General features: G+C 40.9%; 4 protein-coding genes, 1 long non-coding RNA gene and 1 pseudogene across 6 annotated transcripts; 5 read left to right on the top strand and 1 right to left on the bottom strand.

The window, feature by feature from the left end:
• Window positions 1-33,145: 33,145 nt before the first annotated feature.
• On the bottom strand, window positions 33,146-46,106 carry CWC15 (CWC15 spliceosome associated protein homolog). Of its 2 annotated transcripts, none has more exons than XM_049890705.1 (7): window positions 46,001-46,106; window positions 44,187-44,317; window positions 43,205-43,317; window positions 42,012-42,100; window positions 40,878-40,991; window positions 33,974-34,092; window positions 33,146-33,359 (listed from the first exon to the last, which is right to left on the bottom strand). In XM_049890705.1, exons 2-7 carry the CDS (start codon window positions 44,315-44,317, stop codon window positions 33,230-33,232), a joined length of 696 nt encoding a protein of 231 aa, XP_049746662.1. In that variant the 5' UTR covers window positions 46,001-46,106; the 3' UTR covers window positions 33,146-33,229. The 2 variants fall into 2 exon arrangements, with proteins under 2 accessions (XP_049746662.1, XP_049746663.1); XM_049890706.1 differs by lacking the exon at window positions 46,001-46,106 and adding an exon at window positions 45,753-45,973.
• A 119-nt stretch (window positions 46,107-46,225) lies between these two features.
• LOC126078816 (uncharacterized) lies at window positions 46,226-84,816 on the top strand. The gene is made up of 3 exons (XR_007518169.1): window positions 46,226-46,579; window positions 48,186-48,279; window positions 84,543-84,816. It is a non-coding gene; the product is annotated as an uncharacterized LOC126078816 (long non-coding RNA).
• A 63-nt stretch (window positions 84,817-84,879) lies between these two features.
• KDM4D (lysine demethylase 4D) lies at window positions 84,880-86,795 on the top strand. Its single transcript, XM_049889698.1, has one exon. It carries the CDS (start codon window positions 84,880-84,882, stop codon window positions 86,455-86,457), a length of 1,578 nt encoding a protein of 525 aa, XP_049745655.1. The 3' UTR covers window positions 86,458-86,795.
• Window positions 86,796-87,371: 576 nt separating this feature from the next.
• On the top strand, window positions 87,372-91,636 carry LOC126078884 (endothelial differentiation-related factor 1-like; annotated as a pseudogene).
• Window positions 91,637-92,864: 1,228 nt separating this feature from the next.
• Window positions 92,865-107,154, top strand: LOC126078882 (lysine-specific demethylase 6B-like). Its single transcript, XM_049889694.1, has 2 exons — window positions 92,865-92,981; window positions 103,162-107,154. Exon 2 carries the CDS (start codon window positions 103,567-103,569, stop codon window positions 107,152-107,154), a length of 3,588 nt encoding a protein of 1,195 aa, XP_049745651.1. The 5' UTR covers window positions 92,865-92,981; window positions 103,162-103,566.
• Window positions 107,155-110,793: 3,639 nt separating this feature from the next.
• LOC126078879 (lysine-specific demethylase 4D-like) lies at window positions 110,794-130,908 on the top strand. The gene is given in 3 exon segments (XM_049889685.1): window positions 110,794-110,805; window positions 129,699-130,675; window positions 130,677-130,908. Coding segments are annotated over 3 exon segments (1,221 nt in total).
• Window positions 130,909-144,179: the final 13,271 nt, after the last annotated feature.

Below are 144,179 nucleotides of genomic sequence, written 5' to 3'. Positions count from 1 at the left end.
TCTAAAGTACAATAATAAAATTAAAGAAAAAAAGGCTCAAAGCCTTTTCAATAATTTAAAATCTGCATGTGCAATAAATGAAGGTGATTGTGATGAATTCCTTCTGAGTAGGGGCTGGATCAACCCTTTCAAAGTAGGGCAAATTTACATAACATTAAAGGGCAAGTGAGAGTTGTCCGTAAGTTGAATGTTTGTAACCAGGGGACTGCCTGTAAATACTTCCTTGGTGATGTTACCCAGTCCCATGGATTTGAACAAAACCTATATCCCAAAGGTTCCCAATTGTATCTCTCTATCCAGGGCAGTTCTACTCTGTTCTGTAGGGTAGCTATGAGTCGGAATCGACTCGAAGGCAGTGGGTGGGTTTATAGATGTCTGTTTATATTTGTTATATCTCTAAACTTAACTTTTTTTCAGAACTCCAGACTTGGATATCTAACTGCTTATTCTACGTCTCCACTTGAATGATTCAAAAGAGACTTTAAACTTAAAATATGTCCAAAACTAAACTCTTGTTTTCCCCTCCCCTCTAAGTGCTTGGCTGCTAACTGAAAGGTTGGCGGTTCAAACTCACCCAGCAGCTCCATGGAGGAAAGATCTGATAATCTGCTCCCTTAAAGATTACAGCCTAGAAAACCCTATGGGGCAGTTCTACTCTGTCACATGGAGTCGCTATGAGTCAGAATTGACTGAATGACACCTAACAACCACAACTCCACTTCACCAATTCCCCCCTCCCCTAAGGCTTCCTCACCTCTGTGAAAGGAACCTCCAGGCAGCATCACCAGAAACCCAGCCCCCTCACTTGCCTCAGGTGGTATTGCATGCAACCCTGCATTTTTTCTACTTTAGAATTAGGACAGACATAATCAAATCAGGAAGCCTTAACGAGTTCACCTGGTCAGTTTGATGCCTCCCATGGTTACTGAAGATGGACAGGAAAAAAAAAAAAAATCCAAGTTCCCCGCTGCTTCACAAAATGGACCACGAACAGGGAAAATTGGAATGTGGACAATGACTGGCCAGTCATACCAGAGATCTCAACTGTGGCAGTTCCCAAGTGGAGGCTTCTAGGAACAGAAACACACGTGACCTGGCAAGAGTCCTCAGATTGCATTTGTTTTTAAAGGAAACTAGTGGGGAACATGTGCAATGTGGAGATTGTGAAGCTAAATATGAGCAAATCAAAAGAGTAACCAATTTGGAGCAAATTCAGGCTGAGCAGGAGATAGATAGCAATTGCCATGAGGGATGAAGTCAGGTCCTTAACCCGCACCGGCACCTCTTGCAATTATTCTGCTAGTAACCTGCAACAAAAGAAAGGAAAAGACTCTGATCTTTCTCCATGAATCCCAGAAAAGCAATTTTCCAGAGATGAGCACTGTTTATAGAAGGCTTAAAAGGAACAGACGATGAGCTTAAAGCTATCATTGTTATTACCTCTGATTCACTGTGCAATTCTTCAATTTATATTTATAATATAATTTGAGAGGCAGCTGGTTCTTGTAAGGCGACACCCCCCTGAAAACCAGGGCTTCAAACTGGTTCCTTCTGGTGTGATCCCCTGCTGAGAATTTGCATTTTGATCCCAGATATACTGAATCAGAATCTACATTTTAACAAGATTTTAACAAGAGATCCTGATTCACTATATTTGGCGGTGGAAATGCAAATTCTTAGGATGGGTTGAGCTGGAAAGAACAGGTCCGAAGCTCTGCTGAAAACATATGTAAGGTACAGCCAGGTAAACTTTCCATTTAGAAAGCACTCTTTTCAATGAGCTCAAGCATAACAACGATTGTAAGGATGGCGCAGGACCGGGCAGTGTTTTGTTCTGTTGTGCACAGGGTTGCTATGAGTTGGAACTGACTCGACGGCACCTAACAACAATAACAACTTTACCTGAATATCCCCAGGCCCTGTGGGTCTAAATCTGGGGTTTCAAGAACGAGGTTGTCTTAATTTCCTAGTGCTGCTGTAATGCAAATACCACAAAGGGGTAGCTGTAAAGAACAGAAATTTATTTTCTCACAGTTCTGGAGGCTGAATGCAGGGCTTCATACAGATTATTTTCGGTTCTACCTCTGCTGAGAACTTGAATTTATACCCCAGATGTGCTGAATCAGAATCTACATTTTAACACAACCCCTGCTGAGAATTTGCATTTCTACCCCAGACATACAGAATCAGGATCTACATTTTAACACGATCCTTGTAGATTCTGATTCAGTACATCTGGGACAGAAATGCAAACTCTTACCAGGGGGGTGAACCAAAAATAACCATTTTGAAGCCCTGGCTAAAAGTCTAAAACAGGATCTTGGCCATATCAGTTCATTCCTTGTAGGTAGCCCTGGGAGTTCCCTGTTTCCTTGGCTTGTAAATGATCCTCACACGTGTCTGTCCACCTGCCACTCCCACCACTTGTGGGTATCTCTGTGTCTAATCTGCTCTTTTTATAATTTATAAGTGATTAGATTTTGCGCTCGCCCTGCTAAAGGATGATCTAATTAACATAACATAGAAAACCCTGTTTCTAAACAGGATTACTTCCTCAGGTCTAGGAGTTAAGATTTCAAGACATATTGGGAGAGGGAAGGGGAGACACAATTTAATCAATTAACACAGGCAAAGCATCTATTTCTCCAGAATGCCTTCCCCTTTGCCCAGTTAGGAGCAATGTCTCCCTTTACTCTCTCAGTACTTTATCCAGCTCTCAACTACTATTCTTATAACTTTCTTTCATTAGAGTTATTTTTTGTGCCTGTTCCTCCTCTCCTCTCAGACTTTGGCCCTGTGGAGGGCAAGGACTGTGTCTGATTTATCTTTGATACTCTGGCATTTACCACAGTGCCTGATGCCTAGTGGATGCTCATTAAATACTTGTTAAGTAAATGAAAGAATGAAAAGGGGTAAATGAAAGAATGAAAAGGGATAAATGAAAGCAGAGACCCTGTTTGTGCTCATGGTAATAATAGCTACCATTTTCGAGCCCTGACTATGTGTTAGGCCTATGCTAACAATTTTATATCTGATTACAGGGCCAGATAGAATAATTACAGACTACGTGAAATAACTTAAACAGTTCCTTAATGCCTGCCAGTCTGTCCAAAATGCCTACTAACAACCCCTGTTGCCGTCAAGTAGATTTCGACTCATAGCGACCCTAGAGGACAGAGTAGAACTGCCCCATAGGGTTTCCAAGGAGTGCCTGGTAAATTCAAACTGCCGACCTTTTGGTTAACAGCTATAGTAGCTCTTAACCATTACACCAGCATGGTTTCCAAAAATGCCTACTAGAAGTTTTCAAATAGGATAGACGAATTGAAAGGCAAATTTTCAAAGACAAACATGTTAATCATATTAACATTGACTGAGAACTTAACTATTTCCAAAGCTTTGTTCTAAGTGCTTTACATGTAGCATTTAATTTTCACAATTTTAAAATGACATAGTATTAGTATTATCATAGTTTCATAGATGAGGAAATTGAGACACATTGTTCAGTTCTCTGCCCAAGTTCTCACAGCTAGTAGGTAGTGGGTGGATCTAGGTTCAGAACCCAGTCAGCCTGGCTCCAGAATCTGTGCTCTTAACCACTTCATTGTTGTGGCAGTCATTTCCTGCAGAAGGCATCAAGGTCCCAAGGAAATGGAACACAGTACCTTAAGAGAACAGCACGCAAAACAACTAAGCTTTGATGAGGAGAAACTGGAAGACCTGAAAGAAGCATGGGCACAGCTCGAAGACACTTCTGAGTTGGAGTGTGCTGAGTCCCTGCTCTACAGTTACCAGTAGCTAGGTATCATGGGAGAAGCAGCCACTGAGGTGTGCTGCTAGATCTCCCTTCAAGAGAACCTGCTATGAGGAGGGTAGCTGCCATTTACTCCTCAGAAAACCCAAAATGACACAATGAGAGACATAAAAAAGTCAACAAATAACCCTGCTCTTGTTTGGACTATAACTTTCAAGAAGATTGAATATGCATACAAGATACCATTACCAAAACAAAAACCAAACCTGTTGCCATCAAGTCGATTCCGACTCAGAGCAACCCTATAGGACAGAGTAGAACTGCCCCATAGGGTTAACAAGGAGCACCTGGTGGATTTGAACCGCCGACCTTTTGGTTAGCAGCCGAACTCTTAACCACTATGCCACCTGGGTTTCCAAATACACATATAAGAAACCGTCAGGACTGGAATATTACTGTGCCATTAAGAGAAATATTATACGCCACATGGATGAGCCTTAAAAAGACGCTGCATAAAAAAAGTCAATCACAAAAAGACAAATATTGTATGTTCTCACTAACATGAACCGCTTAGAATAAGCAAATGTACAGAGATCAGAGTTTAACAGTGGTTATTTATTTATTTATTTTTATGTGGTGGGAGGGAAGGGAAAAAGGGGAATCTTAGTTTAGTTAGCACTGACCTTCTGTTAACAGGGATGGAAAATATGGCAATGGATGTTGGTGATGGTTGTACAACATGATTGACGTAATTGGTTTCATTGAATTGCACAAATGAAAAAGGTTGAATTGGCAAATGTTGTGTTACCTACATTTTTACAACAAAAAGAACTATGAAACCATTCAAGGCATCTATAATCTCCAAAATGTATTTTTACTTGTTTCTTTTTTTCTGGAAAGATTTTGTGGTGCTTACAAAAATACATATGCCCCAAAAGGGAAAAATAAAGAATGGACGGAAGCCAGGCAAAGGAAAACTAGGGCTGGGGAGTTCTAGCAAAGAAACATGAAGACTGGTGGGAGATAGGGGATCCAAACAGATTTGTCTCTTTGTGATTGACTTATTTCACACAGGACTTCTTAGTGACTGAGCAAAGGGGTGCCCTGGCCTCTATGGGACTCACAGAGCCTGTGAGGTTGAACCAATCCAGTTCCCCAAGAAGACACACTGCTATTCTTGATGCCAACACCTGGTGCCAGGAGACATCCTTCTGTGGCTCCTCATCGGGAGACCTTGTTGTGATGAGATGTGGGTGACCATCCTAAGCCACACCCCTGTAAAAACTACACTGGGGGTGGTGGTATTTCAGTGGTAGAATTTTCAGCTTCCATGCAGGAGACCTGAATTCAATTTCCAGCCAATACACCTTATGAGCAGCCACCATTGTTTGTCATTGGAGGGTTGTATGTTGCTATGATGCTGAACAGAGCTTCCAGAATAAGATTGACTAGGAAGAAAGGCCTGATGATCTACTTCCAAAAATCAGCCAATGAAAACCTTATGGAGCACAGTTGTACACTGACACACACGTGGTTGCGGTGAGTCGGAATCAACTTGATGGTGACTGGTAGAAACGCCAACTTTGTGGGCACTTGGCTTGATTCAGTCCTTTGAATTTTAAAGGAGAGTGTTAACTCTGTGATCTCTAGGTGACTGACAAAGCAGTTTTGAATGGGCTCTCCAGGAGTCAGGCCTACTCCTTGGCAACAAACAATAATGACACCAGTAACATAAAAGCTACAACAGGACATTGCCTAGGGCTGCTTCTCATCATGGTCTACAGTGGAGAACAACAGCCTACTCTGAAGAACTACTCAGGAAAATTAATTCTCTAAGGGCCCAACTGATTGGCCCAAGATCACCACTACCTCATGGTATAGCTTAAGCCAACAGATAACATTCATAACATGTAGATGAATGAAGGAACTAGGTATCCTTCATTCGTTCTTCCGTAAACATTACTTCTCACAAATCAAGCTCTTATAATAACTGGGATGCAAAAGAGTTCGTGGTTGTAGGCTTTGGCTGGACCTGAAGTGTGTTACCCGTTACTGTAAGTGGTAAATCCACATGCTTTGTCAATCGCCTGGAGAGTGCAGGGTTAAAATTCTCTTTAGAAACTTAAGGGACTGTCCCAAGACATTTGCTCAGAGTTGGTGTTTTTACCAGGTGCCGTAGAGTTGATTCTGAGTCATGGCGACCCCATGTGTGTCAGAGTAGAACTGTGTTGCCTAGGGTTTTCATTGGCTGATTTTTCAGAAATAGATTACCAGGTTTTTCTTCCAGGATGCCTCTGGGTAGACTCGAACCTCCAACCTTTAGGTTAGTAGCCAAGTGGGTTAACTGTTTGCACCATCCCAAATAAGCACTAAACATGACAGATTGAGAGGCAAAGGAAGAGAGAAGGGGAAAAAACTTTAGCCAACTTCCGCCCCAGGCCAGGCTCTGAGCTGACTACTTAAAGCCATTGTCTCAACTTGACCCCATTGTTCTGAGAGCACAGCCTCACTGCTTTGCCTTGGTGCATCCAGCCACCAAGTGGCAGAAACACCATCCAAGCCAGTGTTCTTTTCATTACATTAATTTGAATGATAAGCTTGGGCATTGATCACTTTAAGATCAGGTTGTGCTAGGCACTCAAAATTCAGGAATGGCACTCAAAATTCAGGAATAGCTGAAACCACCATTAAAAAGTCCATCTAACTTCAGAAAAGCAAATTAAGTTTAAGGGAGAACTCAGAAAAGGAAAATGATGGGATTCTGGTGCGATCGAGTTATTTCTTAATCTCTCCAAGTATGTGATTCTTAATCATATCAATTCAACTGCCACTTGGGCCCCGTTTCTCTGAGCTGAGAGAATTAGAATGGAGGAATATTTTTCATGGAACATTATCTCCACATGAACTATTATTGTTATTAATCTCCCTTCTTGCTCCGAGGCCGCTTTCACAATGAAGAAACTGACCTCTCCTTCTTTTTCTGTAAGGACTAGAGTAAGACAAGAGAGCGAGGTTAAATGATGCCCCAGCTTTGTAGAACTTGTGTTTTTCTTTCTGTTTCAGAGCAGCAAACCCCAGGAGATGACAAGTGCTGTGTAGAACTAGCGGGTACCCAGCGTTGGGTGGGCCAACAGCCTCAATGTCCCCCTCTCTGGAGTTTATGCTTGGGTCTATCAAGAGGCAGGGGCTAGGCAGCTCCTGCCCTTTTTGAAGCACTTGCTTTGAAATTAAATAGATAGGGATAGTAGCTGCCTTTGAATTGCCTTCTACTCATGGTTACTTTATATACAACAGAACGAAACATCTCCTGGTCTTGCATCATCCTCATGATCACTGGCATGTTCAAGTCCATCCTTGTGGCTATTGGGCCAATCCATTTTATCGAGGGTCCTCCATGTCCACACTGGCTCTCTGCTTCACCAAACATGATGTCCTTCTCCAGTGATTGATTCCTACTGATGACATGTCCAAAGCAAGTGAGTGGGAAAATGCTGTGTTGTGATCCATAAGATTTTTGTTGGCTGATTTTTGAAAGTAGATTGCCAGGCCTTTCTTAGCCTAGGAGCTCGGCTGAAACCTACCCATGATGGGTGGCCCTGCTGGTATTTGAAATACCAATGGCCAGGGCCAGATTACCCAATAAGCAAAGTAAGCACTAATCTGTAAAGGACAATTTCACATGTTTTTCACCACATTTGATGTGATGAAAAACATGTGAAATTGCTCATTCAGGATAGTAAATAAGTTAGTGAGCACAAGTAAGCCTGTGTTTACCCCATGTCATGGATTGAATTGTGTCTCCCAAAAATATGTGTCAACTTGGCTAGGCCATGATTCCCAGTCTTGTGTGATTTTCCACCATTTTGTCATCTTTTGTGATTTTCCTAAGTGTTGTAAATCCTACCTCTATGATGTTAATGAGGCAGGATTAGAGGCAGTTATGTTAATGAGGCAGAACTCAACCTACAAGATTAGGTTGTGTCTTAATCTCTTTTAAGATATAAAAGATAGAAGGGAACAGAGAGACGGAGGGACCTCACACCACCAAGAAAGCAGGACCAGGAGCAGAGGGCATCCTTTGGACCTGGGGTTCCTGCACAGAGAAGCTCCTAGACTGGGGAAGGTTGACGACAGGGACCTTCCACCAGAGCCGACAGACAGAGAAAGCCTTACCCTGGAGGTAGCGCCCGGAATTCAGACTTTTAGCCTCCTAAACTGTGAGAGAATAAATTTCTCTTTGTTAAAGCTGTTCACTTGTGGTATTTCTGTTATAGCAAGCAGCACTAGATAACTAAGATACCTCGCTTGCTGTCAGGGATTGTAACTTTGAAAAGAAATTTTGATTCTGTAGAAAGGTGCTGTGGGGTTGGGAGAAAGACAGATGCTAGCCATACCTAGAAGTAGAATGTGATGTGATGAAAAACTGTAAATTGTTCACTACAGATGATCTGATAAGTAAGGTAAGCACCCATTGGATAACCCACACTTTCCTGTTACCGTAGCTTCCAACATCACAGCAACACGAAAGTGACCACACTATGACACTGACAGATGGGTGGTGGTGCTATGGAATTACTGCTTAACAAAGAAGGTTGTGAAGAAGGTATCCTTACACTGAATAATAATAATAATGATAACTGGCCACTAACATTCCTAAAATACTTTGCAGTTTTTTTGGATTCTCACCTCATCCCAAGAGAAAAATTGTCATCCACCCCATTTTACAGCTGGGAAACCTGAGCCCAGTCCCAAACTAAAACCCACTGCCTCTGAGTCAATTCTGACTTACAGCAACCCTATAGGACAGAGTAGAACTGCTCCGTAGGGCTTCCAAGGAACAGCTGATAGATTTGAACTACCAACCTTTTGGTTAATAGCCAAGCTCTTAACCACTGTGCCACCAGGGTTCTGAGCCCAGTCCCAGTGGTCCCTCATCCTCTTAAGGTCACCTTATCAGTATATGCTGGAGCTAGAACTCAAACCCAAATGTATAAAAGTGTGTTCCTCGTTCCTGAAAATTTACTGGGGTTACAGTGGGGAAAAAAGGTAAAAATAATATTTGGGGACCTAAGACCGACTTCATCATTGTTCCAGAGTCACTCATAATTTAGCAATTAGTTGCATCACTTTTTGTTTCTCGTGGACCCAGAATACACGAGGTCAAAAGGCAAGGTGGGCAAACAGAACTCATATAGGTTGTTTTTTCTTTGTTTTCCTTGCTTTTGTGTGTGGTGGGGTGGAGAGGGAGGAGCTAATGTGTAGTCACTTGCCCTGTTCAAGCAGTTAATAATCAAGCATTGAGCATTCTCCATTTTTCTTAAGAGCAGGAGGAGGTGAGTATAAATAACAATAAGACTCTGTGTGAAGTCAGGGACTCATAATCTAGTAGGGGAAGGTTACATCTGTGAGATCTCTAATACACCTAGAAAGAAAACAGTGTGGAACTATGCAAGGGATCTGTTGTGATCCATAACGTTTTCACTGGCTAATATTCAGAAGTAGCTCGCCATGTCTTTCTTCCCAGCCTGCTTTAGTCTGGAAGCTCCGCTGAAACCTGCCCCGCATGGGTGTCCCTGCTGGTATTTAAAATTCATGGCAGATCATGACAGAATATTGTCCAATATTGTGATGGAAATTGACCCCCGAGGTTGGAGACACTACACAATAGTCACAACAATGGATCAGCCATACCAATGATCATGAAGATGGCACAGGGCTGGACAAGGTCTTGTTCTGTTATATATAAGGTTACCATGAATTAGAGCTGACATGACCCCTCCTATCCAACCCCTGAATCTTCTCTTCTCTGGACTAAATGTGGAGTTTCCTCAACAGTTCCTTACATGGTAAGTTTCTAAATCCTATACATCTTTGAACCCCCACATTTAATACAGTCTTTTGCACATAGTAGGTGCTCAGTTTTAAAGCACATATTTAGACCCACCCTCTAAAAGCACAAACTCACTATTACAAGCAAATCACATTCCAGTCGTATTTCCTCCATATTTTTTCCTTAAAATTTTTTTTTCTTCTTCAAAACCACCGATTTCTCTACATGAGTAATCTTTCACTTTTCCTGGTATGTTCCCAGGCCTTGATGCTTTGGGGCTTCTGATAACCTATTAAATAATTATGTTGTCTTCACACAGCTTATGAACTTTTTCCAGTGGCCCAGCTTAGAAGATAATGGGAGGATGGATGTAGTCATGTTCATCAGGACTGATGGATGTACCTGCCAGCCTTCAGGAATTCTCAAGTATAAGAAACACTGAAACTCAAGAAAAACATTTTTTTTTTCCACTGATTTAAATGGAATCTATGGAACAATGCCCTTTTCCTCAGCTGGGCCAGAGTCCTAAGCTGCATAACCAGCTGCACGGTGCTGGGGACTGGAGCCCTGTTGTAGCCAGCAACCAGAAAGTCAGTAGGAGCCCAGTCTGCTCCTCTCTTCTCTCCCATCTCATTTGAATCTTAGTCAATGACCCTGTTGCCAACTATGAGTCCTTTCCCACTCAAAGTGACCCTATAGGACAGAGTAGAGCTGCTCCACAGGGTTTCCAAACCTGTGATCTTTACAGAAGTAGGCTGCCACATCTTTCTTCCATGGAGCAGCTGGTGGGTTCAAACCACGTACCTTTCAGTTAGCAGCCAAGCGTTTAACCACTGAGCTACCATGGCTCCTTTTAGTCAATTAAGAAGTGTTCAAACATATCAACTCTGAGCATTACTTTCCTCTTGAGACTCTCATGCTTGGCTTCTCTGTCTAAAGAATATTTTCTATCTTTAAGAGCAAGTACATTCTCTCGGGCAACTCTACGAGCTTTTCTTTTTCCCTAAATTGAGAATGTTCTTTCTCCAGAAAAAGAAAAAAAAAAAAAAAGAAGAAGAAGGAAGAAAAGCAAGGGAGAAGAGAGAGGAAGAGGGAGCTAACATTTGGGAACACCTGGGCTTTTACATACATAATCTCATTTAAATCTTCACAGACATTAGTGTTCTCAAAGTAGATACAAATGAAGATATGGCAGCCCTGCCCAAAGATGCAATTCCCCTTTTCAGGATGGAAAGATGCAGTCTAGTGGAAAGATAAGATAATGGCACAAATATCTTAGATAAAAGACAGAATGTGTATGTTAATATATGTATCATATCTGAAGCAATGACGTCTATTTCTGGGCTCCATTTTGACATCTCATAATTTATTCAACAGGGGCCTTGGTTTAAAAATAATAACCAAGCACATTTATCTTCTCCCATTCAAAAGTAACCCAAGAGAGATTTCAAAAGATATGGCAGGTCTAAACCCAGGACTGAAATAAAACTGAATTGACTAAGATTGGGTTCTTTCCATCTAAAAAAAAAAAAAAAAAAAAACTAGTCTTTCCATCTAAGGGGCTGGAAATAGAAATTAAGTTGAATTATGGTAAAACAATTTTTATTTTATTTTATTTTATTTTTTGCATCCTTGAGTCTGTTGACTAAAAATTATACCCACAATATAGAGGGTAGGAATTGTGTTTAAGTAGGTATTTATTTATGTATGTACAATGAAGGGCTCTAGGTGGTGTGAAGAGTTTGCTTTCCACTACTGACTTAAAGTTGGTGGTTCGAACTCACCCAGAGGAGGAACAAAAGAAAGGCCTGGCAATTTGCTTCCATAAAGATTACAGCCAAGAAAACCCTATGAAGCACAGTTCTAGTCTGACACATATGGGGTTGCCCTGAGTCACAATTGACTCAACAGCAATGGGTTTGGTTTGTACACACACACATGTGTATGGGGTGTGTGTACATATACATTTAAAAAAAAAGATCACAAATTAAAACTACGATGAGATTCCATCTCACTCCAACAAGGCTGGCATTAATCCAAAAAACACAAAATAATAAATGTTGGAGAGGCTGCGGAGAGATTGGAACTCTTATACACTGCTGATGGGAATGTAAAATGGTACAACCACTTTGGAAATCTATCTGGCATTACCTTAAACAGTTAGAAATAGAGCTACCATACAACCCAGAAATCCCACTCCTCAGAATATGCCCTGGAGAAACAAGAGCCTTCACACAAAAAGATATATGCATACCCATGTTTATTGCAGCTCTGTTTACAATAGCAAAAAGCTGGAAGCAACCAAGGTGTCCATCAACGGATGAATGGTTAAATAAATTATGGTATATTCACACAAGGGAATACTACGCATCGATAAAGAACAGTGACGAATCTGTGAAACATTTCATAACATGGAGGAACCTGGAAGGCATTATGCTGAGCGAAATTAGTCAGAGGCAAAAGGACAAATATTGTATAAGACCACTATTATAAGATCTTGAGAAATAGTAAAAACTGAGAAGAACACATACTTTTGTGGTTATGAGGGGGGAGGGAGGGAGGGTGGGAGAGGGTTCTTTACTGATTAATTAATAGATAAGAACTGCTTTAGGTGAAGGGAAGGACAATACTCAATACATGGAAGGTCAGCTCAACTGGACTGGACCAAAAGAAAGAAGTTTCCGGGATAAACTGAATGCTTCAAAGGTCAGCGGAGCAAGGGCGGGGGTTTGGGGACCATGGTTTAAGGGGACTTCTAAGTCAACTGGCAAAATAATTCTATTATGAAAACATTCTGCATCCCACTTTGAAATGTGGCGTCTGGGGTCTTAAATGCTAACAAGCCGCCATCTAAGATGCATCAGTTGGTCTCAACCCACCTGGATCAGAGAAGAATGAAGAACACCAAGGTCACACAATAACTAAGAGCCCAAGAGACAGAAAGGGCCACATAAACCAGAGATCTACATCATCCTGAGACCAAAAGAACTAGTTGGTGCCTGGCCACAATCTATGACTACCCTGACAGGGAGCACAACAGAGAACCCCTGAGGGAGCAGGAGATCAGTGGGATGCAGACCCCAAATTCACACAAAAAGACCAGACTTAATGGTCTGACTGAGACTAGAGGAATCCCGGTGGTCATGGTCCCCAAACCTTCTGTTGGCCCAGGACAGGAACCATTCCCGAAGACAACTCATCAGACATGAAAGGGACTGGACAGTGGGTAGGAGAGAGATGCTGATGAAGAGTGAGCTAATTATATCAGGTGGACACTTGAGACTGTGTTGGCATCTTCTGTCTGGAGGGGGGATGGGAGGATAGAGAGAGTTGGAAGCTGGCAAAATTGTCAAGAAAGGAGAGGCTGGAAGGGCTGACTCATTAGGGGGAGAGCAAGTGGGAGTACGGAGTAAGGTGTATATAAACTTATATGTGACAGTCTGACTTGATTTGTAAATGTTCACTTGAAGCTCAATAAAAGTTAAAAAAAAAAAAGATCACAGGTCTAAAACAGGGACAGGAGAATGCAGTGGGTCACAAACTAGGATAAAGATTGGTGCCAGCTGGAGAACTTAAAAAATGATGCCTCACTTTTATCTCCAAATATTCTGATTTAATTGGTCTGGGGTATGGCTGGAGCATCAGGATTTTTCAAAAGTCCCATGTGGTTCTTGGGTGCAGCCAAGGTTGAGTACCACTGGAATAATAGGAGAGAGGTTCAGAGAAAAAGAAAGGGATCTTGGGAAATTTAAATATGACTGCCAAAATGTAAGAAATAATCACTGAGTTGGAATAAAAAAGTTAGAAAACGCCCTTGAAAGTAGGACAAAAAGACAGAGACCAAAAATATGAGAAAAAAGAAAAGAGATAGAGGGTTGATCTACCAGCCAACTGGAGTTCTGAAAAAAGAGAAGAGATGAAATGGAAGGGAGAAATTATTAAAGAGATGAGAAATTTTCCCAGAGCTGAAAGCCATGAATCACCAAAGAACCCACTGAGAACCAAACACAATAAATGATAAAAGATTCACACTTGGGAACATTAGTGTGAAATTTTAGAACAGAAAAAAAAAAAAAAGAGAGACGATTCTGCAAAACTGCGGAGATTAAAAATAAAACAAAACTAGAGCGCATATAAAGGAATATAAAGGAGATTGACATCAGAGTTTTCAAGACCAGTCCTGGAATTTAGAAGAAATTAAGCAATGCTTTCAAATTATAAGAGAATTTTATTTTAAACCTATACTCAAGACAACTATCAATTAGGGGGATGGTGGGAGGTGGGGGGCAGACTAAAGCTAAAATTAAACATACAAGGACTCAGGCGAGTTACCTCTCATGTACCCTTACTTTGGAACTTACTTGAGAATATAGTTCATAAAAAAAAAAAAAAAAGAAGCAAGTCAAAAAAGAGGAAGACCTGGGACACTAGAAATAGGGGATTCCACCCAGGAGAGCATTAAAGGCAATTCTGTGATGACACACTTGCCTGGGTCTGTACAGCATGGCTCTGAATGGGAGATTCCAGAGTCTTCTGGAAAAGAGAGGACTTGATTGAGCATACCATGTAATAAAACAATTTTTTTTTTAAGCAAGATAAATAAATGACATTTTAAGAAGAAAAGAAAAACAGAAATTCTAAGAAAAATTTAGAAGGTGATATTCTTAAGGGAATGTAGTCATAATACCAATGCTTTAAATTCTTCTATTTATAAAATCTTTTCATTTTTATGAAGTCAAGTTTGTCTGCTCTGTTTATGTTTTCTGCTTTGGGCATCATGCTTAAAAAGGCGATCCCAGCTCAATATTAAGTGTATATTTATCTATATTCTTCTCTAGTATGCTTCCGGTTTTCTTTTTCTTTTTCCTTTAAATTCTTAAACCACGTGGAATTTATCCTGGAAAACTTGTGAGGCAGCTGTAGGGGAACAGCTCTGTGTTGGCACCCATGGCCTTGCATATACTCATTTAGGCCACTGTCTTAGTTTTCCAGAGCAGATATAACAAGTCACCAGAGACTGTGTGGCTCAAAACAATGGGGATTTATTTTTCCACTTTTCTGGAGGCCAGAGGTCTGAAGTCACGGTGTTGGCAGGGTTGGCTCTTCTGAGGGCTCTGAGGGATAATCTGTTCCATGTTTCTCTCCTGGCTTCCGGTGATAGCCAGTGATCCTTGGCAATCCTTGGCTTGTAGGATGTATTACTCCAACATCTGCGTTCATCTTTTCATGGTACACTCTCCTGTGTTTTTGTGTCTTCTTCTCTTCTTATAAGGATACCAGTCATATTGAATTAGGGCCCACCATACTCCAATATGACCTCATATTAACTATAGTCATAAGTCGCTTAATGTCCACGGCACATTCTGTGAAATAAGACATTACGTGATTTGGACGTTGTGCGAACACTGTATTATACACGGGCAGTCCTTGGATTATGAGCGAGTTCCATTCCTGAATCTGTCTCTAAACTGATTTTGTATTAAGTTGGAACAGTTAGTTGGGTTTGTATCTAAAGTCAGTTAGTCAAATGTTTGTCTTAGTATATAGTGTACATTTCTAAGCATAAAAAACATTAAAGAAACACTTCCAGATACACTAAAACATCGGTGGAATGTTGCTCAATCGGATGTTATACAGCACAGGACTGTATTTACATTTGTAAAGATGTTATTTCCAAATAGGTCACCTTCACTGGTATCAGAGATTAGGACTTGAACATAACCTTTCAGGGGACACAAATCAACACATAACGGCTACATAGGAAAGGCTTAACCTGCAGCCATTTTGTGATCCTCCGGGAATGTGAGAACAAGGGAGACTTCTGAGGAGCTGCGACAAGGCCATTTCTCACCACTTTTCTACCCAGGTGATCACGAGACTTCTTATTGCCTCTGGGGTTCTGATGAGGCTTTCTGCCTCACCCTCTTTAGGATGTAGCTGGAGGCTATGAACCTGCTTAGCTGCAGGATGGCATTGGCTCCTCAGTAACAGGGTGTCCTAGCATTTATGTTGCTGTCACCTGGTCCCTTTTGTTTAGGTCTTGTCGTACTCAAGGGCCACAAGGAGCTGGCACCTTTGACTACTCTTCCTTTCACTGCCTGTTTAAGTACTGACCCGTCTGAATCCAAAAGGGCTTGTTGTTTCTTTACTGGCTCAATCCATCAGCCTTGCCTTGTCCTTATGCTTGACAGGAGCAATCTGTTTTCTACCAAGTGGTTAGTAAACTGACACCATTTATTGAATAGTTCACTCTGCCCATTAATATTCTTTTTGTAAAAAAAAAAATTCTTATACACAGTAAAAATGGCTTGGGGGTAGCATCTGACCTCCTTTAACTTCACAAGGGCGGAGGAGAATCAAGATAAACAGCCCAAGGCTGATTCCCATGAGGCAGAGGTCAGACATGCCACCTCTCTCCACCATCTTTACCAGCTCTGACACCAACCGTCCCTCCCGCAACATTCTCTGCTGGGTTCGAGAATTCATGGCAATGGCCACACAGAACTCACAGAAATACTCACAGTTACAGGGATTATTAGGGAAGTAACAGTTATAATTCAGGCCCAGGAACACTCAGGAAATAGTTCTTCTATCAGAACAGCCTCTTCCTAGCTGTGCTTGCAGGCATGCCTCTCTTTGGCCCTAGGCCTCTTCCCAAGGGCATACAGCTTTCTCTCTCCGTGGACTGGAAAGCCTACCGTGCCATCTGCTGCTGCTGGGTCTTTGCTGCCAGATCTCGCTGCCTTCAGTGTTGCTGCTGCTCTCTCTCTCTCTGTCTCCTGATTCCAGGAGCTTCTCAGTACAGGGATCCCCGGGACGTGCTGGCTCCTAGCTGTTCTTCCTTGGTGGTAGTGGGATTCTATCCCTCTGGCCTCTGGGATGGCTCACCTCAAACCTAGTGGCATGGCAAAACTGACCGATCCCTTTGGTGGGCCACAAGTACCCTATCACACAGTCCAGCCCAATCACTTGGGTGGGAGTTACAAAAGCATGGCTAGAAAGGCCACGCACAAAAGTGATCTATCACACCACATATACGAAATTATTTTATGTACTTGTATCTGTTTCTGGATTTTTTTGTGTTTTATTTTTTTCCCCATTTCTCTGTGGCAGAACCACACTATTTAATTTTTGTATGTTTATAATCCATTTTAAAATTGGTAGTGGAAACCCCCCTCATTGCTCTCCCTTGCCGCATTTTTTTCCTGGGTGTTCTTACAGACTTATTATAAGAAAAGAAAATTTTATAATAATTTGGTCGAGACACCATTTTTTTGAAAAAAATCCCAACCCACAGGAATTTCATAGTAATTTCTCTTGGGTGGAGAACTGATACCTTTACACTATTGAGTCTTCTCATCCAGAAAAATAGATATTTCTCCAAATTTATTAAAGTCTTCTATGAGTCCCTGGGTGCTGCAAACGGTTAACATACTTGGCTACTAATCAAAAGGTTGGAAGTTCAAGTCCACCCAAAGGCACCTTGGAAGAGAGGTCAAGCAATTCAATTCCAAAAAGTCAGCCTTTGACAACAGAATAGAGCACAGTTCTACTCTGACACACATGGGGTTACCATGAGTTAGAATCAACTTGTTGGCTTTTTTTTTTTTTTTAAGTTCGAAATTCCCTTACTCCTTGGAAACCCTATGAGGCAGTTGTACTCTGTCCTATAACAGGGTTGCTATCAGTGGTGAGTAGGAATCGACTTGACGGCAATGGGTTTCGTTTTTGTGTGCGTGTGTGCTTTAAGTGAATGTTTACAAATCAAGTCAGTATCTCATACAAACATTTATCTACACCTTGTTATATACTCCTAGTTTCTCTCCCTCTAATGAGACAGCACGTGCCTTCCCTCCACTTTCTATTTTCATGTCCATTCGGCCAGCTGCTGACCCCCTCTGCCCTCTCATCTCCTCTCCAGACAGGAACTGCCCACATAGTCTCATGTGTCTACTTGATGGAAGAAGCGCTCACTCTTCACCAGTTTCATTTTCTATTCCATAGTCCAGTCCAATCCATGTCTGAAGAGTTGGCTTTGGGAATGGTTCCTTTTTTGGGCTAACAGAAGGTCTGGGGGCCATGACCTCTGGAGTCTTTCTAGTCTCAGTCAGGCCATTAAGTCCGGTCTTTTTATGAGAATTTGAGGTCTGTCTCCCACTGCTCTCCTTTTCCCTCAAGGGTTCTCTGTTGTGTCCCCTGTAAGGGCAGTCATCGGTTATAGCCGGGCAACATCTAGTTAGTTCTTCTGGTCTCAGGCTGATGTAGTTTCTGGTTTATGTGGCTCTTTCTGTCTCTTGGGCTCATAATTACCTTGTGTTTTTGGTGTTCTTCATTCTCTTTTGCTCCAGGTGGGTTGAGACCAATTGATTCATCTTAGATGGCCGCTTATTAGCATTTAGGACCCCGGACGCCACTCTCCAAAGTGGGATGCAGAATGTTTTCTCAATAGATTTTTTAATGCCAGTTGACTTAGATGTCCCCTTAAACCATGATCCCCAAACCCCTGCCCCTGCTACACTGACCTTCAAAGCGTTCAGTTTATTCAGGAAACTTCTTTGCTTTTAGTTTAGTCCAGTTATGCTGACCTCTCCTGTATTGTGTGTTCTTTCCCTTCGCCTAAAATAATTCTTGTCTACTATCTAATTAGTGAATACCCCTCTCCCTCCATCTGTCCTCACTCTCGTAACCATCAAAGAATATTTTCTTCTCAGTTTAAACTATTTTTTGAGTTCTTATAATAGTGGTCTTATGCAATATTTGTCTTTTTGCAACTGACTAATTTCACTCAGCATAATGCCTTCTAGATTCCTCCATGTTATGAAATGTTTCAAGGATTCGTCATTGTTCTTTATCGATGCATAGTATTCCATTGTGAGACTATACCATAATTTATTTATCCAGTCATCCACTGATGGGCATCTTGGTTGCTTCCATCTTTTTGATATTGTAAACAGTGCTGCAATGAACATCGGTGTGCATATATCTGTTCGTATAAAGGCTCTTATTTCTCTAGAATGTATTCCAAGGAGTAGGATTGCTGGATCTTATGGTACTTCTATTTCTAGTTTTTTAAGAAAGCACCAAAATTGATTTCCAATATGGTTGTACCATTTTACATTCCCATCAGGGGTGTATAAGTGTTGAAGTCTCTCCACAACCTTTCCAACATTTATTATTTTGTGTTTTTTGGATTAATACCAGCCTTGTTGGAGTAAGATGGAATCTCATTGTAGTTTTGATCTGTGTTTCTCTAATGGCTAACGATCTTGAGCATTTCATCATGTGTCTGTTAGCTACCTGAACGTCTTCTTTAGTGAAGTGCCTGTTCATATCCTTGCCCATTTTTTAATCAGGTTGTTTATCTTTTTGTAGTTGAGTTTTTGCAGTAACGTGTAGATTTTAGATCTCAGATGCTGATTGGAAATGTCATAGCTAAAACCTTTTCCCAGTCTGTAGGTAATCTTTTTACTCATCTGGTGAAGTCTTTAGATGAGCGTAGGTGTTTGATTTTTAGCAGCCCCCAGTTATCTGGTTTCTCTTCTGCATTGTTAGTAATGTTTTGTATTCTGTTTACGCCATGTATTAGGGCTCCTAGCATTGTCCCTATTTTTTCTTCCATGATCTTTATCATTTTAGATTTTGTATTTAGGTCTTTGATCCATTTTGAGTTGGTTTTTGTGCATGCTGTGAGGTATGGGTCTTGTTTCATTTTTTTGCAGATGGATATCCATTTACGCCACCACCATGTGTTAAGCAGACTGTCTTTTCCCCATTTAACTGACTTTGGGCCTTTGTCAAATATCAGCTGCTCACATGTGGGTGGATTTATGTCTGGATTCTCAATTCTGTTCCATTGGTCTACGTATCTGTTGTTGTATCAGTACCAGGCTGTTTTGACTGCTGTGGCGGTATAATAGGATACAAAATCAGGTAGAGTGAGGCCTCCCACTGTGTTCTTCTTTTTTAGTAATGCCTTACTTATCTGGGGCCTCTTTCCCTTCCATATGAAGTTGGTGATTTGTCTCTCCATCTCATTAAAAAACATCATTGGAATTTGGATCAGAATTGCATTGTATCTGCAGTTTGCTTTTGGTAGAATACACATTTTTACAGTGTTAAGTCTTCCTATCCATGAGCAAGGTATGTTTCTCCACTTAAGTAGGTCTCTTTTGGAAACCCTGGTCACATAGTTGTTAAATGCTATGGCTGCTAACCAAAAGGCTGGCAGTTTGAATCTACCAGGCGCTCCTTGGAAACCCTATGGGGCAGTTGTACTCTGTCCTATAGGGTCGCTATGAGTCAGAATCGACTCGACTCGACAGCAATAGTTTTGGTTTTGGTTTGGTTAGGTCTCTTTTGGTTTCTTGCAGTAATGTCTTATAGTTTTCTTTGTATAGGTCCTTTACATCTCTGGTAAGACTTATTCTGAAGTATTTTATCTTCTTGGGGGCTACTGTAAATGGTATTGATTTGGTGATTTCCTCTTCAATGTTCTTTTTGTTGATGTAGAGGAATCCAACTGATTTTTGTATGTTTATCTTGTATCCTGATACTCTGATGAACTCTTCTATTAGTTTCAGTAGTTTTCTTGAGGATTCTTTAGGATTTTCTGTGTATAAGATCATGGCATCTCCAAATAGAGATACTGTTATTTCTTCCTTATCAATCTGGATGCGCTTTATTTCTTTATCTAGCCTAATTGCTCTGGCTAGGACTTCCAGCACAATGTTGAATAAGACTGGTCATAAACGGCATCCTTGTCTGGTTCCTGATCTCAAGGGGAATGCTCTCAGACTCTCTCCATTTAAGATGATGTTGGCTGTTGGCTTTGTGTAAATGCCTTTTATTATGTTGAGGAATTTTCCTTCAATTCCTATTTTGCTGAGAGTTTTTATTATGAATGGGTGTTGAACTTTGTCAAATGCCTTTTCTGCATCAATTGGTAAAATCTTGTGGTTCTTGTCTTTTGTTTTATTTATATGATGGATTACATTAATTGTTTTTCTAATGTTGAACCATCCCTGCATACCTGGTATGAATCCCACTTGGTCATGGTGAATTATTTTTTTTATATGTTGGTGCATTCTGTTGGCTAGAATTTTGTTGAGGATTTTTGCATCTAAATTCACGAGGGATATAGGCTTGTAATTTTCTTTTTTTGTGGTGTCTTCACTTGGTTTTGGTATCAGGGATATGCTGGCTTCATAGAATGAGTTTGGGAGTATTCCGTCCTTTTCTATGCTCTGAAATACCTGTAGTAGTAGTGGTGTTAACTCTTCTCTGAAAGCTTGGTAGAACTGTATAGTGAAGACATCCAGGCCAGGGCTTTTTTTTTGTTGGGAGTTTTTTGATACCTTTTCAGTCTCTTCTTTTGTTATGGGTTTATTTAGTTTTTCTACCTCTGTTTGTGTTAGTTTAGGGAGGTAGTCTGTTTCTAGAAATTCATCCATTTCTTCTATGTTTTGAAATTTGTTAGAGTACAATTTTTCATAGTAAACTGATATGATTCTTTTAATTTCAGTTGGGTCTGTTGTAATATTGCCCATCTCATTTCTAATTTGGGTTATTTGCTTCCTCTCCTGTTTTTCTTTTGTCAGTTTGGTCAATGGTTTGTGAATTTTGCTAATTTTTTCAAAGAACCAGCTTTTGGTCTTATTAACTCTTTCAATTGTTTTTCTGTTCTCTATTTCATTTAATTCTGTTCTAATTTTTATTATTTGACTTCTTCTGGTGCCAGAGGGTTTCTTTTGTTGCCCTCTTTCTAGTTGTTCAAGTTGTAGGGATAATTCTTTGATTTTGGCCCTTTCCTCTGTTTGTTTGTGTGCATTTATCGATATAAATTGACCTCTGAGCACTGCTTTCTCTGTGTCCCAAAGGTTTTGATAGGAAGTGTTTTCATTCTCCTTGGATTCTATGAATTTCTTTATTCCATCCTTGATGTGTTCTTTAACCCAGTTGTTTTTGAACAGAGTATTGTTCCATTTCCAAGTGTTTGATTTCTTTTCCCTGCTTTTTCTGTTTTTGATTTCTACTTTTATGGTCTTATGGTCAGAGAAGAGGCTTTGTAATATTTCAATGGTTTGGATTCTGCTAAGGCTTGATTTATGACCTAAATATGTGGTCTATTCTAGAGAATGTTCCATGTGCACTAGAAAAGAAAGTATACTTGGCTGCTGTTGGATGGAGTGTTCTGTACATGTCTATGAGGTCTAGTTGGTTGATTGTGGCATTTAGATCTTCTGTCTTTATTGAGCTTCTTTCTAGATGTTCTGTCCTTCACCAAACGTGGTGTGTTGAAGTCTCCTACTATAATTGTGGAGCTGTCTATCTCACTTGTCAATGCTGTTAGAGTTTGTTTTATGTATCTTGCAGCCCTGTCACTGGGTGCATAAATATTCGATATGGTTATATCCTCCTGGTATATTGTCTCTTTAATCATTATATAGTGTCCTTCCTTATCCCTTGTGGTGGATTTAACTTGAAAGTCTATTTTGTCAGAAATTAATATCTCCATTCCTGCTCTTTTCTGATTGTTGTTTGCTTGATATGTTTTTTTCCATCCTTTGAGTTTTAGTTTGTTTGTGTCTCTAAGGCTAAGGTGTGTCTCTTGTAGGCAGCATATAGATGGATCATGTTTTTTAATGCATTCTTCCACTTTCTGCCTCTTTATTCATGCGTTTAGTCCATTTACATTCAGCGTAATTATGGACAGGTATGAATTTAGTGCTATAATTTTGATGTCTTTTCTTGTGTGTTGTTGACAGTTTCTTTTTCCCACTTAATTTTTTGTGCTGAGTAGTTTATCTGTATATATTGTCTTTTCCTCTTATTTGTTGTTGTTGATTTTGTTTCTGCTGAGTCCTTATTTTTTTTCTTTTATTTAATTTGGTGAGTAGGACAGTTTGTCTCCTTTGTGATTACCTTAATATTCACCCCTTTTTTTCTATGTTTAAGCCTAACTTTATTTCTTTATATTGCCTTGTCTTCCTCCCTGTGTGAAAGATCTATGACTACATTTCTCAGTCCCTTTTTATTGTTTTAATGTTGTCTTCTTTTACATAATGACATCGCTGTTTATGTTTTGAGCATTTTTTTATCTTGATTTATTTTTGTTATTTCCTTATCTGGGTTGTTATCTGATTGCTCTGTCCAGTGTTCTAGTCTTGGGTTGATACCCGATATTATTGATTTTCTAACCAGAGAACTCCCTTTAGTATTTCTTGTAGTTTTGGTTTGGTTTTTACGAATTCCCTAAACTTCTGTTTATCTGCAAATGTGTAGTTCCGCCTTCATATTTGAGAGACAGTTTGGCTGGATATATGATTCTTTGCTGGCAATTTTTTTCCTTCAAGCTTTATATAAGTCATCCCATTGCCTTCCTGCCAGCATGATTTCTGCTGAGTATTCCGAGCTTATTCTTATGGACTCTCCTTTGTAGGTGACTTTTCGTTTACCCCTAGCAGCTCTTAAAATTCTCTCTTTATCTTTGGTTTTGGCAAGTTTGATTATAATATGTCTTGGTGACTTCCTTTTAACATCTACCTTTTGTGGCGTTCAATGAGGATTTTGGATAGATATCTTCTCATCTTTCATGATATCAGGGAAATGTTCTGCCAACAAATCTTCAACAATTCTCTCTGTATTTTCTGCTATCCCTCCCCATTCTGGTACTCCAGTCTCTCGTAGGTCATTTCTCTTGATAGAGTCCCACATGATTCTTTGTGTTTCTTCATTTTTTTTTTAATTCTTTTATCTGATTTTTCTTCAAGTATATTGGTGCCAAATGTTTTATCTTCAATCTAACTAATTCTGCTCCTCTGACTTTCTATTGAGTTGTCTAATTCTGTAATTTTATTGTTAATCTTCTGAATTTCTGATTGCTGTCTCTCTATGGATTCTTGCAACTTATTAAATTTTTCATTATGTTCTTGAATAACCTTTTTAATTTTTTCAACTGCTTTACCTGTGTGTTGCTTGGCTTATTCTGTGTATTGCCTGATCCCCTTCCTGATCTCATTCCTGATGTCTTGAAGAGTTCTGTATATTTCTCTTTTGCATTCTGCATCCAGTAATTCCAGGAAGGCACCTTCATCCAGAAGATCCCTTGATTCTTTGTTTTGAGAGTTTGTTGTAGTGATCATGGTCTGCTTCTTTATGTGATTTGATATTGACTGTTGTCTCCGAGCCATCTATAAGTTATCGTATTAGTTTATTTTATGTTTGCTTACTGTGTCCTAGCTTCTTGCTTTGTTTTGTTTTGATATGCCCAAATGGGTTGCTTGAGTGAGCTAGCTTGATTATTTTCACCTTTGAAGCTCTGACGTCCTGTCACCAGATGGCTAGAGCTCTTATCAGGTGTATGAGCTCATGAGTCCATTCACTTTTCTTGTATGGATTCAGCTTAGGTGTCCAGGTAGTTGGTCATCAAGTATGTGGTACAGACTCTGTCCTACAGTCTTAGAGGGGCAGGGATGATTGGTATAAGTACTGGTATCTGGTTGCAGTAGGGGCTTATGCTCTGAGCAAGGCAGGGGGCTGACAACCATCCCCTGAGTGTCTTTGAGGAATGTGCTTCCCTGTTCCCTAGAGTTCACAGGTGGATGGGTTCTGCAGATAGACCATGGGCACCCAATGCTTTTGGTTGTAAGGAGTGAGACATATCAGTTATCCTTGGACTCCTGTTGGGGGTGGCTGTGTGACCTGAGTGAAGCCACCAGTCCTTAGGCCCCTGATGTTGGTAGGTGAGGAAACTTTAATAGGCAAAGCGATGTCAAACATCAAACACCCACCTCTCCACCACACAGCTGAAGCAGTTGCAGTCTGCCAACAAGGGCCTATTTTCCTGAAATAAGCCCATACAAGTTCATGCAGGGGGAAAGGTATTCAAAGTCCACGGACCATTTGCACCTGGACAGGAGCCAATTCTCTCCTGAGCCTCCACATTAGTGGAGCTGGCAGATCATCTTTTCCCCCACTTGTGAATTATTCCTTCTCCAAGGCTGGGAGAATGGCCCAGAGCATGCAGCAGGACCTATCTCAGGCCCAGGGAAATCATCAGCCACTGAACCCGGCTTGGGGGCTGGCGGCATGGTAAAATATTCACAAGTACTTAGCTTTTGCTGAGAGAGCCATTCTTCTCTGATTCTGGAGGTGTGAGTAGGCTGTGAGGTTGGCTGTTTCTCCCTGAGTAAACTGCAGCTGAACGCTACCACCGGCCCACCGCAGTTGCTCCCAGAAATGGTGCCTGAGGGTTCCTGGTGATTCAGGTCTGACAACTCCTCCCCACTTCTGAACTGTCTCTCCCTCCCCCTGCCTTTCAGTCTGTTTTCTAACTTTGCCTTTGTTATTTAGGGCTCTTAGCTTGTCATAAATATAATGGTTTTACTTGTTTTTTCTGATCTTTGTTGTAAGAGGGTTCACCGGAAATGTCTGACCACTCCACCATCTTGGACCCTCCTTCTGGTTTGGTTTTGTTATGCTCCACAGTAGAATACGAGCTTTCTTCGCATAGACCCTGTGCATTTCTTGTTGATGACTATGTGTTTTATATGTGCTGCAGCTATCATGAAGGTGATCTCTTTTCTATTTTATTTCCTCAGTGGTGATTGTTTCGTGAAGGGTTTAAACAGGGAAGTGGCACCGTAAGCAGCTATACCTAGAGATGGCAAGGATGAGGTGGCCTGGCCTGAGGTGGGAGCCTGGTTAGAAACCCCTCACCATGGGGAATATGCTTTGATGCTCTGCAAGTTTTGCCACTTCTGTTATCCTCGTTATTCTCCTCATCAGGCAGCTTTCTCACCCCACTCTTGTGGCTTCTTTGAAGTGCATACACTCTTTAAAAGAGTGGCTCAACGCCCAGTGCATATTGACCTCTGAGACCAAGAGTTGACTTTCAAGGATGTGTACATGGGACAAGTGTTGGGGAAATGTCAAGATGACACTGGAAATCTCCCCTCTGAAAAAGTGAAAAAATGGTTTATGCTCACCGTCCCCACTTCCTCAGAGCCCTAACACAGAGATGGCTGGACTCCTGGGAAGCTGCTTCCTATTAGTCTGGGCTTTTAGGAGCCATTTCTCAACCTTTTTCAAAAGGGAGGCTGTTTGAAAATACTGTAAAATGGAAAGGTCACTCTGGAGAAGGACATCTCTCCTAGGAGTGTGAATGCTGCCAACTTCTCCCTCCTCTTCTTCTCCCCCCTAAAGTGCCTCAGAGAACTAGGGCAGGCAAGAGCAGGACATTTTAAAAAGATGAAAATGAAAAACTCCTAAAGAAGCTTCCATATAAAAAGATTTTGGAGCTAGGATGTACATGGAAGGGCTCTGCGGTAGTGGGATTTAGAAAAAGGTGCTAATGCTATATCCCAGCAATAGCAATGGCAAAAACATATATGAGAATATACCTAGCATTTATTGAAAGACTCCAAGGCTGATTCTGTTTCTTCTGTGTTCCCACCTTAGCCCAGAGAAGAGGCACAGGAGTGGGCCAATATCCCCCTCCTCAGAAGCTCCAGGGGGTTTCTGTCCTTTTCTCCCTTTCATTTGCTCCACCTTCCCAAACCGAAAACCAAATCCATTGCCATTGAGAGTTGATTCCAATTCATGGAGTTGAGACTTGATTCTGACTCATGGAAACCCAATGTCCTGACAAGCAGAACTATACTCCATAGGTTTTTTGTGGCTGTGACCTTTGAGAAGAAGATCACCAGGGCTTTTTTCTGAGGTGCTCCTGTGTGGGTTCAAACCACCAATCTTTCCATTAGTGGCTGGGCACTTAACAGTTTGCACCGCCCTGAGTCTCCCTTCTCCCCCTCAGAAGTGGCTTAATGCGATTAGTCCTATTTCTAAGAAGGGGTCCTTGGGTGCTGGTGCTTCCAGTATCCAGCAGAAACCTGACCCAGTAGGGCCTGCTCCTGGCAGGACTCTCCAACCCTCTGTTCTCTAGGTTCCAGTTTTTCCACCTGTGCCCAGGTGTGTATCTGACACTCCCTGTACCTATGCCCAGGCCCGCACTGGGGACAGAGGGCAGCAGTGGTTCCTGGGAGGGTTGAAGAGGGAGATAGCTTGGGTGGGGCCAGGATGCCAGGAGCTGGGCAGTGTGCAGTGGAGAACATGTCTCATGGAGTTAGGACCTCACCATGAGTGAAAGCTTCAAGTCCCCAGCACATGCTCCACTGTCCCATCAGACTTCATCAGCCCTTCTGAGGGTGGCACCCTGTGTGACTGCGCTGGTAGCACGCCCATGAAGCTAGATAACACCTTGCCTCTGTTCCTTAGCTGATTGGAAACCATGAAGGGAATAATTACCACTGCCCACCAAGGGGTCTCCAACAGTTATGTGTGCTAGGTGTTTACATACATCACCTCTACTCTTCACAACTTTGCGGTATTTTTATCATCACTGTACAAATGAGGAAACTGAGGCTCAGAGATTAGAATAACTTAAATTACTTGTTCAAGGGCCATAAAGCTAGTAAGTGATAGAAATAAAATTCAGTCTAGCTTTCTCAGGCTCCTGTGCTCTTTCCTACAATGCTTCCTCCAAAATGGCAAGCGCCCTACCTAGGCCACCCCTTATTTAGTGAGCCTCTGCTATACGTCCAGCATGGCGCCCGATCTTGTGGGGAGATGCAGGCACTACCTCTGAGGAGTATGGCACTGCAGTTGTGATATCTTCATTCCTTCCAGATTGTGTCTACCATGTATAGCTGAGTATCTCAAGCTATTGTCTGTACTAGAGATCGTACTGTCAATGTCCCCCCTGCCCGTGTCTACATTTGTGGTAGGTATCCTGGTTCCTGGCCATACCTCATTGGACCAACTTCATCTTGGGAATTTGAAATTGAGATACAGAGGCTCTATTGACTAGTGGAGCTAAAAGAACTGGCCAGACTCTCTTCTAGGAAGCCAGGAGCATCATGAGTGAGTGATCTCCAGTTTTGCAGGGCAGAAACCGAGAATCTTGCAGAAGTGGAGCAGATGAATAGAGAGAAGCAGAGAAAGAGCTGGACAGAGGAGCCATCTTTTAAGCATTCTTAAACCTCCATATTACTTGAGTTTCTGTGACTGGTTTCTAATCCTTGTGACCAAGCCATACCTATTGCACAACCTAAGCTTCGAGGGGCCAGGGATCCTCTTAATTCAGGACCAAACCTTTGTGAAAGAAAAATATAATAGGCTTTTAGACTTTCAGCCGACCCTGCTAAATGCTGGTAGAGGCAGGAAGAGAACACGTATGAAGTCCCTACCAGGTGATGCCAGATACTTAAACTTTATTATTTAATTCTCACAAAACTTACTCAAGATTCTCATTACTATCATTTCATAAGTGAGAAAACACAGGTCAGAACAGCTAATTAACATGAAGAGGCTATTAAGGATAGCAATTAAGAGGATAGCCTATAGAGTAAGACAGTTCTGAATTTGAATCTCAGCCCTACCCTCTTAAAGGTTGTGTGACTTTGCTTGTCTTAAATGTCTCTAACTTTAATTTCCTTGACTACAAAACAAGCAAAAATAATAACGCCTACCTTACAGGGAGTGGTGTCAATAAAATGGAATACAGATATGTGTCGCTTAATGTCTGTTAGGACGTCTGACACATATAAGTCCATGGACCCGGGCACCCAGTTGTCTGAGTGCCATGACACCAGGTTACAGTCTTGGGGTCGGAACCCCACTTCTGCCCGGCTGCTGCCTGCAGCCCAGAAACCACCTAGTCTGTGGTGATTGAGGCCCAGGCCCAAATTCCCACCCCCCATCCCCTGCTGCTCCCGAGACTCAGCAGATCTAGTTTCCACCTTTTGCCTAGTGTGGTCCCATAGGGCGCTGATGGAAAGGTATTCACCCCATACCCCCCAGTCCTGGATTGGGCACCCTTGTCCCCCTTGGCTTGCACCGTCCACTCCTTGGGTAGGTTCTCATGGGCCAGCTGGACTTCCCTGCAGCTGGCTTAGCAGAGAATGTGGCAACAGCTCAGGGGAACCCGGCCAAGCGTTCACCTGAAGTCATCCACAGCAGGAGCTGCCCGGCCGTGCGCTGCAGAGCAGGCCCGGCTAGCATGTCCGGGAGCCCCACACCCACGGACACAGTGTCCACACAACATCCAAATCGTATAACATCCTATTTCACAGAATATGTCTCACAGAACGTATCACAGATGTCAAGCGATGCATATATGTACTCTGGCACTCAATAAATGTTGTGTGCTGTGCAGCTGATTCTGACTCATGGTGACCCTATAGGACAGAGTAGAACTGTGCCATAGGGTTTCCTTATGCTGTAATCTTTACAGAAGCAGATTGCCAGGCCTTTTTTGGTGAAGCGCCGCTGGTCGGGTCAAGCTGCTGACCTTTCGGTTAACATCTGAGCATTTAACCATTGTGCCACCAGGGTTCCTTCAATAAATGTTAGCACTAATAAAGCTCAAGAGCTGGGCTTCGCATGCAGGTTCATCTGCACCTGACTCTTTCCACTCAGCATGGGCTCTTGAAGGAATGACAGATCCCTCAGTCACTCCAACACAAGGTATTTTTCAAGGAAGATGCAAGGCATTTTAGCTAAGTAGGCTGAACCTGCTCTGTAAATTTGAAGCTAAAAGGGCAAGAAGGGCTGAAACTGAGACATTTATATGTGTCTCAGTCTATGATTCAGGTTAAACTACGTTGTTTTACATTGGGAAATGATATGCAGAGGGAGAAAGAAAACATTGCAAGGCGCTTTACTCTCTTTCAAACATCTCTTCCCGAACCTATCAAGCTCAAAAAGAGAAATTGAAAAAAGTGAATCTTGGAGTAACGGAAGGAGACCTGGTACGGCAGTGGTTAAGCGCTTGACTGCTAATGAAAGGTGGCAGTTTGAACCCAGGAGAAAGATGTGGCAATCCACTTCTGTAAAGATTAAACTCTTTGCTGTCGAGTCGATTCCAACTCATAGCGACGCTATAGGACAGAGTAGAACTGCTGTCGAGTTGATTCCAACTCATAGCGACCCTATGGGACAGAGCAGAACTGCTGTTGAGTCAATTCCAACTCATAGCGACGCTATAGGACAGAGCAGAACTGCCCCATAGAGCTTCTGAGAAGCGCCTGGTGGATTCAAACTGCCAACCTTTTGGTTGGTAGGCATAGCACTTAACCACTACATCACCAGGGTTTCCCTATAAAGACTACAGCCTTGGAAACCCTATGGGACAGTTCTACTCTGTCCTATAGGGTCACGCCATGAATTGGACTCAATGACAACAGGTTTGGGGTTTTGGAGTAATGGTACACCCAAACCATACCTCTAAGTCATACACCTTTAATAGGCTAAAAAAAAAGACTTATAGGACCTTCTTTTCCTCAAGTCTTTTACCCAGAGTTCCAAGAACTACCATTTTAGGACTCTAATGATGCTACTTGCACCTGTAAGTACACTTTTACGTATTTTAAAAACACTCATACACGTTCCATCACGCATTAGCTGTGACCTTGATCGACTTATTCTGCCTAAGTCTCATTTTCCTGAACCTTGAACAACCAGTACACTTCTTTACTACTTAATGATGATGTTGTGAAGAAAACTGAAAATGAATGTAAAGGCACTTTATAAATTGTAAGATAAAAATAGGCTTGTTGGGTTTCTTTTTTAGAGATTAACTGGGCATTTATATGCATAAAAAACACAAGCTAAAATTGTTCAAACTCAGCAACTTCAATTCAGTAGCTCTTGCACTTATGTCACCAAAGTTAGAGCCCTGGGCAGGTACTTACAATTGATATTCTTACTTAAAAATAAGGGTTTAATACTATTATTGAAGACTTTTTTTAAATGCTAGTGGAAATACTCAAAATTGTGTGTAACTAGTTCATTGTGGAAACAATGGATCCCCAAAGGTCTAGTTTCTAAAATCTACAGGAAAATCTAACACCCGTACAACAAAAAGACAAATAATTCAATTTAAAAATGGGCAAAGGATATGAACAGACACTTTACCAAAGGCAGCTACAAGACACATGAGGAAATGCTCTCGATCACTAGCCATCAGAGAAACGGCAAATCAAAGCTACAATGAGATACAATCTCACCCCACGAATCAAAAAAACAGAAAATAGCAAATGTTAGAGAGGCTACGGGAAGACTGGAACTCTCACACACTGCTGGTGGGAATGCAGAATGGTGCAACCATTTTGGAAAATGATATGGGGCTTCCTTAAAAAGCTAGAAATAGAAATACCATATGATCCCACAATTCTATAGCTAGGAATATATCCTAGAGAAATGAGAGCTGTCATCGGAATACACATAAGCATACCTATGTTCACTGCAGCATTATTCACAAGAGCAAAAATATGGAAACAACCTAAGTGCCCATCAACAGAAGAATGGATAAACAAACTATGGTACATACACACGATGGATTACCACCTACCCAACAATAAAGAACAATGATGAATCTGCAGAACAACACACAACATGAATGAATCTGGAGGGCTTTATGTTGACTGAAATATGTCAATCACAAAAGGACAAATACTGTATAAGCCCATAATTATAAAAACTCATGAAAAGATTTACACACAGAAATAATCAGTCTTTGATGGTTACTAAGGAGGGGAGAGATGGGGAGGGAAAAACACTAGCTAGACAATGGATTAGTGGTAAGTTTGATGAAAGGTTAAGACAGTACACAATACTGGGGAAGTCAGTACAACTTGACTAAGGCAAAGTCATAGGAGCTTCATAGACACACCGAAACTCCCTGGTGGACCGAATTACTGGGCTGAGGGCTGGGGACCATAGTCTTAGGGTATATCTAGCTCAATTGGCATACATAGTTTATAATGTTCTACATCCTACTTTGCTGAGTAGTGTCTGGGGTCTTAAAAGCAGCCATCTATGATACTCCACAGGTCTCACCCTGTCTGGAGCAATGGACAATGAAGGAAACCAAAGACACAAGGAAAAGATTAGTACAAAGGACTAATGGACTACAACTACGACAGCCTCCATCAGACTGAGTCCAGCACAACTAGATGGTGCCCACCTACCACTATCACTGACTGCCCTGACAGGGATCGAAATACAGGACCCCAGACACAGCTGGAGAAAAATGTATAACAAAATTCTAACTCACAAAAATAAAAAACAGACTTTCTGGCCCAACAGAGACTGAAGAAACCCCGAGAGTACGACCCCCAGACACCCTTGTAACTCAGTACTGAAGTCACTCCTGAGGTTCACCCTTCAGCCAAAGATTAGACAGGCCCATAAAACAAACACTAATAGACGTAGCTCAACCATGTATACGAGGCTAAATGGGTACACCAGCCCAGGGGCAAGGAAGAGAAGGCAGGAAGGGACAAGAAAGCTGGATGAGTGAGAACGGGGAACCCAAGGTACAGAAGGGGAAAATGTTGACAAGTCATGGGGTTGGCAATCAACAACACAAAACAGTATGTGTATTGTTTAATGAAAAATTAATTTGCTCTTGAAACCTTCATTTAAAGCACACACACATGAAAAAAGACCTGGGTCCCCTTTCCAGTTCGACTACTCCTGACTTAGGCTACATATAGCCTGTGACCAAGCTTCCGCTGGGAAAACGCTGGAATAATGAATAAGGTCTCAGAGAAAAGGATTTAAATAAATAGTATGCCATTTTTAAGTTTTGTTATTTCCAGCCTTATCAAGCTTAACATCATTCACTGCTGACGAAGCCTATCAGTGGGTCTCTAACTGTAGAAGGCTCAATTTCCGGTCCCCAATTTTCCATTAAAACAGCACCTTAAATCACAGTCCAGGTGTAGAAAAACCTCATTTCCCCAAAGTAGTGCTTTTTATTAGAGCCCAGCTGTGTCTCTTCCTCTTACCACAGACATACTCTCCAAGATAATAAATGACGCAAAAAAATCTTATTTCCAAAGGTTTTATTTCATGTATTATTTGATTTTCAACTCTCCTAGGCTTTGCATGTATGTCAGAGATTTAAGACAAAAACAGCAGCTGAGTGTCCAGGAGAACACAGTTGTGTGCCACAGGCTTCTTAAGCATGCTTACCGGGCTCTTGTCTGGAGCCCTGAAAAAAGGAAGGAGTGCCTACAAAAGCAAGGGACACCCTGTGCTCCCTCAGACAAGCACTTGGGCGCTTCCTGACTGATGATACTCTTCCACACCCACCTGTGGTCCAAAACAGACTCTCTTTAACCTTCCATCACATTCTTTTCAAAAACAGAGAAAATATCATGAATTAACTGACTTTAAATCACTGTCAGAGGAAATGAGGGGAAAAACTTAATGCACAAAGAAACATAATACACAGTGACAATTTTTCTTTTCAAAAGAATATAGGCAACTTTTTATAAGCTGCATAAACTACAGCAAAAAGTTAGGGACACAAAGTTGGTATTTAGACTATTAAAATATTTATTAAAAGCCAAGACTCCTTTTCCCATATTAAAAAGAAAACACATGACTAGAAACATTGAAATAATTTCCAAGTCCATTATCAAATAAAAGATCACTAAAAGATATTTTGAAACCTTAAATTATGGAAGCCCTTACACAATTAGAAGGGTGGGGGGTGGGGGGTGGGGGGTGGGGGGCTAACCAAAACAGAGCCAGAACAATCCTTTAGAGTCTTTTATAATTAAGCACATAAAACTGTACTACTTAATATATTTCTCCATGAACTTTTTGTGAAATTCAGATCGCAGCGTATCATTTACAAATCTTTTGTCTTTCTTCTGATCATCTACACCTTTTGCACAGTTCTTGAAAACAACATCATCATCCCACCTGAAAGAAAAAATATTAAAACAAAAATATCATAAGATTCCCAAAAGGGACGATTACAACGAAGAGCATGTGGAACATAAATAATTTAGGAATTGCTCTCATTATACTGTTTTGCATATTACTCTAGAGATATTCCTCACTTTATCTACTAATTAAAATTTTAGGCAATAAAACATCTGAAACCTTAGAATGTCCTTTAAAATATTCTGTAATGAAATAATAGGGCACTTATAATGCTTGTAATCAGGAAACAAGAATACATTACTCCAATAAATCTCAGCCCGAAGTACAACTACATGCTTAAGCGCTGAGTCCTTTCAGGGAAACCTTGGAATGTGAGGGTGGTCTGGGGGACCCCCGACACATACACCTAAAATGAAGTTTCACAGGGTCAAGAGTTCAGTTTACTCTTCTATCTCTAGTGCTTAGAAAAATACCTGGCATACTGCTGGGTATCATATCTATTGAGAATAACTTTAATTTCTTTCTCCCATAATTTCAAAATCTGATAGAGAAGATTATCAGCAGAGGGTGAGGCTGTAGAAGCTTTACATGATGTATTTGCAATCCAGGTAAAAACCTGTATATACATCCAACTCACTACTGTATCTTACCTTCTTTTAACTTTGAAGTTGGCCTGAGGCTGGGATGGGCCAGTGAGATTAAGGAGTGGGTTTCCACTCAGAATATTTTCCATACGGATCCTCTCTTCTTCAGCTTTTTGTTCTTGTTCCTGTCAAAGTGGGGGGATGATTTATATTTACTTATAGTAACTCTTGGGGTCAAATTTCTTAAATAGCTCAAATTAAAAAAAAAAAGACTGTTATAATTTTACGGGGGAAAATAGGTGAGCATCAAGTCAGATTTTTTTTTTCTTTTTTAAGACACAGACAAGTCTCACAGATAGAAATAAAATAATTCAGCATTTTTCATGCTTGTCTCATATATTCATTAGTCACTTCCAACTCTGAAATCCTATGAAATGTACATTTTAATCAATTTTTTAAAGTACCTACAAAAAAATTAATTGCTTTAAATTTTAAGAGAGTGTATCAATGAACGTATTTTAGAATATATGGAACATTAAGAAAACACCCTTAGCAAAGTTATTACCTCAATATTTCAAGAAGGGCTATACGCTGTAAACACTGTGGTTAAAATAATTTTATTTTAAATTACCAATAAACTTCTGTGTCTACTATTGGTAAAAAGTTATCATTCATCAAGAAGTATCGCCTAACGTAAGACAACCATGTAAAAAATTATACAGTTAACATGCATTTTCCTACTAAATTAGCAGAGGTGGTCCATTTTGTTATGATCTATTGTTACTTTCTATTTTTCACCTCTCATCCTCCCATCAGTTATAACATTGTCTTTCCTTACTTTACTCTTATTTTTCTATCAATATCTTTTAAGCTCAGATCACCCTCAGTTCCATTCTTAGAATTAGAATTAAAAAATGTCTAAAATCCTTAGCTACAACTTTTAGATTTACCTGATTCCATGCTACCTTAAACCAAAGATAAATCCCACTTTGCTATGTTTTGAAGATGCCAGCAACTGATGATTTATAAATCATGGAAAAAGGGACTGTCTGGGAAGTCTATTTAAAATGAACCTTTGTGTTACGCCAACTGGAAAAAAATCTTAATTTTCTATACAGGTTACTGATACTCCATTTTGACTATTCAAATGGGAACAATGAATTTCAATTTCATGAGGACAAATAACAGGAAAGTAAGAACATGCAATCTGCAGGGAAACCAACAGAAAACTTCCTTTAGATCACTGCTCAGAACTTCAGCAAACGAAAATGAAAACTATCCACCACAGATGAAGAACAGTTAGCTTTCTAAAAACTATGTATTTACTTTTACAAATTATATTGATGCTGAAAGTAAAAAGACATCTCTGAGATGCTACAAAAACAGCAGCTCAGGCATACAATGTATCCCAGTCTATAATAATAACGCGTGCTATATATGAGGTCCTGGCCTTTTCTATGTTTGGAATATTATTTCCTTCAGAATAGCAACACTGGAAAATAATGTACCAATTCTTTCACTATTGAAGTACCAGGCACACTATACTTCATAAACATAAGCCAGACTGACTCACCACCTGTTTTCTTTTCTAAAATTTTTTATTGTGCTTTAAGTGAAAGTTTACAAATCAAGTCAGTCTCATACAAAAATTTATATACACCTTGCTGTATACTCATAGTTGCTCTCCCCCTAATGAGAAACAACACATTCCTTCTCTCCACCCTCTATTTTCGTGTACATTTGGCCAGCTTCTAACCGCCTCTGCCCTCTCATCTTCCCTCCAGCCAGAAGTTGCCCACATAGTCTTGTGTCTACTTGATCCAGGAAGCTCACTCTTCACCAGTATCATTTCCTATCCCATAATCCAGTCCAATCCCTGTCTCAAGAGTTGGCTTTGGGAATGGTTCCTGTCTTGGGCTAACAGAAGGTCTGGGGACCATGACCTCTGGGGTCCTTCTACTCTCAGTCAGACCATTAAGTCTGGTCTTTTTATGAGAATTTGAGGTCTGCATCCCACTGCTCTCACTGCTCCCTCAGGGGTTCTCTGTTGCGTTCCCTGTCAGGGCAGTCATCGGTTGTGGCCGGGCACCATCTAGTTCTTCTGGGCTCAGGCTGATGTAGTCTCTGGTTTATGTGGCCCTTTCTGTCTCTTGGGTTCATAATTACCTTGTGTTTTTAGTGTTCTTCATTCTCTTTTGCTCCAGGTGGGCTGAGACCAACTGATGCGTCTTAGATGGCTGCGTGCTAGCATTTAAGACCCCAGACGCCATTCTCCAAAGTGGGATGCAGAATGTTTTAATAGATTTTATTATGCCAATTGATTTAGATGTCCCCTGAAACCATGGTCTCCAAAACCCTGCTATGCTGGCCTTTGAAGTGTTCAGTTTATTCAGGAAACTTCCTTGCTTTTGGTCTAGTCCAGTTGTGATGACCCCTCCTGTATTGTGCTGCCTTTCCCTTCACCTAAAATAGTTCTTTTCTAATATCTAATTAGTGAAAACCCCTCTCCCTTCCTCTCTCTTGTAACCGTCAAAAAATATTTTCTTCTCTGTTTAAACTATTTTTTTGAGTTCTTGTAATAGTCGTCTCATACAATATTTGTCCTTTGCAACTAATTTCACTCAGCATAATGCCTTCTAGATTCCTCCACATTATGAAATGTTTCACAGATTCATCATTGTTCTTTATCGATGCATAGTATTCCACTGTGTGAATGTATCATAATTTATCTATTCATCCATTGACAGGCACCTTGGTTGCTTCCACCTTTTTGCTATTGTAAACAGTGCTGCAATGAACATGGGTGTGTATATATCTGTTTGTGTAAAGGCTCTTACTTCTCTAGGATATATTTCAAGGAGTGGGACTGCTGGATCATATGGTAGTTCTATTTCTAGCTTTTAAAGGAAGCACCAAATTGATTTCCAAAGTGGTTGTACAATTTTATATTCCTACCGGCAGTGTGTAAGTGTTCCAGTCTCTCCACAACCTCTCCAACATTTATTATTTTATGTTTTTTGGATTAATGCCAGCCTTGTTGGAATGAGATGGAATCTCATTGTAGTTTTGATTTGCATTTCTCTAATGGCTAACGATCACGAGCATTTCCTTATGTATCTGTTAGCTACCTGAATGTCTTCTTCAGTAAAGTGCCCATTTTTTAATTGGGTTATCTGTCTTTTTGTAGTTGACTTTTTGCAGTATCATGTAGATTTTAGAGATCAGACACTGATCGGAAATGTCATAGCTAAAAACTTTTTCCCAGTCTGTAGGTAATCTTTTTACTCTTTTGGTGAAGGCTTTGGATGAGCATATGTGTTTAAGAGTTCCCAGTTATCTAGTTTCTCTTCTGCGTTGTTAGTAATGTTTTGTATACTGTTTATGCCGTGTATTAGGGCTCCTAGCGTTGTCCCCATTTTTTCTTCCATGATCTTTATCATTTTAGATTTTATATTTAGGTCTTTGATCCATTTTGAATTGGTTTTTGTGCATTGTGTGAGGTATGCATCTTGTTTCATTTTTTTTGCAGATGGATATCCAGTTCAGCCAGCACCATTTGTTAAAGAGACTGTCTTTTCCCCATTTAACTGACTTTGGGCCTTTGTCAAATATCAACTGCTCATATGTGGATGGATTTATGTCTGGATTCTCAATTCTGTTCCATTGGTCTACGTGTCTGATGTTGTACCAGTACCAGACTGTGCTGACTACTGTGGCTCACTGCCTGTTTTTGTAAATAACTTTTACTGGAGTGAAGCCACACTCATTCGCTTATGTATTGTCTATGGCTGATTTCATACTATAATGGCAAAGCTGAGGAGTTGCAATAGAAACCATATAGCCTATAAGCCCAAGATATTTATTATCTGGTCCAATACAGAAAGTTTGCCAACCACTGACATAAACTGATTGGTTTGAAAATATTATTTCATGACATCTCAAAAACCATCCAAAAGTAAGCCAGACTGGGGAACAGGAACAAAAGAAATACAATTGGCATTCAAGCCCAAGAAACACCAATTTACCATTGTACAAAAAAATTAGATATGCCTCATAAAATTGCAAGACCTCCTGCCTCAAATGTTTATCCTCCCAAAAAGTCAACCAAATGCATTTAAACTGCATGTGTCTTTATGTATCCAGAGATGCTAGTAAGCCAAAAGATTGTAGAATAAAAATACTGCCATCTAGCGGTGTGCAAGTGATACTAGGAATGCTCCTATAATTCTTTCATTTGTAAGCTTTAGATATAAAAATTATTAAGCTATTACAGGAATTATGCTCTCCTACGCCTAACTTTGGAGTCCTGGGGTGGTGCAGATGGTTAACACGCTTGGACGCTAATCAAGATTGGAGGTTTGAGTTCACCCATAAGTGTCTTGGGAAGAAAGGCCTGGTAACCTACTTCTAAGAAATCAGCCATTGAAAACACTATGGAGCAGAGATCTACTCTCATACATGAAACTGCAATGAGATAGTTTTTTAATGCTAACCTTTGAAGAGAACTGCACTTTAAAATACTTCCCTCCTTTGAATTTCAATTCCATCAGTCAAAGCCTAGCCCAAAAAAGCTTTGTGATTCTTTCCTGACCTTTCTGATTCACATGAACTCAATTTCCCTAAATTCCTATCATTAATCTATGTCAGTGTCCTTTCCCCAAGTCCCCCCGCTTTTATAAAAAAAAAAAAAAACAAACAGAACAATCCCCCTTTTATTTTTTTTAAAAACAGAACAATCCTTCACTCAAATGAAATCTTCCACAAAAGCCTGTAAAAAAGCTGAGCTGCTCTGGTTGAGATGGGATGGGACATCTCCACTTAAATGCCTCACAGGCTACTCAAATTCGGCATGTTCAAAATGGAATGCATTGCCTTTATCTCTGCCTAAACACACCCATCTTTTTGCATTGCTGATATTACTGTATGACACCAATATCTACCCAGAAACCTGGGGGTCATTTTTGAGGCAACATCCAATCAGTCACTATATCTGGTCAAGTCTACCTTCCTGGTATCTCTTATCAGGCTTTGTTCCTTTTCTCTCAATTCCAACTACCACACAAGTTAATAACTGCATGTGAGAATTACTGGAACAGCCTCCCAACTCAGCTCCTCCCAATCTAAGCTCTACATTTCTGCCAGAGTAATCCTTCCAAAATACGTATCAAACCCTATCAATCTCCTGCTGAAATCAACTGAATCCTCAAATTCTTCAGAATAAAATCAAAACTCCTTTAGGATAGTTTGCAAACCTTTAATGCTGTGACCTGCACTTGTCTCCCCAAATTCATCTCTTACTGTTACCATTACGGATGTTTCACTCAAAGTTTAAAGTCACAGATTATGGATTCATAGCAACTTCTTTCATGGAAATTAGCAAACATGACTTCTCTGTCACTGTTATCCTGCTATTACAGTGCCTTTAGAACACTTCAAATTACCTTGGAATGTCGAGAAACAATTTTATTCTCACTGAACATAAGACTAGAAAAGTCACAGAAAGATTAAATCAAGGCAGTCAGCCAACTGCAGTGATGGCTTTTCAGCGGTTATGATGGTTAAAATAACACAGTTCAAGACTCCATAGATTCCTTTTCTGTTTTATCAGCATCAATGGACTTTTTTTCCCCAAAAGATTTTTTTTTTTTTTAACAAAAGTAACCCTTTTTGTACGTATTTCAAATAATATAAATCTCATTATTTAAAACATTTATTCTAACACCATTTTATGGTACAGCTATTCCGGGGCTATTAAAACACTTGTGCTGTTTTAAGAGCTTTCTAATAAAATGTGACACACCAGTACATGTGTTTACGTGCGTGTATATTCTAGTAATACTGACCAGTAACATACTACTCAATCAATGCAATAAATGGTTTTGACTTCCATTTTGAATAGTATCCTACAGAAGTTTTATATACTGACATTGCAGTGACATTGTTACTGCTAATCCTTCAAAGAACTGAAGGGTTTCTGATTCTGAGAGAAACATTAGGATTTAAATAAATTCCAAACATGAATAACTCAATTTATTCTGATCACAAATAATAAAATAAATAAAACACTTTAACTACAAAATTAATTTCTAATCCTATTTAATACTCACAACCATCTTTCCTCCCATTGTGTCAACAGAGAAACTTTGGAGGCTCAGAGATGTAGGTAACCTGACCAAGGTTATATAAGATCTACTGACAGCCCCACTGAGTGCTTGGAAAGAATGGGTGAGGGACAAGAGATAAAGAGAACAACAAAGATGGGCTCATTACACCAGCGAGTTCTTTTTAAGCCATAACCGTATCTTAATCATCTCCGGTTCTTCTGATAGATAATATTGTCTACCGGGTCCCTGCTGGCAAAGTGGTTAAGCGTTTGGCTGCTAACCAAAAGGTCAGCAGTTCAAATCCACCGGCTGCTCCTTGGAAACCCTACCGGGGCAGTTCTACTCTACATGGTCACTATGAGTCGGAATCGACTTGACGGCAACAAGTTTGGTTTTTGATAAATGTCTACTGGGTGCCCTGGTGGTACGGTGGTTAACAGCTATGGCTGCTATCCAAGAACTCAGCAGTTCAAATCCACCAGCCACTCCCTGGAAACCCCACGGGGCAGTTCTGCTCTGTCTTATAGGGTCACTATGAGTTGGAATTAACTCAATGGCAACTGGTTTGGTTTTTATTTTTTTTGCTTTAAATGGTTTTTGAACAAATGAATACATAAGTGAATGAAGAGCAACTGGACGAGCAGTATTAGGCATGTCTGCACTATTGGGAAAGATCTCCTAACATAACTCAAGAGACTTATGAGGTCAGAAAACGAATTAGATTTATATCTCTACAGGTGTTGTAATGTCTAGTCATGGAACAGAAAATTTCTAATATAAGATATTACTTTCATTAAAAAATATTTCTACTTTAGTATGTGTGAGATGACAGAGAAGATAGAAATATTTAACACATGGATTTTTACCTTCCTGGCCTGCTCTTCAGCTCTTTCTTTTTTAATTTTTTCCAGTTCTGCAAGAAGAGCTGCAGTATCGTCATCATCACTCTCCTCTTCAAAATCTTCATCTTCATCCTCTTCCTAAAAAAAGAATGGTGCCGGTCCAGAAGATGGAAGAGAAGATGCACATTATTCACTCAAATATCATGATTAAAACCACCAACCAACCCAAATGTAAAACAAAGCCCACTACTTAGCCTAAAATTACTTAATGAAATGTCAACCCTGATGTGTTTTAGGGACTGAAACAGCACAGAGTATAACAAAGTACCTTTAAGATTTACATGGCCAAAAGAAAATCTACATATGAAAATATTTCTAAAACAAAAAAAAGAACAATTTACACCAAGATACAGTATATATGCACACAATATATCATTCTAAGAAAGTGAAAATAATTTTACGTAGATCAAAACAACTTTAAGTTAGCTAGTTTGGATATTCATATCGAATTTAAAAATCAAAAAAGGGGCTAAGTTCTCAGAATAGTTATTAAGTCTCAGATAAAACTGTTCTCTACATTATACTTACTGTTAGTAACTAATCTCAGTAAACTAGAATTAACTGCTGATATATATGCTAAATTTGAGGCCACACTGATTTTTCCACTACAGAAAACTGAAAACTAATTATAGATTGCAGAGTTCCTCTGAATTTTAATATCAATCGAAGTGCTAATCCTTAAAAACCTTTGGATTGTGTCACTTCCCTCCCTAAGCACGGAGGAAGGGAGTTCACAGCCCATCTGAAGGCAGGCACCACTCATGACACATTTAACATGAAGCAGCCTGGCGGGTACAACTCCATTTGTGCTATTACAGGAAGTCCGGCGGGAAGAGCGCATTCTAGGGTTGTACGTCACATCAGCCTAATCTCTGCGTTTGACAGAGGGGATCATTTTTTTGGGAAGCATATTCTTTCCTTTAACCACAAAATAATCCCTTTTGGTTTAAAATCAATTTTAAGGTTTAGCATTGAGGTCAGAGCTACATTTGAATTATAACAAGTAAAAATGAACATAGGTCGCTTAAAGTTAAGAAAAAAAGTATTTCAGAAAACGTAAATTACTAAAGCAAAATGAAAAAAGGAAATAACACATACGTCTGTCAAAGGGTCATCTGCATCAAGGTTGGCGGCAGGAATCTGGTCTAACCTGGGCTTCTTCGAGACTGAAGAAGATGTTGTATGTTCTGGGGGAAAACAAGTAGCATTTAGCTTACTGAAACAACCAGTACCCATTCTAGGGCTTCGAAGTAGTTCAGCCTGGTTAGAAACCCCACTGAAAATTTGCATTTCCACCCCAAGTATGCTGAACCAGAATCTAGTTTAACAAGATCCCCAGGTGATTCCTATGCACGATAAATTCTGAGAACCACTATTGTACTCAAAACTCAGGCACTGACTATTGTACAAGTGGTTCTCAAAACTGGTCTCTAACCAGCAACATTAACATCACCTAAGAATTTGTTAAAACTGCAATTTCTCCGCAGGGGTTTAGAGACTCATGGGCACAAAGAGCTTAGATTATAAGCATCACGACAGCAGAGATCATGCACAGCAGAGATAGTGCCTGGCAAATAAGCCTGTGGTCAATATTTGCTGAATGAATTAACGAATATATTGATTTTAATATGGGAACTGTGGCTTCACTCAGGAAATGTAAGAAATAGTTTACATATGCTGAAAACGTAAAAAAGATATTATAACTGATGCTTCTAGATGCCCTCCAATTAGTGGTGATGTTTTTGGGTGCTGTCGAGTTAATTTTGACTCACAGTGATCCCACGTGCAGAGATGAACGGCCCCATAGGGTTTTCTAAGCTGTAATCTTTACAGGGAGTAGACTGCCAGGTCTTTTCTCCCGTGGAGCCCCGGAGTGGGTTTGAACTGCCAGCCTTTCAGTTAGCAGCCAAGCGCTTAACTACTGTGCCACAAGGGCTCCTTATCCTCCAACAGCCACTGACAAAAATGGGGCAATCTTGAAAGACAGAAACCATGAGGCCTTAAAAAGCCTCATCGCTGTAAATAGTAAAAATCCCTTGATCTGAACTGAAACGATGGCTAAATGTCCCCAATCACCTCTGTCCTTTCTAACACAGAAGCATAAAAAGGTGGAACTGGAATGAACCTTGGCTATCACCTCTAATCTTATCAGTTCATTTGAGGAAGCATTAGAGCTCACACCAGTAGTTAAAAACACACAAACATATTAATCTTTTCCACTTACTACATGAAAAAAAAACTATCTCCAATGTGTCAGTTTATGAGACAAATGTTTTGTATAGTGTTGGTACCTCGGGTTGGACGATCTCTATTTTTTTCTCTTGCAGCAGCTCTCTCTCTCTCTTCCAACTCTCTTCTGAAGTCACGGTTGCGAACTTCTTCTGGGGCATCCTGAGTGGTTTGTCTAAAGTAGAAACAAACCAGGGCAAATTGTTACTAAAAAATGCTTAACTGCAGAAATGAAAGACAATCTACAAAAGCTTCATTTGTCTCCAGTCCCTCAAGTATAAAAAAAAATTGACTAGAAAAGATGATTAATGTAATCTGAAGGAGGTTACTAGTAGGCACCTTTGAGATGTTTCCAATATTTCAAAATGCTGAGTAACTCACATATTTTCGAATAATAAGGTTGCAGATTAAAATATCTTTAAATTTTTATTAGTATTACATCAACTGAGGGCTTGTTATAGGAACACACCTCTCCCAGTCACCTGTTACCCTTCATTTTTTAAATAGTTTTAATGAATACAGTAATGGTTTTAACCTCATATTGCCCAGCGCTGATGGTACATGGTCCCTCTGAGGTAATGCATCAGTTAGTGCTACATCTATGTATAGAAATTCCAAGTTGATAAGAATTTGCTTAATGAAATGTCTCGTAGCAGTTTACAACTGTAGAGCATAATTTAGCATTAAACATACTCTGTTGTTGCTGATGGGTGCCATCAAGGTGATTTTCAACGCACAGCGACCCCAGATGACGGAGTAGAACTGCCTCATTGGGCTTTCTAGGCTGTAATCTTTATGGAAATAGATTGCCAGGACTTTCTCCCTCAGAGCCACTGGGTGGATTTGAACCATCAACCTTTAGGTTAATAGCCAAGTGCTGAACCAGGGCACTATCAGGGTATCTTAAATATACTCTATGCCTTCTGTTTCTAAAAAATAGATAACCTAAAATGATATAACACAAATATGCTACTATCCTATCACATGCCATTTAGTAGATATGGTCTTGTTTTGTGAACAAGAAAAACTTAAAGAATTTTTTACCTATATTTTATCTTCGTATGAGAGGGTAGGTCTCTGCTTGAATACTGCTTTGAGAGCTGGCTCAAATCACCTTCTCCTTTTCCTCTTCCACCTCTTGCAGGTTCAAAAGTTGGCCTGGCTGCTGTTGTCATCTTATACGATTTGAAGAAAGAGTATCAAGTTATTTGCAATATGATAAACTGTCACTTTATGAAGCATTAGTCAATATCCATCCTTGTGAAATAATTTCCCACACTCATTCCCCAGTGAGTTATTTACTTGAACAGTCTCACAAACATTCTTAACAAATCATGAGGCGCAGAGTGTACAAAGTATATAGCTACTCAGGAGGCTCTTGCTAGTAAAAAAAAAAAAAAAAATTCTGCAATAAGGATCGGAGTTTGTGTTCCACCCTTTCTCATTCTGGCTGTGAGGCCTTGGGCAAGACACCTAGCTTAAATTTTTGCCATCTGTAAAACCAGGGTATTCCCCATAGGATTATTATGAAAATTGAGATGTGACATGTCAACCCGCTGCCATCGAATCAATTCTGACTCATAGTTAGGAAAGAGCAGAGCTGCCCCATAGGGTTTCCATGGAGCAGCTGGCGGATTCAAACTATCAAGACATTTTGGTTAGCAGCCATAGCTCTTAACCACTGTGCCACCAGGGCTCCTGACATGTCAAAGCACTTGTCCAACACAGACACTCCATGATTGAGTTTTAAAAACTCTTAATTCAATCTTACTCCACCAGTAGGGTTTGCATTTTATCTAGAACTCACACAACAGCAAATGGGCTAGCCATCTCAAAAACACAAAGGTACTTTTAAAAATCACTGTTACTAACTGTCCTGGAGAAAAGTTAAACTGTAGAAGTGTGCTAAATTTTAAGGACAGTTACAAGGACAAAATTATCCAACAATCTTTGGTTGATCCAAGTTTCTAGGACAACAACATCATAACATAAATCAGATCTTTTGTAAAATAACATTTAAGGGCTGTGGTAACCAAAAATCAGAGACCCATTCATTATGTTTCTTTCAGAATTTGCATTTCTAACAAATCCGCAGGCAACACTAATACTGCTGATTAGGGACCAATTCTGAGAACCACAAGCAGAGCAGTGGCTTTCAAAATTTATTAAACATAATCACCTGGGTCTCTTGTTAAAATATAGATTCTGATTTGGTATATCTGGGGGCGGAAACGCAAATTCTCATCAGGGTTCAACCCAAAACTAACCAGGTCAAAGCCCTGGTTACTTAGACTATAAACAGCCAAAAGAACACTGCCTAGCAGATGTTGCTAATAGCATTCCGATAGGGTCAGAAACCCATAATAGGAATCAACTCGACAGCAACGGATTTGGGTTTTTTAGGGTTTAGGGTCGGAAAAGCAAGCTGGAACTGGATGTTTTTTGTACAGTTTTTTGTTTTTCAAAAAAAAGGAAAGGCATGTACCCACAGGGGGAGAAAAAGGGTTTTCTGCCGCTGGGGGCGCCACCGCCCCCCCCATTGTTTATCATCACCCCGGCCTCCCGGGAGCCCGCCGACAAGCTGTCACCAGGAACTCGCTGATGCCTCACCTGCACCGGATTCGGCGGTAGGGGGGCCCAAGGCTTGCCTAAAGCCGTCTGCACAGCTGCCTTCGCGCCGAGCTTCCCTCGGCCGGCCCAGCAGCTCGCAAGCGCTCCACAGGCGCCTTGCTCCGCTAGCACCCTGCCGCTCCGGGACCTCTTCCGCCCGCGCGCTGTCGCGGCCTCCGACCCCAGTCGCCCTTTCCTGCCCCACCTCCAGAACGAAGAAGAATATCTGCCACCCTCCTGCCGCTTACTTTGGCCGACGTCCGATGCTGCAGCCTCCGGAGATCATACACACACCATTACGCCCCTTGCCTCCCAGAAACCTCTGCGTCCAGCGCCAAAGCCAAGACCCGGAAGCAAAATCCAAGCGCTTCAGCTGCCCTTCAGAGGCGGAGGCGCGGACCAATCCACAGAGGCCAAGGTGGAAGTCGGCGTGACGACAACAGGGGGCGGGACCGAAACGGTCCAGGGGGCGGGCGTTTGAAATCGGTGCCTTAGCGTAGACCCTAAAACATCATTTTATACCTTCAAGAGCCAATTAGTTAATGTCTCTTCCGTCTTTTCCATCCCCGACCCCCTCCCAGACTCCTTCATTCCGGTTCTGCGTGGACGGAAAGCTCAGGATAGCCGACATCACGTCCCCGACTAGCGGGAGGGAGCGTGGAACAGGATTACACCAAACTGTTTAAATCCAACGGTTCCTGCTTCCTTTCTCCTGAGCTAGACCCAACAAGCCTAGAGAGTTGGGCTACGGAAAAGCTAGTGTTTTCATTTAATTGGATATGAAGAAAGAACAAATATGTACGGGGGCAACCACGATCTTTATAAAGGTACCATTCCTGCAAAAATATTAGACTTCAAAGCGAAGGTTGTATTCGTATTGTTTGTTAAAATTTTTATTAAAAAAAAAAGTATGAATTCTAGTGGGAGGGAAGATGTAATGTTAGCGATTAATTCATTTATTCACCTGATATTGAGCGTTTAGAACGGTGGGCCCAACTGCCAGGAGCACGAGATGCAATTACTAATAAGATGGCTACTCAAGCGTTAGGTGAAGTTTTAATAAGACAACAAACAGAAAAAAATCACCCATCTCCCTCTCTCTTCCTACCGAAAAATAAAAGTAAAACAAAGGACTCTGAGAGCGGGGATCTTGTTTGCTTAGTTCATCTTGGTGTCTCATCACATAGTCCTTGGCGTATAGTAGGTGCTCCATAAATATTTGTTGAACAAATGAAAATGTAACCTCCCCAACTCAGTTTCTAATGTAAAGAGCTCACAAAATTGAATATTCAAAAGCTTTTCCCTTAAACTTTTTCTTTAAAACTTTTAAATGAAAAAAAAGTAGGAGAAAACTCCTTCCTCTGTTAAGTCCAAGATGGAAATTTTGATTTTTCTTAGTGAAGGTATTCCTCCCCCCTTACACATCTCAGTAAATGACACTACCCAGAATCCCAAAGCCTGTACTTAAGTTCCTTCCCCTGCACTCTTCACATCTAGTTTATCTGGAAGTCTTTCCAATCCCCTTTCAGAATACATACTAAATTGCTCCCTCACTTTTCATCCTACTGCACCACCCCAGCCCTAGCCACCACCCTGTCCAAGCCACCTGGATTGTAATTGCCTCCTAATAGATCTTCCTGCTTCTCCTTTTGTCCTCCAGTCAGCTTTATGTATACAGCAAGAGTGATCTTGTAAAATTATGAGTCAGATAGTATTACTTTTCTGCATAAAATTCGACTGCGCTTAGAATAAAAATCAAATTCCCTAGTGTGAACTGAGGCCCCACAGGTTCTGTCTCCTACCTATCTCCCTGACTTCATTTGAGTAAGTTATTCTTTTATACACTAACCTGTAGCCGAGTGGGCATTTCTGTTTCGCAAGACAAGGTTCTTCTGTATCAGAGTCTTTGCACTCGCTTTTCTCTGCTGCCTGTACCCAAGATAACTGCATAACCATCCTTCAGGTCTCAGCTCAAATGCCATCTCAGTGAAGTTTTCCCTAACACCCACCTGTTGCACCCTCACCCCTTTAACACGTAAATACCTTCATACCACCTTGTTTTATTTTTTCGTAGTACTGAATACCACCTGAACTTATTTTGTTCATTTGTTTATTGCCTTGTTTCCTGTCTGAAAGGCAGCACAGAACAGTTTTTAAGAGAAAGGGATCTACAGCCAGACTGGTTCAAAATTTCTGCTCTGCCTTTTTCAGCTTATACCCATTGCAAGTTAGTTTCCCTTTCTTTGCCCTCAGTTTCCTGATGTATAAAATGGAGATAATACTAGTCCCTCCCCCTTAATCTTACTATAAGGATTAGGTGAGTTACTACTTGTAAAGTGCTTAGAACTGTCTCAGCAAACAGTACTTGCTAAATAAATGTTAGCTAATATTATTATTAATATTATTTTTATTATTGTCTATTTCCTGTATTAGAACGTAAGTTCCAGGAAAGCAGGAACGTTGTCTCTCTTGTTCACTGGTGTATCATCTGCATATAGAACAGTGCCTGGCACATAATAGGTGCTGAGTAAGTATTTGTTGAATGAATGAATGAATGATGCACTCTGAAGTAGAGGAATGAAGTAGCAATGACAAGATGGTGACACAACTGTAGAAAATATCCATGGTTTTTATGTGTCAACTGCCTTTATCAGCCCTGAGCGAATCACCCTAATCCATTTAACTCCCAGCCCACCACCCAATCTTTTGACCACCTGCCATGATTAGGTGACCACCCTGGTAAGTCAGCACCTATCAACACCAACATACAATATAATCCGTCCACAAAATTAAAAGCTGTTGACTTAAATGATCTGAAAGTATTAATAAGAAAAAGAAACTAAAGAGTGTTTCTACTTAAATGGTTTGAAAGTAGTAGTAAGAAAAAGAAACTAAAATTTTTGACTTAAACAGTTTGACGGTATTAAGAAAAAGAAACTTAAAACTAAGTATATTTACAAAAAAATAAGTTCATGCTATCAGCTGAACTTTGCTGATAAAAAAATCACGCAACTGATTTTCCAAGAGTTCTTATTTTAAACCCCTTACCACAAGTGTCTAGTTGGGCTCTTAATTCTGCCTGCCAGCCCCCTTAAACATCCCTCTGTTTATTTTCCTACTCTTCAGTGATATGATTTCCCACATTGCCCTTGTTCCTCAAAACTCCTACACGTCTCCTCCAGCCCTTCTTCCCTTCTCACCCGTTTTCTTGGGAGCTAATTATCTTCTTACTTCCCTGGGAAAACAGAAACTCACAAACAAGGACTCCTCATCCTCCCCCACCCCAGCAGACCTACCAAGCTGCCTGCAGCTACGGGCCTGTTCTCACCTTTCCCTGTGTTACTAGAGATGAGGTGACCCAGATTCTCTGCCTTGTACTCTGGGTCCCAATCTTTCCAGCCTTCTTAGTGATTAGCATCCTATTACATCTTCTATCTCTCCTTCATAACGTATTAATCCATCCCTTTCATATTATTCCTGTCAGCTTCGAACATGGTGTAGTATATCCTAACCTTAAAAAATGTTCCGTTTTAGTATAACAAAGGTTGTATTTTAATTCAATGTGAAAAAACCCAAAACCAAACCCATTGCCGTGGACTCATAGTGACCCTATAGGACAGGGTAGAACTGCCCCATACGATTTCCAAGGAGCACCTGGTGGATTCGAACTGCTGACCTTTCGGTTAGTAGCCATAGCTCTTAACCACTATGCAACCAGGCTTTCCAATGTGAAAAGGATGTTTTATATAATAACCATAATTACAAAACTGACTCTTCTTTTTTTTTTTATTAACTTTTATTGAGCTTCAAGTGAACGTTTACAAATCAAGTCAGTCTGTCACATATAAGTTAATATACATCTTACTCCTTACTCCCACTTGCTCTCCCCCTAATGAGTCAGCCCTTCCAGTCTCTCCTTTTGTGAAAACTTTGGCAGCCTCCAACTCTCTCTATCCTCCCATCCCCCCTCTAGACAGGAGATGCCAACACAGTCTCAAGTGTCCACCTGATATAATTAGCTCACTCTTCATCAGCATCTCTCTCCCACCCACTGTCCAGTCCCTTTCATGTCTGATGAATTGTCTTTGGGGATGGTTCCCGTCCTGTGCCAACAGAAGGGTTGGGGACCATGACCGCCGGGATTCCTCTAGTCACATCCAGACCGTTAAGTATGGTCTTTTTATGAGAATTTGGGGTCTGCATCCCACTTATATCCTGCTCCCTCAGGGGTTCTCTATTGTGCTCCCTGTCAGGGCAGTCATCAATTGTGGCCGGGCACCAACTAGTTCTTCTGTTCTCAGGATAATGTAGGTCTCTGGTTCATGTGGCCCTCTCTGAAAACTGACTCTTCTTATGTCAGGAAATAACAAAGGGATTGCAGCCTCAAAGCTGACACAAAAACAAAGCCCAGATGAATTAAACACCTAAAAGGAAAAAAGAAACCATAAAAACCTAAGAAGAAAATTTAGGAGACTCTTTATACAGCCTAGCATGTGAAGAAACCTTTTGATCAAGGCAGAACACCTAGAAACTATAAAAGAAATAATTTAAAAAATTCGTCTATATAAAAATTAGTTTTATGGTAGAAGATGCCAATAGCAGAATCAATAGATAAATGGTAGATTGGGGGGAAATTTTGTAATGCCTATAACATGTAAATGGTTACTACTGTTACTACTGATAATAGTAATAAGTAAAAAAAATACAAACAACCCAACAGAAAAAAAAATGGGCAAAGGATATCAACGGGCCATTCAGAAAAAAGCAATTCCAAATAGACAAACATGAAAGACACTTGATATTGGGGAAATGAAAGTATGTTAACAAGGAATTATCACTTTACAGCATCGGATTGGCAACACTTAAAAAAATCAATAATACAACTGGGTATATCCAGTAATACAACTAGATAATACAATAATGCCATGGGGAGAAAAGGGCATCCAGCCAGACAGAGGGAATGCACCCTATTTCCCTCACAATAAAAGCCAAAGTTCTCACAATGGCCCACAACGCTGTCCGTAATCTAGCCTCTCCTCTGCCTCTTTGACCTCATCACTTGTTCATGCCTCTTCAGGCTTCATGTTTTCCCTGGTTTTGCTTGAACAAGCACAGCGGCTCTTGACTTAGGCCCCCTTGCACTAGCTGTTTCCTCCACCAAGAGCACTCCTGCCCATCTCATTGAAGGCTTTGTTCCAATGAGGCAGACCTCTGTTACCAACACTGTGCACTCTGATGTCCTTACCCTGTTCTACTTTTCCTTTTTTACATAGCACGCATTATCTTCCCTGGTACTATATGATTTAGTTACATTACCTTTATTGTTTCTGTCTCTAACTCTCCCATGCAGAATATAAATTCTACAGGAGCAAAGATGTTTGTTTTGCTCAGTGATGTAGGCCAAGTACCTAAACATTACCTGGCACCAGTAGGTGCCAAGTAAACATTTTCCAAGTGAGCGAATGAATGAATGAATGAATGAGTGAATGAGTTTTAACAGGAAAAAAAAATCACATTCTGATGTAAAAAAAAATGCTTTAATCTATTTTATATTTTAAAGGAGAAAACAAGTAATTTACATTCTGCTAGTCTGAAATCTCAATTTCAAATGAAGATATGCCAACATCCAGAAAGATAACTCCCTTGCAGGAGAGAATCTCTAAATGAAAAATCCTATGATATTCAGGCTTATCATACCAAACCAAAAACCAAACCCACTGCCATCGAGTCGATTCCAACTCATAGCAACCCTATAGGACAGAGTAGAACTGCCCCATAGAGTTACCAAGGAGCACCTGGTGGATTCAAACTGCTGACCTTTTGGTTAACGGCTGTAGCTCTTAACCACTACGCCACCAGGGTTTCCAGGCTTGTCATATATACCATCAAAATTCTAATTCAATCAGCCCCGCCCTCAAACTAATCACAACTTTAATCCAACCCCTCTCCTCTTCCGGTTAATTGGTTTCCCCATTTCTCATAAACCCTCACATTTACAAAGTTATCAGTTTCCAAGAGTTTGCTTGAAAATTTTTCTTTGAGGATTTTAATAATAGGGGAAAAATTCCAATGGCTACTACAAGTCTGAAATCATATTTAAAAATAAAATGCTTTTGAACCCCGAGAGATGGTTACTTCACAGTGCCTCAAATTCCAAAGTCATAAATAAACCAAACCAAACCCATTGCTGTTAAGTCAATTCTGACTTATAGTGACCCTATAGGACAGAGTACAGCTGTCTCATAGGGTTTCCAGAAGTCATAAATAGCATCTGTTTTAAAGTTTTAGCCTGAAAAGAATTGATTTTTTAGTATAAAAAGCTAATCCTTTAAATCTGTTTTAACAAGTGAGAAGAACAGAAAAATAAAGTGATTTGCCTTCTACTAATAAAATCCCAATTTTAAGTAAAAGATACTCCTGGGCCGAGAGAGTTTCCTGAAGACAGACTCAAAATGAAATACTATTTGCTGGTGGTCCAGCCTAGATTACTGGATAAGATTGTAATTCAACCACCTTCCACCTAATCTAAATCGCATGGTTGCCTGTTAGATTAGGTGGTGGTGGTTGGTTGCAGTCAGTTTGATTCTGATTCATGATGACCCATTGCAGAGTAGAACTGGTCCATAGAGTTATCAAGGCTGTGACCTTTTGGAGGCTGATCACCAGGCCTGTCTTAAAAACCAAAACTAAACCCACTGCTGTCGAGTTGATTCCGACTCATAGCGACCCTATCTTAGACAGTAAATTACTAAGACAATTAAAAGGAAAACATTAAAAAAAAAAAAAAAAAGCTTTAAACTAAAAACATAGAAAATAAAAGGATGGAAAAGATATAACAAAAATTCTAAGTCTTTATGTAGCAATATTAATTATCAAAAGTATTTAAATTTAGTAACATTGATAGGGACGTTTCATTGCATTACAAAGTAAGGTCCATTGGGAAAATATTACAATCATAAACGTGTGCAACTAACCATCTAGCCTGGAAAAATATGAAGCAAAAATAATTAAAAGAAAAAACTGACAAATCTACAATCATGGTGGGCAATTTTTTCAACAAAATTCTCAGATTGATAGATCAAGCAGACACAGTAACAACATTTATATATGTATATATAATATATGTATGCATGTATGTATACAGTCATGCATCACTCAGCGTCCACGATACGTTCTGTGAAATAAGACGTTATGTGATTCGGACGTTGTATGAACATGCCTAAATCGCGAGCAGTAGCGTTCACTGATTTTCTACCTTGGTGGTGTTCAACCTTTTGTTTCACTTTTAAATAGAAAGTTCTTTGCCTCATGCTGCTGCACATTTCTCGGTAGAACTTTCAAACCTCCACTGTCCTCATGTGGTTCATTTGCAACTCTCTTCCGCTTCTTAGAGTAAAACAGAAGCCCCCAAACCAACAACTGCATCGATTTCCTCTAGTTACAAATGAAAGATGTGTAATTCTTCCTGCTTTAGGCCCATGTCTTCACCAATACTCTAAACCCCAACTCCTCTCATCTTCTCAGAGGTAATTTGCACAATAAAGGAGAGAGTAGAAAATAGCAGATGCCAAGATAGGTGTGAACACTATGGCAGTAAATATAATATTTTTTTTTTTTCCACATCGCTTGACCTTTCAGCAGCATTTGAAAGTACATATCTGAAAAAAAAGAAAATCATGAATTTCCACCTATCATTTTGACTTCTTAGGCTTTCACATGTTTGACTACCTCTATTTACTCTGGTAGGGAGCTCTGGTGGCACAGTGGATAAAGCGTTCAGATGCTAACCAAACCAAAAGGTCAGAGGTTCGAACCCCTCAGCCGCTTCTCAGGAGAAAGATGTGGCAGTCTGCCCCCGTAAAGATTTACAGCCTACGAAACTCTACGGGGCAGTTCCACCCTGTCCTACAGGGTCGTACGCATGGAAATTGATTCGAGCGCGTGGTATTTGCTCTGGTATGGGACCGTGGGCATATATGCAGTCAGACACTGCCTGAACGGATGTTATGTGGTGCATGACTGTATTATATTTCTGTGTAACGCAGGATAATACACATTCTTTTCAATGAACGTCAAACATTTACAAATATTAATTCCATATTAAGACCCAAAATAAAGTTAGATGAATGTGTAATATTTAGTCTTTTCAATTTTTGAACTTTATATAAGTGGAATCGTTATGTATTTTTTCGTGTTCTGCTTTTTCCCATCCACTTAATGTGTATTAAGTGTTGCTGTTGTCTACTATATAGAACTTTTATTTTGTAAAAATACATACTATAATTTATTCATTCTTTGTTTCCAGTAGGAGGACATCGTAAATAATGCTGCTATGAGCATTCTTATAAATGCCCAGAGGCGCATGTGTTTGTGTATAGGCACCCTAGAGTAGTGCATACATGTGTGTATATTACTCCCGTCAGCAAAACGAAAGTTCTCCTTGTCATGGAATCTCACCACGTTTGATATTACCCAGCTTTTAAATTTTGGCTCATTTGGTGGGTGACTTGACGGCCCTGGGTTTTTATAGTGATATATCAATGACACCTTAATTTGTATTTCCTTGATGACGAATCATCTTTACGTTTATTGGTCATTTGAATTCCTTATTTTGTCACGTATCTGTTCAAATCTATTAGATTACCTGTATTTTTCTAATTGATTTCTACGAGTTCTCAATATTTCTGTCAGTTTTTTTGTCAGTTAAATTGTGTAGTACATGTGTTTTCCTACTTCTTAGTTTCTGGGTTTTTTGCGGGGGGGCGTATTTTGATATACAGAATAGCTCTTGTGGCGCAGTGGTTAACAGCTACGGCTGTTAACCAAAAGGTCGCCAGTTCAAATCCACCAGCTGCTCCTTGGAAACCCTATGGAGCAGTTTTGCTGTGTCCTATAGGGTTGCTATGAGTCGGAATCGACTCATCAGCAATGGGTTTGGTGTTTTTTTTTTGTTTTTTTTGGTTATTTTGATATACAAAAATCCTGATTTAAGATAGTTGAATTAGTCTTTTCCTTTTTCCTTAATTCTTTCCTTCTTTGAGGTCATATGATATTCTCAGATATTAGTCACAATTCCACCAGGGATTCATTTTTGTGCATGTTGTGATGGAGAGGTCTTAGAATCTATAGAACAAGCTTTTTTACATTAACCTTCGTTCTAAGAGTGTCTTTGCTATTTTTGGCTCATTACACAACATAAAATTTAGAATCAGATCATCAAGTTCCACAAAAATGCTTTTAAGATTTTGATTGAAATAACATTGAATCTATAAGTTAATTGAAGCAGAATTGACATTTCTTTAATATTGAGTCTTTAAATCCATTAATAGGTTATATCTTTCATTTATTTAGATTTTGTTTAATTGCCTCTTAGTAGTACATTATTATCTTCATAGACATCTTGCAAATTTTTGTTATCTTTACCGTTACCAAACCAGTGGCTGTAGGTCTGACTCCAACTCATGAAGATCCCAAGTGTATCAGAGTAGGACTGTGCTCCGTAGAGTTTTCAATGGCTGATTTTTTAGAAGTCGATCTCCAGCCCATTCTGCCGAGGCACCTCTGGGTGGACTCGAACCTCCACCCTTTTGGTTGGCAGCCAAGTGCATTAACTGTTTGCACCACCTGTTGTGTATTTTCTATGATGTTGTAAATGGCATCTTTCTTAAAAGTGGTTAAGAGCTCGCCCTGCTAACCAAAGGGTCAGCAGTTCGAACCCACCAGCCTCTTCTTAGAAACCCTATAGGGCAGTTCTACTCTGTCCTAAAGGGTCGCTATAAGTTGGAATTGACTCAGTGGCAACGGGTTTGGTTTGGTTTTTTTAATTGTATGTCGCTGGTGTATAGAAATGTAATTGATTTTATATATTGCTATTCTAAATTCAGAAACCTTGCTAAACCTTCTTGTTAATTCAGATAGTTTATTCATAGATCTTCGGGATTTTTTGCATATACAGTCATATCATCTACAAAAACAACAGCTTTTTTCCTTTCTTTCTAGTCTTTTCTCTGCCCCTTTTTTTCTTGTCTTCTTATGCTGGCTAGAATTTCCAGGACAATGTTGAATAAATGTGGTGATCATGGGCATCCTTGTCCTTTTCCTGGTCTGAAAGGGAAAGCTTTTAACTGTTGACTGTTTAGTACGATATTTGCTGAAGATTTTGAGTAGGTAGACTTTATTTGATTAAAATTTCCCCACTATGTTTAGTTTGCTAAATGGATGGTGTATTTTATCAAATACTTTTTCTGCATCTAATGAGATGATTGTATTGTGTTTCTTTTTTAATCTGTTAGCTGGTGTTAATACATTAATTTATTTAAGTTTCAACTAACCTTTCATTCCTGAAATAAACTCATCTTGATCATGATGTATCAGTTTGCTCATATTTTATTGAGGATTATTGTTTCTATGTTTATTAATGGGATTGGCCTAATATTTTCCTTTCTGATAGTATTTATATCTGATAGAAATTTATATCATAAAATGGGTTGGAAAATATTCTTTTTCTGTCCTCTGGGAAAATTTTTCTAACATTGCAATTACTTCTTTCAACGTTTGGTTAAAATTACTGGTAGAGCCATCTGGGCATGGAGTTTTCTTCGTGGGAAGAGTTTTGACTAAAGCTTTTGTTTCTTTAATAATTATGGGTATATTCAGCCTTCTGTTTCTTTTTGTGTCAATTTTGCTGTTATATTTTTCTAAAAATTTATTTCATCTAAATTTTAAAATGTGTTATCATAAGGTTCTTTATGCTATCTTTATTTTCTTTGTCATGTACACACAGCATTCGTGGTAATAACCTCTTTATCTGTCTTGATACTAGCGTTTGTGCCTTCCATTTTTGTTCTTCATTTTCACCAGAATTTTGACAATTTTATTAGTCTTCTCAAAAAAAAAAAAAAAAAAGACAGTTTTTAGATTTATTCATCCTCTCGTATTGGTGTTCTATTTCATCATTTTCTGGTTTATTTTTTATTATTCCTTCTACCTTCTTTGCTGTCCTTTCATTCTAACTTCCTGAGATGGATGTTTAGCTTATTTAATTTTCTAGCCTTCTTTCTTTTCTTAGGTATTTACTTAAGGCTATAAGTTTTACTTTTAATTATTTACCAGCATCCCACAAGATTTGAAATGTATATTATTTGCATTTAGTTCAAAGTATTTCCTGGTTTCCATTTTTCATTTCATTGTGACTACAGGGTTATTTACAATGTGTTTTTAATTTTATAAAATTGGAAATATTCTAGTCATCTTTTTAATATTTTCTAACTTTATTGTTTTGTGGTCAGAGAACATGTTCTACATGATTTCAGCCCTTTGACATTTGTTAAAACTTCTTTTATGACCATAATTATGTGGTCAGTTTTTGTAAAGTTAGTACAGTGCTTGAAAAAATTATATCCTGCAGTTTGGGAGTGCAGAGTTCTATATATGCCCATTGGGTCAATTTTTTAATTGCATTACTCAAATATTCTATATGCCTATTGCTTTTTAACAGCTTGATCTAGCAGTAGGGTCCAGATTTATGCCTGTCATTCCTATGTACCTTTTACCCCTAAAAGCATTTCACATTAAAAAAAAAAATTTGACGTCGAGTCGATTCCGACTCTCAGCGACCCTGTAGGACAGAGTAGAACTGCCCCATGTGGTTTCCAGGGAGCAGCTGGTGGATTTGAACTGCTGACCTTTTGGTAGCTCTTAACCACTACGCCACCAGGGTTTCCCATTTCCCATTTGGTAACACTTAGTGTTGATGTTTAGAACACCCCTGTTAAAATCCGAAATGAGTAAAGAATTTCTGCTAACTCAGTCATTGTTCAACATTTTATTGGAGATCATATTTAGTTATATAAGACTCCAAAATAAAAAAAAAAATTAAGAAATCAGAATACTGGAAAAGAAGAGATATAATGTTTGTGTTTTTTCAGAAAATATGTTCATCTGCATGGGGAATTCTGTAATCAATGAACAAGTTAGTATGAACAACCAATAAGAAAAAAGAGGTATAAGGTTGGAAGGGATATACCCGTTGAAACCTTTTGCCATCGAGTCGATTCCGACTTGTAGTGACTGTATAGGACAGAGTAGAACTGCTCCACATAGGGTTTCCAAGGAGCACCTGGTGGATTCGAACTGCTAACCTTTTGGTTAGCAACCAAACTCTTAACCAGTACACCACCAGGGTTTCTGGAAAGGGATATAAGAGCAATAAATAATAAGAAAAAATGAATAGAAAATATTTCCATTCCCAATGAACTAAAAATATTATAAAATGCCTAAGAATATATGTAAGGAAATAGATACATTGTCTTAATGGATGTAGTTCTGGAACATCATTCAAGTACACGCAACCAAATCTAAATAATGGAGAAATATGCCAGTTAATGGATGGGAATGTTCAATATGAGAGCTATGTTCACCCAAATTTTTCTTTTAATTTCAATGCAATTCCGTTTCAAATCTCAGCAGGGTTTTTATGAAACTTCACAAATTTGGAGCCCTGGTATTTGTATGTACAACATGTATATTCATAGAACACAAAGGGGGCACAGTCATAGAAGCTTCTTAGGCATATCTAAACACCTGAGGGACTGAGTTACTGGGGCTGAGGACTGGGGGCCATGGTCTCAGGTGACATCAAGGTCAATTGGCATAACATAGCTCATAAAGAAAATATTCTGCATCATATTTTGGTGAGTAGTGTCTCGGGTCTTAAAGGTTTGCAAGCAACCATCTAAGATACATCTATTGGTCCCATCCTGTCCAGAGCAAAGGAAAATAAATAAAACAAAAGACAGGAGGAAAATACGAGTCCAGAGGGCTAATGGACCACAGGAACCACTGCCTGCACCAGCCTGAGCCCAGAACTAGATGGTGTCTGGCTACCACCACCAACTGCTTTGACAGGGATCACAATAGAAGGTACGGGGCAGAGCGGGAGAAAAATGCAGAACAAAATTCAAATTCACAAAAAAAGACCAGACTTAGTGGTCTGATGGTGACTGGAGGAACCTCCAAGACTATGGCCCGTGGACACTCTGCTAACTTAGAATTGGAGCCATTCCTGAAGTTCACCTTTCAAAACAAACAGTGACACACAGGAGGAACATGCTTCTTAGATCAATCAAGTATACAAGACCAAACGGGCAACATCTGCTCAAAAGCAAAGACAAGAAGGCAGGAAGCGACAGGAAAACTGGACAAATGGAAACAGGGAACCAAGAGTAGAAAAAGAGAAGAATACTGACACATTGTGGGGGTTACAACCAATGTCACAAAACAATGTGTGTATAAATTTTTGAGTGAGAAACTAATTTACTCTGTAAACTTTCACCTAAACCACAATTAAAAAGAAAAAAGGTACAGAAAAAGAAGAATATAATAGGCAAAGATATGGGGAATTTCAGGAGAGATGAAAAAATGGAAATCCTAAAAAAAAAAAAATTTGGAGCCCTGGTGGCAAAGTGGTTAAAGTGTTCACCTGCTAACCAGAGGTTTGAACCCACCAGCTGCTCCATAGAAGGATGTGGCAGTCTGCTTCCATAAAGATTTACAGCCTTGGAAACCCTATGGGACAGTTCTGCTCCCTCCCAGGGCTGCTATGAGTTGGAATTGACTCGGTGGCAACGAGTTTGGTGTTTGTTTTTTTGGTTTGGCAAACTTATTCTAAAATTAATACTGAAGTTTAACTCTACAAATCCAGCCAAATTAATTATGAAAAAGACGAATAAGAACATGGAGACTTGCCTTACCAACTATCAATACTAAGTATAAATCTACAGTAATTAAAACAATATAATGTTAGCATAGAAATGGAGAGAGATATAGGTTGCCTAGAATGGAGAGTTTAGAAAGAGCAATGCTTGTATTGGAGAGGAGGATCCCAAGTCAGTGGACAAAAAGGTGATAGACAATTGAATTTCCATGGCGGGGCGGGGGGGGGGGGGGAGATTGTCACCTAACAACAGCACCGGCACAGCGTTCTAAATGTGTGAAACAAAAAAAAAAAAGTTAAAATGCAATCTTTGTGACTTCAAGGAAGAGATGGATTTTTAAAACAGGATGTAAAGGAGCAAATCATAATGAAAGATTAATAAATTTGATTACAGTAATTTTTCAAAATATCTAACAATGCACCATGAAATGACTTAAATGAAAGGGGTGTGCTGGGAGAAGATACTTGCAGTAATACAATAGACATAGATGTAACAGCCTAACATTTAAAGAACTACAAGTCAGTAGAAAAAAAGAAAAGTTAGTGAAAAATGAACAAAGGCTATGGCTTGTAATTCATAGAATTGAAACCTACAAAAGGCCAATGAATTAATACAGTAAATAAAAGGAAACAAATTATTTTATCAACCAAATACCCGATAATTAAAAAGTTAACATGATCAAGTGCATTGAAAACTTTCCTACTCTGCTAGTGGGTGTGTTAATTAGGATAGCTACTTTGCAGAGCAATCTGGCATTACCTAGTAAAAATGGAAAATGTAGTTTCCATATCATCTAGAAATAACCCTTAAAAGTGTTTACCCCAGATAAATTCCCACAAATAAGAACAAGGACACATGCAAAGGGCTGTTTAATGCAGCATTGTTTATAATAGGAAACACTGGAAGTAGCCTAAATACCCACCAATAGGGAATGGATCAATAAAACGTAACAATACAGTGTATATGACTATCTTGAAACCATTAATGCTGAATTAAAAACTTGCAAAATTAGCAGATTTAGTATAAAATAATTTATGTAAAATAAAAATAGGAGACACACAAAAGAATTATTGTGTGTTATTAATATATTTAAAAAGCCAAACCAGTTGCTATCGAGTCAGTTTTGACCCCATGTGTTTTCACAGTCGAACTGTGCTTCATAGGCTTTTCAATGGCAGTGATCAATCAGAAGTAGACCTCTTCTTCCGAGGTGCCTCTGGGCGGATTCAAACTGCCAACCTGTTTTTTTTTTGATTAGTAGCAAAAAGCTTAACTGTTTGTGCCACCCAGACTCCTGATTTTAATACATACAACGCAAACATACACAATTGAAAAAAAAAATCCACGAATAGAAAATGAACCAAATTCCTGCTAGTATTTTCTTCTGGGGAAGGGGAAGGAGATTAGAATTTGGGGTTTGGATCAAAAGGGACTTAAACTTCATCCAAAATACTTATTTCTTCAATTTAAAAGTATTTGAAGCAGGAAAAAGACCCTTAAGGACGTCAGCTCTCACCACTTCTATTCAACATTTTACTGGAGGTTCTAGCCTCAGAAAGGCAAGAAAAATTTAAAAAAGCATCCAGACTGGAAAGAAAATTATCTTTATTCACAGAGAACATGATCTTGTATATAGAAAATCATAAATAATGCACTAAAAGAAACTACTAGAACTAATAAGTTCAGCAAGGACACAGGATACAAGATTAATATACAAAAATCAATGGATTTCTATACACTAGCAATGCACAATCTAGAAATGAAATTAAGAAAACAATTTCAATACACAGTAGTATGGAATAAAATACTTAGGAATAAACAAAAGAAATGCAAAAGTTATACACTGGAAACTACAAAACATTAACTAAAGAAGACCTAAATAAATGGAAAGACCATGTTTGTACATCAGGAGACTTAGTAATGTTAAGATGGCAATACTCCATCAAATTGATCTACAAATTCAACACAATCCCTATCAAAATTCTTGCTGGCTTTTTTCAGAAATAAAAAGTTGATCCTAAAATTAATACGGAAATGCAAGGGACCTAGAATAGCCAAAATGATCTGAAAAAGAACAAGTTTGGAGGACTCACACTTCCCAATTTCAAAACTTACTACAAAGCTATAGTAATTAGGGCAGTGTGGAACTTGTGTATTGTTCGTTGCCGTCAAGTGGACTCCGACTCATGGTGACCCGATGTGTGCAGAGTAGAACCGTTCTGTGGGGTTTTCAAGGCTGTCACCTTTGGAAGCAGATCACCAGACCTGTCCTCCAAGGATCCTCTGGGTAGGTTCAAACTGCCAACTTTTGTTTAGAAGTTGAGCATGTAACTGTTTGTGCCACCCGGGGACTCTTGGTACTTGCAGAAGGATACACACACTGATCAATAGAGTAGAAGTGAGAGTCCAAAGACATAAGCCCTTACATTTTTAATCAATTTTTTTTTTCAACAAATGTATTGACAATTCAATGGAATAGTCTTTTCAACAGATGATCCTGGGACAACTGGATATCCGCATACAAAAGGGTGAATTTGGATCCCTAATATACACTGTATAAAAAATTAACTGAAAATTGATCATAGACCTAAATATAAGAGCTAAAACAATAACACTCTTAGAAGAAAACATAGAAGTAAATCTTTGTGACTTTGGGCTAAGCAATGATAGATAAGATACCGCAAGCAAAAATGATAAAAAAAAAAAAAAACATTTATAAACTGAGCCTCATTAAAAGCTTGTGAACGTCAAAAGATGTAATCAAGAATGTGAATAGACAACCCACAGAATGGGAGAAAATATTTGCAAATCATATATCTGATAAGGAACTTTTAACTGGACCATATAAAGACCTCTATATCTCAATAATAAAAAGACAACTCAATTTAAAAATGGACAAAAGATTTGAATATAAATTTCTCTAAACAAGGTATGTGAATGGTCAATAAGCATATGAAAAGATTTTCAACATCATTAGTCATTAGGGAAATACAAATCAAAACCAAAATGAGATACCACTTCACACTCACTAGAATCGCTGTAATACAATAAGGACAGTAACGAGTGTTGGAGAGGATGCCAAGAAACTGGAACTCATATACTGTTGGTGGGAATGTAAAATGATGAAGCCACTTTGGAAAACAGTTTAGCAGATTCTCAGAATGTTAAAAAATAGAGTTGCTATATGACCCAGTAGTTCCACTCCTAGATAACTACTCAAGAGAAATGGAAGTATGTCCACACATAGACTTTTACACAAAAGTTCATAGCAGCATTATTCGTAATAGCCAGTAACTGGAAACAACTCAAATGTTCTTCAGCTGATTAATGGATAAATAAAATATGGCATATCTATGCAATGGAGTATTATTTGACCACAGAAAGAAATGAAGAACTGATACATGCTACAACATGGATGAACCTCAAAAACCTGATGCTGAGAGAAGCCAGGCACAAAAGACCATATAGTGTATGATTCCATTCATATGAAAAGTCCAGAATAGGCAAATATATAAAGACAAAAAGTAGATTAGTGGTTGCCTGGAGCTGTGGCAGGAATGGGGAGTCATTGCAAATGGGCACGAGGGTTTTGTGGGAGGCGATGGAAATGTTCTCAAGTTAGATTGTGGTGATGGTTGCACAACTCTGTAAATATACTAAAGACCATTGAATTGTATGGTTAAAATGGGTGAATTTTATGTTGTGTAAATTATATCTCAATAAAGCTGTTTTAAAAAATGTACTGAAGTAAATGTAACAATGTGAAGATGCCAATTCTGACTGGTTAGAATGCAGGGTTTGTTATATATTTTCCCTACTTTTAGTATCAAAAATAAAAGCACAGAGACACCATAATTCCACAATTTTAAATGAGGTAGATGTATAAATTTAGGGCACTGACAACCGCCTCATCCCAAAAGGAAATGACTGGATCCTTGCCAGAGTACTGTGAAGCCGACAAGTCATACATAGCAAACACAGCTCTTTGACACTTGACTCTTAAATATAAGTCGAGAATAACTAGACAAATGAGGAAAATATTCAATGTGAAAGACAGAGACCAAAGCATCCTGAAAGGGTGAATTCAGAGAAAACAGACAAAATGCAGAGAGCAGGATGCAGAACTCAAGTTCTAGTAAAAAGACCAGACTTAATGGTCTGACCGAGGCTAGAGCAACCACAGAAGACATGGCCCTGAACTCTGTATTAACCCAGAATTAAAACCATTCCCGAGGCCAACTCTTCAGACAAAGATTAGACTGGACTTGAAAGCATAAAATAATACTCATGAAGAGACTAAATGGGCAGCTCCTGTCTGGAGGCGAGATGAGAAAGCAGAAAGGATTAGGATCTGGTTGAATGGACATGGGAAACCCAGGGTGGAAAGGGGGAGTGTGCTGTCATGTTATGTGGAGAGCAACTAGGGTCACGTAACAATATATAAATTTTTGTATGAGAAACTCATTTGAGCCATAAACTTTCACCTAAAGCACAATAAAAAATATTTTAAAAAAATGCAGAGAACGCATGAAAACTTTTTAAATTCCTATACTTAATACTTTCAGAGAACAGAAAATCTGCTGCCATGAAAAATATCAAAAGTTTATCATAAAACGAATATTCAGAGAAGGTTTGGAAAATAAAGACAAAAGAAAGATGGAAGATAGGAGACCAAAGATAAGAAAATTAGAGGATCAGTTCAAAGGCTTCGTAGCCAGCTAATTGTATTCCAGAGAGAGAAAGAACTAAAAATATAGTAGGGAGGACTATATTAAATTATATCAGAAAATTTCATAGCAGTGAAGAATATGAGTTTCTACATCGTAAGGACTAGCACATTAGTTGACAAAGACAACAATTGTATCTTAAGGATATCTCAGAAAATAAGGAGCAAAAGAATATGGAGAAAATGTCCAGAGAGAAAAAACAGGTCACACAAAAAGGATCAGAAACCAAACTGGTTTTGGATTTCTACAAGGTAGAATTCAAAGGAACAATGTCTTCAGAATCCTGAAAGAAAAATATAAAGGTGGAATAAAGACATTTGCACACGCTGGTAGACAGCTGATATATTTTGGCCACCCTACAACTTTCGAACTCCCTTTTTATATTTGGGAGAATTCCCACATTATGTTTCTGCCTAATCAAGGTTGAAGCCAGGACTTAATTATCCAGCATCTTTTGCAGCGAAGACATAGACATATGACCTAAGCTCTTCAAATCAGACCTTTCTGTGCAAGACCTCAATGTGGAGAAATGTGAAGAAGTAGATATTGCACAGGATCTGTTCCTGGAGGAGGGTGGTGAGAGACAGTAAGCTTTCAGAGACAGCAGTGACATAGGTTCTAGTTGGTGATGACCCTGGCTCACGGCCTTTGGGACCTTTGACCAGAGGAGGTATAGGAATATCTCGATACAGGTTGTTAGATAATTTGGGTATTGTTCCTGGATGGACAGCCTCCAGACCTTATTCTCTGGTCCTCTTGGATATAGTGAGCTACTTAATATTCTCTAATAAAGCCCTTTATAGCACATGTGCCATCATTTTTTCCTCTCCTCTATGCTTTCCAAGAAAGCCCTGGAGGATATATTCGACCAAAAGAAGGGAGTAAACCAAGAATGAAGACTGGAGATGGAGGAATCAGGGGATCTAACATAATAGAGAGGGAAAGGGAATCCCCAGGATGATGGTGAATAGAAACCCCCAAAATGCAGGCTATGCAACAACTTAAAGAGTGACTGATCTAGATTCAAGCAGACATATGGAAGGCACCAGGAAGAATATTTCTGAGAAGAGAATAAATTTCTGATTTATTACCTGATGTGTTTTATATGTTTAGAAGAGATTTACACTTTTGGAAAAGAATTTAGAAATGAAATTAATATGTATAAAATCAAGCAAATGAAAGAATGAGACATTTATTTAAATATACAGTGAATAAAAATTTGTACCTGAAGGGCAATGTGATCACAGTAAACTACATGGCACAGCTGTGAATAATTTTTACATGGTAGGAAATCAGACTTCTGATTGGTGAAAAAAGTTGATACAGTTGTATGGGGCATGGGGTAGGGAAAGTGTATGTGTGTTTGGGTGGGGCATAAGAGAACTAAATCCACGTCTTTTATAGTGCTGTTGTTGTTAGGTTGCCATCAAGTTGATTCTGATAGTAGTGTCTGCAATATCTAAAATGGAAAAACAAAACAGAAAAAGCAGCTAAAATACATAACAGTGATTGCCTTTGAGGAGTGGGAATGGGGCATGGGAAATGTATAGAATCTTCTCTGGTTAGTTTAAGCCAAAAGAGTTTTTTTTTTTTTTTTTAAGTATGGAGTCGTTTACAGTCTCTCTGGGAGGGCCCAAGAACCTGTCTTACATGCTTTCTGAGGAATTTAAAATGTACTGACAATTCAAAGAGGCGTATGTTGGAAGTTGCCTTAAAAAGAGAGTGACTGTGTTCCTTGGAGATGTGGAGGTCAAGAGGACTTCTGGCTCCTGCCTCTCTCTGCTGCCAGAGACTGCTGTTAACTGCCACTGTAGAGGAAAATGAATAGAGAAGACTCTAATGATGTTAACAGTCTGTTGCTCAATTTATTACATGTCACAGTAAAACTGTAATGTGACATTTAAGTTGCTGGACTTCAAAGCCAAGTCCCCATCTTCAGGTTTTATGTCATGGTTGTAATCTATGCTGCTCATGCCTGATGTTTCCTGCCATGTGTCTTTCTTTTTTTCTTTACATCCACACTCTTTCTGGATGTTCCTAAATAGGAAGTCCACACAAATATTGGCATCCGTAGCCGCAAAGGGTATAGGAAACCCCCTTTTATCTTCTCTTTCCCTATACCTTATCAAGAAGGGAGTGTTAAAACATGTGGGGCAGAGACAAGCAGATATCTTGAAAAGGAAACAGGACTTACAGAAGGGGTCGATTTACATGATTCCCATGAGAGATGAAAGCTAACTGTCAAGTAAAACATTCTGGAGAGCTCTCACCTCAACAGCTTGTAATAGGCACCAAGTAACTGGCCCAGGCAATAGCGCTCTGGAGTACAGAGGGCAGAATCCCCACCAAGGTCTAGGCTTGTTAGAGAAGGATTCCTCAAGTAGGAAAGCCTTGAATTGGTCTGGAAGGCAAGGGTTGCGACTTAAAAAAGAGAAATGAGTTGAGAGAGAGCATAGAGTCAGGGACAAATGACTAGAAGAATTTGGCTGGAGCCAAGAGTTATGTAGGAACTATTCAGATATGCATTTGGGAAAAACAGAAAGAGATGGTTTAAACACAAGCATTTGCTTTGCTCCCTCCCAAATCCCTACCTAAAATAACAGTAACAGGAATTTTGTTTTAAGAAACAAATTTACAAAGATATAGAGAATGGTAAAGGAGACAGATAATAGCAGCAAAATTTTGGAACTTGGGAAGCAGATGGACTGATTTATCAAACTCTAGAAACTGAAATCCTAAACTGACAGTGGACAAATCCAAGAAGCAACACAATTGTTTCCACAGAACCCAAAGGTTAAGGATTTCATCGCACTAAGTACCTCTGGAAGTGGCAGTGGAAATAAAGGTAAGGAAGATTGGTTGAAAGTCTAAGAAGCGGAGCCTCAGATCCCTTCCCCAACTCTAAGCAGCTGGGGAAGCTGCCCTCTCTCACCCTGACAGAAAACTAAGTTTCATTTTGTAGAGTAGGCGATCACTGGAAACTTCCAGGAACAGTTGAGAATGGTGGTCAAAGGGAAAGCATGTCGATTAAGCGAACGTTACAAGCTGGATATTGCAACGTTCAGACCTCTTTTTCCATTTGGCTACCAAAAGTGGACAGCCAGGTTCTACCCTCCAGGCAGAAGATGAGAGGGTCCTTCCCTGTTGAGTATGGCCAGCCTTAGAGATTCCAGATGAAACCCTGATGGCGTAGTGGTTAAGTGCTATGGCTGCTAACCAAAGGGTCAGCAGTTCAGATCTACCAGGCACTCCTTGGAAACTCTATGGGGCAGTTCTACTCAGTCCTATAGGGTCGTTATGAGTCGGAATCGACTTGATGGCATTGGGTTTGGTTTTTTGGTTTTTAGAGATTCCAGCATCGGTTTCACTCAGGAAGTAGCCCAGCCAGATCACATGCAAGGAAGCAATCACCAAACCTACCCCTACTCTCAGAGCTTCTAATTAGCTGTTTTTATGCTCTACTCTTATACATGTGCCAACTAGTAAGGATCACCAGATATTTGAGGAAAGCCTTAAAAATGAAAGAGACCAAAACAAAAGGAAAAAAAAAAAAATTTTTGACGAAACAACTTGCAGAGGGAAAGCACTTCAAAAATATGACATTTTGGTGTTTTCAGAGAGATAAAAGAAGAGATACAGCCATGGAACAAGAACTGAACAATTAAAAAAAAAAAAAAAAGGAAGCTACACACATACACATGGAGCCCTGGTGGCACAGTGGGTTAAAGCCATCAACTGCTAGTCAAAAGTTTGGTAGTTCAAAACCACCAGCAGCTCTGTGGGAGAAAGATGCGGTAGTCAGCTTCTGTAGAGATTTACAGCCTTGGAAACCCTATGGGGTCACTATGAGTCGAAATCAACTCGATGGTGGTGGGTTTGGTTTGGGTTTTTGGACACATACACAATAAGGGAACGGCATCATCCTGTTGAAAATTAAAAATCTAACGAGAAATGAAAAGGACGGCAGAATGTTTGAAAGATAGGATGAGACATTTTTCAGAAGATAGAGCATAGTGATGAAGGGACAGAAAATTTGGAGAAAAAAAGATGCAATAATTAGAAGTGAAGTCCATGAGGTCTAATATCCAAATACCAGGAGTTAATGTACAGTGGAAAAGAAATACAAGAAGTCATCCAAGAAGTATAAAAAAAAAATAACCCCCTAAAATTCCAAAAAGTAATGAACCTAAATTTTGAGATTGATAAAATTTAAGAACACTGGTACAAAGAGAAACTCCTATAAGCGTTCAGAGAGAGAGAGAAAACAACAAAAGGTCATATATAAAGCATCAGAATCAAATTTACATCCTCGTTTTACACCAATACCTGTAAAACGGTAAAAAAAGAAAAGTAATAAAGTCAAAATCAAAATTAAAGGTATAATTTAAATCAGAAATACAGGTACAATTAGTGTATAAAAAGGAGAAGACTGTAAGATAATATGTATCTTTGAATGGGGAAATAACTTTCTAAACAAAAAATATGAAAGATAATACAAAGGAAAATATTGATTCAATAGCATAAGGCATTAAAATATATGCTAAAGACATTTTTAGTTAAATTACCAAAAAACAAAAAAAACATTGTGGTCGATTAGATTCCAACTCACGACAACCCTACAGGACAGAGTAGAACTGCCCCATAGGGTTTCCAAGGAGCAGCTGGTGGATGTAAACTTCGGACCTTTTGCTTAGCAGCTGAGCTCTTAACCACTGGAACCACCAGGGCTCCAAATTTAATTAAGCTAAAGAAATTTAAATTAAAGTAATTGTAAACTGGGAAGAAATTTAACATATCTAATAAAAGATTTAATATATAAAATATTCATATAAGTAATATGTAAAATGTTCATGAAGTAGATGAGAAAGAACACCAGCATTCCATTAGAGAAAAAAAAGGCAAAGGATATGAACCAATACATATAATGAAATCCAATGGCTAATATTCATGAACCTTAGTGGTAATCCAAGAAACGTAAATTCAAACCTCAACTACATTTTTTAACTTATCAAATTGATTTCCGCCCCTCCCCTCAAAGGAAGTTAGTCAATACTGAGGATGTAAAATGATATATTCTTTCTGGAAAATTTTGGCAGTATGTGTTAAGAATCTTTAAAATGTTTAAAATCTTACAACCCAGTCATTCCATTTCTAGGTATCTAATCTATGGAATTTCATTCATTCAACCAATATTTTACTAGATATATTGTTCTAGGTACTGAAATAAGGGATAAATAAGTATAAATTATTAGAAACAATTGTGGAAAAGTAGAAACAAAGTAACTATCCATAATAGGGGTTGAGTCACTTATCTCCATAAAATGGAATTTATTCAGCCATCAAATATGGTTATAATTTATTTTCAATGAATGAGAACATGATGCTAGTTTTCAGTGTGATATCAACCTATTGAAAAATTTTTTTCATAGATACATGCTAAAAAACTCTGGAAAATAATTCAAAATATTTATAGTTTTATCTTTAGGTGACGTGATTATTCACTAGAGTTTTTGGGGGTGGATTTTCTACATACCTTTAAAAGCTTTTGTAGGAAGCTCTGGAAATAAATTTCAAATTCTTAAAAATAGTATTGAAAGACTAGTAAGTAGATTTTCTAACTTGAGAAGAAAATTTGGATTAAATAGTATTTAGATATCGACCTTTAGCAGAAACAATGCCTAATGTTTGAGACATTTTGTCAACAATCCCTCCCTGGAAGTAATTGATTTGAAATATGAATGCAGCATGAAAGACAAAAAGGCCCTTCTGTTGTCCTGCAGTTTGCCAGCAACCCCTGAAGGACTGCCGTGGGAGGCCTATTAAATTTATTCAACTTCAGTTCCTGCCTTCCCCAGCTTTTGAAAACAACCTCCCGCCCCCCCCCCCCCCGCCCCCGCCACACACACATATAGACACACACATGCAGGGAAGCTTAGGAGGATTTATTTTTAAAGGACATGGAGGAAAGTCTTCCTAATTTCCAGAATCCATCAAGTTTAAGGGGCTAGGTATTTTTTAATCATTCTGATAAGAATTCTGACCTGTCATAACTGTCAAGTTTCCTTCCAAAAGATGAAGAATTTCTGTGTCACTGTGGATACTATGGATGAGGATAAAATAGAAGAGTATCTGAGATGGCAGGGTACTTACTCTCTGCTGGTACTTGTAGCTCCTCATGGCTATGATTCAAAGAAACGAGAAGGCGATCTCACAGTAAAAGCAACCATTTGGAACTCATAAAGAACACTTGCTGGAGCATTGAAGAACCACTCTGTTATTGTATCTGGCAAATTCTGAGCAGTTTTATTATTTATTGTTTTTTTTAATTTCTCATTCAAAAATTTATATACATATTGTTTTGTGACGCTGATTACCGTCCCCATAATATGACAGCACATTCCCCCTTTCAACCCTGGGTTCCCTGTGTCCATTCGTCCAGTTCCTGTCCCTTCCTGGTTTCTGGTCCAGGTTTTGAACAGGAGCTGCCCATTTGGTCTCGTGTATTTGAACTGTGAAGCTCGTTCCTCATGTGTGTTATTTTTGTTTTATAGGGCCTGTCTAATCTTTATCTGAAAAGTGGGCTTCTGGAATGGTTTCAGTTCTGAGTTAGCACAGCTTCTGGGGTCCGTAGTTTCGGGGGTTCCTCCAGTCTCTGTCAAACCAGTAAGTCTGGTCTTTTTAGGTGAATTTGAATTCTGTTCTACGTTTTTCTCCTACTCTGTCCAGGACTCTCTGTTGTGATCCCTATCAAGGCTGTCATTGGTGGTAGCTCAGGCACCATCTAGTTCCTCTGGTCTCAGGTTGGTGGAGCCTCTGGTCCATGTGGTTCTTTAGTCTTTGGGGTAGTATTTTCCTTGTGTCTTTGGTTTTCTTTATTCTCCTTCCCTCCTTTGAGACCAATAGAGCAGTTTTGTTCCTGAGCACAGAGTTACACTTAGAAAATCGGTATTTTCTTTTGATGCTCAATAACTGAAGACTACCTGTATATAAGATGATACCGCCTCATTCTTTCAAGAACCTTTAGGAATACAGAAAGGAAATAGTTTGTAAAGCAAATACAAGTGCTCATCTGAAAGCTTATTTTAATTGTATATTCAATAAGAAATGGGGACTTGTGTGATATTCACATTCAACATTTTATTATTTCTTGGGGGAAAGGCCTTTGGCATGGTATTTAAGTTTCTGATATTTACTCTCAATTTTTTCATTTTAGAGCAAGTTTTTAGATAGAAATGAAGTACTTTATTATATATTCCACAAGAATATAAGGAATTTATAATAAAATGATTGTAGAAGAAGTTTTAAGATTAAAAAATTAGGGTGGGTGGTGAGACTACCACATGATACAGATAATCTTGGCACTTGTAGATTCTGAAGGTCTAGACTGAGTGGTAACAGCTTTAAGTAGGAGAGAAAGGCAAGCTGGATCCTTGGTTCTTATCTAAGGAAAGGACGGAAAGAACAGGAAGCCTCCCTGGGGTATGTGGATGTCCTTGGGGTCTCACAGTAAACTATCGTGGGATTCCCTGACAATTACTGACCAGATGTTTGGGGAGAGGGATGTTACAGTCGTTTGTGACTAGGACAATTGTATCACCATTGGTAGAAATAAAGACATCTAACGAAAGATATGGAGCCCTGGTGGCTTAGTGGTTAAGAGCTCAGCTGCTGACCAAAAAGTCCAAAGTCTGAATCCACCAGCCACTCCTTGGAAATCCTATGGGACAGTTCTACTGTGTTCTATAGGGTTGCTATGAGTCAGAATCGACTCGATGGCAACAGGTTTTTTTTTTTTTAAATAATTTTTATTGAGCTTTAAGTGAACATTTACAAATCAAGTCAGTCCGTCACATATAAGCTTATATACACCTTACACCATACTCCCACTTACTCTCCCCCTAATGAGCCAGCCCTTCCAGTCTCTCCTTTCGTGACAATTTTGCCAGTTTCTAACCCTCTCTACCCTTCTATCTCCCCTCCAGACAGGAGATGCCAACACAGTCTCAAATGTCCACCTGATACAAGTAGCTCACTCTTCATCAGCATCTCTCTCCAACCCATTGTCCAGTCCCTTCCATGTCTGATGAGTTGTCTTTGGGAATGGTTCCTGTCCTGGGCCAACAGAAGGTTTGGGGACCATGACCGCCGGGATTCCTCTAGTCTCAGTCAGACCATTAAGTCTGGTCTTTTTATGAGAATTTGGGGTCTGCATCCCACTGATCTCCTGCTCCCTCAGGGGTTCTCTGTTGTGCTCCCTGTCAGGGCAGTCATCGGTTGTGGCTGGGCACCATCTAGTTCTTCTGGTCTCAGGTTGATGTAAGTCTCTGGTTCATGTGGCCCTTTTTTTTTTTTTTTTTGAAAAGGGGAAATTAGTTGCAGGAGAAAGATGATCACTCTGAACTAAACAGGTTGACTTTCAGAGGGCACAGCAGGTCATCCAAGATGGAGAAGCAAAACTGAAGCTTAGGAAAGAGTCAGTAATAGAGAAAGCCATAGCAGTCAATATTCTCAAAGTGAGTGTAGTACTAACAAAAGCTAGGAACATAAATAGGAAATTTAGAGGCATAAAGTTAAGAGGGATAAAAATTGAGCTTTGACATAAGATTGCATTTATATGGTAGGAAGAGGTACTGGAGTCAATCAGGAAGAGAAGAAAGAACCAGAGAGAGTTCAGAGGAATATCAGTGCCCTGGATGCCAGAGGATTTTAGGAGGAAGGAGCTGTTCCATGAATCAATGATGTAGATAGGTAAAAGGTAACCACTGGCAATGCGTTTGGAAGACAATTTGATGATCTGCAGAGAGCAATTTCAGTATAGAGGTGGGGGCTGAGCCAGAAGATAAGAGCTGAGAAAATGGGTCACATATTTGGTACTGAAAAGAGGGCAAAAGAAACAACTTGCTCAGTAACTTAAATCAGGAAAGAGACTGATGACTGATGATTTAAGAAAGACAAAGGTGATACTGGTTATTTAGTTGACTATAGTCCAGAAGCAAGTGGGAAGGTTGACTTAATAGGCTTAAATGGAGACACTAGCCCTGGAGAGGAGGGTAACCTCTTTCTCTGATATAGGAGAACAGGAGGAAAGACTGGGTATAAGCAGGAGGAGAACAGCTGCAGCCAAATGGTCTCATTTATTATTAAAACTTTTTAAATAAAATTTTTGAGTGCCTGCAATATATAAGCTACCAAGATACCTTGGAAATACAATGATGAACAACACACCAAGCTCTCAAACATTCTCTCATATGGAAAACAAGCTCAGAAATAACTCAAGATTGAGAACACAAGCTATTGAATTAGACATAAATTTTTTCTATGGTTTGGTTTCTTCCTCCATAAAATGAGGATAATGATAACACCAACTGCATAAACTAGCTGTGAGGTTTAAATGAGAGACTGTATAGAAAGTGTTGAATTGAGGGCCTGGCATAAATGAAATGCTGAATAAAGGTGACTCTTGGTATTCACATTAAATACCGTAGAAGTGATAAGGGCCAAAAAAGAACTACTGGAGATGAGAGAAGGAATGATATTTTCTTGAGGCAGTGAGGGAAGATTAGTGGTCAAGGTCATGCACTTAGGAAGGGGTGGAATTTAAGGATAGGGAAGGAAGGGAAATTTTGGAAGAGAATATGGGACAAGGGATATACTTTGAATTGTAATAACATAAAGTCAAAACTCGGGAAGATTACAGTCGGTTAAAAACTGCCCCTAGTTTTAAAAAATCTGTTTGAAGCATCCCACTCTGTCTTTCTATTGAACTTTGTTATTTGCCTCCTTCATGTCTTTTTATCCAAACTGCTGATTATTACCGGAGAAACACCCACCAGTACTCCCTGGCCATAAACCTCCGATGTGCATCGAACACAATCCTACTACCCTTCCCTAGTAAATTCACTTGAATACTTTTTGAAAATGACACATTTTAAAAATAGAGCTACTGCCACCACCACCACCGCCACCACCACTACCGCCACCACAACCACCGCCACCACTGCCACTGCCACCACAACCACCGCCACCGCTGCCGCCACCACCACCACCGCCACCACTACCACCACCGCCACCACCACCACAACCACCGCCACCACTACCACCGCCAGCACTACCGCCGCCACCACCACCGCCACCGCCACTACCACTGCCGCCACCGCCACTACCGCCACCACCACCACTACCGCCACCACCACCCCCACAACCACTGCCACCACCGCCACCACCACCACTGCCACCGCCACCACCACCGTAACCACTGCCACCACCACCACCGCAACCACTGCCACCACCGCCACCACCACCACTGCCGCCACCACCACCACAACCACTACCACCACCGCCACCACCACCACCACCACCACCGCAACCACTGCCACCACCACCACCGCAACCACTGCCACCACCACCACCACCACCGCAACCACTGCCACCACCACCACCGCAACCACTGCCACCACCACCACCACCACCACCGCAACCACTGCCACCACCACCACCACCACTACCACCGCAACCACTGCCACCACCACCACCGCAACCACTGCCACCACCACCACCACCACCACCACCGCAACCACCATCACTACCACCACCACGACCACTACCACCACCGCCACCACCACTGCCACCACCACCACCACTACCACCGCAACCACTGCCACCACCACCACCGCAACCACTGCCACCACCACCACCACCACTACCACCGCAACCACTGCCACCACCACCACCACCACCACCACTACCACCGCAACCACTGCCACCACCACCACCGCAACCACTGCCACCACCACCACCACCACTACCACCGCAACCACTGCCACCACCACCACCACCACCACCACTACCACCGCAACCACTGCCACCACCACCACCGCAACCACTGCCACCACCACCACCACCACTACCACCGCAACCACTGCCACCACCACCACCACCACTACCACCGCAACCACTGCCACCACCACCACCACCACCACTACCACCGCAACCACTGCCACCACCACCACCGCAACCACTGCCACCACCACCACCACCACTACCACCGCAACCACTGCCACCACCACCACCGCAACCACTGCCACCACCGCCACCACCACCGCAACCACCATCACTACCACCACCACGACCACTACCACCACCGCCACCACCACTGCCACCACCACCACCACTACCACCACAACCACTGCCACCACCACCACCGCAACCACTGCCACCACCACCACCACTACCACCGCAACCACTGCCACCACCACCACCACCACTACCACTGCAACCACTGCCACCACCACCACCACCACCACCGCAACCACTGCCACCACCACCACCGCAACCACTGCCACCACCACCACCACCACTACCACCGCAACCACTGCCACCACCACCACCACCACTACCACCGCAACCACTGCCACCACCACCACCACCACCACTACCACCGCAACCACTGCCACCACCACCACCGCAACCACTGCCACCACCACCACCACCACTACCACCGCAACCACTGCCACCACCACCACCGCAACCACTGCCACCACCGCCACCACCACCACCACCGCAACCACCATCACTACCACCACCACGACCACTACCACAACCACTGCCACCACCACCACCACAACCACTGCCACCACCGCCACCACCACCACCGCAACCACCATCACTACCACCACCACGACCACTACCACAACCACTGCCACCACCACCACAACCACTGCCACCACCGCTGCCACCACCACCACTACCACCACCACTACCACTGCCACCACCGCTACCACCACCACCGCAACCACTGCCACCACCACCACCACCACCACTACCACCACCCGCAACAACTGCGACCACCACCACCACCACCACAACTGCCGCCACCACCACCATCACCACCGCCGCCACCGCCGCCGCCACCACCACTACCACCACCACCAACACCACAACCACTACCACCACCACCCCTACCGCTACCACCACCACAACCACTGCCATCACCGCACTCACTGCCTCCACCACCTCCGCTGCCTCCACCATCCCCACTGCCCCCACCACAACCACTGCCATCACCACAAACACTACCACCACTACCGCCACCGCCACCACCACAAACACTACCACCACTACCGCCACCGCCACCACCACAAGCACAACCACTACCACCACAACCACCGCCACCCCAGTTGCCATTGAGTGGATTCCAACTCATGGCGATTCCATGTGTGTCAGAGAAGAACTGTGCTCCATAGGGTTTTCAGAGGCTGATTTTTTAGAAGTATTACCAGGACTTTCTTCAGAGGTATCCCTGGGTGGACTCGAACTGACAACCTTTCAGTTAGTAGCCAAGTTTTCCCCACCCAGTGACTCCAAAATAGAGCTAGAAAACCTTAATGAGACATTGCCATCCTCTGCTTTACCAATTCTCACTTCCCTCTCCCATTCACCTCAGGTTACACTCAATTTACAGCTTTTTCTTCTGACACTTATTTCCATGAATCTAAATAATATGCTTGTATTTCTGTCTTTTGATTAATTTTAGGTATCTATTGCATTCCATGGTAATAGGTAAGGATGTAGTACTTTGATACTCTACTTTCCTCCCTGCCCATGGCTCCCACATAACCCCATTGCCATTGAGGTCCATCTTCCCCAGAAGCTCCTCCTCACCCCATTTCTTTTGCACTATTTTCTTATGCCTCCCCATGGTTCTTATGCAGACCTGAATGCTAATGGTGTTTTGTGCGCTAGCTAATGACTGTACTAAGCTTCCCATTCTGGTAGCTTTCCCAGGGAAATCATCTGTACCTAAGAGGGCTCCCAGATTTGTGTAAGCTTCAGGCTCCACAAAACCTGGATTTGCTTTTGGTTTCTGGAAAACTTCTGGTGAACTGTCTAGAACCAGGAACTTACAGATTTCACTGATAATTTTCTAAGGTAACTCCAAGTAGGTTCAGAATAGGAAGTCCCCAGGAGCCCTGGTGGTGCCAGTAGTTAAGTGCTGGGCTGCTAACTGAAAGGTCGGTGAGTTTACAACTTGTTTACAACTATTTTTTACAAGTTTTTACAACTTGTTTTTTTTTTTTACAATATGATTTCAGACTTGTTGAGTGTTGGCAGCCCTTTTCTATATTTTTCTGTAAGAGTCTCAAAGAAAAATTTTGGTCAACGTATTTGTGTTTTGTGGGCTAACATTGCAAATGAGGCCATTTCCTAGAACAGGGAAGGATGGTTCCACTGGAAGTGATGGTTGGATGGGTGACTGGATGCAGTTAAGATTGGACTAGGGATCGATGGATTTAGGGTGGGCCTGCTTTAATTAATTAATTAATTAAGAGACAAAGGGGCCCTAATCATGAGTACATGTTTTATTTATAAGCTTTTCCTGAGAGAAAATTATCTCTCTGGGTTCCTGGATGGTTTTTATTTGAAATCAGGCTTTTAGATTTTTGTTCTGTTCTCTTTTGCTTGTTTAAAGTGTGAATAGAGCAAGTAATCCTTTTTACATCAGAAAGCTTTTTTTTCCCCCCCAATTAAATTTGGTGGCAAACTAGGCAAACTCTCTGATCTCAGGGAACATACATTTTATTGGGCTGCCGACTTAGGCAATGTGCTGTTAAAAAAAAAAAACTAACATAGTTGCTTCTTTTTTTAATTAAAAAAAATTTTTATTGTGCTTTAAGTGAAAGTTAACAAAACAAGTCAGTCTCTCATACAAAAATGTATATACACCTTGCTATGTACTCCTGGAAACCCTGGTGGCATAGTGGTTAAGTGCTATTTATGGCTGCTAACTAACAGGTCTGCAGTTCGAATCTGCCAGGTGCTCCTTGGAAACTCTATGGGGCAGTTCTACTCTGCCCTATAGGGTCGCTATGAGTCGGAATCGACTTGACGGCAGCGGGTTTGGTTTTTGGTATGTACTCCTGGTTGCTCTCCCCCTAATGAGATAGCACACTCCTTCTCTCCACCTTGTATTCCCTGTGTCCATTCAGCCAGCTTCTGTCCCCCTCTGCCTTCCCATCTCCCCTCCAGACAGGAGCTGCCCACATAGTCTCATGTGCTGGCTTGAGCCAAGAAGCTCACTCTTCACAATGTATCATTTCCTATATAGTCCAGTCTAATAATCCTATCTGATGAGTTGGCTTTGGTAATGGTCCTAGTCGTGGGCTAACAGAAGGTCTGGGGACCGTGACCTCTGGGTTCCTTCTAGTCTTAGTCAGACCATTAAGTCTGGTCTTTTTATGAGAATTTAAGGTCTGCATCCCACTGCTCTTCTGCTCCTTCAGGGGTTCTCTGTTGTGTTCCCTGTCAGGGTAGTCATCGGTTGTAGCCAGGCACCATCTAGTTCTTCTGGTCTCAGGCTGATGTAGTCTCTGGTTTATGTGGCCCTTTCTGTCTCTTGGGCTCGTAATTACCTTGTGTCTTTGGTGTTCTTCATTTTCCTTTGCTCCAGGTAGGTTGAGACCAACTGATGCATCTTAGATGGCTGCTTGCTGGTTGCTTCCTTTTTTATTATATTAGTATATTTATTGAAAAAGCCCAACTAAATAATAATTTAAAATAGAAAATAAAAATCACCAGAAGTATATAATAATTCATTCAACCAACAAATAATAATTGAGCATCTACTAAGTTCAGATACTATTCTAGGTACTTGGGACACATCAATGAAAAGAAAAAAGAAAAGAAAAAAAGATTCCTGCCCCCCTAGAACTCATATTGTACATTTTGTACTATATTTGAAAGAGATAAGTACCATTTAAATACCATGGAAAAAAAAGAAAAATAGACCAGGGTAATGGGGTCCAGAGTGAGGGATTGAGGGGGCGAGAGGTTGCAAGTTAAATAGGACTATCAAAGTCCACCTCACTGAGAAGGTGAAGAGCTGAGGATTGGAGGAGGTAAGAGAGTTTCCTGTAGACAAAGGGCAGAAGACAGGAGCAGACCTGGCCTTTGAGAAACACCAAGGAATGTGCTTGGAACTGAGAGAAAAAGGGATAGAGTATAAAGGGGGCTAGGGTCATGGGGTATGGTGGCCCAGATCATCTAAGGATTTTTAGGACATTTTAAGGATTCTAAGTGGATTAGAGTAGGCATACAGGAAGTTTGAGGAGAGAGAAAGGTAAAATAGAATTTTTGAAGAATAGAAAAAACTAAAAATTAGCACAGTCCCTGGGTGATGCAAGCAATTAATGTACTCGGCTGCTAACGGAAAGATTGGATGTTTGAGTCTACCCAGAGGTGCCGTGGAAGAAAGGTCTGGCAATCTACCCCCAAGATCAGCCGTTTAAAACCCTACGGAGAACACAATTTTACTCTGACACACATGGGGTTGCTGGGAGTTCTGCCTGACTTGAGAGCAACTGTTTTTTTTTGTTGTTGTTGTTCTGTTTTTTTAAGAGGATTGTTGTTGTTGTTAGGATTAGGTGCCATCAAGTCAATTTCAAATCATAGTGACCCCATGTGACAGAGTAGAATTGCCTCCATAGAATTTTCTTGGCTGTAATCTCTATGGGAGCAAATAAAACCAAACCCATTGCCGCTGAGTCAATTCTAACTCATAGCGACCCTATAGGACAGGGTAAAATTGCCCTATAGGGTTTCCAAGGAGCAGCTGGTGGATTTGAACTGCTGACCTTTTGGTTAGCAGCCAAATTCTTAACCACTTCGCCACCAGGGCTCCATGAGAGCAGATAACCAGGTCTTTCTCCTGTGGAACTGCTTTGTAGGTTTGAACCATCAATCTTTTGGTTAACAGCCCAACTCAACCGCTGGACCACCCATGGTTCCTTTTAAGAGGATTAGCAAATAGTATCAAGGGACCACTTGAGATTTGTGTTAAGGAAATTGAAATGAAAACACCAAGCAGAGTTGGGGACTGTTGCCAGCAATGTTCAGCTGCTAGGGAAGCAGGAAGAAATATGTGGAATTTACTTTTTGGATTAAACAGGTGAGAAAAATTATTATTTTTCTAGGTAACGGTTTCTCAACTTCGGCACTGTTGACAGTTTGGGTTGGATAATTCTTTGTTGGAGGTTGTGTGTGTGTGTGTGTGTGCTGGGGGGTGCTGTCCTGGGCAACGTAGAGTGTTTAGCAGCATACCTGGCCTCTACCCACTGGATGCTAGAACTATCTGTATGGGATCAAACTGACAACAGCAACTCAAAAGATTAGATGGGAACCTTAGGGAGCAGTGAGTTTATGTTAATGAGGGAAAAACAAGCCAGAAAAGGAGGGTGAGGTTTGCACAACTCGAAGAATATAATGAATGTCACTAAATTGTACATGTAGAAATTGTTGAATTGGTATATGTTCTGCTGTGTATATTCTCAACAACAAAATAAATAAAATTTCGGGAAAAAAATGAACTGAGGGAAAAAAAAGATGAAGAAGAAGATCTTCCACATCCTGAGTCCGTACAAGCATTCTCCTATATTTTTCCTGTTGTTACTGTTAGGTGCTGTCGAGTCGGTTCCGACCCATAGTGCGCTGTGTACAACAGAACATAAATACCTAGCTTTGGGCATTTATCTAGAGCATATTTTGGGGTGGGGTGAAGGAAAGTTCTAAATTTTCTTTTTCTTCTCAGTGAAAAACTAGTCGTCCCAGCATGATTTTTGAACAAGCTATTTTCCCTCCTCAGGTGTGGGATGTCACCTCTGCAGCAAAGCAAGTGCTTTATAAGCAGGGGCTTGTTTCTGGAATATTTTGTTCCATTGATTAGTTTTGGGCACCATTATCACACCATTTGGAAACCCTGGTGGCGTAGTGGTTAAGAGATCAGCTGCTAACCAGAAGTTCGGCAGTTCGAATCCACCAGCTGCTCCTTGGAAACCCTGTGGGACAGTTCTACTCTGCCCTATAGGGTTGCTATGAGTTGGAATGGGAACAAGTTTTTTTGATTGGACCCAACTATAGAAATTCTTGGAGCCCTAGTGTCACAGTGGTTGAGAGCTCAGGCTGCTAACCAAAGGGTTGGCAGTTTGAATTCACCAGCCACTCCTTGGGAACACTATCGGGCAGTTCTGTTCTGTCCTATAGGGTTGCTATGAATCAGAATCGACTCAACGGCTGCAGGTTTTTTGTTTTTTATAGAAATTCTTTTTCTTAATATAAAAGTAAAGAATTTTAAAATTGGGGTGGATAGTGAATTCCACCAAATGCTTTTTCTATTATGAGATGATGATAGTTTCCATTTCCTTCATTAATATTCAGAATTACATATATTATTAGATTTTCTGATGTTGAATCATCTTTGCATTTTGGAGATGAATTCTATTTGGTCACGATGTATTTATTATTCTTTTGATATATTGATATACTTGATTTGATAATATTTTACTTATGTTTGTGTTGCTGTAACAGAAATACCATAAGTGGATGGCTTTAACAGAAATTTATTCTCTCACAATTTAGGAGGCTAGAAGTCTGAATTCAGGGCAACAGCTCTAGGGAAAGGCTTTCTCTCTTTGTTGGCTCTGGGGGAAGGTCCTTGTCTCCTTTCAACATCTGTGGGCCTGGTTTTACTTGGAAATCTCCATGTATCTTGGCATCAATTTTCCCCTGGGTCTAGGAGGTTCTCAATGCAGGGGCCCCTGGTTCCTCCTTCTCTGCTAGTTTCTCTCTGCTTTTATCTCTTGTAAGATAAAAGGTGTGATGCAAGCAAGGTGGTGCATCCCACCTAATCTTCATTAACATAACCTGATCATGCCTCATTAACATAACGGACAACTCACTCCCAACTGGGACTGTAACCGTGGGCATACAAACCCATTGCCATCCAGTCAATTCCGACTCACAGTGACCCTATAGGACAGAGTAGAACTGCCCTAGAGGGTTTCTAGGAAGTGGCTGGTGGATTCAAACTGCCGACCTTTTGGTTAGCAGCCAAGCTCTTAACCACTATGCAACCAGGGCTCTGCCATAGGCATAGAGGCTAGGATTTATAAGACGTAATTACATCAGATAACAAAATGGAAAACAACCATACAATACTGGGAATCATGGCCTAGCCAAGTTGCCACATATTTTGGTGGGGCACAATTCGATCCATGACATCTCGCATCTATGTTTATAAATGAAGACGGCTTATAGCTTTATTTTATGTTCCCCTTTTCTGGTTTCGTTGTCAGAAATAAGAATAGCTTCATAAATCATCTGAGTAGCTTTCCAACTTTTTCTATATTCTGAAAGAATTTGCATAATAAGAGTTAACTGTTTCTTAAATATTTGTTAGACTCACCTGTAAAATGCTGTATCTCATAGTGTTTCAGGGGTCATACTTTGAACCAGATTCTTATATTGGGATATGCTAGCTTTGTAGTTTTTCTTAGATCCATTTTGGATATTTTTTCCTCTCTAGAAAATTGTTCTTTTTATTTATATTTTCAAAATTCATGATGTCAAGACTCATAAGATTCTCTTTTCAGATTAAAAACTCTCTATTTTGTACATTCTTTCATTCCTACTATTGTTTATTTTTACCTTTTGTGACCAATTATGTCCATGAATTGTTACTTTTATTAGTCTTTTCAAAGAATGTTTTTAGTCATCATTTCTCTGTTTTCTATGTATTCTCTTTCATTAATTTCATTTTTATTCATTATTTCTTTACTATACTACTTCTTCTTCTTCCTCTCCTTTTATTTGCTAGCTTCTTGAATAAATGTTCTCCCTGGGTGATGCTAGCAATTTGCAATTCGTTGCTAACCTAAAGACTGGTGGTTTGAATCTACCCAGCAGTGCTGTGGAAGAAAGGCCTGGCTATCTACCTCCATAAAGGTTACAGCCAAAAAAACCCTATGGAGCAGTCCTGTTCTGTAAAACGTGGTCACCACAAGTTGGAATGGACTCCATGGCAATGGGTTTGGTTTTTTCGTCCAGTGAATGTTTAGTTCATTTATTTTCAATAACTCTTATGCTTCTTTAATGCTTTTTCATTCTAAATGCTTTTTTTAATTAAAAATTGAAAAGAAAAAAATTTGTGAAAGTCCTAATAAACCAAAAAAACCAAGACCCTTTGTCAAGAAGTTGATTAGACATTCTGATGGATTTGTCACCAACACCCAAGTTCACAGCAGGGTATCAATATTACTCCAGAGACTCCTGTGATTGTGAATGTTATGTGTCAGCTTGGCTAGGCCATGATTCTCAGTAGCGTGTAATTTTCCTCCATTTTGTGATCTCCTATAAGTAACATAATGTAATCACCTCCACGATATGATATGATGTGATCAGCCGATTAGTTGTAAGGGGAGTTTCCTCAGGGGCATGACCTGAACCCAATATATATATGGATCATCTGGAAAAGCTTGCTTGCTTGCTCTGGATCCTGCCTCTGGTGTTTTGGAACTCGAGCCAGCGACCTGCTGTATTGCCTGCCAGTCTTGGGATTTGTCAGCCTCTACCGCCTATAAAAAAAAAAAAAATTTTTTTTTTCTTTTACCACCTGTGAGCCAGCAGCCTACTGTCTGACCTGCCAATCTTGGGTCCATGAGCCCCTGCAGCTACCTGAGTCAGGAGAAACCTCCCACGTGATGCTTGACCCACAGACTTGAGACTTGCCAGACTCTGCAACTGCACGAGCCTTTTCCTTGAGATAAATCTCTCCGTGTATGTATATATATTTTTTATATATATATACACGCTTCACTGGTTCTGCTTCTCTAGAGAACCCAGCCGAAGACAGACTCCCCTTATGCTCCCACTGATAATAAGCTCCCTTTTTCCCAAAGGGCACCACTACTGTGACCTCTAACATTATAGATTACTCATTTTCCTTTTAATCAACATACAAATGTAATTATGTTATAGATATTTTGAGTCTGCTTAATTTTGTTCAATGTTTATAAAATCTGTTTCTGTGTTTGCAAGTAGCTTTTGTTTATTTATTTTCATTGCTCTATGGTATTTTTTTTTTATGGTATTGCATTTTGATGAATATACCACAATGTATGTATCCCTTTTACTGTTTATGGACATTTGGGTTGTTTCCAGTATTTGGCTATTATATTAGAAATGATGTTATGAACCTTCCTGGTCATGACTTTCAGTGCACATCTGTACACATATCACAGGCATATGAAACAGCTGGGTCATAGCACATGCATATGTTCAGTTTTAGTAGAGAGCGCCAATGTGGTTTTCCAGTGTTACTGTAATGATGCACGTTCCCTCCAGTAGACCATGAGCATTTTCACTGTTCCACATCCTCACCATCACTTGTATTGTCAATCCTTTAAAGTTTTAGCCTTTCTGCTAATTGTGTAGCAGTGTCCCATTGTGTTATTTAATTGGTAGTTCCATAATAACTTTTCAAACATTAATTTTGAACCTCTCTATATTCTTTCTTTTAGGTTTAGCTTTAAACACCACCTTGAAGATATACTCTGCCACTCAGGTCTAGATGATTCAGTAGCCTCAAGAGGACAGCCAGCACCAACAGAGGAACATCACAGAGTTGTGGGTTCAGCCATCATCAATAGCTGGGCAAGAACTGCTCTCCAGAGTGGAGTCCCCCAGTGAATCAGCAAACCCAAGAAAGATTGTCATCTCATTTGCTTAAAAGTCAGCTGGTGGTTCCTGCTGCCTCACAAATACACCAACCCATTTTTTTAAATAACATCTTCCCCATCCTCAACTATATAAACATACTTAGAAACATAGGAAGTGGCTACTTATTAACCTGAAACTATGAAGTCTAAGGTCAGCTGTGCTCAGAACCCAACTTGTAGCATAATGATATTTCATCCAACCAAAGAAGAATTTAATAATTTTGATAAATACATTGCTTACATGGAATCCCAAGGCGCACACCGAGCAGGCCTGGCTAAGATAATTCCACCAAAGGAATGGAAAGCCAGAGAGACCTACGATGACGTCAATGACATCCTAATAGCCACTCCTCTGCAGCAGGTGGTCTCTGGGCGGGCAGGTGTGTTTACACAATACCATAAAAAGAAGAAAGCCATGACCGTGGGGGAGTATCGCCACTTGGCTGACAGTGACAAATACCGCACTCCACCGCACCTGGATTTTGAAGACTTGGAGCGAAAGTACTGGAAGAACCGCCTGTACGACTCTCCGATTTATGGCGCCGACATCAGCGGCTCCTTGTTTGATGGAAACACTGAACACTGGAACCTCGGAAACCTGGGAACAATTCAGGACCTGCTGGAACAGGAGTGCGGGGTCGTCATCGAAGGCGTCAACACGCCCTACCTGTACTTCGGCATGTGGAAGACCACCTTCGCTTGGCACACGGAGGACATGGACCTGTACAGCATCAACTACCTGCACTTCGGGGAGCCCAAAACGTGGTACGCGGTGCCCCCGGAGCACGGCCGACGCCTGGAATGCCTGGCCAGGGAGCTTTTCCCGGGCAGTGCGCGGGGCTGTGAGGCCTTCCTGCGGCACAAGGTGGCTCTCATCTCGCCCACCGTGCTCAGGGAGAATGGCATTCCCTTCAGTCGCATCACCCAGGAGGCTGGCGAGTTCATGGTGACGTTCCCCTATGGCTACCACGCTGGCTTCAATCACGGCTTCAACTGTGCCGAAGCCATCAACTTTGCCACCCCGCGCTGGGTCGATTATGGCAAAGTGGCGTCTCAGTGCAGCTGTGGGGAGGCCAGGGTCACGTTTTCCATGGACGCTTTTGTGCGCGTTCTGCAACCCGAGCGCTACGAGCTGTGGAAACAGGGCCGAGACCAGGCGGTCGTGGACCACAGGAAGCCCACGGCAACAGCAAGCCAGGAACAGACCGCCTGGAGGGAGGCCCGGGTACCCGCGAGAGCTGCACGGGGCCTGCGACACCTCCCGCCCCGCCGGGCTCCACGCATCCCTAGGCCTGTAGCCTCCGGCAGTGGACCCCGCCTCTGCGTCCCGGTGGGCCATGTGCCCCGCTGCTCCTCCGCAGCCCACAGTGTTGCTGTAAAGCCTGAGACCACCGCCACCACCACTGCCACCGCCCGCGACTCTGCGGAGCCAGACCTGACCCCACTGCAGACCCGGGGTCTGCCCGCCCCCCATCTCCAGACTTCACCTGGGAGAAGAGGTCGTGGTCGTCGTCCTCGGGAATTTGCGGCTAAGGAGCAGACCGTCCAGGCCCCTGCCAAGAGACGCCTTTCTGTGGGCACAGCGCGCATGTCTCTGGAGCCTGAGGCTCAACTCCTGTCTGGGGGTGGACCTTTGGTGGACCACCCTGCACCTCTGAGCCCTGGACCCCAGCGTCCTGCTAAAACTTCTGGGTGCTGTTGTGCCCCACCCCACTAGCCACAGAAGCCGACTTTGTACCCCAGTGCTCTTCTGTGTGGAGGCTTGCAGGACACTGGTTGTGCATGAGAGCGCCCCTGCGGTGACGCCCCTGGACCCTGCTGAGTCCCTGGTATTTACTTAGTCCGTTATACCATGTTCTTCCTCCCCGACCCCGGAATGTCTTCGGACACTGCTAACTTCTCTGTCACCACTGGACACTCTTGTGCCTTTCTAAGAACTGGGTACCGTTGAGGTTGCTGGAACCTGATCCTGCAGGCCCACTCTGGACCCTGCTGCACTTCTGAATCCTGGGATTAGGTTCCTCTTCAATTTCCCTCTCTCTTCTTTTCCTTCTTCCCCGGCCTTTTCCTTGCAGAAACTATGCCCTTTTGACCAATTCGGTCAACAGAGCCTCAGAAACACTTTATGACCTTACTGAGTTATTGATGTATTTAAAATGTGTTTCTTCACACTTATATTAAAGGTAACTAAAATGTTAAAATCTGACTTTATTTCTGAAATTGTAGTTTCCAAGAAGGGGGGGTAATATTCTTTCCTGCACTTTTCTTAATAATTATTTCAAAGCATTTAAAGCAAAACCTTATTTTTAATGGGCTGGTTCCACTGTGTGGTGGTGGTCAATGAATTTGGGGCATGGTTGCTGGGTTCTGGCTGGCTGGCTGGGAGGATTTGGTTTGCATCCGTGCCTCGAAGATGACTAGGTGGAGTCACCTGGTACTGGGCTGGGAACTTGGATAAATTGCTGGGATGAATGGGCAAACATATGAAAAAAATGCTACCATCGCACTATTTTCTCTCCAGCTCTCCACTCACAGCTTTTTCAAAGCCATGTATTTTTCGTTGTTGATTGATTGATTCAGCCCAATAAACAAGTCCACAAATAAATGAACAAGGTAAGTTCAATTGGCGATATGTGCTGGGAAGAAGCTAAAGTGGGACGAGATGATCGATCAGGATGGGCAGGGGCGGGCCTAGAGAAGGTGGTCAGGGAAGGCTCACAGAGCGGGAGACCCCTGTGGGACCTGATAGGAAAAGAAGCTCCAGAGCAGAGTCTTCCACCTGGAAGAAACAACAAGTGCAATTGACCTAACCCGGAAGTTGGTGTCTTTGCCTTTCCAAGGAATAGAGAAGCAGCTCATTTGCGTCTGGAGCATAGACAGGAAGGAGGAGAAAGGCAAGCTGGGGCTAGGTCATGTATGCTGCTGTAGGTCATGTTAAGTGTTTTCTGTTTTTTTTTTTCTGATTTCAAATGAGAAGGCATTTTAAGTTTAAAATAGCAGTGGACATGATGTGATTTGCATATTTGAATAAATAGCCTCGTTGTTCTGTGGAGACTGTGGGGTGCGGGGGAGGGGAAGCAGTTCAGCATCAAAATAAGACTGGTGAGAGTTGATGGTTAACTAGATTTAAGCATTATATTGCAAATGCACAGAAACGGACAGATTCAGAATATATTTTGGAATTAGAAGCTTATAGTTTGGATACAGAAGGGAACACTTCAGAGAAGCATGCCATCCTTCCCCATTCTGGAATTTGAAGCACCCAGTGAAAAGTGAGTGGTTACTTGAAGCGGTGGCATGACACCTAGGGTTGGTGTCACCCTCTGCATAGACCTCCTCCCTTACCAGACAGTAGAGAATCCATAGTAACATTTATTATCAATTTTAATCATAGAATAATATGTGATAAATATAATTGTAAATTGCTTAAGTGTAATATTTCTTAGATTATATGAATACTAACAACAAAATTGTAAAATCTTCCTACAATGAATCGCAACATTATTAGTTAGACATTATTAGTAACTAAGTGGAGCCCTTTTTTTTTTATTTTTCTCCTTTTTCTTTAAATTACTACTTCATTCACATTACTGATATACTTTCACAAATACTAACTACCACAATATTGTAGCTAAAACACCAGGAACTTTGACAAAATCAGCAACTATAAAAACATTGGCAGCAGTGAGAACAACAGCAGTGCTTGTACTGTGTGCAGAGGATACAGGGGATTTGAAGTGTTATTGTAGTTGGGTAATAATGGCAGCTCCGACCAGAGCTCATTAAAAAAAAGAGCTCATTAGACAGCTCAAAAAGTAAATTAGAATAGAGTTTTAGCCTCGGAGCTGTATTGATACATGTGAGCTGGGCTTTCAAAAACTATTTTTGTTGTTGTAACTACAGGGATATTTTTATAAAAAATAATACATTTCTGCTGAAATATTGCACAAAAATCTTATAGACGGTCATTTTGGTGTGATACCCTCTGACAGTGTTACTTGATGCATTTCTGGTGCTGTCTGCACCCCTTGCACGGGCTTAGTGATGCCATGGGTTTGAAGTTCTGAATGACGAACAGCCAAAACCTATGTCTTTATGCCATGTAGCTAAGCAACTTGTCTTTCTTAATGTAACAGGAGATGGAAGCTTCTCTCCCTCCCTCTGTTTTTTCTTTCTAGCTTCTAATTTGTATTTGCCCTTAGGACATGTCTGCAAATGACCTTGAAAGGGCTGTGAGTATTGATTTGGGGGTTATAAATAAATTTTGGTGACTGGTGAATTTGCAAATATGGAATCCTCAAGTAATGGGGAACAACTAATTATCTTAACTGCATGGGGGTGCATTTGGGAGTCCTTCATAGGATTTTAGTGTCTCTGATACGATACATTTAAAGGGCCTTTAAAAACAGCGGAAGGAAGGTGTGACAGTCTGCTTCTGTAAAGATTTACACCCTTGGAAACCATATGGGGGCAGTTCTACTTTGCTCTGTAGGGTCACTGTGAGTCAGAATCAACTCAAAGGTGATGGGTTTGGTTTTGGGTTTTCTTTCAGCTTCACCCCTGCCTTCAGAGATACTCGGTATTCAAATTCAAGAATTCTGGCCTTGTTTTTACAGTGTGGTAAAGGGTGGGGTCGGTGGCTAGCTCTCAGTGGAATTTCCCTCCGGGGGCCATTTGTGTTTCGCCTGCCTCTGCTCTGCAGTCTGTTGCTGCTCTTTCATCCACTTTAATTTCAATATAATCTAGTTCAAGATTACGGACATCATTTGGTTTCATGGAAGATGGAGCTTATGATTTCTTTTTCTGCAAAAGGGGAAGTGAGTAGAACGGCCTATAACCAGCTGTCTTGGAATTAAAGACTGCAGTTTGCTTTTTCCTTAAGTTGACTTTACCACTGGGGAAACTATTTTATGCCCCTCCTAATCCTCAGACTTCCAACACCTTCTTTGCCCATTCCCAGCTGATAACTTTCTCTACTTCACTGTGAAAACAGATGCAGATCTGTCCCTCACTCCCTCAGGTTCCAACCCCAAGCCTATCATCTCTACCTTTTCCCCTGTCACATGTCCCTGCTCCTACTAAAGGAGAAACCTAGAAACTGTCTCCTCATTTGTACTCTGGGTCCTATCACTTCTTGCCTCCTCTAGGACGTCCATCCTACTGCGCCTCTCTCTGCCATCCTCACTTTCTCTTGGAACACTCCAATCAGAACTTAACTGTCCTCTACCAAGCTAAGTAATTACTGGACTTGAGATGAAGTTGTATGACCCACATAGGGTTGCCAGATAAAATACAAGATGCCAAAATATTGCATGGGATTGATTTATATTAAAACATTATTGTTTATCTGAAATGCTAATTTAACAAGGTGTTCTGTATTTTTATTTGCTAAATCTGGCAGCCCTAGATCCAAGTCAACTATTGGATCTTGGTTATTAACACAGACTCCAAGAAATCAGTCCATGACACATGACTTACACATTACCAGCTCTGTGTGAATAATGACTCCCTCAGCTGATATCTCCAGCTCTGGTCTCTGCCCTGAGCGCCAGGTTCAACTGTTTGCTTCTGTGTCATGGGTCCCCAAGACCATGTGTAGGTTCAATAATTTGCTAGGAGGACTCACAGGCTCAGCATATAGTCATACTCACAGCTATGACTTATTACAGCTAAAGGATGCAAAGCAAAATCAGCAAAGGGAAAAGACATATGGGGCAATGTCCAGAAGAAACCAGACTTGGGCTTTCAGAGTCCTCTCCTAGTGGAGTCATACAGGGCACTCTTAATTCCCCCAGCAATGAGTTGTAACAACATGCGTGAAATGATGTCTACCAAGGAAGCTCATTAAAGACTCAGTGTCCAAAGTCTTTATTGGGGGGCTGGTCATGTCAGCAGCCTCTGCCTGGTATGTACCAAAATTCCAGACTCCCAGAAAGGCGTTAAGCATAAATCATATTGTTTGCACAATTTAGACACAGTGAGTCATTCTTATCGGAATAAGAATGGAGACCCTCCTGAAATCCAAGTTCCCAGACACCAGCCAAGGGCCAATCTTGCAAGCAGACCTTTCTTAGGATAATGGTCTCAGGCCTGCTATGTTAACTCTTTTCTGCACAACTTGAAATCTCCCCTTGGATATCTAATAGATACGGCAAACCTCTTACATCTGAAGTGAACATACTTATTTTTCCCTCCCAAACCTCTACTACAAGCATTATTTCCCATCTCAATAATGGACACAAATACCCATTCAAATTTCCAGCTAAAATCATTGTTATCGTATTTTATTTCTTTTTTATTCACATCCCCCAGCCAATCTATTAGCAAGTCAGATTGCCTCTAGCACAAAAATATACAGGTATTAAACTTGTGTACTTCCACAAAAAAGAGAAAAAAAAAAAAAAAGCGGCTGCGGAGCCACGGGATAGAGCCACCGACCTTGCCCGACCTGCCGTGACCGAGAGTGACTGGGACATGGTGATGGTGCTGCATAAGAAGGGCCCCACGCGGCCCAGGCCAAGTCCAAGCAGGCCATCTTAGCAGCTCAAAGATGAGGAGAAGTTGTGGAGACTTCCAAGAAATGAGCTGCTGCCCAGAATAAACAGCATTCAATAACCAAAAACACTGCCAAGTTGGACCGGGAGACGGAGGAGCTGCACCGTGACTGGGTGACCCTGGAAGTGGGCAAGGTGATCCAGCAGGGCTGGCAGAGCAAGGGGCTCACGCAGAAGGACCCGGCCACGAAAATCAACGAGAAGCCGCAGTTGTCGCCAACAATGAGAGCGGATGGGCCATCCCTAACAAGCAGGCTCTGGGCAATATAAACAGCCATCGACCTCAAACTCCTAAGCAAGGACACTGGGAAGTCCATCGAGAAAGAGCTGAGAGCGAAATGAACACAAAGCCTGGAAATCAGTTGTTGTGGCTGATCTCGTTGGCTGGTTCCCCACCACCAGAACCACCCGGCCAGCGGTTCCTGGGGCGCTGGACTTGCTGGGGGACCTCCTCACCTCACACCTGTTGTCAAACAAACAAAAGCTTGCAAGGTCTTTGGCTCTCCTGTTGCTTCCCCCCCGCCCCACTCCATCTTGATGGGACGCCTCCCTCCACACGCACCTAAGCGGTAGCAGTGTTAGCTTTGAAACCTGGGGGTGTGGGTGGAGCCGTCTCTCAGCGAGAGGTGGAGGGCCGCTGGGCGGTTCACACAGGCTTCCCCGCCTTGCGATGTCAGAGAGTCAGAGAGGCTAGTAACAGTCCGTAGCCCTTCCAAATGTACATACATATATATGTATATAAACCAAACCAAACCCACTGCCATTGAGTCAATTCCCACTCATAGCAACTATATATGTATATACATAATGTGTGTGTATACATATATATATCACAAATATACCCACTTCTGTGCATTTCTAAGTTTTAAAAATTGCCAATTTTCACCTGGAATTGTACATTCAAGTGTAACTATTTCCACTTTTATACTCCAAAAGGCATTCACCACATAGCCATTAGATTGCTCTTTTTAAGTGCAAATTGTGTCATTTCCCATTTTTCTTAATTCTAAAATTTTTAAACAACTTCCAACTTACAGAAAAGTTTCAAATACAGTATAAAGAACTTTTTTCCCCCTGGTCCATGAAAGTAAAATTAACATCATAATGCCCCATCGCCCTCCCCATACTTAATTGTGTATTTCTTACTAAAAGGACATTCTCCAAGGTAACCACCAAAATTAGGAAATTAATATTGATGCGTTACAACCATTTAATACACAGATGCCATGTAATTTTTGCCTCCTGCTCTGTTCTTATTCCCAGCTCATTTTAGTTTTCTACATGAAGTCTGATCCTTGGACTTAGGGGTCATTTTGCCATATTCTATGCAATGAAGATAATAGTTTTTTAAAATACTTTCCAACATTTTTTAATTTCTGTAGCACTTAAGGCTGCCCAACAACCCATCCACTGAAGTAATTGTATTCATCCCTTCAGGGGAGGGCCGATACTGCAACATTTAAGATTCTTGAATCTCCTTAAAGACCACGTGGCAGTCTTAAAAGTCAAGATTTCTTTCTCAGAAGAGAGATTTCCCAACTTCTTGTAACATACCAAGAGCCAAGCTTGAAGGACTGCTCATTTGGAAAACTCAGGATGTGAGGTAGAGGAAATTCTCAGTGCATAGGAAGAAGTAGAAGAAGCCCTTCTAGCACTGAGAAGAGCCTAGGAGGAAACAATGCAAGAGGTAAGAAAGAAATGTGTGATTTCCTTTGGACGTTAAGACCCCATAGCAAACGTGGAAGAAGGGAAGAGAAAGGCTATAGAAACAATGACAGGTTTGGTGGAATCCTAGTTCAGACATGTCTGAGGGCTCAGTCTAGTGAACAAAAGACAGTCAACATAGCTCAAAGCAGCTACCCCAAAGCTAAAGGGCAAATTGTTGGCCTGTTTCCTGTACAGGCATGATTGAAGAAAAATCTCAAGTCCTTGACAACTGTGGGGAGTTTTTAATGAAGTGTCTATTTGGGAAAGAGAAATCCACGTTTAATGAAATGGCAGGCACAGAGAGGGTGGGCTGCGATTAGAGAATGAAGACAGTGGGCTGACCCAGCCAGGAGAAGGTGGCTCAGGCCCTCCAAAGCTACTGCTGGTCTCCTGTATTCAGGAGCCAACCCAGGATTAAAACCACAGACTCTGAAAAAACAAACAAGCAAGACAAAAAAACACAAATTCTGGTATCTTCTTTGGGCATGTGGTTTAAAAAAAAAAAAAGGTGAGCGTGATGGAGAACGATTTCATCTGGAACAAGTAAAAAAAAAAATTACATAATAAGGAGGCTAAATTGAGCAAGAAGGTCATTAACAACTGTTGCACTGGATCGTCAGCCTGGCTGCCCGGGGGGAATAAGGGTGGAGCGGGCAGATCCGTAGAATGAGAAAGATGAGGAGGAAGATGACAAACAAAACAGTATTTGCATCTGAGTGGCTAGCACACAATGGGGCAGACTGTCCTATGCTGTTATCCTTGTGGAGACTGTGTTGCCGCCATTAGGCTTAATTAATAAAGTTGGATATGCATACTTAGTGGTTTCTAAAAACCTGGTTCTACAAATTTAAAAAGTGGTTTACGTGAATTCACAATAGGTTTCATGAACTCCCTGAAACTACTTATTTCCAGTTCTTTTAACTTGAAAAGACACTCTCATGTTCTTCTCTGTGTTTATGCTTGACTGTTAAAAAATAAAATAAAATAAAATTTTTTTATATAGAATGTATTTAAAGATGTCTCTTGCATATTAAAACTTTATAGATATTATTAGTTCTTCGGTTGCAGACTAAGTCCTGCATTATCAATTGTGCCTATTAATATTTGGCAAATACAGGCAAAATAACAACAAACTAGACACATTCCTGTAGTGTCTGGTTGCCACAGCCTGGGCGTGTGCTCTGAGATTAGACTTTATCATCCATTTAGCTTCAGGCAGTCTCTGAAATTATTGAAATGTTGTTCTACTGAGTCCATTGATTGAGGATGGTGGAATGTGATGTAAATGTATATATGTGTGTGTATATGCATTAGGAGCCCTGGTGGTGCAATGGTAAAGCGCTCAGCTGCGAACCAAATGGTAGATGGTTCGAACCCACTAGTGCCTCTGCAGGAGAAAGAGGTGGTGGTCTGCTTCCATAAAGGTTACAGCCTTGGAATCTCTACTCTGTCCTATAGTCACTATGACTCAGAATCGGCTCAGTGGTGATAAAAACAACAACAAAAACCAAACCCATTGCCATTGAGTCAATTCTGACTCCTAGCGAACCTAGAGGACAGAGTGGAACTGCCCCAAGGAGCACCTGGTGGATTCAAACTGCCAACCTTTTGGTTAGCAGCCATAGTTCTTAACCACTATGCCACCAAGGTTTCCCAAAGGCAATCGCCTGTTTTGTTTTGTTTTTAATCTTTATGGCATTAGAGGCATTACTCCTCTTTATTCTTCTTTTAAATAATTGTCTTGGAGATTCTTTTTAAATACCTGACCCCACCACTTAGCAGCTCTGTGACATTGAGTAAGTTACTTAATATCTCTGTGACTCAGTTTCCTCATCTACAAAATAAGGTTAATCACAGGATTTGTATGTAGAGCACTTTGAATCGTATTTGACGTTTGATAATCACCATATGTTAGCTATTTTAATAATATTTTTATTAGAGATAAAGACTTCTGTTCACCAAAAGCTATGAAAAAGAAAGTGAAAAGACAAACTAAGGAGTGGGAGCAGATCTTGTATCACGCATATCTACCAAATAGCTAATACCCAGATTATATATGGAAATAATATAAAGATAGACAGTACAATGGAAAAATGGACAAATTATTTGAATAGGTGCTTTTTGAATGATAATATCCAAATAGTCAGTAACTACATAAAAAGATTGTTCAGCCTCATTAGTAAGTGGGGAAACACTAATCATAAAGCCATACCACCACACTCCCACCTGATTGAATAAAACTAAAAAGGTTTACTAAAAGGTTTACAAAGGCGAAGAGCAATGAGCACCCTAATACACAGCTGGTGAGTGTAAACATGCTATATTTTGTAATTTAAAATATTTTTTAAAGCTGCTTAAATTGGTAAAAACTGTTGAAAACAGCTTGGAGTAATGTTAGGAATTGAATTGTGTCCCCCCCCACCCCAAAATATGTGTCAACTTGGCTGGGCCGTAATTCTGAGTATTATGTAATTAATCTCCATTTTGTGATCTGATGTAATTATCCCATGTGTTGTAAATCTTAACCTCTATGATGTTTCAACAACATAAACAGCGACTATACACATGGATCTCACTGGATGAAAAACACAGGAAAAAATCAGCCACATCTGTGGAAAGAGACGATGGAAAAGCTCAGTACTTTTTAATTTCTGAAAAAATTAGCCAGTGAAGACATCATGAATAGCAGAAGAAGACTGTCTGATACAGTGCCGGAAGTTGAGCTCCTGAGGTTGGAAGCCCCTGCAAATAAGATCGGGGAACAGCTACCTCCCCAAAGTAGAGCCAACCTTAATGACGTGGATGGAGTCAAGATTTCGGGACCTTGTATGCTGATATGGCATGACTCCAAATGAGAAGAAACAGTTACAAACATCCATTAATAATCAGAACATGGAATGCATAAAGTATGAATCTAGGAAAATGGGAAGTAATCAAAAATGTAATGGAATGCATAAAGGTCAACATCCTAGGCATTAGTGAGCTTAAATGTGCTGGTATTAGCCTTTTTGTATCAGACAAACATATGGTCTATCATGCAGGGAATGATAAATTGAAGAGGATTGGCATCCCATCAAAAAGAATATTTCAAGATCTATCCTGAACTACAACGGTGTCAGTGATAATATTCATATGCCTGCAAGGAAGACCGGGTAATATGAATATTATTCAAATTTACACACCCACCACTAAGGCCAAAGGTGGAGAAATTGAAGATTTTTACCAACTTCTGTGTGCAGTTTGAAATTGATCAAACATGCAATCAAGACGCATTGATAATTATTGGTGATTAGAATGTGAAAGTTGGAAACAAGAAGGCTTAGTAGTTGGAAAACATGGCTTTGGTGATAGAAATGGCATCAGAGATCGAATGATAGAATATTGCAAGAACAATGACTTCTTTATTGCAGGTATCTTTTCTACAACACAAACAGTGACTATAGACATGGACCTCACCAGATGAATACACAGGAATCAAACTGACTACACATATGGAAAGAGACTATGGAGAATCTCAATATCATCAGTCAGAACAAGACCAAGGGCCGACCACAGAACAGACCATCAATTGCTCATATGCAAGTTCAAGTTGAAGCTGAAGAAAATTAGAGCAAGTCAACCAGAGCCAAAATAACAACCTTGAGTATATCCCACCTGAATTTGGAGAGCATTTCAAGAAAAGATTTAACGCATTGAACACCAGAGAACAAACAAGTTGTGGGATGACATAAAGGACATCATACATGAAGAGAGCAAAAGGTCATTAAAAAGACTGAAAAGAAAAGACTTAAATGGATGTCAGGAGAGACTCTGAAACTTGCTCTTGAACACAGAGTAGCTAAAGCAAAGGGAAGAAATGAAGAACTAAAAGAGCTGAACAGAAGATTTCAAAGGGCAGCTCTAAAAGACAAAAAGTATTACAATGACATGTACAAAGACCTGGAGTTAGAAAACTGTAAGAGGAAGAACACTCTTGGCATTTCTCAAGCTAGAAGAACTGAAGAAAAAATTCAAGCCTCGCATTGCAATTTTGAAGGATTCTGTGAACAGTGCAGAAAGCAGCAAAATAGGATGGACTGAATACACAGAATCACTGTACCAAAAAGAACTGGTTGATTCAACCATTTCGAGAGGTAGCATATGATCGAGAACCTATGCTGTTGAAGGAAGAAGGCCACGCTGCATTGAAGGCACTGGCATAAAACAAGGCTCCAAGAACTGACGGAAAACCAATTGAGATGTTTCAAGAAATGGATGCAGCTCTGGAGGTACTCACTTGCCAGTGTTTGATATTAATGACATTGTAGGATAATTTCCACATTCTGTTGGATCACTGTTCTTTTGGAATGGACACAAATATGGATCTCTTCTAATTGTTTGGCCAGGTAACTGTCTTACAAATTTCTTGACATAGATAAACTTGCACCCTGAATTCAGACTTCTAACCACATAAACTCTGAGAGAATAAATTTCTGTTTGTTAAAGCCACCCACTTGTAGTATTTCTGTTATATCAGCACTAGATAGCTAAGACACATGATAGAGTTAGAATTCACATAATCTATGACCCAGGGGATCCTTACTTTTTCTAAAGTAAGAGTACCCATGTGCTACAGCATAGGTGTCTGAGAATATTCAGAACAAGACTGTTTGTAAGAGGCAGAAACTACCCAAATAGTAAGAAACATTTATACAATGTTGAATACAATGAAGCAGAACAAACTACAGTTATGGGGAACAACTTAGATGAAGGCAAACACGCACACAAGAATATGTAAACTATGATTCCATTTATACCCCAAAAATGCTCTGCCATCAAGTTGATCCTGACTCATAGTGACCGTATGGGACAGCGTACAACTGCCCCATGAGATTTCCTAGGCTGTATATCTTTAAGGAAGCAGACTGCCACATCTTTCTCCCTCAGAGAAGCTGGTGGGTTTGAATAGCCACCATTTGGATTAGTAGCTGGGTGCTTAATCACTGGGCAACTAGGGTTCCCATCCATTTATATAAGGTTACTTATAAAGTAAGTAGGCCTGATGGTGGAACAATTAAGCACTTGGCTGCTGATCAAAAGATTGATGGTTCCAACCCACCCATCAGCTCTGCTCTCATAAAGATTACAGCCTAGAAAGCCCTAGGGGTCAGTTCTACCCTGTCACAATGGGTTGCTGTTTAAGTCAGAATCAGCTCAATGGCACCTAACGAAAACAACATATATAAAGTTTTAAAAATAGCCCAAATTTTAATTCAATGTTATTTAGGAAAATTAATACCCTTGATGTTAGGACGGGGTTAGTCTAGGTGGCAGATGGGGCTATGATTTGGGGGAGGAGGAGCACGAGTCATTATTTCTTGACTGGGGTGGTGGTTACGCCTATGCTCACTCTACAGTTCTTTGTTAAGCTGTACATATATGTTTTATGCATTGTCTGTGAGCATGCTCTATTTCATAATTTAAAAATGTAAAAAAAAAAACTGCTTTTGCTTCTAAAAAATTAACAAGGATGAAGTGGTTTATAGAACTATTTGGCTTATATTGTGTTGTATTGTTTATAGACTGTTAAAATCTTGATTATATTTCTATAATTTTTATTTCTAATATTGTATATTTGTGCCTTCTTTTTATTATTTATTTTATTGCTTGTTATTAATAGACTTTATTTTTTCAAACCATTTTAAATTTATAGAAAAATTGAGCATATAAATGCAGAGTTCCCATATAACCTCTCCCCTAAACACCACAGTTTCCGTACCGTTAACATCATACATGGCATGGTACATTGAATGAACCAATATTAATATGTCAATTTTAGCTAAAGTCCATTTTTAATTCAGATTTTTATAGTTTTTACTTAATGTCCTTTTTCTGTTCCAGTATTCTATCCAAGTAACCACATTACATTTAGTTGTCTTGTCTCCTTAGGCACCTTTTGGCTGTGACAGTTTTTCAGACTTTTCTTGTTTTTGGGTAGTACTGGTCAGATATACTACAGAATTTCCTTCTGTTAGAAATTATCTGATGTTTTTCTCATGGTTAGACTGGGGTTATGGGTTTTTTGGAGAAGGTCACAGAGTTAAAGTGTCATTTTTATCATACTGTATTAAGGGTACATATTATCAACATGGAGGCCCTGGTGGTGTAGTGGTTAAGAGCAATGGCTGCTAACCAAAAGGTTGGCAGTTCAAATCCACCAGGCACTCCTTGGAAACTCTATGAGGCAGTTCTGTGCTGTCCTTTAGGGTCGCTATGGGTCAGAGTCGACTCGATGGCAGTGGGCTTAATTATCAACATGATCTATGATTACTGATGTTGATCTTGATCTGCTGGCTGAATAGTGTTTGTCAGGTCTCTCCTCTATAAAATTACTCTTTTTCCTCATCTTTCCATGTGCTACTGTTTGGGAGGAAGTTACACCTAAGGATTGAAGGCTTATGCTCCCTCCCACTCCTTTAGGGTGAAGTATCTGCATAATTTAAGGAGCCCTGGAGGCCCAGTGGAGCCCTGGTGAAATGGTTAAGAGCTTGGCTGCTAATTAAAAAGTTGGCAGCTCGAATCCACCAGCTGCTTTTTGGAAACCCTATGGGGCAGTTCTACTCTGTCCTATAGGGTCGCTATGAGTCAGAATCGACTCAGTGGCAATGGGTTTGGTTTGGTTTTTTGAGTTGTTGGCCCAGTGGTGAAGGGCTTGGCTGCTAACTGAGCTTGACTGCCAACTGAAAGGTCAGAGGTTAGAATCCACCAGCTACCGCTCTGTGGGAGAAAGATGTGGCAGTCTGCTTTCCTAAAGATTGTTGTTGTTGTTGGGTGCCGTCAAGTCAGTTCCGACTCTCTCTTTTTTTTCTTCATCAGTATCTCCAATGCTTTATTTTATTTTTCTTTAAGAATATCAGATTTCATTTTAATTATTCATCTCTATTTTCATTTATGTTCATTTCTTTATCCTTCTATCGTTTTTATCTTTCATTTTCGTTGGCTTAATTCTGTTCTGTTTGCTTTTCCTTTGTTTTTTACTAGATGCTTGAGTTGAACATAAAATAGATTGATTTCTAGAAATGTGGATATTTATTTTCAAATAAATATGGTTGGGTTCAGTTTTTATTCTAAACTTTGCATTTTATTTCATTGTGGTCAAGCTTGTGCTCGATACATTGATTGCATGAAATTTTTATTGATATTTTGTGGCCTTGTATAGTTTAATATTTGTAAATGTCTTATATTTTTGAAAAGTATTTTTCAGTTGTTATGGTTGCTGCAGATTATAGAATCCAAATTAAATTTGTAGTTCAATGTTTTACAGCGTTATTAATTTTCTTTTAGGCTCTATCAGTTTCCGAGAATTGTATTAAAACAGATTCTCGCCGTATTTGCGTATTTGTCGGTTTTACCTTCTAACGCTGCCTTTGTTTTCCAAGTCTTACTGCTTGGTGGTTTAAAAAAAAAAAAAAAATTGCCATCAAGTTGATTCTGAATCACAGTGACCCTATAGGACTGAACAGAACTGTCTCAAAAGTTTCCAAGGAGTGGCTGGTAGATTCGAACTGCAAACCTGTTGGTTAGCAGCCAAGTTCTTAACTACTGCACCACCAGGGCTCCTCCCCTTATTTTCAACCTTTTAGCTTGCTTTGTTTCTTAAAAAAACCTTGGATTAAATGGAATGGGCAATCAGGGACCTAGACTTTTGATTGCACTACGTGGGTGTTGATTGTGTTAGAGTACTGGGGCGGTATAAAGTCGAAATCAGCAGGACATGAGGATTCATTTGGTGGCTAGGAGGAAACCATCTCTGGTGCTTGGATAACCTTTGTATGAAATCAGGATTTTGGCTAGTGGAAGGTGGGCCAATTTATTTTTCTGTTACTTTTGCTCGTGAGCCAGAGTTACTGCCCTATTATAAATTTAAAGACTAGTAAAACACTACTTGCTGTCCAGTTTCTGATTCCCAGAGACCCCTGTGTGTCAGAGAAGAACTGTGCTCCATGTTGTGGGTTTTCAGTGGGTGATTTTCCCGAAGTAGGTCACTAAACTATTTTCTCAAGGTAAACCCTGGTGGTGTAGTAGTTAAGAGCTTGGCTGCTAATTCAAAGGTCGACCGTTCGAATCCATCAGGTGCTCCTTGGAAACCCTATAGGGTTGCTTTGATTTGGAATCTATTTGACCGAAACATGTTTGGTTTTTTGTTTGTTTGTTTTTGTAAAAATCTCAAAGATTTTCAGGAAAAAGCATTACATTTGGTTGGTTGGTAGCAATGGAAATGATAAGGTTTCTAGGCTTGGGGAAAACTTAGATCAGTTGGAAGGGAGGGCTTAAATTAGAGGTCGTGATTGAATTCTGGTGTATTAGAGCTACGATGAGTGGATTAGAAAGGGTGGGAGCTGATTAAATTAAAACTATGATCGGCCTTACCTTGAAAATATTTCACCTAGACTTTGAATCCTTAAGGAAATTATCTTTCTGGGTCCTAAAGTATCTTCATTTCAAATTAAAATTTTAGGCTAGCAAAAGGTAAACGCCACTTTTCCTGTTTCTTTTTCCCTCTTAAAGAAAAAAAAACATTAAAACAATGGCATTCCATATCAGAAAGCACTTTTTCCTGTTAAAAATCTCATTTATTTTTGCATTTAATGAACAAACGTGAGTGTATGTCAATTTTAGATTTTTTCCCTGATACATGGTTATTTTTGTTGTTAAAAGCATTGAGACCTTTTTGGGAGGAAGATGTAAGAGCCTGCTTCCATAAAGATTAAAAAGCTTGTAAACCCTATTGGGCAGATCTACTCAGTCCTGCAGGGTCTTTATTCTAATTATAGAAATTCTTTTTTTTTTTTTTTAGTAAAGTGTTTTTAGTAAGTATATTAAAATAATGAGATGGATGTTGAGTTATTTCAAATGTTTTTCTGCGGGTAACGATAATTTTTCCTTTCTGTCTGCTACTGTATTGAGGTATACTGTCAGACTTTTTTGTTGGTCATCCTGCAGTAATGTGGCACAGTGGTTAAGAGCTTGGCTGCTGAACAATAGGCCAGCAGTTCAAATCCACCAGCTGCTCTTGGACACCGTATGGAGCAGTTCTATGCTGTTCTTTAGGGTTGCTATTATGAGTCAGAATCAACTTGAAGACAATGGGTTAGTATTTTTTTAATGGCCTACTGCATTAAGATTTCATACAATTTTATTAAAGATTTTTCTAACTTTTCTTCTGGTAATATTGGGTGTATAGGTTTCTTTTCTAGCCATACCTTCTCTGGTGTTGGTATCAAGGTTATGCTTTGTTGTTTGCCATCTAGTCGATTCTGACTTACAGTGACCCTATAGGACAGAAAGGAACTGTCCCCATAGAGTTTCCTGGGCTGCAGTCTTTTCTCCCATGGAGCCACTGGGCAGGTTTAAACCACCCACCTTTCGGCTACCAGCCAAGTTCTTAACCATTACACCGTCAGGGCTCCTGGGGTTATACCTTATAAAATGAACTGCATATTTTTCATACTAAAGCTTTTCTAAAGGTTGTATAAGATCGGAGGTGAGATTCTCCCATAAAATGATGTCTCACAGGTTTTTGGGGTCATGTTTAAACAATTATTTATGTTTTATTCTGCTTGTTGGTGAGAGCCTGAACTAGACATGACTGCCTTGTTTTTCTGGCTCTCATGATCTTTCCACCTATGACATGGTGCAGCCTTACCACTTTTCCAATGCTCATTATGTGGAAAATATTTGCATTTTCCTTCTCTGACAGGTTTCTGCCTTACACAGGTACTGGCTTTCACAGGTTTTACTGTACCTTCTTTTAATGCCTATCATTTGTTACTCCTGGTCTTTTCTAAGAATCAGCTTTTGGTCTTGGTCATGATTGCTGTTACCTATTCTGTTTCCTGTGTCGTCATTTCTGATGATTTCTTTTGTTTTTTCTTTCCTTTCCTAAATTTTTTTTTGGAGTTACTTCATCCACTTTTGAGTTGAATGCTGAATTAATTTATTTTCACACTTTTCCTTCTGTCCAATTTGATGTTCCTCTTTTTCTGTCTTATGATTTGAACTTAAGTTTTAATTTTGATATTAACATTTCCATACTAATTACCTTTAGTTTAGCTTAGTGCCAGCTCAGTATTTCTTTTGTCATCCACTTATTTTAACTGATTCTGCTTTCTTTTCTTTAGATTTCCTTTTAAAACTTCCTTGAAGAGTCACTGCTCCAGTGGGGCTGGGAGCTACCCATGCACTCAAGAATGACAATGAGGAGAAGCCTCAGAAGACAGAGTTAGACTCCACACTGAGGAACCTGACAGAGCTACAGGCTGAGCCAGGCCCTGACTGGGAGTACACGTTCCCCAGGGAGAAATTTGTTCAGAAAAAATGCCGACCAAAGTGGAGTCCCTCTGGTGAATCAGCAAGTCTGGAGAGATACTGCATTTGTTTAAAAGCTCAAGTCTGAGTTTTGCCTCACAGATAAACCAACTCATTATAAGCGATAAACTATATTTTAAAAAGTTACTCCCCAGCATTCCCAGGTATCTAGAACATACCTAAAACTTTGAGAGTCTCTGGTTTTTTCTATTGCAACCATGAAGCTTGAGCCCTGTGGTACCCAGAGCCCACATTGTACCATCATGACCTTTTATCCAACCATGGAAGAATTCAAAGATTTCAACGAATACGTCGCTTACATGGAATCCCAAGGCGCACACCGAGCAGGCCTGGCTAAGATAATTCCACCGAAGGAATGGAAAGCCAGACAGACCTATAATGACATCAGTGACATCCTAATAGCCACTCCTCTGCAGCAGGTGGTCTCTGGGCGGGCAGGTGTGTTTACTCAATACCATAAAAAGAAGAAAGCCATGACCGTGGGGGAGTATCGCCACTTGGCCTGCAGTGACAAATACCGCACTCCACCACACCTGGATTTTGAAGACTTGGAGCGAAAGTACTGGAAGAACCGCCTGTACGACTCTCCGATTTATGGCGCCGACATCAGCGGCTCCTTGTTTGATGAAAACACTGAACACTGGAACCTCAGAAACCTGGGAACAATTCAGGACCTGCTGGAACAGGAGTGCGGGGTCGTCATCGAAGGCGTCAACACGCCCTACCTGTACTTCGGCATGTGGAAGACCACCTTCGCTTGGCACACGGAGGACATGGACCTGTACAGCATCAACTACCTGCACTTCGGGGAGCCCAAAACGTGGTACGCGGTGCCCCCGGAGCACGGCCGACGCCTGGAACGCCTGGCCAGGGAGCTTTTCCCGGGCAGTGCACAGGACTGTGAGGCCTTCCTGCGGCACAAGGTGGCTCTCATCTCGCCCACTGTGCTCAGGGAGAATGGCATTCCCTTCAGTCGCATCACCCAGGAGGCTGGCGAGTTCACGGTAACGTTCCCCTATGGCTACCACGCTGGCTTCAATCACGGCTTCAACTGTGCCGAAGCCATCAACTTTGCCACCCCGCGCTGGGTCGATTATGGCAAAGTGGCGTCTCAGTGCAGCTGTGGGGAGGCCAGGGTCGTGTTTTCCATGGACGCCTTCGTGCGCATTCTGCAACCCGAGCGCTACGAGCTGTGGAAACAGGGGCGAGACCGGGTGGTCGTGGACCACAGGAAGCCCATGGCGCCAGCTGGCCAGGAACAGACCACCTGGAGGGAGGCCCGGGCACCCGTGAGAACTGCGAGGGCCATGAGCCACCTCCAGCCCAGAAAGGCCCTGCCGCATCCTAGGCCTCTGGCCCCTGGAAGTGGCTCCCGCCTCTGCAACCCTGTGTGCCCTGCACCCAGGTGCTCCTCCACTGCCCGCAGCACTGCTGTGGAGCCTGACGCCTCTGCCATCGCCATCGCTATCACCACCGCCACTAGCCCTGGGGAGACGGGTCTGACACAGACGCTGACTGTAGATCCACCTGCTCTGAATCTCCAGCTTTCACGTAGCAGAGGGGATCGAGGTCGTCCTCCTGGTCGTCGTCCTCGGGAATATGAGGCCCAGGAACAGACCATCCAGGCACCAGCCAAGAGGTGCACCCCACACACAGTTCTGGGCCCCAAGGCTCAGCCCCCACCTGGGAATGAATCTTTGATAGAAGACTCCGCACCTGTGAGCCCTGGAATCGAGCACTACAAACTGTGGAAACAGGGGCGAGACCGGGTGGTCTTGAATCACAGGAAGTCCATGGCGCCGGCCAGCCAGGAACTGACCGCCTGGAGGGAGGCCCAGGCACCTGATAGAGTTGCCCGGGGCCTGAGGCACCTTCCACCCCGCCAGGCCCTACATCCTCCTAAGCCTCTGGCCTCCAGCGGTGGCTCCCCCCTGTGTTCTCCTGTGTGTCCTGCTCCCGGGCTCTCTGCACGCAGCTCTCCTGTACAGCCGGAGACCACTCTCACCACCACATCCAGTCTCATAGCTTCAAGCTCCAAAGAGCCTGGCCTGACAGCGATGCCCATCCAGGATCTGTCCACTCTGCATCTCCAGCCTTCACCTGACAGAAGAGGTCAGGGTCGTAGTCATGGTCGTGGTCGCCATCATGGTCATCTTAGGGAATCTGAGGATCAGGAGCAGACCATTCAGGCCACTGCCAGGAGGTGCACCCCACACACAGTTCTGGGCCCCAAGGCTCAGCCCCCACCTGGGAATGAATCTTCGATAGAAGACTCCACACCTGTGAGCCCTGGACCCGAGCGCTACAAGCTGTGGAAACAGGGGCGAGACCGGGTGGTCTTGAATCACAGGAAGTCCATGCCGCCGGCCAGCCAGGAACTGACCGCCTGGAGGGAGGCCCAGGCACCTGATAGAGTTGCCCGGGGCCTGAGGCACCTTCCACCCCGCCAGGCCCTACATCCTCCTAAGCCTCTGGCCTCCAGCGGTGGCTCCCCCCTGTGTTCTCCTGTGTGTCCTGCTCCCAGGCTCTCTGCACGCAGCTCTCCTGTACAGCCTGAGACCACTCTCACCACCACATCCAGTCTCACAGCTTCAAGCTCCAAAGAGCCTGGCCTGACAGCGATGCCCATCCAGGATCTGTGCACTCTGCATCTCCAGCCTTCACCTGACAGAAGAGGTCAGGGTCGTAGTCATGGTCGTGGTCGCCATCATGGTCATCTTAGGGAATCTGAGGATCAGGAGCAGACCATTCAGGCCACTGCCAGGAGGTGCACCCCACACACAGTTCTGGGCCCCAAGGCTCAGCCCCTATCTAGGAATGAATCTTCGATAGAAGACTCCACACCTGTGAGCCCTGGACCCGAGCGCTACAAGCTGTGGAAACGGGGGCGAGACCGGGTGGTCTTGAATCACAGGAAGTCCATGGCGCTGGCCAGCCAGGAACTGACTGACTGGAGGGAGGCCCAGGCACCTGATAGAGTTGCCCGGGGCCTGAGGCACCTTCTACCCCGCCAGGCCCTACATCCTCCTAAGCCTCTGGCCTCCAGCGGTGGCTCCCCCCTGTGTTCTCCTGCGTGTCCTGCTCCTGGGCTCTCTGCACCCAGCTCTCCTGTACAGCCTGAGACCGCTCTCACCACCACATCCAGTCTCACAGCTTCAAGCTCTGAAGAGCCTGGCCTGACAGCGATGCCCATCAAGGATCTGTGCACTCTGCATCTCCAGCCTTCACCTGACAGAAGAGGTCAGGGTCGTAGTTGTGGTCGTGGTCACCATCATGGTCATCTTAGGGAATCTGAGGATCAGGAGCAGACCATTCAGGCCACTGCCAGGAGGTGCACCCCACACACAGTTCTGGGCCCCAAGGCTCAGCCCCTCCCTAGGAATGAACATGTGATAGAAGACCCTGCACCTGTGAGTCCTGAACTCCAGAATCCTGTTAAAGCTTCCGGGGGCTGTGGAACCCCTTATGTTCAACCCTTGGTGCTCCCACATTCTGATTCTCCAATTCACCCTGGCCCATGGCTGCTGTCACTGGACACCATTACAGTGAATCTCCCTGACACTGTTCCACTGAGTCCTCCCAACATCCTTGTGCCTCTGAGAAAACTCCCTAGTGACACAGCTGAGGACTGCATGACCTGCGTGAACCTGCTCAAAGTTATTGCCATGGACCACTCTTATGCCCGAAGATCCTGTCCCCAGCTCAGGTTGCCAAAATCTCCTGCACTCATGACTGTGATCTCTGGGGACAAACTAAACAGATGTAGCCATACTGCTGAGTCCTGAGATGTATCCAGCACAGTGGGTGTTCTTAAACCTCTGGGCTTAAAGAAGGGGTATTGAAAATGTGGCTGTGCCTCTGACATGCCCAGCCTCAGGAATGTTGGAAGCTGCCAGCTAAGCTCCAGCTTGGAGCTGGAGCTCTCTCTGGTGGAGACCCTTTTACCTCCTAGCACATTTTCAGGCTGCTTGATGCTTTCTCATACTATGACAACCAGGGCTACCAGAGACCACTGAAGTGGACCTCCCTACCCCTACTACTGCCATACGATGTTATAGTACCTCTCAGGGACTCGCAGACCACTCTTGGACACTTATGTCCCTGTGTCCCCTTCCATGGCCTGGATTCCATGAACATGGCTTGTTTCTGATGTTATTCTCAGGATAACTCCCTTGCCTACTGTCCCTGAACCTATTGCTGTCCAGTTAATTTGACCATTTGGTCTCAAATAAATGATTTGTAACTTTATTGATGTTTATTACATTCATTGTTTTTACTGTGTATCTGCCAAACAAACATAAATTTTTAAAGTATGTTTAAAAAATCAAAATTATGTAAAGGAGATATATCTAAAACAAAGTGACTTATCACCTATCTAGAGACCAGAAGAGCTACATGGTGCCCTGCTACCACTACTGACCCTTCTAACTGGGACCACAAAGATTGCTCAAGCTAGTATTGGAGAAATGTGTAAAACAAAACTGAAAATCTTTAATAGAAACCTCAGACCTACTGGACTGGCAGAGACTAGGGAACTCCAGAAACTATTGTCCTGAGATACTGTTTAAACTTTGATCTGAAACTTCTGGCAGTCACCTTTTAATAACCCATATATATATCCTCTATTTTGAGACCCAGTGATCAATATTTATCCTAAAGCAAAGATGAGAAGACCATGGGGTAGGAACAGGGAAGTGAGAATAATGGAAATGGAACAACCAGAATGAAAATAATGAAATAATGAGAATGTTGATGAAATGTGGAAAATGTAACCAATCTCACTAAACGATATGTGTAGAAACTGTTAAAGGGGAACCTAATTTGCTGTGTAAACTTTCATCAAAAGATCAATAAAATATTTTTTAAATAATAGTATAACTAATAAACCAATAAAAAAAAAACCAATAAAGAGCCCCAATAATATGGATACTTTTCCAGCAGAGTTTATTTTACTAAATCCCAGATGAGATGGAAAATCTAAAACATAAATCTCTATGTAAGAAATAGAGGAAAATATCAACAGATCTACCTCTTTGAAATCAGTAGGAGCTATTCACAGCGGAATTTTGTGAAACCATTAAAAACCTTTAAAAATTTTTCCAAATTTATTTAGGTATCTGAAAAGAAGAAAAATATCCAACTTTTTAAAATGACCATGATGTCGATAGAAAAATCTGACATACTGCACAATGAGAGGAGATTATAGACAAAGCTTATTTCTGAACACAGATGCAAAAATTTGTAATTAAATATTAACTAAGAGAACCTAATTACATTAAAGAATAATAAAGAAAGAGGAACTGGAGTGTATTGCTGGAAGGCAATGTTGGTTCAAAATTAAGAAATCTACTACTACAATTCATCCTATCAACACATCAAAGAAAAAAAAAGAGATTACAAATACCTTTTTTCAACAACATAAACGACAACTATACAGGTGGACATTGCCAGAAGGAATACACAGGAATTAAGTCGACTTCATCTGTGGAAACAGATGATGGTAAAGCTCAATATCTTCAATCAGAAAAAGGCCAGTGGTTGCCTGTAGAACAGACCATCAATTGCTTTATATAAACTCAAGTTGAAAGTTAAGAAAATTAAAACGAGAGCCAAAGTATGACTTTGAGTATATCCCACCTGAATTTAGTACTATCTCAAACATAGATTTGACACATTGAACGCTAATTACCAAAACCAAGGAGTTGGGGGATCACATCAAGGATATCATACATGATGAGATCAACAAGAAAGGTGATCCATATTGAAGTTGTCCACGATTTCACTTTACTTGGATTCACAATCAACCCCTCATGGAAGCAGCTGTCAAGAAATCAAAGGACATATTCCATTGGGCAAATCGGCTGCAAAACAAATCTTCAAAGTGTTAAAAAGAAAGATGTCACTTTGATGATTAAGGTATCTGGCCCAAGCCATGATGTTTTCAATCACCTCATATGCATGAGAAAGCTGGACAGTGAATAAGGAAGACCGATGAAGAATCGATGCCTTTGAATTATTGTGTTGCTGAAGAATATCACATATACCATGGACTACCAGAAAAACAAACAAGTCTGTCTTCCAAGAAATACATCTAGAGTGCTCCTTGGAAAGGAGGATGGCAAGACTTCATCTCACTTACTTAGGACATATTATCAGGAGGTACCAGTCCCTGGAGAAGGAGATCATGTTTGGTAAGGTAGAGGGTCAATGAGGAAGACCCTCAACAAGATGGGTTGACATAGAGGTTTCAACAATGGGCTCAAACATAGCAAGGATTGTGAGGATGGCACAGGGCCAGGAAGTGTTTCCTTCTGTTGTAAATAGGATCAGTATGAGTCAGAAGTGACTCGATGTCATCTAACAACAAAAAGTGCGTTGAGGAAATCTGCTGCAAAATACCTCTTTAAAGTGTTCAAAAGCAAAGATGTCACTTTGAGGACTAAGATTTGCCTGTTCCAAGCCATGCTATTTTCAATCACCTCACGTGTATTCGAAAGCTGGACAATAAATAAGGAAGACTGAAGAATTGATGCCTTTGAATTATGGTGTTTTAGGTGAATAATGAATATGCCATGGACTGGCAGAAGAATGCACAAGTTCGTCTTGGAGGAAATACAGCTGAATTGCCTGTTGGAAATGAGGGTGGGGAGACTTCTAGTCATCTGTACTTAGGACAAGTTATCAGGAGGAACCAGCCCTAGAGAAGGACATCAAGCTTCGTAAGGTAGAGGGTCAGGGAAAAGAGGAAGACCCTTTACGAGATGGATTGACACAGTGGCTACAACAATGAGCTCAAACGTAGAAATGATTTATGGACATGGCACAAAACCAGGCAGAGTTTCGTTCTATTGTACATGGGGTGGCTATGAGTTGGAATGAACTCAATTGCACCAAACAACAACGAAGATGATGTTAACAAGGCAGGATTAGAGGCAGTTATGTTAATGACACTGGACACAATCTACAGGATTAGGTTGTATCTTGAGTTAATCTCTTTTGAGATATAAAAGAAATTTAACAAGCCATTAGAGATAGAAGGACCTCTACAAACAAAACAGAAGAGTCAGATTGCATTCTTTGGTCCCATGGTCCCTGCACTTGAGAATCTCCTAGACGCAGGGGTTGATTAATGCCAAGACACATGGAGATTTTCAAGGAATCCTGGACTCACAGAAGTTGAAAGAAGACAAGGACCTTCCCCAAAGCCAACAAAAGAGAAATCCTTCCCCTACAGCTGGCACCCTGCATTCAGACTTCTAGCCTCCTAATGTCAGGGAGAATAAATTTCTGTTTGTTAAAGCCATCCACTTGTGGTGTTTCTGTTACAGCAGGACTAGATGACCAACATACATGATAGAGGTAGAATTCACATATTCTGTGACCCAGGGGATCCTTAGATATGTTCCCTAAAGGTATTAGTACCCATGTGCTGCAGTGTAAGTGTCTTAAGTATGTTCAGAACAACTTTGTTTGTAAGAGACAGAAACAACCTAAATGTCTATCAACAGTAAGAATCAATTACACAGTTGAATGTAGTAGAGCAGAACAAAGTAGAGCTATGGGGAACAACTTAGATGAATGCAAAAAGGAAAAAAAAAGCACAAGAATATATAAGCTCTGATTCTATTTATACCCAAAAAAACCCAAAAAAACAAAAACTCAAAACCTGTTGCCTTCAATTTCAACTCATAGTGACCCTATAGTAGAACTACCCCATAAGGTTTCCTAGGCTGCAAATTTTCAAGGAAGACTACTGCCGCATCTTAAGCCCACAGAGCAGCTGGCTGGTTTGCATCTCGGACCATTCGGTTATCAGCTGAGTGCTTAACCTCTGTGCCACCAGGGCTCCTTTCCATTTATATAAGGTTATATGTAAACAAAGGAGCTCTGGTGGTACAACTTTTAAGTGCTCTGCTGCTAACCAAAAGGTTGCTGGTTCCAACCCATCCAGAGGCTCTGCTGCCTTAAAGATTACAGCCTAGAAAAGCCTGTGGGGCAGGTGTATGCTGTCACATTGGGTCCCTACGGGTCAGAATCACCTCTCCTGCTCCTAACAACAACAACATATAGAAAGTTTTCAAAAATGAGCAAAACTTTTGTTTGATATTTTTTATGAAAATGATATCCTTGAAATTAGGACGGGGTTAGTCGAGGTGGCAGATGGGGCTATGATTTGGGGAAGGGGGAGCACGAGTCATTATTTCTTGACTTGAGTGGTGGTTATGCCTATGCTCACTCCACAGTCCTTTAAGCTGTACATATATGCTTTATGCATTGTCTGTGAGCACGTTATATTTCATCATTTAAAAATGTAAAAAAACACGCCTTTCCCCTCTAAAAAAATTAAGAGGCATAAAATGGTTTATACAATCATTTTAAAAAATTTTCTTTGTTTAGTTTGTATTTAATTGAATAGTAATGTTCATAAAAAAATTTTTTTTAAATGTTCATAGACTTTAAAAAATCTTGATTGTATTTCAAATTTTTTTATTTCTATTAATGTGCATTTGTACCTCCTCTTTTCTATTATTTTATCACTTGTTATTAGTAGACTTTATTTTTTGGAGCCGTTTTGGATTTACAGAAAAAATGAGCATATAAATGCAGAGTTCCCATATAATCCCTCCCCCAAACACACAATTTCCCCTATTGTTAACATCATACATTAATATGGTACATTGAATGAACCAATATTCATATGTCAATACTGACTAAAGTTATGTCCAAGTTGAAACTGAAGAAAACTGGAACAAGTCCACGAAAGCCAGAGTTTGACCTTGAGAATATCCCACCTGAATTTAGAGATCAACTGAAGAATAGATATGATGCGTTGAACACTAATGACCAAAGAGCAGACGAGTTATGGAATGACATCAAGGACATCGTACATGAAGAAAGCAAGAGGTCATTTAAAAGATAGGAGAGAAAGAAAAGACCTAAATGCATGTTAGAAGAGGCTCTGAAACTTGCTCTTGAATGCTGAGTAGCTAAACAAAAGGAAAAAATGATGAAGTCAAACAGCTGAGAAGACAAAGTAAATATTATGATGGCATGTGCAAAGACCTAGAGATAGAAAACCAAAAGGAAAGAACACACTCAGTATTTCCCAAGCTGAAGAAACTGAAGAAAAACTTCAAGCCTCGAGTTGCAATACTAAGGATTTTAGGGGGAAAATATTAAATGCCGCAGAAAGCATAAAAGGAATATGGAAGGAATACACAGAGTCATTAAACCAAAAATAATTGGTCATCATTCAACCATTTCAGGAAGTAAAATATGATCAGGAACTGATGGTACTGAAGGAAGAAGTCCAAGCTGCACTGGAGGCATTGGCGAAAAACAAGCCTCCAGGAATTGGTGGAACACCAACAGATATTTCTACAATTGGGTGCAGCGCCGGAAGTGCTCACTCGCCTATGCCAAGAAATTTGGAAGACAGCAAAAGGTCAACCGACAGGAGGAGGTCCATATTTATGCCAATTCCCAAGAAAAGCGTTCCAACCAAATGTGGAAATTATCAAACAATATCATTAATATCACATGCAAGTAGTATTTTGCTGAAGATCCTTCAAAAGTGGCTGCAGCAGTATATTAACAGGGAACTGCTAGAAATTCAGCCAGATTTAGAAGAGGACGTAGAGACAGGGTATCATCGCTGTTGTCAGATGGATCCTGACTGAAAGCAGAGAATACTCGAAAGATGTTTACCTGTGTTTTATTGACTACGCTAAGGCATTCGACTGCGTGGATCATAACAAATTACGGATAAAGTGGTGGAGAATGGAAATTCTGGAACACTTAATTGTGCTCATGAGCAATCTGTACGTTGCTCAAGAGGCAGTACGCTCCTTAGAAGCAAGGATGGCAAAACTATATCTCACATACTTTGGACATGTTATCAGGAGTCATCAGTCCTGGAGAAGGACATCATGCTTGGTATATAGAGGGTCAGTCACCCTCAGTGAGATGGACTGACACAATGGCTGCACTAGTGCGCTCAAGGATAGCAACAATTGTGAGGACGGCATGGGACTGGACAGTGTTTCCTTCTGTTGTGCATAGGGTCGCCATGAGTCGGAATCCACTCCACAGCACCTAACAACAACAATTAACTAAAGTCCAAAGTTTATTCAGATTTTTATAGTTTTTACTTCACGTCCTCTTTCTGTTCTAGGATTCTATCCAAGTTACCACATTACATTTAGTTGTTTTGTCTCCTTGGGCTTCTCTTGGCTACGCTAGTTTCTCAGACTTGCCTTGTTTTTGATGACCTTGACATTTTTGGGTAGTACTGGTCAGATATGCTACAGGATTCCCTTCCACTGGAATTTATCTGATGTTTTTCTCAGGGCTAGCCTGGGGTTATAGGTTTTTTGGAGGAAGATCACAGAGGTAAAATGTATTTTTTATCACATTGTATCAAGGGTACATATTATCAATATGATTTATGATGACTGATGTCGACCTTTACCATCTGGCTGAAAATACTGTTTGTCAGGTCTCTTCTCTATAAAGCTACTCTTTTTCCCCATCTTTCCTTGTGCTACTCTTTGGAAGGAAGATACACCTACGGATCAGAGAGTTTTGCTTCCTCTCCTTCAGGTTGGAGTATCTGGATAATTTAAGGAGCCGTGATGGCCCAGTGGTGAAGAGCTTGGCTGCTAACTGAAAAGTCAGTGGTTCGAACCTACCAGCTACTGTTAGGTGGGAGAAAGATGTGGCAGTCACCTTTCCTAAAGACTGCAGCTTTGGAAACCTTATGGGGCAGCTCTATTCTGTTCTACAGGGTTACCATGAATCAGAATCCACTCCATAGCACACAACAACAACATCTGCATAATTTATGATCCCATCCACGACTGAACACCAGGATGACCCAGGACTAGGTATAGTTCATTCCACTGTGCATGGGGCCCCAAGAGTCAGCCTACTAAAAGGCAGTAACAACAACATCTGAATAAATTATTTGAAATTCTTTTGCAGGAGAGATTTGTCTCTTATCCAGCCATTTATTAATTTATTCAGTCTTTTTAAAAAATATATATATTAGAATGAACCCATGGATATTTACTTTATACTGTAGGTTATAATCTAATGTTACTTTGTTTTGTCGCTCAGATTGGTCCAGCTTTGGCCATTGGGAGCTTTTTCAGTTTGCTCCTGTCCTTTGACATGACCCATCAATGCTTCCCGTTTGTTGTTGAGCACTTGCTTACTTACTGTCACTATAATAGGTTGCGTTTGTTTCATATTTGCCAAGCTGAGATTTCCTTAAGAAAAGCAAAAACTGTTGCCTTTGAGTCAATTTCAACTAATAGTGGCCCTGCAGAACAGAGTACAACTGCCCCACAGGGTTTCCAAGGGGTAGCCGGTGGATTAGAACTGCCCGTCTTTTGGTTAGCAGCTGTAGCTCTTAATCACTGTGCCACCAAGGCTCCACCCCTTTACTTTCAAACATTTAGTTTGCTCTAAGTTTGTTTTTTATGAAAAAAAAAAAAAAAACCTTGAATTAAGTGAAATGGTCAATCAGGAACCTAGCCTTTTGACTGAATTTCTTGGATGTTGATTGAATTAGAGTACTGTGGTCGTATAAAGTCTAAATCATCAGGATGTGGAGTTTTCATTTGGTGGCTAGGAGGAAACCATCTCTGGGGCTTAGAGAAGCTTCATATGGAATTAGGATTTTGGTTGGTGAAGGTAGGTCAATTTATTTTTCTGTTACTTTTGCTTGTGAGGGAGAGAGTTATTTTCCTATTATAAATTTAAAGACTGGTAAAACACCACTTGCTGTCCAGTTGTTTCTGACTCATGGAGACTCCATGTGTGCCCGAGTAGAACTGTGCTCCATGGGGTGGGTTTTCAATAGCTGATTTTTCTGAAGAGGAACACTAGGCCATTGTCTCAAGGTGCCTCTGGGGATACTCAAACTTCCAACTTTTTGGTTAGCAGCTGAGCACGTTAACTATTAGCATCATTTAGGGACTCCAAGTTTAAAGATGTTACTGTCAATTTTATATTTAGTTAAGAAGGAAAACTACATGTGGGGATGTTATCATTTCTTTGAATTTGATAATGTTTTTTCAGACTTGTGGTTTTGAGTTTTTTTTCTTGCTAAAAATTTCAGGGCCTTTCTGGAAAAAGCGTTGCATTTGTTGTTGTTGTTAGGTGTGGTCAGGTCGGTTCTGACTCATAGCCACCCTGTGTACCATAGAACGAAACACTGCCTGGTCCTGCGCCATCCTCACAATCATTGTTATGCTTGAGCTCATTGGTGCAGCTACTGTGCCAATCCATCTCTTTGAAGGTCTTCCTCTTTTTTCGCTCACCCTCTTTTTTTTTTTTACCAAGCAAGGTGTCCTTCCCCAGGGACTGATCCCTCCTGATAACATGTCCGAAGTATGTGAGACATGCTTTTACCATCCTTGCTTCTAAGGAGCATTCTGGCTGTACTTCTTCCAAGACAGATTTGTTCCTTCTTTTGGCAGTCCATGGTATATTCAACATTCTTCGCCAATGCCATAATTCAAAGGCATCAATTCTTCTTTGGTCTTCCTTATTCATCGTACAGCTTTCAAATGCATGTAAGGGGATTGAGAACACCATGGCTTGGGTCAGGTGCACCTTAGTCTTCTAGGTGACATCTTTGCTTCTCAACACTTTAAAGAGGTCTTTTGCAGCAGATTTGCCCAATGCAATGCTCGTTTTGATTTCCTGACTGCTGCTTCAATGGGTGTTGGCTGTGGATCCAAGTAAAATGAAATCCTTGACAACTTCAATATTTTCTCCGTTTATCATGATGCTGCTTATTGGTCCAGTTGTGAAGATTTTTGTTTTCCTTATGTCGAGGTGTAATCTATACTGAAGGCTTTGGTCTTTGATGTTCATCAGTAGTACTTCAAGTCCTCTTCACTTTCAACAAGCAAGTTTGCATCATCTGCCTAACTAAGGTTGTTAGCGCATCTTTCTGCAATCCAGATGCCCCATTCTTCTTCACAGAGTCCACCTTCTCAGGTTATTTGCTCAGCGTACAGATTGAATAGGTATGGTGAAAGGTTACAACCTTGATGCACACCTCTCCTGATTTTAAACCACGCAGTACCTTCTTGTTCTGTTCGAAAGACTGCCTCTTGATCTGTGTACAGGTTCCTCATGAGCACAACTAAGTGTTCTGGAATCCCCATTCTTCACAATGTTATCCATAATTTATTATATTCCAAACACTCAAATGCCTTTACATAGTCAATAAAGCACAGATAAACATCTTTTGGGTATTCTCTGCTTTCAAACAGGGTCCATCTGACATCAGCAATGATACCCCTGGTTCCACGTGCTCTTCTGAATCTGGCTTGAATTTCTGGCAGTTCCTTGTCAATGTACTGCTACAGCCGGTTTTGAACGATCATCAGCAAAATTTTACTTGCTTGTGATATTAATGATAAAAAAATGGTCAATAATTTCTGCACTTGCTTGGATCACCTTTCTTGGAAATAGACATAAATATGGATCTCTTTCAGTTGGTTGGCCTTTTGCTGTCTTGCCAAATTTCTTGGCATAGACAAGTGAGCATTTACAGCTCTGTATCCGTTTGTTGAAACATCTCAATTGGTATTCCATCAACTCCAGGAGCCTTGTTTTTCATCAATGCCTTCAGTGCAGCTTGGACTTCTTCCTTCAGTACGATTGGCTCCTCGTCACATGCTACCTCCTGAAATGGTTGAACGACGACTAATTCTTTTTGGTATAATGACTCTGTGTATTCCTTCCATCTTCTTCTGATGCTTCCTGCGTCATTTAGTATTTTCCCCTTAGAATCCTTCAATATTGCAACTCAAGCCTTGAAGATTTTCTTCAGTTCTTTCAGCTTGAAAAATGCCAAGCGTGTTCTTCCCTTTTGATTTCCTATCTCCAGCTCTTTGCACACATCATTATAATACTTTGTTTTCTCAAGCTGCCCTTTGAAATCTTTTCAGCTCTTTTACTCCATCACGTCTTCATTTTGCTTTAGCTACTTGAAGTAAGTGCAAGTTTCAGAGTATTCAAATGTTAATGAAAAATTAGAGGGTTTCTAAACTTGGAAAAAATTTGGATCAGTTGGAGGGGAAGGCTTAAATTACAGATTGCGATTGGATTTTCGTGTGTTATTATTAGGGTGAGTACATAAGAATCAAGGTGGGGTCTGATTAAATTCGATTTTTGATGGGACATATACAGCCGTAACTTTGGGATGTTTCATTTAGACTTTGAATCCTAACAGGGTATTATCTTTCTGGGTTCTAAAGTGTCTTCATTTTGAAATTTTTCCGCCCTTAGAAAAAACCTTTAAACGTTTCATATCGGAAAGCACATTTTCATGTTAAAAATCTCATTTCTTTTTGCATTTAATGAACAAATATAAATGCATGTTTATTTCTTCCCTGATACATTGTATTTTTGTTGTTAAAGGGATTGAGACCTTTTTCAGAGAAAGATGTAGAAGTCAGCTTCTGTAATCTTTTGGTTACCAGCAGTAGCTCTTAACCACTTGCCACCAGGGCTCCACCCCTTTACTCTCAACCTTTTAGTTTGCTGTAAATTTGTTTTTAAAGAAAATCTTGGATTAAATAGAAAGGCCAATCAGGAACGTAGCCTTTTGATTGCATTACATGGGTGTTGATTGAGTTAGAGTACAGCTAAAGTATAAAGTCTCCATCAGCAGGACATGGGGCTTCGTTTGGTGGCTAGGAGAAAACCATCTCTCTGGGGCTTGGAGAATCTTCATATGAAATCAGGATTTTGGCTGGTGGAAGGTAGGTCTATTTATTTTTCTGTTACTTTTGCTCGTGAGCCAGAGAGTTACTTTCCTATTATAAATGTAAAGACCAGTAAAACACCACTTGCTGCTCAGTATTCCTGATTCATGGAGACTGCACGTGTGTCAGAGTAGAACTGTGCTCCATGGGGTGGGTTTTCAGTGGCTGCAGATTTTTCTGAAGTAGATCACTAAGCCATTCTCTCAAGGTGCCTCTGGGTGGACTCAAACCTCCAACTTCTCCATTAACAGCTAAGCACATAAACTCTTAGCATCATCTAGGGACTCCAAGTTTAAAGGAGTTGCTAGTAATTTTACATTTGTTTAAGAAGGAAAACTATGCATTGGGATGTCATCATTTCTTTGTGTTTAAAAATGTTTTTTATTTTTCAATTGGTTGTTTCAAATTTGTGGGTTTGAATTTTTTTTCCTTGGTAAAATTCTCACAGATTTTTGGGAAAAAAGCATTGCATTTTGTTGGCTGGTATCAATGGAAATGAGAGGGTTTCTAGACCTGGCAAAAGACTCGATCAACTAGAGGGAAGGGCTTAAATTAGAGAGTGTGATTGGATATTGGTGTACTAGAATTACGGTAAGCGTATTAGAATTAGAACCGGGGCTGATTAAATTAGAGTTGTGATGGGTCATAGCCTTTCCTTCAGGATGATTCATTTAGACATTGAATTGTTTAAAGGAAATCATCTTTCTGGGTCCTAAAGTGTCTTCATTTGAAATTAAGAGTTTAGGTTGATAGGAGGTAAATGCCATTTTTTTCCAGTTTTTATTCCCCCTTAAAGAATAAAACATTAAAACAATGGCATTTCATATCAGAAAGCACTTTTTCCTATTAAAAATCTCATTTATTTTTGCATTTAAAGAACAAATGTAAGTGGATGTCAATTCCCCCCCCCCCTTTTTTTTAGTTGATGGTTTACGGAACAAACTAGCTTCCCATTAAACAATTAGTACACATATTGTTGTGTGACATTGGCTGCTAGCCGCAGGACATGTCCACACTCTCCCCTTGTTGACTTGGATTACCTATTGCCAGCTTTCCTGTCCCCTCCTGCCTTCTAGTCCTTGCCCCTGGTCTGGTGTGCCCCTTTAGTCTTGTTTTGTTTTATGGGCCTGTCCAGTCTGTGACTGAAGGGTGGACCTCAGGACAGACTTCCCTGCTGAGCTAAAAGGGTATCTGGGGCCATACTCTCAGGGTTTTTTCAGTCTCTGTCAGGCCTGTAGGTCTGGTCTTTTGTGAGTTAGAATTTTGCTCTACGTTTTATTCCAGCTGTCTCTGGGATCCTCTATTGTGATCCCTGTCAGGGCAATCAGCGGTGGTAGCCGGGCTCCATCTAGCTGTGCTGGACCTAGTCTGGTGGAGGCTGTGGTAGTTGTGATCCCTCCGTCCTTTGGACTAATCTTCTGTTTGTGTCTTTGGTTTTCTTCATTCTCCCTTGCTCCAGACAGGGTGAGACCAGTGGAGTATCTTAGATGGCCATTCACAAGCTTTTAAGATCCCAGATGCTACTCACCAAAGTAAAATGTAGAACATTTTCTTTATAAACTATGTTAGTGCATGTCAATTTTAGATTACTTTCCTGATACACTCTATTTTTGTTGTTAAAATGATAGAGACCTTTTGGGAGAAAGATGTAGCAATCTGCTTCCATAAAGATTATAGCCTTGGAAACTCTATGGGGTATTTCTACTCTGTCCTATAGGGTCTTTATTCTAATTATAGGAATTCATTTTTTTTTTCTTTTAGTAAAATACATTTAATATGTGTATTAAAATTGTGAAATGGATGTTGAGCTATTTGAAATATTTTTCTGCTTGCAACTAGATAATTTTTCCTTTCTGTTACTGTTTAGAGGTGTATTGTTAGATTTTTTGTTAGTCATTCTCGCAATTATGTGGCACAGTTTTTAACAGCTCAGCTCCTAACCTAAAAGCAGTTCAAATCCACCAGATGCTCTTTGGAAACCCTATGGGGTATTTCTACTCTGTCCTGTAGTGTCACTTTGAGTCAGAATCAACTTGAGGACAATGGTTTAGTATTCTTTTAATGCCTTAATGAGTTAAAATTTGATACAATATTATTCAAGATTTTTTTAACTTTTTGTAAAATTGGGCCTATATATTTCTTTTCTAGTGCTTCCTTCAGATTTTGGTATCAAGGCTGTGCTTTGTGGTTTGCCACTGAGTCAATCTACAGGAAGAGATCACCAGGCCTTTACTCCCTCCAAGCACTGGGTAAGTTTGAACCACCCACCCTTTGGATAGCAGCCAAGTGCTCAACCATTACATTGTCAGAGTCCTTATGTTATACTTGGACCGTTATAAAATGAACCAGATATTTTTCATACCAAAACATTTCTAAAGTTTGTATAAGAATGGCTAGAACCCTCCTATAAAATGATGTGTGTTTCACAGGTTTTTGGGGGCCATGTTTAAACAATTATATTTTATAATGCTTGATGGTGAGAGTACGAGGTAGATGGGACTGCCTTGTTTTTTCGGGTCTCACAGGTTTTCCGCCTTTGACAGAGCGTAGTCTTACTACTATTCTAGCGGCCATTTCAGTGGAAAATATTTGAGTTTTCCTTCTCTGACAGCTTTTTGGCTCAGGGATTTTCCGGCTTTCACAGGGTTTGCTGTTCCTTCTTTTCATGCCTATCATTTGAGTCTTCTACTTGTCTTTTTTTTTTTTTATTAACTTTTATTGAGCTTTAAGTGAACGTTTACAAATCAAGTCAGACTGTCACATATAAGTTTATATACACCTTACTCCGTACTCCCACTTGCTCTCCCCCTAATGAGTCAGCCCTTCCAGCCTCTCCTTTCTTGACAATTTTGCCAGCTTCCAACTCTCTCTATCCTCCCATCCCCCCTCCAGACAGAAGATGCCAACACAGTCTCAAGTGTCCACCTGATATAATTAGCTCACTCTTCATCAGCATCTCTCTCCTACCCACTGTCCAGTCCCTTTCATGTCTGATGAGTTGTCTTCGGGAATGGTTCCTGTCCTGGGCCAACAGAAGGTTTGGGGACCATGACCACCGGGATTCCTCTAGTCTCAGTCAGACCATTAAGTCTGGTCTTTTTGTGTGAATTTGGGGTCTGCATCCCACTGATCTCCTGCTCCCTCAGGGGTTCTCTGTTGTGCTCCCTGTCAGGGTAGTCATAGATTGTGGCCAGGCACCAACTAGTTCTTCTGGTCTCAGGATGATGTAGGTCTCTGGTTCATGTTGCCCTTTCTGTCTCTTGGGCTCTTAGTTGTTGTGTGACCTTGGTGTTCTTCATTCTCCTTTGCTCCAGGTGGGTTGAGACCAATTGATGCATCTTAGATGGCCGCTTGTTAGCATTTAAGACCCCAGACGCCACATTTCAAAGTGGGATGCAGAATGTTTTCATAACAGAATTATTTTGCCAATTGACTTAGAAGTCCCCTTAAACCATGGTCCCCAAACCCCCGCCCTTGCTCCGTTGACCTTTGAAGCATTCATTTTATCCCGGAAACTTCTTTGCTTTTGGTCCAGTCCAATTGAGCTGACCTTCCATGTATTGAGTGTTGTCCTTCCCTTCACCTAAAGCAGTTCTTATCTACTAATTAAAGAGTAAAAAACCCTCTCTCCCTCCCTCCCTCCCTCCCTCCCTCCCCACCTCGTAACCACAAAAGTATGTGTTCTTCTCAGTTTATACTATTTCTCAAGATCTTATAATAGAGGTCTTATACAATATTTGTCCTTTTGCCTCTGACTAATTTCGCTCAGCATAATGCCTTCCAGGTTCCTCCATGTTATGAAATGTTTCACAGATTCGTCACTGTTCTTTATCGATGCGTAGTATTCCATTGTGTGAATATACCGCAATTTATTTACCCATTCATCCACTGATGGACACCTTGGTTGCTTCCAGCTTTTTGCTATTGTAAACAGAGCTGCAATAAACATGGGTGTGCATATATCTGTTTGTGTGAAGGCTCTTGTTTCTCTAGGGTATATTCCGAGGAGTGGGATTTCTGGGTTGTATGGTAGTTCCATTTCTAACTGTTTAAGATAACGCCAGATAGATTTCCAAAGTGGTTGTACCATTTTACATTCCCACCAGCAGTGTATAAGAGTTCCAATCTCTCCGCAGCCTCTCCAGCATTTACTATTTTGTGTTTTTTGGATTAATGCCAGCCTTGTTGGAGTGAGATGGAATCTCATCGTAGTTTTAATTTGCATTTCTCTAATGGCTAATGATCAAGAGCATTTTCTCATGTATCTGTTAGCTGCCTGAATATCTTCTTTAGTGCAGTGTGTGTTCATATCCTTTGCCCACTTCTTGATTGGGTTGTTTGTCTTTTTGTGGTTGAGTTTTGACAGAATCATATAGATTTTAGAGATCAGGCGCTGGTCGGAGATGTCATAGCTGAAAATTTTTTCCCAGTCTGTAGGTGGTCTTTTTACTCTTTTGGTGAAGTCTTTAGATGAGCATAGGTGTTTGATTTTTAGGAGCTCCCAGTTATCTGGTTTCTCTTCATCATTTTTGGTAATGTTTTGTATTCTGTTTATGCCTTGTATTAGGGCTCCTAAGGTTGTCCCTATTTTTTCTTCCATGATCTTTATCGTTTTAGTCTTTATGTTTAGGTCTTTGATCCACTTGGAGTTAGTTTTTGTGCATGGTGTGAGGTATGGGTCCTGTTTCATTGTTTTTGCAAATGGATATCCAGTTATGCCAGCACCATTTGTTAAAAAGACTATCTTTTCCCCAATTAACTGACACTGGGCCTTTGTCAAATATCAGCTGCTCATTTGTGGATGGATTTATATCTGGGTTCTCAATTCTGTTCCACTGGTCTATGTGCCTGTTGTTGTACCAATACCAGGCTGTTTTGACTACTGTGGCTGTATAATAGGTTCTGAAATCAGGTAGAGTGAGGCCTCCCACTTTCTTCTTCTTTTTCAGTAATGCTTTGCTTATCCGAGGCTTCTTTACCTTCCATATGAAGTTGGTGATTTGTTTCTCTGTCACCTTAAAAAATGACATTGGAATTTGGATCAGAAGTGCATTGTATGTATAGATGGCTTTTGGTGGAATAGACATTTTTACTATGTTAAGTCTTCCTATCCATGAGCAAGGTATGTTTTTCCACTTAAGTAGGTCCTTTTTAATTTCTTGTAGTAGAGCGTTGTAGTTTTCTTTGTATAGGTCTTTTACATCCTTGGTAAGATTTATTCCTAAGTATTTTATCTTCTTGGGGGCTACTGTGAATGGTATTGATTTGGTGATTTCCTCTTCGATGTTCTTTTTGTTGATGTAGAGTAATCCAAGTGATTTTTGTATGTTTATCTTATAACCTGAGACTCTGCCAAACTCTTCTATTAGTTTCAGTAGTTTTCTGGAGGATTCCTTAGGGTTTTTTGTGTATAAGATCATGTCATCTGCAAATAGAGATAATTTTACTTCCTCCTTGCCAATCCGGATGCCCTTTATTTCTTTGTCTAGCCTAATTGCTCTGGCTAGGACTTCTAGCACAATGTTGAATAAGAGCGGTGATAAAGGGCATTCTGGTCTGGTTCCAGTTCTCAAGGGAAATGCTTTCAGGTTCTCTCCGTTTAGAGTGATGTTGGCTGTTGGCTTTGCATAGATGCCCTTTATTATGTTGAGGAATTTTCCTTCAATTCCTATTTTGGTGACAGTTTTTATTATAAATGGGTGTTGGACTTTGTCAAATGCCTTTTCTGCATCAATTGATAAGATCATGTGGTTTTTGTCTTTTGTTTTATTTATGTGGTGGATTACATTAATGGTTTTTCTAATATTAAACCAGCCTTGCATACCTGGTATAAATCCCACTTGGTCGTGGTGAATTATTTTTTTGATATGTTGTTGAATTCTATTGGCTAGAATTTTGTTGAGGATTTTTGCATCTATGTTCATGAGGGATATAGGTCTGTAATTTTCTTTTTTTGTAATGTCTTTACCTGGTTTTGGTATCGGGGAGATGGTGGCTTCATAGAATGAGTTGGGAAGTATTCCATCATTTTCTATGCTTTGAAATACCTTTAGTAGTAGTGGTGTTAACTCTTCTCTGAAAGTTTGGTAGAACTCTGCAGTGAAGCTGTCGGGGCCAGGGCTTTTTTTTGTTGGGAGTTTTTTGATTACTGTTTCAATCTCTTTTTTTTTGTTATGGGTCTATTTAGTTGTTCTACTTCTGAATGTGGTAGTTTAGGTAGGTAGTGTTTTTCCAGGAATTCATCCATTTCTTCTAGGTTTGCAAATTTGTTAGAGTACAATTTTTCGTAATAATCTGATATGATTATTTTAATTTCAGTTGGGTCTGTTGTGATGTGGCCCTTCTCGTTTCTTATTCGGGTTATTTGTTTCCTTTCCTGTATTTCTTTAGTCAGTCTAGCCAATGGTTTATCGATTTTGTTAATTTTTTCAAAGAACCAGCTTTTGGCTTTGTTAATTCTTTCAATTGTTTTTCTGTTCTCTAATTCATTTAGTTCAGCTCTAATTTTTATTATTTGTTTTCTTCTGGTGCCTGATGGATTCTTTTGTTGCTCACTTTCTGTTTGTTCAAGTTGTAGGGACAGTTCTCTGATTTTGGCTCTTTCTTCTTTTTGTATGTGTGCATTTATCGATAGAAATTGGCCTCTGAGCACTGCTTTTGCTGTGTCCCAGAGGTTTTGATAGGAAGTATTTTCATTCTCGTTGCATTCTATGAATTTCTTTATTCCCTCCTTGATGTCTTCTATAACCCAGTCTTTTTTCAGGAGGGTATTGTTCAGTTTCCAAGTATTTGATTTCTTTTCCCTAGTTTTTCTGTTATTGATTTCTAGTTTTATTGCCTTGTGGTCTGAGAAGATGCTTTGTAATATTTTGATGTTTTGGATTCTGCAAAGGTTTGTTTTATGACCTAATATGTGGTCTATTCCAGAGAATGTTCCATGTGCACTAGAAAAAAAAGTATACTTTGCAGCAGTTGGGTGGAGAGCTCTGTATAAAGTCAATGAGGTCAAGTTGGTTGATTGTTGTAATTAGGTCTTCCGTGTCTCTTTTGAGCTTCTTACTGGATGTCCTGTCCTTCTCCAAAAGTGGTGTGTTGAAGTCTCCTACTATAATTGTGGAGGTGTCTATCTCACTTTTCAGTTCTGTTAAAATTTGATTTATGTATCTTGCAGCCCTGTCATTGGGTGCATAAATATTTACTATGGTTATGTCTTCCTGATCAATTCTCCCTTTTATCATTATGTAGTGTCCTTCTTTATCCTTTGTGGTGGATTTAAGTCTAAAGTCTATTTTGTCAGAAATTAATATTGCTACTCCTCTTCTTTTTTGCTTATTGTTTGCTTGATATATTTTTTTCCATCCTTTGAGTTTTTGTTTGTGTCTCTAAGTCTAAGGTGTGTCTCTTGTAGGCAGCATATAGATGGATCGTGTTTCTTTATCCAGCCCGAGACTCTCTGTCTCTTTATTGGTGCATTTAGTCCATTTACATTCAGCGTAATTATAGATAAATAAGTGTTTGGTGTTGTCATTTTGATGCCTTTTTGTGTGTGTTGTTGACAATTTCATTTTTCCACTTAGTTTTTTGTGCTGAGACGTTTTTCTTAGTAAATTGTGAGATCCTCATTTTCGTACTGTTTGAGTTTATGTATGTTGAGTCGTTACGTTTTTCTTGGCTTTTATCTTGAGTTATGGAGTTGTTATACCTCTTTGTGGTTACCTTAATATTTACCCCTATTTTTCTAAGTAAAAACCTAACTTGTGTTGTCCTATATCGCCTTGTATCACTCTACATATGGCAGTTCTATGCCACCTGTATTTAGTCCCTCTTTTTGATTATTGTGATCTTTTACATATTGACTTCAATGATTCCCTGTTATGAGCATTTTTTTTTTTTTAATTAATCTTAATTTGTTTTTGTGAATTCCCTATTTGAGTTGATATCAGGATGTTCTGTTTTGTGACCTTGTGTTGTGCTGGTATCTGGTATTATTGGTTTTCTGACCAAACACTATCCTTTAGTATTTCTTGTAGCTTTGGTTTGGTTTTTGCAAATTCTCTAAGCTTGTGTTTATCTGTAAATATCTTAATTTCGCCTTCATATTTCAGAGAGAGTTTTGCTGGATATATGATCCTTGGCTGGCAGTTTTTCTCCTTCAGTGCTCTGTATATGTCATCCCATTGCCTTCGTGCCTGCATGGTTTCTGCTGAGTAGTCTGAACTTATTCTTATTGATTCTCCCTTGAAGGAGACCTTTCTTTTCTCCCTGGCTGCTTTTAAAATTTTCTCTTTATCTTTGGTTTTGGCAAGTTTGATGATAATATGTCTTGGTGTTTTTCTTTTTGGATCAGTCTTAAATGGGGTTCGATGAGCATCTTGGATAGATATCCCTTCGTCTTTCATGATGTCAGGGAAGTTTTCTGTCAGCAGATCTTCAACTATTTTCTCTGTGTTTTCTGTCCTCCCTCCCTGTTCTGGGACTGCAATCACACGCAAGTTATCCTTCTTGATAGAGCCCCACATGATTCTTAGGGTTTCTTCATTTTTTTAAATTCTTTTATCTGATTTTTTTTTCAGCTATGTTGGTGTTAATTCCCTGGTCCTCCAGATTTCCCACTCTGCATTCTAATTGCTCGAGTCTGCTCCTCTGACTTCCTATTGAGTTGTCTAATTCTGTAATTTTATTGTTAATCTTTTGGATTTCTACATGCTGTCTCTCTATGGATTCTTGCAACTTATTAATTTTTCCACTATGTTCTTGAATAATCTTTTTGAGTTCTTCAACTGTTTTATCAGTGTGTTCCTTGGCTTTTTCTGCAGTTTGCCTTATTTTGTTTCTAATGTCTTGAAGCATTCTGTAAATTAGCTTTTTGTATTCTGTATCTGATAATTCCAAGATTGTATCTTCATTTGGGAAAGATTTTGATTCTTTTGTTTGGGGGGTTGTAGAAGCTGTCATGGTCTGCTTCTTTATGTGGTTTGATATCGACTGCTGTCTCCGAGCCATCACTAAGATATACAAAGGAACAAGATATAGTAGTGGTTCATTCTGTAATTGCTCACTGAGTCTTATCTTGTTTTGTTTTCTTTCAATATACGAGGATGGGGTACTAGATTGTTCTGTCTTGTTTGTTGTAGCCCTTGACTTACTTATGACCTATTACCAGCTGGTTTGGGCTGTTTTGCAGATATATATGCCTGAGTCTATTCACTATTCTTGAGTAGAATCTGATTTTGGGTCATCAAGTGTGTGCTGCACCCTAACACCTATCCACCTCGAGAAGTAGTGGTGATAGTTGTGTGCACCAGATTCTATTAGCAGCTGGGGTTCACCCTCCGGCAGGGGGCAGGATGGTGACAGGCTTCCCCCAAGTGTCAGTGAGGTAGTTGTGTCTCTATTCCTATAGCACCTTGGTGGGAGGGTACTGCAGCTGTACCTTAGGCCTCCAATGCAAGTACCTCTACTGACTGGTAGATGTCGCCCTCCTCAGACCCCTAAGGCAAGAGGCTAGGTGGTCTGGGGGGAGCTTCAGCCCTCAGTTCCCTGTTGTGGGTCAGTTAGGCTCTGTTGAATAAGCAGAGATATCAGACCTGGGAAATTTGTTTTTCCAGAAAATCCGCTAAAAAAAAATGCAGTCGGATCCCTATCAGAACTGCCTTTGGATTATAACCGCCACCTTATTCCCTGTAAGGATGAAAGTCCGAGATTTGGATCTTATATGCTTGGCTGTAGCTGGTTCTGTGTTTTTAGTCCAGTTAGGGATGGATTTTTGGTCCCTGGGTTTTTTGTGGTTCCTTCTTTCAGGCCGGAAGAATGGGTTAGGAAAAGACCAAAAAAAAAAGGGGGGGGGGGAAGCAACGCCGCCGCGGAGCCGGAGCTGTTCTCCCTCTGGCTCAGGAAATTCCAATGTTAATGAAGCCTCCTGGGAAGGGCGGGGGAGGGTTCAGAGAAATAGGAGAGTAGCACCGCGGAATATAGCCAAAGTTGCTTATCTTGCTTGGAATGACTATTTTATCTGAGATTCCCGAGGGGCGTGTTGCCTATGTGTGCTGGCTGTGTGGAGATTGCCCCCGAGGGTCTGGCCCGCTGAAGCCGCGGTCAGATCCTCCGCTGCCAGTCCGAAGTCCAGCATCAAGGTTCCCCTGCTAGAATGCCGCACTCCCGGCTCCAAAATCAGTCACTGCTTCCTGGGGACTTCTCGTCCCACCAGCTGCGTCGCAGCGCCGCCGCACGGACCGGCTGGGCCCCCTCCCGGGGTTAGTTCAGGGGAGTAGGGCTGTGCCCCGTGCTTGCGCCGTGACAGCGCCCAATCAAATGCCCGGCGCCAAGGTTCCCTGGCTGGGACGCTGCACTCCCAGCTCCAAAACCAGTCACTGCCTCCCGGGGACTTCTCCCACCAGCCCCGTCGCCACGCCGCCCCCGCAGACCAGCTGGGCCCCCTCCCGGAGTGAGTTCAGGGTGGTAGGGCTGCGCCCCTTGTTTGCGCCATCCCAAGATTTTGAGTTCAGCTCCCCTGGGCCCAGACCTAAGCCCGGTGCCAAGGTTACCTGACTGGGACGCTCGCTCCAGGCTCTGAAAACAGTCACTGCCTCCCCGTATTTGTTCGTTCTCGGTCTCTAAATCTGTGTTTGTTGTTCAGGGTTCTAGATTGTTATGTATGTGATCGATTCACTTGTTTTTCCGAGTCTTTGTTGCAAGAGGGATCCGAGGTAGCGTCTACCTAGTCTGCCATCTTGGCCCCGCCTCCACCTACTTGTCTTTTTTAAGAGTTAGCTTTTGATTTTCGTCCTAATCCCTACTGGATATTATGTTTCCTTTGTAGCCCTTTCTGATGACATTTTTCTGGCTTTTCCTTTCCATTCTTAAACTTTTTTTTTTTTTTTTTGGAGTTTCTTCATCGAGTTTTGAGACAAATGTTTAATACATTTAATTTCAACCTTTTTATACTTTTCCTTCTAGTCCAATTAGATGTTCCTCTTTTTCTGTCTTATGATTTGATCTTAAGTTTTAATTTTGATATTAACATTGCCGTACCAATTGTCTTTATCTTAGTGCTAACTCAGTATTTCTTTCTCATCCACTAATTTGTAATGATTCTGCATTCTTTAGGTTTCCTTTTAAAACTTCCTTGAAGAGTTACTGCTCCAGTGGGGTTGGGAGCTACCCATGCACCCAAGAATGACAATGAGGAGAAGCCTCAGAAGACAGAGTTAGACTCCCAACTGAGGAAACTGACAGAGCTACAGGGTGAGCCAGGCCCTGACTGGGAGTACATGTTCCCCAGGGAGAAATTCTGTTCCCTTTGGAAAACAATGCAAAGTGGATTCCCCCTGGTGAATCACCAGGCCTGGAGAGATACCACATTTGTTTTAAAAATGCAAGTCTGAAGTTTGCCTCACAGATAAACCAACACATTACAACCAATAAAAATATACTTTAAAAAGTTACTCCCCAGCATTCTCAGGAATCTACAACATACCTGAAACCTTGTAAGTCTTCCTTTTTCTCTTGCAGCCATGAAGCCTGAGCACTGTGGTACCTAGAACCCAAGTTGTTCTACCCTGACCTTCTGCCCAACCATGGAAGAATTTAAAGATTTCAACAAATGCGTTGCTTACATGGAATCCCAAGGCGCACACCGAGCAGGCCTGGCTAAGATAAGTCCACCGAAGGAATGGAAAGCCAGACAGACCTATGATGACATCAGTGACATCCAAATAGCCACTCCTCTGCAGCAGGTGGTCTCTGGGCGGGCAGGTGTGTTTACTCAATACCATAAAAAGAAGAAAGCCATGACCGTGGGGGAGTATCACCACTTGGCTGACAGTGACAAATACCGCACTCCACCACACCTGGATTTTGAAGACTTGGAGCGAAAGTACTGGAAGAACCGCCTGTACGATTCTCCGATTTATGGCGCCAACATCAGCGGCTCCTTGTTTGATGAAAACAGTGAACATGGGAACCTCAGAAACCTGGGAACAATTCAGGACCTGCTGGAACGGGAGTGCGGGGTCGTCATCGAAGGCGTCAACACGCCCTACCTGTACTTCGGCATGTGGAAGACCACCTTCGCTTGGCACACGGAGGACATGGACCTGTACAGCATCAACTACCTGCACTTCGGGGAGCCCAAAACGTGGTACGCGGTGCCCCCGGAGCACGGCCGACGCCTGGAACGCCTGGCCAGGGAGCTTTTCCCGGGCAGTGCGCGGGGCTGTGAGGCCTTCCTGCGGCACAAGGTGGCTCTCATCTCGCCCACCGTGCTCAGGGAGAATGGCATTCCCTTCAGTCGCATCACCCAGGAGGCTGGCGAGTTCATGGTGACGTTCCCCTATGGCTACCACGCTGGCTTCAATCACGGCTTCAACTGTGCCGAAGCCATCAACTTTGCCACCCTGCGCTGGGTTGATTATGGCAAAGTGGCGTCTCAGTGCAGCTGTGGGGAGGCCAGGGTCGTGTTTTCCACGGACGCCTTCGTGCGCATTCTGCAACCCGAGCGCTACAAGCGCTGGAAACGGGCGAGACCGGGTGGTCGTGGAGCACAGGAAGCCCATGGAGCCAGCCGGCCAGGAACGGACCGCCTGGAGGGAGGCCCGGGCACCCAAGAGAGTTGCACCGGGCATGCAGCACCCCCGCCCCGCCAGGCCCTGTGCCTTTCTAGTCCTCTGGCCTCCAGCGGTGGCTCCCGCCTCAGTGCTCCTGTGTCCTGCTCCCTGGCTCCTCTGCATGCAGCTCTGCTGTGCAGCCTGAGGCTGCTGTCCCTGCCACATCCGCTGCCGCTGCTCCAAGCTCCGATGAGCCCCGCCCGGTAGCCGTGCCCATCCCGGGTCTGCCCGCTCTGCATCTCCAGCCTTCACCTGATGGAAGAGTTCTTGGTGGTGTTCCTTGTTGTCTTCGGGAATCTGAAGATGAGGAACAGCCCCTCCAGGCCTCTGCTAAGAGGTGCACTGCCCCCACAGTTCCAGGCCTCAAGTCTCAGCCCCTACCTGGGCATGGACTGTGATAGAAGATCCTGCACCTCTGAGTCCTGGACCCCAGAATCCTGTTAAAGCTTCCGGGTGCAGTGGCACCCCTTTGCTTCAACTCTTGGGGCTCCCACTGGATCCTGATTCTCCAAAGCACCCTGACCAATGGGTGCTATCACTGGACACCATTACAGTGAATCCGCCTGACATTGTTCCACTGAATCCTCCCAACATCCTTGTTCCTCTCAGAAAACTCCCTAGTGACACAGCTGGGGACTGCACGACCCCTGTGAACCTGTTCCAAGTTATTGCCATGGACCACTCTTAAGCCTGTAAGATCCTGTCCCCAGCTCAGGTTGCCAAAATCTCCTGCACTCCTGACTGTGATCACTGGGGACAAACTAAACAGATGTAGGCGCACTTCTGAGTCCTGAGATGTGTCTACCACAAGGAGTGTTCTGAAGCCTCTGGGCTTAAAGAAGGGCTATTGAAAAAGTGTCTGTGCCACTGACACTCCCAGCCTCAGGAATGTTGGAAGCTGCCAGCTAAGCTCCAACTTGGAGCTGGAGCTCTCTCTGGTGGAGACCCTTTTACCTCCTAGATGTGGCACATTTCCAGGCTGCCTGATGCTTTCTCATACTGTGACAACCAGGGCTACCAGTGGCCACTGAAGTGGACCTCCACACCCTTAAGAGTGCCATAGGATGTTGTGGTATCTCTCAGGGACCCTCAGACTACTCCTGGACACTTATATTCTTGTGTCCTTCCAGGCCTGGGTGCTGTGGACATTGCTTGATTCTGATGTCATCATCAGGATACCTTCTCTTCCTAATATGTCCCTAAACCCTTTGCTGTCCAATTTTTCCATTTGTTCTCATATAAATGATTTGTGGCTTTATTGATGTTTATTAAGTTCATTTGTTGTAGAGTGTATCTGCCAAGCAAATAAAATCCTTAAAATATATTTAAAAAATCAGAATTATATAAAAGAGATATATTTCAAACACAACAACTCATCACCTATCCAGAGACCAGAATAACTGGTGTACCAACACTTCTGACTGGGGCTACAATAGATGGTCCAGGATTTAATGGAAGAAAATTGTAAAACAAAACTGAAAATCTTTTTTTTTTTTTTAATTGTACTTTAGATGAAGGTTTACAGAACTAGTTTCTCACTAAACAGTCAGTACACACATTGTTCTATGACACTGGTTAACAACCCCACAACATGTCAGCACTCTCCCTTTTCAAACTTAGGTTCCGTATTACCAGCTTTCCTGTTCCTTCCTGCCTGTTAGTCCTTGTTCCTGGGCTGGTGTGGCCCTTTAGTCCAATTTATGGCTGAAGGGTGAACCTCAGGAGTGACTTCATTACTGAGCTGGAAGGGTGTCCGGGGGCCATACTCTCAGGATTTCTCCAGTCTCTGTCAGGCCATTAAGCCTGGTCTTTATTTTTGTGTTAGAATTTTGTTCTACATTTTCCTCCAGCTCTGTTCAGGACCCTGTATTGTGATCCTTGTCAGAGCAGTCAGTGGTAGTAGCTGGGCACAATCTAGTTGTACTGGACTCAGTCAGGTGGAGGCCATGGTAGATGTGGCCCACTAGTCCTTCGAATTAACGTTTCTCTTGCATCTTTAGTTTTCTTCATTCTTCCTTGCTCTCGAAGGGGTGAGAGCAGTGGAGTATCCTAGATGGCTGCTCACAGGCTTCTAAGACCCCAGACACTACTCACCACAGTAGAATGTTGAACATTTTCTTTATAAACTATGTTATGCCAATTGAGCTAGATGTTCCCTGAGACCATGGTCCCCACATCCCTCAGCCCAGCAATTTGGTCCCTTAGGGAGTTTGGATGTGTCTATGGAGCTTCCATGACCTTGTCTTATACAAGATGCGCTGACTTCCCCAGTATTGTGTACTGTCTTACCCCTCCCCAAAGTTACCACTTATCTATTGACTATTTAGTGTTTTTTCCTCCCCATCCTTCTCGTAACCATCAAAGATTGTTTCTTTTTGTGTGTAAACCTTCTCATGAGTTTTTACAGTAATGGTTTCATACAGTATTTGTCCATTTGTGATTGACTTATTTCACTCAGCATGATGTCCTCCAGATTCATCCACGTTATGAGGTGCTTCACAGATTCATCATTGTTCTTTATCGTTGTGTAAATACTTCATCGTGTGTATGTACCACAGTTTGCTTATCTCTTCATCTGTTGATGGGCATCTAGGTTGTTTCCATCTTTTTGCTATTGTGAACAATGCTGCAGTGAACGTGGGTGTGCATATGTCTATTTGTGTGATGACTCTCATTTCTCTAGGTTATGTTCCTAGGAGTGGGATTGCTGGATCATATGGTTTCCTATTTCTAGCTTTCTGAGGAAGCACCATATCATTTTCCAAAATGGTTATATCATTCTGCATTCCCACCAGCAGTGTGTAAGAGTTCTGATCTTCCCACAGCACCTGCAGCATTTGTTATTTCCTGTTTTTCTGATTCATTCCAGTAATACTGGGATGAGAAGGTAACTCATTGTGGCTTTGATCTGCATTTCTCTAATGGCTACTGATCCAAAGCATTTCCTCATATGTCAGTTAGCCACTTTAATGTCTTCTTTGGTGAAGTGTCTGTTCGTTTCCTTTGCCCATTTTTTAATTGGGTTATTTGTCTTTGTTGTAGAGCTGTTGGATTTTCTTGTAGATTTTAGAGCTTAGACCTTTGTCTGATTTGTAATAGCCCAAAATTTTTACCCAGTCTGTAGGTTCTTTTTACTCTTTTGGTGAAGTCTTTTGATGAGCCTAAGTGTTTAATTTTTAGAAGATCCCAGTTATCTAGCTTATCTTCTGGAGTTTGTATGTTGCTGGTTGTGGTTTGTATCTTGTTAATGCCGTGTATTAGGGCCTCTAGAGTTGATCCGATTTTTTCTTCTATGAACTGCATAGTTTTTGGCTTTATATTTAGGTCTTTGATCCATTTTGAGTTAATTTTTGTATGTGGTGTGAGGTATGGGTCCTGTTTTATTTTTTCTTGCTGATGGACATCCAGCTTTGCCAGCGCCATTTGTTAAAAAGACTGTCTTTTCCCCATTTGATGGACTTTGGGCCCTTGTCGAAGACCAGGTGACCATAGGTGGATGGATTTATATCTGGGTTCAAAATTCTGTTCCATTGGTCAATGTATCTGTCATTGTACCAGTTCCAGGCTCTAGTGTCAGGTCAGGTAGTGTGAGTTCTCCTACTTTATTCTTCTTCAATAGTGCTTTACTGTCCTTTACTTCTTCTCTTTCCAGATAAAGTTAGTGATGAGTTTTTCCATCTCTTAAAGAATGTTGTTGGTATTTGGATTGGTATTGCATTGTATTTATAAATCGCTTTGGGTAGAATTGTCATTTTCACAATGTTGAGTCTACCTCCATGAGCAGTGTATTTTTTTCATTTATGTGGAGCTTTTTTGGTTTCTTGCAATAGTGCTTTGTAGTTTTCTTTGTATAGGTCCTTTACATCCCTGGTTAGACTTATTCCTGTTTTTTTTTTTTTTTTTTTAGGGGATATTATAAATGGTATTGCTTTCACAATTTCCTTTTCATTGTTCCCTTTATCGGTATATAGGAATCCAATTGATTTTTGTATGCTTATCTTGTATCCTGCTACTCTCCTGAATCTTTCTATTAGTTCCAGTAGATTTCTCGTGGAATCTTTTGGGTTTTCTATGTATAGTAGTATATCATCCACAAATAGGAACAGTTTAACTTCTTCATTACCAATTTGGGTGCTTTTTATTTCTTTTTCTTGTTTTTTTGCTCTAGCTGGAACTTCCAGCACAATATTGAATAGGAGCGGCTATAAAGGGCATCCTTGTCTTGTTCCTGTTCTCAAGGGGTATGTTTTCAACCTCTCCCTCAGTTAAGAATGATGTTGGCTGTTGGTTTTTCATAGATGCCCCTTATTGTGCTGAGAAATTTGCCTTTTATACCTATTTTATTGAGAGTTTTTTTTATCAGGAATGGGTGTTGGACTTTGTCGAATGCCTTTTCTGTGTTGATTGATATGATTGTGCAATTCTTTGCTTTCATTTATGTGGTGGATTACATTGATTGATTTTCTAATGTTGAACTATCCTTGCATACCTGGTGTGAAGCCTACTTGGTTTGGTGTATTATTATTATTTTTTTTTATATGATCCTGAATTTTATTGAGAACTTTTGCATCTATATTCATGAGAGATATTAGTTTGTAATTTTCTTTTTTTGTGGTATCTTTGCTGGGTATCAGGTTATGCTGGCTTCATAGAATGAATTCAGCAGTATTGCTTCCTTTTCCATGTTCTGAAATAGTTTGATTAGTACTGATGTAAGCTTTTTTCTGAATGTTTGGTAGAATTCTCCAGTGAAGCCATCTGGGCCAGGGCTCTTTTTTTGTTGGGAGTTGTGATGGTTAAGATTGTGTGTCAACTTGGCTGGGCCATGATTCGCAGTGTTTTGGCAGTAGTATAATGTTGTGATCACTTCCCTGTTGAAATCTGACATGTGATCACCCCCATGATGGAATTTGCTGAGTGATACCGATGGGAGTGGGGCCTGTGGCAGCTCACCGCCCCCTCAGCCTTCATCTGTCCACCTTTCGCCACCTTCTTCCCTCCTGTTCAACTTGCAAAGGTTGTTGGCTTGTTCTGGATCCAGCAGCTGTCTCTTGTTTGACCTCTGGTTCTTGAGACTTGAGCTAGCAGCTTACCTGTCCATCTTGGGATTCATTGATCTTCACAACCTGCGAGCAAGGGTCCTGCTCCCTGACCTGCCTATCTTGGGTTCACCAGCCCCTGCAGCTAAGTGACTCAGGAGAAACTTTGCGGTCTTGTCTGCCAAACTTGGGGATTGCTCAACCATCACAGCCTGTGGGCAAGACCCGTGCTCTCTGACCTGCTCATCTTGGGTTTATTAGCTTTCATGGCTCTGTGAATTTGGAAAGGCCTCTATCGTGATCCAAGGACTTGGGATGTTTCAACCCCTACAATCGTGTGAGCTGTTTCCTTGATATAAATCTCTGTCTATATATTTATACGCTTTACTGGTTTTGCTTCTCTAGAAAACCCAGTCTAAGACAGGAGTCAAAACTGAAAATCTTTAGTAAAAAGTTCAGACTCACTGAACAGAGACTGGGGAACTTCAGAGACTGTCTTCCTGACATACTCTTTAAAATGTGATTTGAAACTTCTGGTTCAAGCAAATAACCAATTGGCTCATAAAATACCTCGAGTACTGTATTTCACACACACGCACACACACATACACACACAGACACATCTCGTCTATTTGAGACACAATGGTCAATATTTACCCTAAAGCAAAGATGAGACTGTCATGGGGTGGGGTCAGGGAAGCAAGAATAATGCAAATGGAACAACCAGAATGAAAATAATGAGAATGTTGATGAAGCGTGGAAAATGTAACCAATGTCACTGAACAATATATGTAGAAATTGTTAAATGGGAGTCTAATTTGCTGTGTAAACTTTCACCAAAAATTCAATAAAATATTTTTTAAATACTGGAAACCTTGGAGGTGTAGTGGTTAAGAGTTCGTCTGTAAACCTATTAGTATAACTAATAAACCAATAAACAGCTCCAATACGGTAGATACTTTTCTAGGAAAGTTTATTTTACTGAAATGGATTCTAGAAGAGATGGAGAATCTAAAATATGAATCTCTATGTAAGAAATAGGGGAAATATCAGTAGATCCACCTCTTTGAAATCACTAGGAGCTATTCACAGGGGAATTTTTTGAAACCATTAAAAAAACCTTTTTAAAAAATATTTCCAAATTTCCAGAAGAACTAGTTGGTGCCCGGCCACAATCAATGACTGCCCTGACAGGGAGCACAACAGAGAACCCCTGAGGGAGCAGGAGACCAGTGGGATGCAGACCCCAAATTCTCACAAAAAGACCATACTTAATGGTCTGACTGAGACTAGAGGAATCCTGGTGGTCATGGTCCCCAAACCTTCTGTTGGTCCAGGACAGGAACCATTCCCAAAGACAACTCATCAGACATGAAAGGGACTGGACAGTGGGTAGGAGAAAGATGCTGATGAAGAGTGAGCTAATTATATCAGGTGGACACTTGAGACTGTGTTGGCATCTCCTGCCTGGAGGGGGGATGGGAGGATAGAGAGAGTTGGAAGCTGGCAAAATTGTCATGAAAGGAGAGACTGGAAGGGCTGACTCATTAGGGGGAGAGCAAGTGGGAGTACGGAGTAAGGTTATATAAACTTATATGTGACAGTCTGACTTGATTTGTAAACGTTCACTTGAAGCTAAATAAAAGTTAATATAAATAAATAAATAAATATTTCCAAATATATTCAGGCATCTGCAAAGAAGAAAAATGTTCAACTTTTAAAATGAGCACAACATTGATAGAAAAATCTGACATACTGTACCATGAGAGGAAATTATAGACAAAGCTTATTTCTGAACACTGATGCAAAAATTCTTAATTGAACATTAACTAAGAGAATCTAATTACATTTAAAAAATAAAGAATGAGTAAATGGTGTTTATTGCTGCAAGGCAATGATGGTTCAAAATTAAGAAATCTAGTAATTTATCCTCCTAAAACACCAAAAAAAAAAAAAAGAGGTTTGCAAATACCTTTTTTTCAACAACATAAATGGTGACTATACACAGGGATTGTGCCAGATGGAATACACAGGAATCAAATCAACTACATCTGTAGAAAGATAATCTTCAGTCAGAAAAAACCCAGTGGTCGCCTGTGGGACAGGCCATCAATTGTTCATATATAGATTCAAGTTGAAGCTTAAGAAAATTAAAACAAGTCCACTGAGCCAAAGTATGATCTTGAGTATATCCCACCTGAATTTAGTACCATCTCAAGAATAGATTGGACGTATTGAACAATAATGACTGAAGACTGATGAGTTGTGGGATGACATCAAGAATATCATACATGATGAGATCAAAAGGTCATTAAAAACACAGTAAAGAAAGAAAAGACCACATGGATGTCAGAAGAGACTCTGAAACTTGCTCTTAGACATAAAGTATCTGAAGTGAATGGAAGAAGTGATGAAGTAAAAACACTGTACAGAATATTTCAAAGGGCAGCTCAAGAAGACAAAGTAAAGTATTACAATGAAATGTGCAAAGACTTAGAATTAGAAAAACAAAAAGCAAGAACACACTCAAAATTTCTGAAGTTGAAAGAACTAAAGAAAAAATTGAAGCCTCTAGTTGCAATACTGAAGGATTCTGTGGGCAAGAAATTGAAGGATGCATGAAGCATCAAAAGAAGAAGGAAGGAATACACAAAATAAGTGTACCAAAAAGAACTGGATGATTTTCAACCACTTCGTGAGGTAACATAGGATTAAGAACCAATGATACTGAAGAAAGAAGTCCAAGCTGCACTGAAAGCACTGGTGAAAAACAAGGCTCCAGCAATTGATGGGATACAAAGTGAAATGTTTCAAGAAACGGATGCAGCACTGCAGGTGCTCACTTGTCTATGCCAAGAAATTCGGAAGACAGCTCCCTGGCCAACCAACTGGTAGAAATCCATATGTGTGCCCATTCCAAAGAAGGTGATCCAACAGAATGTGGAAATTATCTAACAATATCATTGATATCGGAAACCCTGGTGGCATAGTGGTTAAGTGCTATGGCTGCTCACCAAAAGGTCGGCAGTCCGAATCTGCCAGGTGCTCCCTGGAAACTCTACGGGGCGGTTCTACTCTGTCCTATAGGGTCGCTATGAGTCAGAATCGACTCCAGGGCAGTGGGTTTTATCATTAATATCACACACAAGTAAAATTTTGCTGAAGTTAATTAAAATGTTTTATTGACTATGCATATGCATTCAACGATGTGAATCATAGCAAATTATGGACAACTTTTGGAAGAATGGGAATTCTAGGATGCCTTTGAATTATGGTGTTTGTGAAGAATATTGAATATACCGTGGACTGCCAGAAGAACAAACAAGTCTGTCTTGGAAGAAATACAGCCACAGTGCTCCTTGGAAAGGAGAATGGCCAGACTTCATCTAGCTTACTCAGCACATGTTATCAGGAATGCCCAGTCCCTGGAGAAAGACATCCTGCTTGCTATGGTAGAGGATCCGCGAAAAAGAGGCTGCAATAACGGGCTCCAGCATAGCAAGGACAGTGAAGATGGTGCAGGACCAGGCAGCGTTTCGTTCTGTTGTAAATAGAGCCAGTATGAGTCAGAACTAACTCAATGGCACCTAATAACAACAATTGCATTGGCTAATCTGCTGCGAAAGACCTCTTTAAAATGTTCAAAAGCGAAGATGACAATCGGAGGACTAAAGTTTTCCTGTCCCAAGTCATGGTATCTTCAATCGTCTTACATGTATTTGAAAGCTGAACAATAAATAAGGGAGACTGAAGAAGAACTGATGCCTTTGAATTATGTTGTTTGTGGTGGATATTGAATATGGCATGGACTGGCAGAAGAATGAACAAGTCTGTCTTGGAAGAAATACAGCCAAAATGCCCCTTGTAAGTGAGGTGAAGTCAGGTACTTAGGACATGTTTCAGAAAGTACCAGTCCCTAAAGAAGGACATCATGCTTGGTAACGTAGAGAGTCAAGGAAAAGAGGAAGACCCTTGACAAGATGGATTGACACACTGGTTCCAAGAATGAGCTCAAACATAGCAACGATTGTGGGGATGGCGCAGAACCTGGCAGAGTTTTGTTCTGTTGTATATAAAGTGGCTATCAGTTGGAATTGACTCAAAGGCATCTAACAACAACAACAATGATGTTAATGAGGCAGGGTTAGAGGCAGTTATGTTAACGATGCCGGACGCAATCTACAGGATTAGGCTGTATTTTGAGACAGTCTCTTTTGGGATATAAAAGAGATTTAACAAGCCGCCGATATAGAAGAACCTTCTACCACCAAAAAAGAAGAGTCAGATGGATTCTTTGGACCCATGGACCCTGCACTGAGAATCTCCTAGACCCAGGGGTGGATTGATGCCAAGACACAAGGAGATTTTCAAGGAATGCTGAACTCACAGAAGTTGAAAGAAGACAAGGACCTTCCCCAAAGCCAACAGAAAGAGAAACCCTTTTCCTAGAGCTGGCACCCTGAATTCAGACTTGTAGACTGCTAATATCAGAGAGAACATATTTCTGTTTGTTAAAGCCATCCACTCATGGTATTTCTGTTAGAGCAGCACTAGATAACTAAGATACACAATAGAGTTAGAATTCACATATTCTGTGACCCAGGGAATCCTTAAATATGTTCCCTAAAGAACCTACTTGCTGCAGCATAGTTGTCTGAGAATGTTCAGAATAACATTGCTTGTAAGAGGCAGAAACAACCCAAATGTCTATTAAAGCAACATTTATACAATTGAATATAGTGAAGTAGAACATAGTACAGTTAGCGGGAACACCTTAGATGAAGGCAAAAACACACAGAAGATGAAATAAACTATGATTTCATTTATATCAAAAAAAACCCACTGCCAGCAACCCTACAGAACAGAGTAGAACTGCCACATAAGGTTTTCTAGGCTGTAAATCTTTAAGAAAGCAGACTGCCACATCTTACTCCCTCGGAGGGACTGGTAGGTTTGAATCACCAACCTTTGGTTATCAGCCAAACGCTTAACCATTGTACCACCAGGGTTCCTTTCCATTGATATAAGGTTATATGTAAAGTAAGGAGCCCTGGTGGTGTAACTTTTTAGTGCTCTGCTGCTAACCAAAAGATTGGTGGTTCCAACCCACCCAGGGGCTCTGCTCCCTTAAAGATTACAGCCTAGGAAACCCTGTAGGGCAGGTGTATGCTGTCACATTGGGTCAGGATCAACTTTACAGCACCTAAAAACAACAACATATGTAAAGTTTTCAAAAATGGACAAAACGTTCAGGTGCTACCTGGTGGAAGAGAGATGTGGCAGTCTGCTTCCCTACAGTCTTGGGAACCCTATGGGACAGTTCTAATCTATTCTATACAGTCACTATGAGTCAGAATCTACTCCGTAATGTATGGCAACACCATCTGCTTAATTTGTGATCCCATCCACAACTGAACACCAGGATGACCCAGGACTAGGTATAGTTCATTCCACTGTGCATGGGGCCCCAAGAGTCAGCCTACTCAAAGGCAGTAACAACAACATCTGCATAAATTATTTGAAATTCTTCTGCCGGAGCGATTTGTCTCTTCTCTAGCCATTTATTAATTTATTCAGTCATTTTTTTAATATCGGTATGTACTCACGTATATCGATTTTATGCTTTGGATTATAATCTAATGCTACTTTATTTTGTTGCTCAAATTCTTCCACCTTTGGCCACTGGGAGCTTTTTCAGTTGGCTCCTGTCCTTCTTTGACATGACCCATCAATATTTCCTGTTTGTTGTTGAGCACTTGCTCACTTTATGTCTCTATAACAGGCAGCTTTTGTTTAATATTTCCCTAAAAAACCCAAAACTCATTGCCGCGGAGTCGATTCTGATTCATAGCGATCCTATAAGGACACAGTAGAACTGCCCCATTGGCTTCCAAGGAGCAGCCGGTGGATTAAAACTGCTAATCTTTTGGTTACCAGCTGTCGCTCTTAACCACTGCGCCACCAGGGCTCCCCCCCTTTAGTCCTAACCTCTTAGTTTGCTTTAAATTAAAAAACAAAAAAACCTTGGATTAAGCAGAATGGCCAATCAGGAACCTTGCGTTTTGATTGCATTACACGGATGTTGATGGAGTTAGCCGCCGTATAAAGTCGGGATCAGCAGGACTCGAGGCTTCATTTGGGGGCTGGAAGGAAACCCTCTCACTTCGAGTTGGAGAATCTTCACACGAAAGCAGGATTTGGCTGGTGAAGGTAGGTCGATTTATTTTTCTGTTACTTTTGCTTGTGAGCGAGAGAGTTATTTTCCTGTTATAAAAGAGTAGTAGAACACCACTTGCTGTCCAGTAGTTTCTGACTCACGGAGACCCCATGTGTGTCAGAGTAGAACTGTGCTCCATAGGGTGGGTTTTCAGTGGCTGATTTTTCCAAGTAGATCACTACACCATTCTCTCAAGGTGCCTCTGGGTGGACTCAAACCTCCAAACTTCTCCGTTAACAGCTGAGCACATTAACTGTTAGCATCATCCAGGAACTCCAAGTTTAAAGAAATTACTGTTAATTTTACATTTGTTTAAGAAGGAAAACTATGCGTTGGAATGTTAGCATTTCTTTTGAGTTTAAAAATGTTTTTTATTTTTAAATTGTTTTTTCAGATTCGAGGATTTGAATTTTTTCTTGGTAAAAATCTCAGATTTTCAAGAAAAAGCACTGCATTTTGTTGGCTGGTATCAATGGAAATGAGAGGGTTTCTAGACCTGGGACAAGATTAGATCAATTGGAGGGGAGAGCTTTGTGTGACTGGATATTGGTGTATTAGAATTACGGTGTGTGTATTATAATTAGAACAGGGGCTGATTAAATTAGAATTGTGATGGGCCATAGACAGCCTTCTCTTCAGGATGATTCATTTAGATATTGAATCATTAAAGGAAATCATCTTTCTGAGTCCTAAAGTGTCTTCATTTGCAATTAAGAGTTTAGGCTAAGGGAAGGTAAATGCCTTTTTTCCCCATTTTTCCCCCCTTGACAAATAAACCATTAAAACAATGGCATTTCATATCAGAAAGCATGTTTTCCTGTTAAAAATCTCTTATTTTTGCATTTAAAGAACAAATATAAGTGCATGCCAATTTTTTTCCTTTTTTTAAAAAAATTGTACTTTAGATGAAGGTTTACAGGACAAACTAGCATCTCATAAAACAATTAGAACACATATTTTGTGACATTGGTTACCAATCACATGACATGTCAGCACTCTCCCCTTCTCTCCCTGGGTTCCCTATTACCAGCTTTCCTATCTCCTCCTGCCTTCTAGTCCTTGCCCCTGGGCTGGTGTGCCACTTGAGTCTCGTTTTGTTTTATGGGCCTGTCTAATCTTTGGCTGAAGGGTGAGCCTCAGGAATACTTCATTACTGAGGTAAAAGGGTGTCTAGGGGCCATACTCAGGGTTTTTCCAGTCTCTGTTAGACCAGTAAGTCTGGTGGGTTTTTTTTTTTTTTTTTTTTTGAGTTAAAATTTTGTTCTACATTTTTCTCCAGCTCTGTCCAGGACCCTGTATTGTGATCCTTGTCACAGCAGTCAGTGGCGGTAGCTGGGCACTATCTGGCTCTGCTGGACTCAGTCTGGTGGAGGCTGTGGTAGTTGTGGTCCATTAGTCCTTTGGAGTAATCTTTCCTTTGTGTCTTTGGTTTTCTTTATTTTCCCTTGCTCCAGATGGAGTGAGACCAGTAGAATATCTTAGATGGCCACTCAAGCTTTTAGGACCCAGATGCTACTCACCAAAGTAGAATGTAGAACATTTTGTTTATAAACTGTGTTAGTGCATATCAATTTTAGATTAATTTCCTGTTACATTCTATTTTTGTTGTTACAGGGGTTGAGACCTTTTGGGGAGAAAGCTGTAGCAGTCTGCTTCCCTAAAGATTACAGCCTTGGAAACCCTATAGGGCTGTTCTACTCTGTCCTATAAGATCTTCATTCTAATTACAGGATTTTTTTTTTTTTTTTAGTAAAATGTATTTAATATGTATATTAAAATAATGAAATGGATGTTGGGTAATTTGAAATATTTTTCTGCATGCAACAAAATTGTTTTTCCTTTCTGTCCATTACTGTATTGAGATATATCATTAGATTTTTTGTTAGTCATTCTTGCAATAACGTGGTGCAGTGCTTAAGAGCTCAGCTGCTATCCAAAATGTCGGCAGTTCGAATCCACCAGGCACTCTTTGGAAACCCTATGGGGCATTTCTACTCTGTCTTATAGGGTGGCTATGAGTCAGAATCGACTTGAGGACAATGGTTTAATATTTTTTTAATGCCCTGATTCCTTTAAGATCTGATACAACTTAATTCAAGATTTTTTTTTTAAACTTTTCTTTTAATAAAATTAGGCCTGTAGATTTCTTTTTCTAGTGCT

Source organism: Elephas maximus, chromosome 7 (genome assembly GCF_024166365.1).
Source record: "Elephas maximus indicus isolate mEleMax1 chromosome 7, mEleMax1 primary haplotype, whole genome shotgun sequence".
Taxonomy (NCBI): domain Eukaryota; kingdom Metazoa; phylum Chordata; class Mammalia; order Proboscidea; family Elephantidae; genus Elephas; species Elephas maximus.
The sequence above is the reverse complement of the archived record's forward strand: the minus strand, read 5'-3'. Positions and strand labels throughout refer to the sequence as shown.

Excerpts from the sequence above, each read along its gene's own strand:
- LOC126078882 (XM_049889694.1), top strand. The coding sequence starts at position 103,567 with ATGAAGCTTGAGCCCTGTGGTACCCAGAGCCCACATTGTACCATCATG.
- KDM4D (XM_049889698.1), top strand. The coding sequence starts at position 84,880 with ATGAAGTCTAAGGTCAGCTGTGCTCAGAACCCAACTTGTAGCATAATG.
- CWC15 (XM_049890705.1), bottom strand. The coding sequence starts at position 44,317 with ATGACAACAGCAGCCAGGCCAACTTTTGAACCTGCAAGAGGTGGAAGA. Across the intron at positions 40,992-42,011 it reads CAGATGACCCTTTGACAGAC|GAAGAGGATGAAGATGAAGA; the intron begins GTATGTGTTATT and ends TTCTTTTTTTAG. Across the intron at positions 33,360-33,973 it reads AACTTCAAAGTTAAAAGAAG|GTGGGATGATGATGTTGTTT; the intron begins GTAAGATACAGT and ends TTTTTCTTTCAG.